This window comes from Acanthopagrus latus, chromosome 14 (genome assembly GCF_904848185.1).
Source record: "Acanthopagrus latus isolate v.2019 chromosome 14, fAcaLat1.1, whole genome shotgun sequence".
NCBI lineage: Eukaryota > Metazoa > Chordata > Actinopteri > Spariformes > Sparidae > Acanthopagrus > Acanthopagrus latus.
In genome coordinates this window covers 2,188,960-2,333,138 of record NC_051052.1, presented here as the reverse complement: position 1 = coordinate 2,333,138, position 144,179 = coordinate 2,188,960, and the positions used below count along the sequence as shown (strand labels likewise).

Here is a 144,179-nt window from a genome sequence, read left to right as displayed (position 1 = left end):
TGCTAACTCCACAAGGAGTCATAAACCAAAAGAATAAACTCAAGGCTTTGGACCAAACAGTCATCTTCACCACGCTCCAACTTGCTGGAGCTCCGGCATATATATTAAAAAGAACAAAAATGTACAACTGAAGACAGGGCCAAGATGATAATAACACAAAACTCAGACCGATCTAAGAAACCTGCACATAAGCATAACAAATTCTTAATAGAATTATAAGAGTTATGGTGCCATTTACAACAAAAACAGCAGAACATATCTACAGTAATGGTATAATATTCAAAACTATTTCGCCGACAATACTGATAAAAAAAAAAGAAGAAAAGAGAGAGAAAAAAAACAGCCCCACAAAACACATTCAGCACCACTTTTTAAGTAACGTAATTGCGGTGGCACTTACACTCAAACCTGTTTCAGTGTGCTTGCAGTAACTAACCCAAGTTTTGGCTTAGGCTGTAGGGATCGATGCACGCGGCCCACAACTGGCTCTTTTCCTAAGCCGAGAGCATCTTTCAGCAGAGTGGAAACTGTAGTTGTGTTGACTGTGCCGTGCTCCTCGGGTAGTCCTATTATCCTGATGTTATTACGGCGAGACCTTGCCTACAGATCTTTGCATCTGCTGTCAAGAGTAACAAGTTGGGCCAAGAGTCTGTCCATTTTACTTTTGAGTGAAACCCCACCATCAGTACATGTCGACAGCAGGCCCTCCATGCCATTCACAGTTACCTTTAGTACATCCACTTCCGCCCGGATAGCCGCCATGCTAGCATTTAGCTCAGTCTTCACACTCTAAAGCTCGGACTATATCTGAGTGAAGTAATTTGTCATTGCCGTCTCTAATTCCATCTTAAAGATGTCTGCCATGTCGACGAGCAGCGAGCAGTTCAGCCTTGAAGTCCGCAGAAGCCATGTTCAGGACGGCAGGAGTTTTCTCTGAAGTAGGCGCCTTAGCAGCTGCGCAGTGGGGTGGACGCACCACTCCCCTGGGGGGATGCAGGCCGTGTTTGTGTCGCCGCCGGGTTGCTCGTATTTTTTGGTCTTTCCTGCTAACAATTAAAAAGTATTTGTACTCTAAACAGGGTGCCCTGTAAAAAAACATGTGGCTGTTGATGAACAACTTTTTTTTCTCTGCAGTCTATTTCCCTACACCTTCTTTTTTTAAGGACAAGAATTCCAGTCCACCAACCCGCGTTGATGAATTTCTACCCTGCTCTTTATTCTCATCTGACGGTTATGTATTTATTAGGGCCACCTGTGCTATCTAATGTAAGCCAATAAAGTCACTTTTATGAAGCTTATACATTTTTATTTTTTTCTGACATTGTCAAGAAGAAAATTCTACTTTGCTTATGACTGAGGTTGTAGTGGGTGGTGGTAGTGCAGTTTTATTGAAAAGTGTTCCTAATATTGTGTCTGCAAGAGTATGTATATGGGGTGGTGCAGTGAGAATTTCCGCTCCTCACTCATGGAGCTGTTCACATTTGCTGTTTCACATTGCCTCAATGGGATTTACAATCTGTACAGTGAAAGAAATCCTCTGTCCTTAGACCCTTGACTCAATGAGGAAAAAACTTGCATTGTTGATGGAAAAAAAGACCCTTTTAACAAGGTAAAATAAAAACGATGGAAGAAACCTCAGGATGGACAGACATACAATAGATGTCGTGTGAACAGAAAAGAGCAACAAATCACAGTTTACAAGTTCCATTACATTACAACAGAGAGTCTGATACAAATTATATGTAAAGTGAGTGGATCCAGGGGACAACTGCGCAGGACGAGGCATCACCAAGGGGTGCCCGAGCTCCACGACCTCCTGTCCACCATGGTGACCTGGAAGAGTGCAGGACACACAAGATCATTAGTAATAGACAGAGAGAGGCATCAAGATTTACAGAAATATAGATATAAGGAGATAATGAAACAGAGAGCAATGATCCAGAGAAGCCCAGGGTGTAACAATCTAGATCGGTCAGTATTTCAAGGCAGCAGGAGCCTGGATATGGTAGATGGTCCCAGGGGCCTGTGGTCCATCAGAAGGGAGCCTGAATGAAAGAGGGGAGGAGGAGAAAGAGGAGGAGGAGAGACAAGAGGAGGAGGGGAGGAAGGAGGAAGCTATAGAGAGTGTAGAGACACAGCTTGCTGCTTGTGGGAATAGAAAACAAAAACAAAAGGTTAGAGAAATGCGGTCAAATGATATTGATCAGAATAAACAGATTGATTCTCGTCGGCAGCACAATGTAAAATCTAATACTATAGGAACTCATCGAGACTGACACCTACCCACGCAAGAAACTTACAACTGATATCAAGGGCTAATTAAAGGCTAAACCGAAGAAGTGAGATTTGAGTTTAGATTTAAAGGCTTTAACAGAGCCACATTGTCTGATGTCAGCTGGGAGGTTATTCCAGAGGAATAGAGCCTTCTAGAGAAAAAGCCCTGCAGCCACCTGACTTCTTCTTAACCCTAGGAACCACCAGGAGCCCTGAATTTTGAAAGCGTAATGCCTGAGTTGGAATATATGTGGCAATGAGATCTGGCATGTAGGATGGGGCAGGCCATGTACAGTTTTGTATGTCATCAGCAGAACCTTATAGTCTGATGCTAGGATTGGTGTAATATGATCAAATTTTCTTGTATGTGTCCGCAGTGGACAGGAAGGACCTAATTTCAGCTATATTGGATAGGTGGTAGAAAGCAATCTTAATTTCTTTGATGTGCTGATCAAAAGAAAGTGCAGAATCAAAAGTGACACCTAGATTCTTGAAGGTTGAACTTTGAGAAATAACACAGTTGTCCAGAGTTACGGTCACCTGATCAACATGGTGTCTCTGTCTAGCAGGGGCAATGACCAGCATCTCAGTTTAATCCAAATTTAGGAGTGGGAAGTTTTCTGACATCCATTTCTACACCGCATATAAGCACGTCTCTAATTTTGTGATTTGAGATTCATGATCAGCTTTTATGGGCACATACAGCTGAGTTTTATCAGCATAGCAATGGAAATAAATTCCATAACTCTGAATAATTTGGCAGAGAGGTGAAATAGTTAAAGAGAAGAGCTAAGGGCCTAGAACAGAGCCCTGGGGAACTCCATACTTCACATCATTAAAAATTGATGAATTACTATTGTAATAAACACATTGTGTTATTTTGGACAGGTACGATTTTAGCCAGGCTAGAGCCAGGCCAGAGATGCCAAATTGACTTTCGAGTCAACACAAACAAAATGTCTAAGCTTTGTATTAGTAAAAGCAGTGCTGTTCCTAATAAAGTACCAACAGAGTGGACATTAACCCTTTAAACCCCAAGGTCCCCTAACCCCTAACCCTAACCCTAGAAAATTGGCTTGGGGCTTAAAAGGTTAAATAATGCTATTTGATTCTGCTTTTTTTGTCATTTCTTTCTCTCCCATATAAAGGATTCCGATCCTGTTACTCGGGGAGGTTGAACAAATTCTCCATGGCATCTACAGCATCACTGTTGAGGGAGGTGATGCCACCACTCCTCCAGCTGATATGGGAATCGTGATCAAGGGTTTTGAAGTTCTGCATGACTTGTGAGACATTGCCACTGCATGTGCACTCTGATGGGTGTAATACATGCACTGAACCTCAGTTATCCTCAAGAACTGAAAGCCTTCTTTGAAGTGCCTCAGAAGATCTTTCTTCAACTGGATGCTCTCACAAAAAGTACAGATGATCAAAATAAGAAAAAAACTGTTTGTATGAGCCAACTATTGATTTGTATACTGAATGTTATGAGGAATAGGCACAATTTTATTTTGGACCAAAACTGAATAAAGTGAGAAGTAGTAACAGTATTTACATTTAAAGGTATAGTTTGGGTTTGGGGCTGTATGAAGTACTTGTACATAGTCAGTGTATACCTGCAATAGACTGGGTTCAGTGCACTGCCAGTTTGGAGCTGCTGGCAGGAGCAGAAAAAAACGCTGTAGTCGCATAAAATTAAAAAAATCTATATCATTGTATCAAGTATATATCAAGTGTTTGCCATATTTTGATTATTTTCAGCAGTTTACTATGCCGTCAGAGGTCCGTTTCCTTTGGCACTATATTCTCTCAACCCGTATCCCTACACATTCTTCTGTATACTCCAGTTCATAAAAGTATCCATCCAGCATTTTGTCGTTACTCTCATCATCACAAATTTTTATTTTTCAGTTGTGGCTTCCATAAACCGCTAAAATTCTGACCCAAACAGCTGATCTGCAGCGGCGCAGCACAGTGGCTGCTCTGTTGCACCTGAGTTGAATATGGGTTGAGAGAATAAATTGCCAAAGGAAAGGGCTGTCTGACGACATGGTAAACTGCTGAAAATATTCCAAATTTAGCAAACACTTACAATGACATAGATTTTTTAAAGAGGGTCTAAGGTGTTTTTCTGCTGACCCCATCAATATTAATTAAAGTGTAGCTTCTATGCTGGTGCTTCAAACTGGGAGCACGCTGTCTACAGTCTATTCCAGACGGTACACTGACTATGCATTAGTACATCATTCAACCCTACTTCAAGAAACCTGAACTATCCCTTTAAAAAAACTGGGACAAGAGATATTCTGTCAGTCAACTGTATGTGTAATAGTTGCAGTTATAATTATATGTGTTACACTGCCAACAATGTCATTATAATGTTGTTCAGACCAAGTGCACCAAAATGCTAATGTTATATTTGTTGGTGAATAAAGGAATTAACAAAAGTATGTTGGATGTACCAAATTCATTTGTGTGGAACCTGTTGACAGACTAGAATTATGCCAAACTAAATAAAAAAATAATTAATTGGATGAATGTATGAATGTAAAGTGCATTTTCATTTGCAGTGCTAAAAAAATTAGGTGTTCCGGCCCAATGGCAACAAAAGAAAACTTCAGAAAAAAAAACAAACAACCAACCCTCACATTAAATAGCCCTTCAGTTCACTTTAACTGGGAGAAACCAACGTGACTGGGTGTTTCATCAGGTACAGTGATTCAGCTGACATATTATCCCTCACACACATACATTTCAATCCTACTAATAATAATAACCTCATCATTTATCTATAATTAAATAATAATTCAATTTCAATACAGCCAATCATGTTGTATTGTTACAATAGCTTCCCCCACTAAAGTCCACACTTTCCCCTATCCCAAACAGGGAATAAAATAGCCATTGACTATTGGGGCTCGTGTAAGATATGTAAAAATACTGCTCGCACATGAATGAATTACGCCATGGTTGCTGGCACTGCACGTAATTACAAACAAATGTAGCCAAGTGTGTGTGCATGTAAGCACATGTGTGCACGTGTATCAGTCCGTTTAAATGTCGCAGGGAATGTCAGGCGAGTTGGGGGAAAAGGATTTTTCACAGTTTTCATACTTCCCTCCTCCTCTGGAGACTCGCCAGTGGGGTGGCAAGACAGAAAATCTGCCACCATGTTCTGCTTTCTCACCCTATACCTCACCTCAAATCTGAAGGGCTGCAGAGCCAAAAACCAACGGGTAATGTGGACATTAGTGTCCTTCATTTTGCCCAGCCATTTCAAGGCTCGGTGGTCTGTCTCCGGAACAAAGTCTTTACCTAGAGGGTAGTACCTAAAAGTGTCTAGTGCCGTGGAGTAGTACTGCCCCCAGACCAACCCAGAGGCATCGGTCTGTACAGTCAACGGCTGGGTAAATTCCAGGCTCTGCAGCACAGGGCCATTGCACAGAGCCTCCTTTAAATTGCTGAAAGCCTTCTCATGCTGCTCCTCCCACCTGACCTTCACCGGACCAGACTTTCTGGTCAGGTGAGTGAGGGGTGCAGCTCTGCTCGCAAATTTTGGCACGAACCGCCTGTTCCACCCAGCAAGCCCAAAAAAGGACTGAATATCCTTCTAGGTCTGGGGCTGTGGGCAGTCCCAGATAGCCTCAATTTTGTCCCTCTGGGGTCTGATTACCCCACAACCTAGGATATGTCCCACCTAGGATAGGTACCGCCGCACCTCCTTCTGGGCCAAAGTGCATTTCTTGGGCTAGGCAGGCAGTCCTGCCTGATGTATGCATCATAGCACCTCAGCAAGATGCCCATTGTGCTCATCCCAGGTGGCACTGAAGATCACTATGTTGTCCAGGCATGCACCTGCAAAAGCACCAGTCCCATCCAGCACATGGTCCATCAACTGCTGGAGGGTGGCTGATGCCCCCTGCAGGCCAAACAGCATAACTTTAAACTGGAACAGTCCCTGGGGCTTCCTGAAGGCTGTGTAGGACCTGGGCTCCTTAGCCATTGGCACCTGCCAGTAGCCCTTACACAGGTCCAATGTGGAAATGAAATGCACCTTTCCAAGGTGCTCGATAAGATCTTCCAGCCTAGGCATGGGATATGCGACTGAGCATTTGCCTGGCAGAAGTCAATGCAGAAATGCATGTTGCCATCCTTCTTTGGAACAAGGACAACAGGGCTGCTCCAGGTGCTCTCTGACCGCTCAATCACACCAAGCCTTTGCATCACCTGCAGCTCCTCCTAGTGGGCAGGCAACAGGGCAGATCACCACCTGGTGTCTTTCAGCAGGACGTTGTCATGTGGTTCTCAGTCATGGAGGTGGCTCCGGGCTGGTCACTGAACAGGCCGTCAGGGATGACAGCCCGCAACTCCTGCTGCTGTTGTGGTGTGAGATGTGTGTGGTCAATCTCTCCTGCTGGATGGTCGGTTGGCAAGAACTGCTCTGGGGTGTCTTCCTCCTCCTTCACTGCTTGTACCAGCAGCTGTTGGCTCAGTGGCCCTTCTCTTTCGTCCCACTCTTTCATCAGGTTAATATGAAATACCTGCTGCTGCTTTCTCTTCTTTGGCATTTCCAGCTCGTAGGTAGGTGGTGGGCCCCCCCCCCATTCCAGCTGATGCTGTAAGGTCCCTGCCACTTGGCCAGTTGTTCTCCTCCATGGGCAGGAGTAGAAGAACTTTCTGGCCTGGCTGGAAGGTTCTGGCCTCTGTTGTGCCTGCTTAAGGTTGTCCTTCACCAGGTTGGTCATCTCTACCATCCCTCATGGTTATGATATAGGTGAGGATGTTGGTGGTGGTGGGCTTTGGTGACTCCAAGGCATCTCTGAGGAGATCAAGAGGGCCCCTCACCTGTCTGCCAAACAGGAGTTCGAATGGTGAGAACCTCCCGGTAGGTGAACATGAGGTAGGGGAGCCAGCGGTCCCAGTCCTTGCTGCCGACAGCCACCATCCTCCTCACCATGACCTTCAGTGTCTGGTTATATCTTTCCACCAGTCCATCAGTCAGGGGGTGGTAAGGAGTGGTCCTAATACCCGCCCAGCCCATACACTTGCTTCATGGTGTTTGACAGAAAAGCTTTTCCCTCATCAGTTGGAATCTCCTGGGGAATTCCTACCCTGGAGAATAACTGTAAAAGTACAGGGGCAATGGTTCTAGCTGTGACCTTTCATAGGGGAAAAGCTTTGGGGTAGCGGGTGGCGTAATCACAAATTACCAGTATGTCCATCCCTATCCTATTGAATGGCACATCAATAACTGTGAGAGGCTGTAGTGGAAAAGGCTTGACTTTATGTTTTCCTTGTGAGTTGACATGTAGAGCAGGTTTTGCAGTGTTTGTGTACATCAGTATACATGCCCAGCCAGAAGAATTATTCTCTTGAGTATTTTTACACTACCCAAATACCCTGCCCAGGGAATGTCATGACCTAAGCTCAGGATCTTCGGTCTTAGGCTACAGGGGACTACTAGCTGCTCAGTGCTGCTCCCTTCAGGCTGGTGGTGTAGCAGGCCCCTGCCCAACAACTTTTCTCATCTGCGCTGCTGACGGGTCTTTACGGCTTTACACTTCTCCTGACAACTGATTTCCTCTTGGCTGTATGGCATCATCTATAACAGCCTCTGGGTCCCTGTCTGCGATCTGGTAGGAACCATACTCACTGGCAGAGTAGACTGCACCAGTTCTGGCAGTATGAGTACATCCTGACCCAAAACAACTGGATGGCTCAACCCTCTGACTATACCAGCTATAAGTTTGAACGCCTGCTCCTGGACCTCATAGCGTGCACGAATGGGTCTGGCTAGGGGCTCACAGTCAATGTGCAATTTCTTGGCCAAGTTCCAGTCCATTAGGTTTTCATCGGCTCCTGAATCTATCAATACATCCATGTCAAAATGTGAATTTAGCTTAACTTGAAAAGCACACGTACAGCAGTCTTAGCGACCCGATTTGAACTCACCACTGGGGTCCTTTTGGCTGGGCAGGAGCTGACGAGGTGGCCGGTTTCTCCGCAATAGAAACACCTTCCCTCCTGGCGTCTCTTCTGGCGTTCCTCTTGGGATAATCGAGCCCTTCCTAGTTGCATGGGTTCTTCGTCGGGACGAATCTGAGGACTTTCTGGGGGCGCTCGGTGCGGAGTCGGCCATCTTGATTCCTGCGAAGCCGCATGTTGATCTCGGTCGCCTCGTTTCCCTTCGCGGTGTCTTCAGAGTTGTGTGCGTCGATTATCCGTGTGAATAGTGAGGGCGATGAGTGCATCCAGACTCGTGGGCAAGTCTAGTGGCACAAGTAGATCCTGAATATCCGCCGACAGACCTTTCAAAAAGACGTCGTAGAGAGCAGCATTGTTCCACCCACTCTCGGCAGCCAGCGTACGAAAGTGAATGGCATAGTCGCAGACCGAGTCTTTTCCTTGTCTCAGGGTGCTGAGTTCTTGGGCCTTTTCTCTGCTGGAACAAACAGGGTCAAATGTTCTAGTTAATGCCGTCTGGAAGCCTGCAATGGTCTCACATACGGTGGAGTTTCGGCTCCATTCGGCCGAAGCCCAAGCTTTGGCCCGCCCTGTCAGGTGGGAGATCATGAATGCCACCTTGGCACGTTCGGTGGGAAAGGCTTGTGGCATAAGCTCGAAATGAATCGAACAGTCAATTAAAAAGGTTCGGCAAAGTCCCGGCTCACCGGCGTACTGAGTTGGAGGCGCCAGCTTACAGGAGGCTCCTCCAGAAGACGCTGGTACTTCCGCGGTGGCTGGAGAGGGCGGAGTCGGAGTAGCAGGGCTTTGTCGACAGAGTTGTCCCAGTAGCTCTTGTATCTGGGAGGAGAGTTGTCCCATGTTGGCAGCCATGGCGGTCTGGAACTCCTCCTGGCGATTTAAACAAGCTTCTTGGGTCCGTAGCACCTCCGAGAGTCGCTCTGCCTCTGCTGAGTCCATTGCTGGCCAAAGTATACTGTCAGTCTTGGACAGGAAAGAGGACTCAGATGCAGTATTGGCAGAAGTAATGTCAAGGTTTATAAAGCTGTTTTTGCAACTCTCCAGAATGAATGATAACAAAATGGCTATGAAAATCTGGGTGACGTACAAGACAAACAACATGAAACACAGAATAACAAAAAACGCTCCCGCAGGAGGAAAACCTACTCTGTTCTAGAAATGACGTAAAGTATCAAAATTATAAAACAAAATCTCTCCGAAGAGGAAGCGCAAGGGCTATGAAAAATATCTACTCTTTCTTATCAAACTTATCAACAAAAAATCGCTCACAAGGAGGAGAAAAGAAAAGCTATGAAATCTCAAAATTCAAAAACACAAAACCTTACCAGAAAAATACAAACTCGAAATCACTCTTCTCAAGAGGACAAAATTCAGATAAATAAAACAAGAACAATACTTATCGGGGCAAGGTACAAGACTGTGGATCAAGGCTTCGGTACACAACATGGAAGACGAAATACTTTGGCGACGCAGACAGGGGAAGACAAAGACTTTATACACATGGGGGAAGGGAACACAGGTGAAAACAATCCGGAATTAGGGATGATGTCAGACCAGGGACACAAGAGGAAGGGCAAGTGACCTGAAAAGAGAGGAGAGTTACTTTCAAAATAAAACATGAATTTCACGAGACAGATCCCAAGACAAGACAACCTCACCGCGATGTGACAACATTACTCTGTTACTGCTAAAAGAAATGTATTATTGTAACAGAAGTTACCCTCAAAACTGAACACTAGTCAGCTGTCACTCTGTATTTTTCTTTCTTTTTTTTCTCATATCCCTCTCCTCTTGTTCTGCCCACATATTCAACCTAAAGTGATGCACACCATTTAAGAAGAGCACATGCTCTTCCAAATGTACAGCCTCTCAACAGGGCGCTGGACGGAGTTGCAGCATTTTCAAAAATAAATTAAGTATGTGTTACTAATGTAAATTTTTACCATTGCCTTAATTGGCTGAGCCAGTGCTAATAGTGATGGGGGGAGATTATAACACTGTTTTGGACATTATAATTGACAAATCACCCTCAGCTGTAAGTAGATACCACAGTAAGGCTGAAATGGCCTTGAAAACTCTGACCTGCTCCTGTGCCCTCTCCCATGCCGCGACCGAGCAGGAACCAACTCGACAGCAGCTGCCAACAAGCCTGATCTAGTGCTAGGGCTAGCAGACCTGCTATCAGGCCCAGGGTTAACACTATCTGCAGTGACCATGTTTTTAGCTGAAAGAAGCCGCTCTAGCTCACGGACACGTCTCTGTAATGGAGACACCCTACCAGTAACTGCAAAGCAGTCAGCACAGGCCACTGTGTTTAACTGGGCAGCAACTGACTACCCAGTAAAAGAGGCTTCATTCAACAAAATACGTACAGGTTATAAAGTTTAGTGTTAGCTACGGCACACAAATGATGTGACTATGAAGACTAAGAAATCAAAGAAGGATAAACAGCTGAGATAGACATTGTGGGGGTGAAGTTGGACACCTTGACTACAGACAACAAACAAACTATAATTACTCATTCTCATTTCATCTATAACGCTAACAATTTCACTGTATATTGTATATATTTCCAGATTGTCTACTTTATTTTTGTATTATTTTATTGTATATTTTATTTCATTTCATTTAATTGTCTATCTTACTGTTTTATTTATATCTTTATTTTTAGCTCTTTTTTCCACTCATGCTGTATTTCTATCCTACTGCACAGAGCATCTGGAACAAAAACAATTTTCCCCTGGGGATTAATAAAGTATTCTGATTCTGATTCTGATTAGACCTTTTACACAGGATGCCTGAGGCTCATTTCTCACAAGCAGGGCTGCTGCGTGATATGCTCAAGAGATTTGGTCTTGCCTATTTCAAACGAGTGGTTCTCAGCAAAAATCAAACAAAATGACCTGTAGAAATGCATATCCACATTATACACTACAGTTTTCATGTCTGTGATTAATTGTACACTGTATAATAATAACACAGGACACTGATGTGTTGCTTCAAGTCGAATCTCTGCTGTGAGCCAGGCAGAACCAATTACAGGCACTGCATTGTGGGAGCTAAGCCTCCAGGGACTTGTAGTCCTACTACTACTACTACTACAGCGCCCCCTTATAGCTAAACTCTTTCTTCATTCAAATAAACTGTTGCACAACTCTGTGTTTTCCTAATGAACTAAAACTGACCACTTAGGATCCAGCTTGGCTGTTGATTGGGGTAGAGATGTATGCAGGTTTCTTCCCATCAGCAGCTGAGCTGGTGAGAACCTGTGCACCAGTGGGATGGACCTGTAGGCCAGCAGTGCTCTGCTGTAATCGCTGTCTTTTTTCCACAAGTCCTTGATGGTTCGTACAGTGCGCTCCACCTCCCTGTTCGCTTGAGGGTAGCGGGGGCTGCTTGTGGTATGTATGAAATTGTTCTCTTTTGCAAACTGTCTGAACACAGCTGATGAAAGCTGCGGCCCGTTGTCTGATATGACAAACTCTGCAGTCCTGTGCCTGGCGAAGACCTCTTTAATTGCTCTGATTGCCAAAGTGCTTTTGAGCTCTGCTAACTCAATGTATCTTGAGAAATGGTCTATGATCAACAGGTAATCTCTCGTGGACCACTCAAATAGATCCATACCCACTTTCTGCCACAGGCGGTCTTGGAGGGGAGTGGGCACCAGTGGTTCTTTGAGCTGTGTTCTGTGTTTTTGACACACCTTTCCACCATTTGTACTATCTGGGCGGAAATGCCAGGCCACCAGATAGAATCTTTTGCTCTTGCTCTGCATTTTGAAATCCCCTGATGTCCTTCATGCAGCCGCTGTAGCACATCTGCTCTTAAGGGGGATGGAATGACAGGTCTCTCTCCTTTCATAAGGAGGCCATGAGTGATGTGTCTGCATCCTGCTAGGATGGGTTGATGTGCGGGTCAGCCTCACAGTTCCCTGGCCACCCTGTGAGACAGTCTTCTGTCACTTTTGTGCACACTCTGTCCTCTTTCTGTGCCTTTTCGATCTCCTCCAACCTTTTCTCTGTAGCTGGCAGAGAAGACAGTACACAGTCCATGAAAACCTCACAAAACCAGATCTCCTGCTGTAGGCGGACCATCCAGGGGAGCTCTGGAGAGGGCATCTGCTGTGATGAGTTGCTTCCCTGGAACATGGTCAATGATGTAGGAGAACTGCAGCAGCTGCAGACGAAACCTCAGGATCTGTGGCGGGAGGTCGTCTAACCCTCTTGTGCTCAGCAGTGGAACCAATGGCTTATGATCTGTCTGTAGTGTGAAATGCAGACCTAACAGGTTAGATGCGAGTCTTCCACGTGCCCATGTAGCTGCCAACACCTCTTTTTCTATGTGCACGTAGCACATTTCTGTGTCTGTTAATCCAATGTATGTCACTGGTTGCTATGAGCTGTCAGTCTGTTGCTGGGTGAGAACATCTCCTAAGCCTTATGGCAATGCATCTGTGACAAACCATTTTGACAACCTCAGCAGTGTTGGAATACTGGAATACTTGGAACATGTCTGGAGAGAATTTTTTTTTTTTTATCTCCGAAAGGCTGTTTCCTGGGGCTCTGCCAATATCCATTCGTTCCTCTGTTTCTGCAGTTCTTTTAGCGTGTGGTTATAGTGGCTAGCTGGGCAAGAATTTGGCAAGGTAATTTGCCATGCCCACGAGTCACCGCACGTCCTCCATACATGTGGGCTATGGCAACTGCTGGATAGCCTTGATTTTATTTGGGTCAGGCTCGATGCCTTTTGCACAGACTTTGCAGCCCACAAACATGACTTCTTCTCTTGCAAATTCACATTTCTTATTCAGAGTGAGACCCTCCTGTCATATCTTCTTAACCTTCCTCTAGCGTTTTTAGGTTTTGAATGCACAGAAGTCCCACATAAATGTGTTTATTGCATCAAGACTTTTTGACTTTGTCAGGAACTTCTATTTAAACAAAATAAAATTTAAATAAATAAATAAATAAATAAATAAATAAATGCTCTGGTGAAAATTATGACCATTGTGTTGTTAGGGCCAGTTCCACCCAATTATAATATAAAATCATAAACCAATAATAAGTGCTAAAACTGCCATCATAAACACACTATCAGCAAACAGCCTATAGCCAGCCCTTCCTCCAACCACTTGAGCTTCAGTTAGGGGCTTCTCTCTTTGCCTATTTTACAAGACATGTCCAGGCACATAAGACTAATCCAGTTTAGAGTTGGTGACTTTCAGAGTACACATTTCCAGTTTACAACATGCAAAAATGAGAAGAAGATTTAATGTAAGCCAAGCTCTGGATCATATCTTTGCTGACAATGAGGCAGGGGACACACAGCAGCATAGAGATACAGATTAGCAGCTTTGTGAGGAGGAAGATGATTTGGAGTATCAACAAGGACACAGACACATCTGATCAGTCTGATGAGGAGGTCACTGGTGCTGAAGCTGCTCCCACTCCTGCTGAAACATTCCAATCCAAAAGTGGCAACATCTGTTGGCGCTCAGTACCTCCGGACATACATGGCAGGGCAGCTGCTGCAAATGTCATCAAAATGACCCCTGGGATCACAAGGTTTGCTGTGGTGAGAGTAAGTGACATCCAAGACATGTTTTGATCTGTTTATGCCATTGTTACTAAAACCTAACCCTAACCCTAGCCAACGCTGCTGTTTCATATTGTCCAAAAGAACGACAGAATGTGATACTGATGTCCACTCTTCACAAAGAGGCAGCTGTGTCATCAGGAAGTGACAAAAAGCCCATAATCATCCTGGACTATAACAAAAACAAAGGAGGAGTGGACAACCTGGACAAGCTGACTGCCACCTACACTTTCCAGCGAATGACCAGGTGATGGCCAATGGTTGTGTTTTACAACATCTTTGATGTGTCTGCATACATTTGTGTTGTGGACCCACATTCACCAAGGGTGAAACTCCACCAAAACAACAAGCGGAGAATGTTTCTTGAAGAGCTAGAAAGTTCCTTTGTCAAGGCACACATTGAGCAAAGGGACCCAGCTGCTGCAGCCTTGGTCAGACTGCTGCAGAGCTCACCAAACTCTTCACAGCAACATGAAGAGCATCAGTGCCAGCATCCTTCTCAGCCAGCCCTGCCTCAACATCAACCACAACAGCCACAGCCACAACCCCAGTGAGACCGCCTGATTCTAAAAGAAGGAGGTGTCAGGTCTACCCTAGCAATAATGACAGAAAGACGAACACATTGTCCTTCACCTGCAAAAATATTTCTGCAAAGAACACACTAAAGTGTCACTTTTTGCCACACATGCATCTAGAAATACACAAATACACATGCATGTTCTTCTTGTTTGTTTGACCTTGCAAATCTAATTTTATTATTATTTTATTATTTATTACTAGTTTTGCTTTTCATTTTGTATTTGTATTTAAGGATGTTTTTGAAACATGCCTTTTATATGAAAGTGAATATATATGGGTCGAAACTGACCCATAACACCGTAGATGTCACTATAGTTAATAATATTAAAAAAAAATGTTTTGAACATTGAAGAGATGTGTTCTAATACCCCTCAGTTATAGTCAGGCAACATAACAACCTTTTATTTATTTATTACAGTACAGTATGTCAAAATAGTTGAGATCCATTTACTTTACTGTCAAATATAAATACCAGGATGACAAAGGATGTGTCGAAATCTGATCACGCTTTGGGCACGGGCACAGGCCGTGACTGAGGCATGTTAGAACATTATGAAATCGTCAGCCGTCATCAAGGGACTGTTAGTCATTGAATGGAGAGATGGTGGGAAAATGTCCTAATAAGGACACAAAACCAAGCCAGTGTCCAAAGCAAGACTGTGTATAACCTGAGGTGCACGGACTAATGTTGGTTCTTCCACTCTATCAAGCCTTGAGGAAACACCTGAGAAGGAGAATATGAGCAGCCTAAACATCGCAGAAAGGACTTCAAGAAATCTTCAGCAGAAACAGACCAAGGAATTAGGAGCACAACGGATTAACCATTTTTGGACATTGGAATACTTTTGTTCACTCTGCTGGTGTGAAGTTTGGACTTTGAGGAAGTTACGAGACCTTGGCCGGGGTTGTGATTTGCCTCAAGGACTTGGACTTTCAGCAGGAAGGGAAAGGCAAGCCATGGAAAGACCTGACCCTCTCCATCTCACCTAAATTTAAGTATTTCTTTGGCTTTTCTGGCTTTTATTTGATAGTACAGCTGAAGAGATAGACAGGAAACAGGGTAAGAGACGGGGAGTGACACGCAGCAAAGGGACCCGGGCCGGGAGTCGAACCCGGGTCTGCTGCAGAGCCTCGGCATATGGGTCGCGCGCGCTACCGACTGAGCTATGCGGCGCCCCAAATTTAAGTATTTCTAACCAGGCCTCAGCTATTTTAGATTAATTGGTTATTTAAAGTATTGTGATTCATCAATAAGTATTTTTGATAATGATTGAAATAAGTATTATGCTGTATGCTTCACCCTTGCTAAAATCTATGCAATAAAACCCACATAATATAGTTAAAGTTAAGGTTGTGGACATTGATTTTATGTCTCTTTGATGAAAGTGAAAGTCAGGCGTTAAGTGTGCACAATATCTTAAAGGTTCTTAAAGGTTACTCTAGCCAACCAAATTGAAACATTCCTAGGGTTAACCAAAGCCCTTAAAATCCAACCTAGCACCCTACCAAGTGCACTTATCATTTAGAGGAGAGCTGCCATAATGGGCGTGGCTGGTGGCCATATCTGACTCAAGGGCTATTCATGTCAGGTGCCAAATCAGAGGAAGCAGGGTAGACGTTCGGATTTAGGCAGTTAGAAGCTTAAGCAATCTCTATTTAAATTGCCAATTTTTAAGCAAGCTCTTGTAGGTTTAGGGATCTAACCTTTAAACTGGTCCAGTGCCTCCTGGACAGGGGTAAAACTCGGGATCTAACAAGTAGTATATCAGTTCTTCACACCATGTCATGTTTCCTGGAGACAAGATTTAAAAAAACTCCACAGTTCATCCAGCGTCTGCTAGTGTGGAGGCAGCCTGTCCCATGGATAAAAACTCCACTAAGTGCTTCTGCCAGTTCTCCATACTAAAACAGTTTGGATTACATTGTTTCTAGTTCATTAAAATGATCCGTTCACCTTATAGAAAAGCCAGGACAATAATGCTTTGTACAGTTTTGGAGTGTCCATATTCGCACCTATTATACAGGTTATTGGGCAGGGTTTTATAGCTATGTTAAGGACACGAGACAAGCTTTCAAGAATATTCAACCAAAACCTCTTAACAGGAGGGCAGTACCATAGTAAGTGTATTAGTGTACCCTCCACATCACATCCATGCCAGCAAGATTTGGATACTGTATTATCAAATTTATTCAGATTGCAAGGTGTAATGTAAGCTCTCTTAATATCTGTATAATTTTGTATCTGACACACTTTGACACTTTTGTACTACTTGTTAGTGCTCTATCCCATTGTGGGAGGTAAACAGATACACCCATATCGCGTTCCCATTGTACTTTCGTTTCTGTCAGGAGCAGCGGAACATAATAATTTATACATTGCTGAGACTGTACCTTTCCTGACAGCAATTCAAATCAGCTTTTTAATAAAGCTTTTGTTTGTTCCCTTATCCTCGCCTCCCGTGTGTACTGCGTTTGGGTCCTCCTTTCCCATGCTCGTTTTCCCCTTTTTTACCCTGACTTGACATAACTAACCACACTAATTTCTGTCTCTTGCTTTTCTCTTCTTTGCACTTTTCTCTCTCCCTTCTCTCCCTTGAACAAATTATTGCTCTGCCCATTTCACTCCCCTCATTTTATGTTTCTTTCTCTCCCTCCATTAGTGTTTCATATTTGTATATTTTACCAGAGATGTTGTGTTGCTAATTGTATTTATTTATTCACAGGCACTTGTCATCAGTCACTGAGGAGACCAGCCAAAAGCTGCTGTCAAGTACTCACTGTACGCTCTTTCTTTCTCCCCCCTTTTCTTTCTCCACATCCACTGTTATTGTTCATATGTTTTCAAGCTAGACTGACCATTATACACTCTTCTAGATGGTATTTTAATTCAGCATCTGATTTTATGCTCATGAGTTCAGAAATGCCTGTCACCAGTGGCGTAAGTATCGGCGGCGCAACTGGTGTAGTTGCACCGGCGTCCAGACGAAAAAAAAACAGCTGTCCAGAATTGCCCTGTTTTTGTGAATGAAATAGCTGGGGGCGGGTCGGTAAGGTAACACTGAGTGGCCTTGATGCCTGTCAGTCATGATGTGTCGCATGTTGTCACCTCTCTGCTGTGTCTGCAGCTGAGAACTGCGGGCCGAGCCATGCATGTCTCTCTCCCCGGGCCGGGAGAGTTATCATACCGTCACATGCCAAATAATAGCCGGGGTGTTTATTTGTTTCAATCACTTAACAGACCAGACGTTTATTTGGGACCAGGCGGCAATATGGGACAGCCTTTTAATTCCTTCTTCTAAAAAATGCGGCATGAAAATGTCACAAACTTCACCAGCCTTGCGGTGAATTCTCTGGCATTCTTCTGCAATTGAAGTTGTTGTGGCGGAGGAAAAGATTTAGTCAACCAGCACACGCGGCAAACTCCTCATCTCTGCTGTCACGGTGGCATACATTTGTTTCTCCATCGCCCTGATCATTTTGCGGGACACCCTCTCGTGGCCTGCCCCATTTGCTGATCATCCATCCCCACGTTTATCTCCAGCTCTTCGCTAGCCTTCTTCCTCCCTCCACCAGGCAGCCTGGCCCTGTTGCTGTCCTCCTCGGACAGACGCTGAAGCTCAGTGTGATTTTTTTGCCAATCTCTCATGTTCTTGACTGCGTCGACAGAGAAACGTCTAGGTGCAGCAAATGAATAAATAAATGAAAGAATGAATGAATGAATGAATGAATGAATAAAAACGGTCATCCATCGGCCCATTATTGATCGGCCCACCGGGAAAAATCCCAGTACTCCCAATGGCCAGTCCACCCCTGCAATAGCAGTACTCTCAAGTGGCTGTGCATTTGCCTAAGCGTGTGTGTGTGTGTGTGTGTGTGTGTGTGTGTGTGTGTGTGTGTGTGTGTGTGCACGCAGTGTGCACGAGCCTGCGCTTTTGTCTAGGGGCACAAAAAAAATATTTGCACCGGGGCCTATCACCATGATGTTACTACTGCCTGTCACTAGTGATTGTATCGGAGACAAATGAGCACTTTGTAATAAGCTACAGCAGTGTTATGGAATGTTTATTCTCTTGTGTTCTATACCAGGGTTCTCAAACTTATTACTTAAAGAAGTTATTAGAATTAGAATTTATCAAGTTAAATAAGTTAATAAATGAAATTAGTTATCAGTTGAATAAGCTGATCTGCTCTAAGCACTAGAAGGCAAGACATTAGTGTGTATACTGTAGGACTTTTGGATGTTGACTGGCTGTTGGGATGAATGTTGTAGACTAGGGCTGGATATTTGAGTTCTCCTACTGCCGTGTACTGTAATCCAAAATACGGTAGTATATTGTTAGATAAATTACTGTAGATGCACTGCAAAATAACCACAGCACCCACCATTATTCTACAGTAATACACTGTAATCCAAAAACGGTAATATACTGTTAAAATAAATAACAGCAGTTACATTGTAAAATAACAGTGAAATACTGGCGTCCCTGCTACCAGTATTTTACTGTTCTTTTACAGTGAAATTCTTTACTGTGTACATCTGCCCCACAGTCTAGTTTAAACTCAACATTCTCCCCATTTAGCTGGATTCTTTCCATCCATGGTTCTCATGTTTCAGTTCCTATGTCTCCTAGAAAATGATAATCATCAGTGTCTGTCGCCCTGAATTTCTGTGACTTTGCACAGACCTTTTGCATCCTCCGTGTGGCATGCTGCAGCAAAATGTCCTTTTTCCCTGCATTTCTGATATTCTGTGTCTCTCGTTGGGCAATCTTTCCATGAATGTTTGTGTTTACGCCCACACCTGCCACACTCTCTCTGCATCAGGTTATTTGCCTTTTGTTGCCATATCTGTTTCCTCTCTTTTTTCTTGGTGTTGATGGTGACCACGTTTGCTTTGATGTCCCTCATTATGTCACTGTGGAGTATAGTCTGCTGTTTCTTTACTATTTCAATTTGTCTGATTTTTTGTATGGCTTTAGCAAGTGTCAGGTCAAAGTCCATTTGTAGCTGTTCAGACAATCTTTTGTCTCTTATCCCAACTACAATTATGTTTCTCATGAGCTCCTCTTTCAGTACTCCAAAGCCACAATTTTCAGCAAGTTTGTGCACTGCTGTGATATAAGCCTCCACAGTATCTCTGTCATGCTGACGTCTGTTGTTGAACTGCGCTCTTTTGGAAATTATGTTGTTTTTTCCAATGTAGTGCTGCTCAAATGATGCTTTGACCGACTAACATTTCTTTTTATTTGCATCAGTCAATGGTAAAACTGCTAGCACATCATCCGCTGCATCACCCATTGAATACAGGAGTGAATTCACCTGGTATTCCTCCTCTTGTTTATCGAGAGCCGTTGTGATGAAAACTTCTCAAAGAAGTTCTGTCCGAGGAGGACAGCAACAGGGCCAGGCTGCCTGGTGGAGGGAGGGAGAAGGCTAGCGAGGTGTTTGAGATAAACATGCGGGGATGGGTGATCAGCAAACGGGCACGCCATGAGAGAGTGTTCCACAAAATGACCAGGGCGATGGCAAAACTAATGTACGCCACCGTGATTGACAGCAGAGATGAGGAGTTTGCCGCGAGTGCTGGTTGGTTAAATCATTTCCTCCGCTGCAACAACTTAACTTGCAGAAGGATGCCAGAGAATTCACCGAGAGGCTGGCGAAGTTTGTGACATTTACATCCCGGATTTTAATGAGGAAGGAATTAAAATTGCCGCCTGGTCCCAAATAAACACCTGGTCTGTTAAGTGATTGAAACAAATAAACGCTCCAGCTATTATGTGGTATGTTACAGTATGATAACTCTCCCTGCCCGGGGGAGAGAGACATGCATTGGTTTGGCCCACAGTGCTCAGCTGCAGACACAGCAGAGAGGTGATGAAACGACTCATCATGACTGACAGGTATCAAGGCCACTCAGTGTTACCTTACCGATCCGCCCCCAGCTATTTCATTCACAAAAACAGGGACCTGTGGCAATTCTAGACAGCTGTTTTTTTTTTCTCTTCCTTCATGGGCCCCTGACAGCGTCAGTGGTTTACTATGAACCAGGTAGAGCCTATGACAAGCACTGCATTGTGGGAGCCTCCTGGGACTAGTAGTCCTACTACTACTACATACACATATAAACATTAAAGGAGAACTTCGGTCGATTTAATCACGCAGCTTCATTGCTCAAGCTACCCTTGGCTTAAAAAATTAAAAAAGTAGTTAAAACAGTGTGTTTGTGCAAAGAGCTACATACCGGTTTGTTGACATCTGTGTCGTCCGGTAGCTGGACCAAACTAGTCAATCCGTTGAGCGTGCACTTACTCCCTCACTGGCGAAGACAGAAACATTGTCACATCGCAGTGAGGGATGTCCTGTCTTGGGTTTTCTGTCTTGTGAAATGCATGTTTTATTTTTAAAAGTAACTCTCCTCTCTTTTCAGGTCACTTGCCTTTCCTCTTGTGTCCCTGGTCTGACATTATCCCTATACCTTGATTGTTTTCACCTGTGTTCCCCTCCCCCATGTGTATAAAGTCTGTCTGCGTTGCCAAAGTATTTCGTCGTCTTGTCGTGTACTTCAGCCCTGCTCACAGTCTCACATTCCTCGAGTTAAGTATTGCCAAGTTTTATTTTCTGTATTTGTTCCTCTTGAGAAGAGTGATTTTGATTTCATAGTTTTCTGGTTAGGATTTGATTTTCAGTTCAACATTTTTTCAGAGCCATTTGTTTTCCTCCTTGTGGAGCGTCTTTTGTTTCACCTTTTGTATATACTTAGTGTACATACATTTTCATAGTGTGTGTGCTGCTGAGTGTTTTTGTTTTATTTAATTTTCATAGCTCAAGAATTTAAAGCAGTGTAGGTTTTCCCCCTCCAGGAGCGTATTTTGTTTCCTCCCCCTTTCATGTCTTGTTTATCTAGTCTGTCCCTCATAGAGTTTCATAGCATATTACTTTATCATTCTGTCTGAAGAGTTGCAATTCAGTAAAATAAAACCTGACATTACTTCTGTCATTCTGCATCTGAGTCCTCTCTTTTTGTCCGAGCCTGACAAATGTATTCCAGCATTTTCGTTTTTCTGTTCATAATGTACATGTCTATGTTACAGCCTGTCATGAGCCATGAGCCTTACAATAGCCTGTTAAGCCTGTTGAGCACATGCTCGACGGATCGACTAGTTTGGTCTAGCTACCGGAGAACACGGATGTCAATAAACCGGTATGTGGCTACTTGCACAAACAAACTTTTTTAACTACTTTTTTATTCATTTTGAGTCATACAAGCTACAGTGCTTTGTTGTAAGGTGTCTGCTGATGTTGCATGACTTTTGGGGTGAGATGTGGAGCATGTTAAGAAGCTTAAAACACAGTGTAAAGTTCTGACCCTATGCTGTTAGCTGTCAATGCTAACGCTCCATTCACGGAGCCCTGTAATGGTTGGACCAAATGTGTTTGCGTCTTCAGTACTGGCAAGTCAATGGTAGCTTGAGCAATGAAGCTGCATGTTTAAATCAACCAAAGTTCTCCTTTAAGAGAATACATTTTCATCAATTTCACATAGCTGTCAGAGGTCCAACAACACTATTCGAAATGTAATACCCCAAACCCACCATGAATTTCAGCTGTCTAAAAGTTGCTCAAGTGAGCTCTCAGAAGGAGAGGATCCTGAAGAAATACAGACTCTGCGACATTTCAGAATGGTTAGTGTGTCCCAATATGTTACTTAGTTTGTTCGTATGTGTTGTTACAGTTACTACCATGTAGTTAATGCTAGCTCCTGCTTACGGTAAAGGTAACTTATAGTTTTTCAGCAACTATAAATACTGTCAAAACATGGTGACACTTACCTGTGGCTCAGGTGCAGTTGCTTAGTCCCTTATGGTTGGGACTGATCCTTTTATGATGGTCAGTGTCGAGGCAAAGCCAGCTTTGTACTGACCCTCGTTACTGAAACAGTCCGATGTGAAGTGGTTATCACACACAAACAAACTTACCCGAACCGTAGCCAGCACGTGTGTTACACCCGCAAACGTAATAACTGCCCACAAACGTAATAAACCACAAACGTAATACAAATCTGCAGCTTTGAATGTAATAATCCCGCAAATGTAATAAATTTCCCACAAACGTAATAAAATTTGCCTACTGCAAACGTAATACTGAATTTCCTGCAAATGTAATAACTATTACTTTTGCAGGAAATTATTACATATGTGGGAAAGTGAAAATCTGTAAATGTAATAACTTCCCACAAATGTAATATGAGACAAAATAATGATCTTTGTGGTTGTTGTTGTTTATTTGTTTACTTATAAACCTGCCAATAGTGACTGAATGTTGACAAGCAACCCGCAGGTCAGGTGGGGCAGGTCAGAAAGTGACAGTGCAGTGTTCTAAGTTATTAATAACACACACACACACACACACACACACACACACACACAGGTCATGCTCATAATTTTAAGGGCTATGGCTACAAGCCTATGCTGGTGGCTTATGAGAGCCAATGTTTGAACCATTTAATGTCTGCATATCAAAGGCCGGGGCTGCACAGTGGCCCAGTGGCTAGCACTGCTGCCTCACAGCTAGAAGATCCGCGGTTTGCGTCCCGGTTAGGACGCCTGGGATCTTTCTGTGTGGAGTTTGCATGTTCTCCCTGTGCAGCGTAGGTTTTCACCGGGTACTCCGGCTTCCTCCCACAGTCCAAAAACATACTGAGGTTAATTGATTATTCTAAATTGTCCGTAGGTGTGAATGAGAGTGTGCCTGGTTGTTTGTCTCTATGTGTAGCCCTGTGATAGACTGGCGACCTGTCCAGGGTGTCCCCTGCCTTCGCCCTAAGTCAGCTGGGATAGGCTCCAGCCCCCCCGCGACCCTGCAGAGGATTAAGCGGCGTACATATAATGTACAGATAATGGATATATAATAAGTTATTACATTTACAGATTTTCACTTTCCCACATATGTAATAATTTCCTGCAAATGTAATAGTTATTACATTTGCAGGAAATTCAGTATTACGTTTGCAGTAGGCAAATTTTGTTACGTTTGTGGGAAATTTATTACATTTGCGGGTGTAACACACGTTGTCATTAAAAATGAAACGCAACCACTGTCTCTTCTGTTCTTCTGTAGCTGGGACAGAATATAGGCACTTATGTTCATTTATACAACCAACAACAGAGCAATTTGCATGTCTAGCTTCGAGTGAAGTGACATTGCGAAACACTGCTATCTTATCACTGGACACACTGAACTTCTCGGGGACACCCTCCTCACGGATATTTCTGGGGAGAGAAGGGAGTGTTTTGGCGCAGAGGATGCCACCTCATTACATAACGTCAGGAGCTAACTCTGAACTGTCACATCGCGGTGAGGTTGTCTTGTCTTTGGGATCTGTCTTGTGGATTCATGTTTTATTTTGAAAGCAACCTCCCTCTCGTTTCCGATCACGTGCCCTTCCTCCTGTGTTCCTGGTCTGACGTCATCCCTAATCCCTGATTGTTTGCACCTGTGTCTCCCTCCCTCATGTGTATAAAGTCTTTGTCTTCCCCTGTCTGCGTCGCCTAAGTATTTTGTCGTCTCGTCGTGTACCCAAGCCTTGTCTCACAGCCTTGAATTCTCGTCCTGATAAGTATTGGCTTGTTTTGTTTTTCTGTATTTGTCCTCTTGAGAGAGTGATTTTGATTTTGTAAATTTTCCGGTTAGGATTTTGTGTTTCAGTTCATCCTGTTTTTTTAGTTGTTTCTTTTCCTCCCTCGGGAGTGCCTTTTGTTGTAATTTTTTGATATTTGATAGAATAGTATATTTTTCATAGCCTTGTGTCATCCTCTGCGGAGTGACTTTTCTTTTGTAAATTTCATATCTCAGATATTAAGAATAGTGCAGGTTTTCCTCCTTTGGGAGCATCTTATGTTTTTGTGTGTTTTGTGTTTGTTCATCTTGTCTGTCCCCACAGAGTTTCATAGCCTTTCATTTATCATCTCATCTGAAGAGTTGCGAATCAGAAAAATAAAACTTGATTCTACTTCTGTCCAATCTGCATCTGAGTCCTCTCTTTTGTCCCAAGTCTGACAGTATACTTAGGCCAGACATGGACGCAGTAGAGGCAGAGCGACTCTCAGAGGTTCTACGAACTCAAGAAGCCTGTCTGAGTCGTCAGGAGGAGTTCCAGACCGCCATGGCAGCCAACATGGGACAGATCTCATCACAGCTGCAAGACCTGCTGGGCCAAGTCTGTCGTCCCAACCCCGCACCTCCGACTCCACCTCCTCCAGCGTTTCCGGAAGCGCCGGTTCACTCCGGAGGAGCCTCCTGCAAACTAGCGCCTTCGACCCAGTACACTGGTGAACCCGGGCTCTGCCGGACCTTCTTGATAGACTGCTCGATTCATTTCATTCAGTTCATGCCACAAGCTTTCTCGACCGAGCGTGCTAAGGTGGCATTTATGATTTCCTTCCTGGCAGGACGAGCCAAAGGCTGGGCTTCGGCTGAATGGAGCAGGAATTCCACGATATGCGAGACCGTTGCCGGTTTTCAGACGGCACTAACTAAAACTTTTGATCCTGTCTGTTCTAGCAGAGAGAAGGCTCAGGAACTCAGCTCCTTAAGACAAGGTAAAGACTCTGTTTGTGATTACGTGATCCACTTCCGCACTCTGGCCGCGGAAAGCGGGTGGAACAATGCTGCTCTATACGATATCTTTCTGAAAGGGCTGTCATCTGATATCCAAGATCTTCTCGTGCCCCTGGACCTACCTATGAGTTTAGATGCACTCATCACCCTCGCCATCCGCACGGATAATTGTCGGAATCAACTCCGAAAACAGCGGGAGGCGAGACGGGGAGAGTACAACGGAGCTACAGCCATGCCAGAAACAAGATGGCTGACAGAGAACGCCATGAGCCGAAATGTCGAGGAGCCCATGCAACTGGGACGAACTAGGCTTACACAAGAGGAACGCCAGAGGAGACGCCAGGAAGGAAGGTGTTTTTACTGCGGTGAAACCAGCCATCTCGTCAGCTCCTGTCCCGTCAAGAAAACTCATGGGGTGAGTTCGAACCAGGTCTCCAAGACCGCTGTCCGCGTTCTCACCAAAGTTAAGCTAGACTCACAATACGATATGGAGGTGATGATACATTCAGGAGCAGACGAAAGTCTGATGGACTGGAATCTGGCTCGAAAATTGCAACTAGACTGTGAAACCCTAGCCAGACCTATCCGAGCTCGTTCCCTAAACGGGACAGACATATTCGTCATCACTCATATAAGCAAACCTGTCCAACTGACCATTGGAAACCACCTTGAACAGATTCAGTTTCATCTCTTCACATCCACATCTCACGCTTTGATTTTGGGGCAGCCATGGCTCTTCCTCCACAATCCTCACATCAACTGGAAGAACGGGCAAATTAAAGGATGGGGGAAAGTCTGTACTAATCACTGCTATCCTGACCAAGTTGCTGAAATAAACCTGTTTTCTGCTGATCCTGTCACAGACCCAGAATATCCGGACCTGACCTTGGTTCCAACCTGTTATCATCACCTTAAAGAAGTGTTTAACAAAACTAAAGCACTGTCTCTTCCTCCTCATCGCCCCTACGACTGCACCATAGATCTGATTCCCGGATCCATCATTCCTAAGGGGCGGCTCTATTCCATCTCCAGACCTGAGTGACGCGCCATGAACGACTACATCACCGCGTCCCTGAAAGCGGGATTAATCCATCCCTCGTCATCTCCGGCCGGAGCTGGTTTCTTCTTCGTGGAGAAGAAAGATGGATCTCTTCAACCATGCATTGACTACAGTCCGCTGAACGACATCACCGTCATGAACCGCTACCCACTGCCTCTGATGACGTCGGTGTTCGACCAGCTCCAACAGGCAAAGGTTTTCACCAAACTTGACCTTAGAAATGCATATCACTTAGTTCGCATCAGAGAAAGGGATGAGTGGAAAACCAGTTTCAACACCCCCAGCGGTCATTATGAGTACTGCGTCATGCCTTTTGGGCTTACTAATGCTCCTGCTGTGTTTCAGGCCATGATTAATGATGTACTAAGAGACTTCCTGGACCAGTTTGTGTATGTGTATTTGGACAACATCCTAATCTACTCTCCTAACCTTGCTGTACATCAAGACCATGTTAATCAGGTGTTGAAAAGACTCCTTGACCGCCACCTGTATGTCAAAGCTGAAAAAAGTGTTTTTCATGCCGACACTGTCTCGTTCCTGGGCTTCATTGTAGCCCCTGGAAGAGTACAGATGGATCCGGCTAAAGTAAGCGCGGTGGCTAATTGGCCCACTCCAGACAGCCGCAAGAAGGTTCAGCAATTCCTTGGATTTGTGAACTTTTACAGGCGGTTTGTCAGGGGCTTCAGCGCAACAGCTGCTCCTCTCCATGCTCTTACCTCCACCCAGGTCTTGTTTCATTGGAATCCCGAGGCAGAAAAGGCTTTCCAGGAACTCAAACGATAATTCGCCCACCACAGCACCCATCCTCACCTTGCCAGACCCGCACCGACAATTCGTAGTGGAGGTAGATGCTTCGAACAACAGGGTAGGAGCAGTTCTATCCCAGCGGTCGGAGAAGGACGGCAAGATGCATCCCTGCACATTCCTGTCGAGGTGGCTGTCCCAAGCAGAGAGGAACTATGACGTTGGTAACCGAGAGCTACTAGCCGTGAAAGTTGCGTTGGAAGAATGGCGACACTGGCTAGAGGGGGCCGAACAACCTTTCATTGTCTGAATTTATTCGTAAGGCCAAGAGACTAAACTCTCGCCAGGCCAGGGGGCCTTTGTTCTTTAACCGGTTCTCTTTTACTTTGTCTTACAGGCCGGGATCCCGAAACATCAAACCTGATGTCCTCTCTCGCCTCTTTGATCCCGAGCCTAAGACCAAGCAGACCGAAAATATCCTTCCACTGAACTGTGTGGTTGGAGCGGTGTCTTGGCCTATAGAAAAGGAGGTTAAGCATGCAAATGGTGGAGCCCCGTCGCCTAAGGGCTGTCCCGACAATTGTCTGTATGTCCCGGCTGAGCTGCGGCCACAGGTGATTCATTGGGCTCACACCTCGCTGCTTTCCTGTCATCCGGGAGTCAAGAGAACCATGTATGTCATCTCCCGGAGGTTCTGGTGGCCCGCTATGGAGACGGAGGTCCGGGAGTACATAGAGGCTTGTTCGGTCTGCGCACAAAACAAGACATCATCTAAGGCTCGTTCAGGACTTCTTCAACCGCTTCCCATTCCCTCCAGACCATGGGCAGACATCTCATTGGACTTTGTTACAGGGCTCCCGGTCTCCCAGGGGAACACCACCGTCCTCACAGTGGTCGACCGATTCTCGAAGATGGCATGATTTGTTGCATTACCCAAGTTACCCTCCGCAAAAGAAACCGCAGAGGTCATGATGAACCAAATCTTCAGAGTCCATGGGTTCCCGAAAGACATTGTCTCGGACCGGGGGCCCCAGTTTGTGTCAAGATTTTGGAAAGAATTCTGCAGACTAATCGGAGCCACAGCCAGCCTAACGTCGGGATACCACCCAGAAGCTAATGGCCAGACCGAACGCCTCAATCAGCAGCTGGAAACTGGCCTCCGTTGCGTGGTACACCAGAATCCCTCTACATGGAGCAAGCACCTGGTCTGGGTAGAGTATGTCCAATCTGCATCTGAGTCCTCTCTTTTGTCCCAAGTCTGACATGAACAGCCTGTAGGAGTGCCGTTTTACCAGTGGGTGGGTTGCAGAGACCATGCAGGACTATCCTCATTCTGAGAATTGGTAGGCTCAGGAAGGACCAGTTTATATATCTAGGGAGCAGAGAAAATGTGTTTTTCATAATATAAGACCTTCAAAACAAAACTTTCTGTTTGTTTTCCCCCAGATAGTCAAGTGAGATATCCGCACTTGCTCCAAACAGTAAAAAAAATATGGGGTATTGAGAGTGACCCTGAATTTCCACTGGATATGTGTCCACTGCGTTAGGGCTCCGATCCGGTTTTGCTCCGCTGTCGCCGTCTGGTAATCTCCACTGGTTGAGTTCTGAGTCCACCACGGCGTAGTATGGTAGATGTCACAGGCAGTAAAATTGTTTTAGAAGAAGCCAGTGGACTAGAGAGAGGCACTGACAGCAAGGAGCGAGTGAGCACACCAGCGAGACGCCGGGTCTCCACGAGGGGACCAGACCTGGTCTGATGGATCTGAGAAGCTGGAGACAGCAAGACAGTGCAAGCACCAGCCACACATGAGAGAAACCCAGGGTGTTACTACTCGACATACTTGCAGCGGCAGAGCATAGCGCTCTGCCTGGCGGGTAAGTATCCCTTTGGGCCATAGTAGCGCTCTGGTGTATGTTGTGTCGGTGACGCTGTAGTCCGCGAGGTGTGTGGAGCCCCGATTGGCTGTGTGTCTGTACCTGTAGCTCCTGAGGAGAGATGGCAGAGTTCCACCACCACCTCTGAGCCGCCCCTGTATCCGGTCTGATTGACACAAATAGACTCACTTAATTATGAATGGACTATTTTAACAAATGCAGCTTCCATTTAAGGACTTGGTTAGGGTTAAGGTTTTAATGTTCTGTGGTCTCTTTTATGAAAAGGATAATTTAATCTAAGGATCTTTTAATAAATTGTGTGGTGCACTGGCATAAATCGTCTTTGTCCTCTCCTTCACCTGGTCACTGTCAGTGTGCTCTCCCCCGATAAAATTCACCAGAACCTGCGTTGTCCTCTTAAAAATAACCGTTTACTCTCAATTACCTCTCTCCACTTCTCATTTACACCCCCCCCCTTTTACACAGACAGCTGGTTTTGGCGAGGCCAAGGAGTTCTCGCAATAATCACATGATCACTTGCGGCTTATAGTTAGTTATAGGTCTGTGTTATTAAAAACATCAACATGAAGTGTTCCCGACTGAGGAATTAGCAGACAAGCTTGTGTTTGTCTCTTTATAGAGATTTGTGTGCTGGTGTCAACACGGAGTGTTTTATTTTGAAATCTAACCAGATGTTATTTCACTGTCTGAGGGCACAAAATAAATTATTTTGCATCTAAGGCTGATCATTTCCTGATCATCTCCTGTTGCTTCTTTGAGCATTCTTCCTGACCTCAGTAAACTCCTATAGATCTTAGCAAAGCAAGTTTATGTTTGGTTGGAGCAGAAATCCATCATCTCTCTATTTTGTTTGAGATCAAGTCATATGGAAACAGAACACATACTGGATCGACACGCAGTTATGAGGCAGTAGCACCGCCTTCCCTATTCTGGGTGGATCTAGCCTTGATTGCCATGGCACCGGAAGTGTAATAAACCAGGGCAACAGACAGACAGAAATCTACAGATCCCTGTTACTAACTGGGATAAAGAGAGAAGCTGACCCCCCATGCTCCCCCTGAAGCAGCATGACCAGATTGGGTGTTTGATTTGTGGCTGGATCAGTAAACACAATACAGCTTCAGCTGTTTCTTTTGAGTCAAAGTAAATCATATCTGAACAAACACATTTTTAGTGTTTTAGAGACATTGGCATATTGTCATCTTAGAAAAGCATTTGTCTTCACACTACTTGTTGCCCACTTTTATCACCAGAACACTTAAAATAACATTGCTGTCCATGGTTTCTGTTGTTAGTTTGTGTGTGTGTGTGTGTGTGTGTGTGTGTGTGTGTGTGTGTGTGTGTGTGTGTGTGTGTGTGTGTGTGTGTGTGTGTGTGTGTGTTAAAGTAGATTGCACAGTACTTTTGGCATGGTTGAACTGACTGGGACCTGAAATGACATCTGGTAGACGTTACCCTGGTACTTCAAAAGACTTCTGAGATGCAGAAATCTGAAAGCCAACAGAATCCTGCATCTCCCTGACCATTAGCCTCTTCCAATGCTTCCTGACTGCACTGATGCTAATGGCAGGCAGACTACTCAGCAACAATAACTTGCCTGATGCATTCTCTGAATACAAGATCTGTTGACTTGGTCAGATTAGTGCTTGAACATATGTTTAAAATGCAATAACAAAATCAATAGAAAGCTTATTGTGTGCCTCAGAGACATTGAAATCTTTTCTATCTGCAACGTTAATTATCCTTTGGGTTAGCTTTTGACAATGCATCAAACACTTTTTTTTCTTCTTCTTTTTCATTAAAGAAAACCTGGTGTGGTTGTGGACCTGACAATTAGCCAAAAATAATTAATCCACCTCAAAACTAATTTAAAATTGATTCAGTATCATCAACTGGTGGGAACACTGGCTAACAATTTGAAGAAACTCATAGTTCTAACAGCCATAGTGATAATGGGAATGAGTACATGAAAACATTGTCCAGATGGTGGCACTCAATGGAAACATAATAAGTCACTGTCAATTGGTTTCACCCTTTAGTTAGTATGAACCTGCATCACTTTTAAGGTAATCTCCCAATGGAAGTTGCAGACAGGATGCCTTATGAGGTCTGGGGTCCGTTGCTGCCTGTCACTCCCCCTCTCTCTCAGCCTGTTTTCTGTCATCTCTTCAGCTAAGCTATCAATAAAAGCCATATAAATGTATAAAACTCTACAGGAGGCCACTGAAACACTGAATTAGTTTACTGCTCCATATTTCCTCCCTCTAGGACTGCAATGGGGTTTGAAACGGCTCAAAATTGACTGTTTTTAACGGAGAGACAACTCAGATTACCAGCACAGATGGAATATCTAAGTTGTTGGTGAGATAGTTTTTTAACAAAAACTTCAGAGAATTTGAACTAATTAGTTGGCCTTTTCTGTAGAGCAAAAGTCACAATTTGTTTTGACTACCAGTGTCTAATTGTTGAATCAATAATGTTGAGTGTTGTGTGTTGTCGCTGAGGGCTGACTAATCTTTCAGGGGGTTGTGCTCAGTTTGGGTAGTACATTGACATCAGACCAAAAATACAAAGTCCATTATCCCTGCAATAAAGAGCTAATGACCCAATGATGGGGATACATTTGCCAGGGCGCCCATCGCCTTCAAAGGGCCAAAGGATAAGGAGTCATTAAGGCAGTGTTATCTGGGTTAGATAGCATTGGCATGTCTGTAAAGATCATTATTTTTGCCCCTGAAGCTGTTTGGCAAAGGAAAGCAGGTCTAACTGCACACCCAGCACTAACTCCAGGGTCAGTTGTAACACAGGGATGAAGATGCTAATGATACGTAGTCTGGCAGCTAATGCTTTTTCTAAATGCTCTTAATGACTGCAGACCCTATTGTGGGAGAACTTGGAATCTCTGTTTTTCTCCTTTTCTTTCATCAGCTCACAGTAGCAGAGAGGGACCTGGCCAAGCTCTTGCTTCTTCATTTTCTTTACCCTTTTTTTACCCTCTCCTAAAGGGTGGAGGGAGTGAGAGTACATCTCACTGAATGCACCAGTGAGCTGTGAGTGACTGATATTGTAGTAAAGACTCTTAAATATACCACAGTTTTACACTGTTGTGCTTCCCAGTTCTGCCTTCCCTTTGGTAAAGCTCATTGCTTACGTGAAGGACTACTCCAAATTCCAGACGGACATGAGGGAGCAAACTGAGGCTGATATTATCTTGCAAGTAACTTAATAAAGTCAATTACTTGTAGGGAAAGGAAATGTCCATTGTGGTTCACTCCACTCCACTTCACATAACATGATAATGTGTAAGTAAAAAAGAAGAAAAAAATCTATAGATTTGCAGTATGTCATTTGGATTTGCATAAACATATTTTATTTAGATCTGCAAGAATCAGAAGAAGGAATAGTCTAGACCAGTGATAACTGAACCTGATTTATGGTCACTTAGTTATCAGTGTGACATGGGAGGCTGTTACTTTCTGGTCAAGTCTATTGCATTGTGAATGAAGAGACTAGAAAGTGCTAGAGTGAGAATGATACAGGCAAATAGGCTCCTTTAAACAGCAACATTTTTGTTTCAGCTATAGAGAGAAAACAATTTTTAGGGACATGGCAGTGGAAGCCTATTTCAGCTGGTCGTTACAGAAAAGATATCCTGGTTACTTTGGATAATGCAATAATGACTGCTGCCATAAAAGATTGTTTGGTGGTTACACAGTGCCATACACTGGCCAGTGGTAGCAAGAAAAAGGAAGGATGTAGACATTTTAATTTGGATTTTGTTATTGTGGCTCTTTAGCATTGCATAACCTCAGGGCAACTCTACCTCCTGGGTTATGGGAGATGTTTATAGACAAATTATGGCTATGAACCTGTGAGACTTAACATATGGAAATTCCGTTACATTATTCGTAAAGAGCTTGTGTAATACATAATAGAGAACAAAGCCACAGATTTTGAGGGGTCAACAATATTTTGAAAAGCTGTTGAAAGTGCATGCTGCAGTGACCAAGATAATGACCCTGATTCCAAGAACAACCTCCAAGAGCTCAGACCTAGGAACAGCTGCACTACAGTGCAAAACCATGAAGCTCCCAGGCCTGACATAGGGAACCCAAGCTTAAATATGGGCTGTCAATCGATTAATATATGTAATCATGATTAATTACATGTTTAGTACACAATAAGTACTAATATTAACACAGTGTAGTTTCCAACTTTACACTTGTAAAGGTTAAACAATGTTTATCGGCCTGCAAGCTGTAGCCATCCATTAAGTTATCGCTGTTTAAAGTTTGTGTCATGTAGAGCTGTCCAGACATGTCCCTTGGAAACTATCCAGTGTGGTCTGGCTTTGGCAGGGGGAAGAGGGGTCTCTTCATCAGCTTTGTGCTTGGACAGCAAGTGGTATTTGAGACTCTACGTACTCCAGTGGTAACTGAGTTAACATCGACAGTAAATGCAAATTACTTTGTTTTTTTGGAGAGAACCATCTGGCAGATCTTTTGAAACTTGCCATTCAAAAGGCCCTTTTCCTTATCTATTTCTGTTGATGGATGTTTGTCTCTGCTCTCCATCCACAATGTTACTGCTGCATTGCTTCTGGATCTCCCAGTACGGGGCAGGCTGAAGGTCATAATGTGCATGCGTTAATCATGTTTAAAGAAAAAAAAAATGGTGTTAGGAGGAATTTGTGCTAACAGTTAACTTTGATGAATTAGAGCCATCTAAGTTAACAGGATAGCAATGAGTTAAGGCAAATTCCTCTTAACACCACAAATGTTTTCAATGAGCACTTAATGCATGCAGGTTCTGTGATTATGACCTTGGGCCCTCCCCATAGTCTGGGAAATCAGGAAGCGATGCAGCAGTAATGTTGTGGATGGCAAGCAGAAATAAACATCCATGAGCATAAATGCATAAAGGAAGCAATTCAGCAGTACCATAGTGGCCAACCTCTACATGGAAAAAGTCTACCTTCACAGGATCTGCTCCTAGCTACTGGTTGAGATATGTGGACGACACCTGGGTCAAAATCAGAACAATGGAAGTGGAGGCCTTCACAAAACATATAAATGCTGTGGACAGTAACAACTTCATATCCCAGTTCACTTCAAACCCTCCAACACACTGAGGCAGAAACTTGTTAAAACAACCCAGGCATAAACAGAGTAATGTAGTTTATGGAGCCACAACTGTTCAGATTTATACACTGGGGAGAAAAAATAACCTCTCCATAAATGAATGGCACAACACAGGAAGGCCAACTATGAAACTCACAGCTCACACATGTCCTAAATAACTCTGTGAGGACACTCCCACACATAGTTTTAAAGCCTGCAACTCCTCTCCAGTTAGTTAGAACTGAAGAAGCCTCTTGGATGATATGTGAAATGTCTTCAAGAACCTGAAACATATCCATGATTGCCTATGATTATAATAAGTTAGAATTACTGTGAACTGGATGACTTTTGAATGGTAAGTTCAGCTTCAAAGCCCTGCCAGATGGTTCTCACAACAATAAGAAAATGATTAGCATTTACTTTCGATGTTAACTCAGTTGTCACTGGAGTAAGTCGAGTTTCAAATAAATTCTCAAGCCACTTGCTGGCTAAGCACACAGCATCAGCTGTGTGCTTAGCCAGCAGAGAGCCCTGTTACACCCGCAAACGTAATAACTGCCCACAAACGTAATATACCACAAACGTAATACAAATCTGCAGCTTTGAATGTAATAATCCCGCAAATGTAATACATTTCTCACAAACGTAACAAAATTTGCCTACTGCAAACGTAATACTGAATTTCCTGCAAATGTAATAACTATTACTTTTGCAGGAAATTATTACATATGTGGGAAAGTGAAAATCTGTAAATGTAATAACTTCCCACAAATGTAATATGAGACAAAATAATGATCTTTGTGGTTGTTGTTGTTTATTTGTTTACTTATAAACCTGCCAATAGTGACTGAATGTTGACAAGCAACCCGCAGGTCAGGTGGGGCAGGTCAGAAAGTGACAGAGCAGTGTTCTAAGTTATTAATAACACACACACACACACACACACACACACACACACACACACACACACAGGTCATGCTCATAATTTTAAGGGCTATGGCTACAAGCCTATGCTGGTGGCTTATGAGAGCCAATGTTTGAACCATTTAATGTCTGCATATCAAAGGCCGGGGCTGCACAGTGGCCCAGTGGCTAGCACTGCTGCCTCACAGCTAGAAGATCCCCGGTTTGCGTCCCGGTTAGGACGCCTGGGATCTTTCTGTGTGGAGTTTGCATGTTCTCCCTGTGCAGCGTAGGTTTTCACCGGGTACTCCGGCTTCCTCCCACAATCCAAAAACATACTGAGGTTAATTGATTATTCTAAATTGTCCGTAGGTGTGAATGAGAGTGTGCCTGGTTGTTTGTCTCTATGTGTAGCCCTGTGATAGACTGGCGACCTGTCCAGGGTGTCCCCTGCCTTCGCCCTAAGTCAGCTGGGATACGCTCCAGCCCCCCCGCGACCCTGCAGAGGATTAAGCGGCGTACATATAATGTACAGATAATGGATGGATGGATGGATATCAAAAGCCAAAAACTTGAATAGATAGTCCATTCTTTGAAGTAGGCCTAATGAAAACATTTGTCAAGATTTAAGACTGGTCCATGTTCTTTTTGATAGTAACATGGACCAAGACTGTCTGAACACTGACAATTAAAGTCTTGCAAATAAATAATGACTGTCACTTAAATTAATCTACCATTGTGAATGCAGGAAAGTGAGAATTGCCATGTAGGCTACCGTAAGTAACAGAAAAATTCCCAATGTTACATTATGTTACATTATTTTATATAAACGGCCTTTCAATTAAGTGTGATGTAATTGTTGATGATTTGTTGCTGCAAATAAATGAATGAATGGGTATGCACCACCACTCTGCCAATCAGAACAAAGAAGACGCACTGACAGGCTACAACTTTGGCAGAACTTTTCACCCCTTTCCTGGTAAGTCAGCATGATGTATTTTGTATCGATGAATTCATTGAAATCTCAAGATATATGATGGTTTCGCAGTAGTTTTAAAGCTCAGTCCGCGATATTGTCAAAAGTGTCCCTCTTGTATTTTTTTCCTCTTATGTAGCATGATACTCCAACATAATTAGCTGCACCACATGCCAGCTTAAATAAAGGTCTATAGTCACTTCGCGGTAAAACAGCAACAACTTTTCACTCCTTTCCCGGTCAGCAAGCATGATGTATTTGGTGTCAATGGATTCGTTGAAATCTCAAGATTCATATAATACCGCTGGTTTTGCGCTACCTTAAAAATTGAGTCCGCTAGATTGTCAAACGTGTCGATGTAGCATTTTTTTCATGCAAAGTTACGTGTTTAATGCGTATTATATTGCAACTTGCCCAACTGCACACTAGATATAAAGTGCTATTTTAATTGCACAATTCTCAATACATTTTACAATAATTAAATACCAACAATGGTAATTTTATAATACAGAGAGAACTAGAACAGAAATATAAAGTGCTTGTTGAATTGCACATTGCTCTACTGCCTAAGAATAAAAGATGATAGAATTGCAGACTTATTACATACTACAATAATTCATTAACAGTTATAATTTGTGAGTACCCAACTATGTGGACATGTAAAAATTAAACATTATAATATACAATAGATGATAACACACAACAAATCAGCAGCAGTGGACAAGTTAAAAATGATCACAATTAGTGGCAACAGGTTTGATTTTCCAAAGTTTAAGATGCTTAGAAAATGAAGCAATAGTGGGTAGATCAGGCACTTGGTGTGGAGTTCCAAGAATTTGTCGCTCGATAGGAAAAAGTTGCTTGACCAAAAGTACTTCTCCTTAAAAGAACAGTGCAATCACCCCTAGAGCCTGCTCACTTTCCTGCATTCACAATGGTAGATTAATTTAAGTTACAGTCATTATTTATTTGCAAGACTTTAATTGTCAGTGTTCAGACAGTCTTGGTCCATGTTACTATCAAAAAGAACATGGACCAGTCTTAAATCTTGACAAATGTTTTCATTAGGCCTACTTCAAAGAATGGACTATCTATTCAAGTTTTTGGCTTTTGATATCCATCCATCCATCCATTATCTGTACATTATATGTACGCCGCTTAATCCTCTGCAGGGTCGCGGGGGGGCTGGATCGTATCCCAGCTGACTTAGGGCGAAGGCAGGGGACACCCTGGACAGGTCGCCAGTCTATCACAGGGCTACACATAGAGACAAACAACCAGGCACACTCTCATTCACACCTACGGACAATTTAGAATAATCAATTAACCTCAGTATGTTTTTGGATTGTGGGAGGAAGCCGGAGTACCCGGTGAAAACCTACGCTGCACAGGGAGAACATGCAAACTCCACACAGAAAGATCCCAGGCGTCCTAACCGGGACGCGAACCGGGGATCTTCTAGCTGTGAGGCAGCAGTGCTAGCCATAGCCCTTAAAATTATGAGCATGACCTGTGTGTGTGTGTGTGTGTGTGTGTGTGTGTGTGTGTGTGTGTGTGTGTGTGTGTGTGTGTGTGTGTGTGTGTTATTAATAACTTAGAACACTGCTCTGTCACTTTCTGACCTGCCCCACCTGACCTGCGGGTTGCTTGTCAACATTCAGTCACTATTGGCAGGTTTATAAGTAAACAAATAAACAACAACAACCACAAAGATCATTATTTTGTCTCATATTACATTTGTGGGAAGTTATTACATTTACAGATTTTCACTTTCCCACATATGTAATAATTTCCTGCAAATGTAATAGTTATTACATTTGCAGGAAATTCAGTATTACGTTTGCAGTAGGCAAATTTTGTTACGTTTGTGGGAAATTTATTACATTTGCGGGATTATTACATTCAAAGCTGCAGATTTGTATTTCGTTTGTGGTTTATTACGTTTGTGGGCAGTTATTACGTTTGCGGGTGTAACAAGCCCTTGTCCACCTTTCAGACCACTGGACAGTAGAGATGCCTTGACAACTCTTCATATGACAAACTTGCCATGTTATGCTTTCACCACATTTTTTGAGCATCCTTTGAGGTTTCTGAAAAATATTCTGGACAGTATTTGTCAGTGTTTTGGATTGTTGCAATACTAACAAAAAATTATAGCTGCTGCACAGCAATGGGTCGGGTCCGGGCTATTTTTGGCAAATTTAGGCAATTCTGAGTGTTAGGGCACTGACTTGGCCACATGTAACACTGAGCAACAGACAGGAGAATAGGAAGACAAGACAGTTGACAACAATGTTCATTTTGGACCACTTGAGGCTTGAATTCATAACTTCAGGAACCAAAGACTGTCATCTATCGCTCCAAGCTAATTGGCAAGTGGCAACACAACAATGGCTTCACAAATTGAGTAAGCCATTCACGGTTATGCAGGCAGATTTGAAACCACTGTAAAAAAAAAATCAGTTATCAAGACAAAAATCTGAATACACATATTGCAGCATGGAGATGTTGGTAATTTGTTTTTAAAAATTATTGATTTGCCCCATAAGTGACTAATAATAGGATTTACAGCTGAGGTAATCTGGCATGAGACTGGTTAGCTTTCACCCATGGCATGTACTGTTGATTTTGCAGGTATTTTTAAAGTTTTTAAAATTTAAACGCTTATTCCCCCCCACCCCCCAGGAGGAATATTGAGATGTCCTTGGAATTAAGTAAATCTGGCATGGGGCTGGACATTTCTGCAAAGTTTGGTGAGTTTTCGCCCATGGGAAGTACGACTGCCTCAGAAGAAGAAAGAAAGAAAGAAAGAAAGAAAGAAAGAAAGAAAGAAAGAAAGAAAGAATTTCTAGGAATACAATAGGCTCCGGGCAAAAAAAACACATTGCATAAATAAAGTATATGTGTCCACTCCCATGTTGATAAGAGTATTAAAAACTTGTCTCTTTAAGGTACATTAAGAAAATATTAAAAACAAACAAAAAAAAGTGAGATTTATTTGCAATAAAGCATGAGTTATGCAAAACTGGCGGACGGCGTAGCAAAATCGGAGCCGCAATGCATCGGACCGTATCCAGTGGAAATTGGGGGTTAGTCTATGTGTTAATCCCCACCAAATCCCCTGCACTGCTATCTGTGCCATCTGCAGGACCATTTCTAGCTTCCAGAGCACGACGCAGCAATTCAGCTGAATTTAATGCAGAGCAGACAGGAAGTCAAGCACCGAAATAACAAATAACATCCGGTTACTTTTCAAAATAAAACACTTCCACTGCAAAAATGGCCTGTCAAATTTAAGGTCAAACACCCTAGATTTAAGCATACTTGCACTTAAAAGCAGCAAATTTGGCTGCCAGTGCAGTAAGCAAATTTAGCTTGTTAAGTTGTCTTAAAACCAGTACAGCTGTGTGACTCTGATTATAGCCCATAAAATCTTGAAATAAGATCAAAAACACTAATTTCAAGCAATTTATTTAAGCCTAGTTAATGCAAAACAAACCTATTATCACTCAAAACTAGTACTTTTTTTACATCAAATTACTAAAAATTAGAATTATGAAATTCTTGTTTTTAGGGAGCTAAATTAGATCACTTGTTCTTAAAATAAGTAAACATGGCAATGCTTGAAAAACAGGGTTTTATTAACATGAAACCAGGTAAGGATACAGTTAGAATGGTTTACATACAAGGCAACTCTGAATCTGTTGCTGCTACAAATATTAACAAGCTTTTTAATTTAAACAAATCCTGTGTGAGCAGATGACTACAAATTTATGAACAGCTTTCAACCAAAATGACCTGTACTGTGACCTTTTGGAAAAGCAAACATTAACCAAACATTGCTGTCACACTGATTCAAAAAAGATGTGATCACACGTATCTTTTAAGAATTTTTACTCTGACATCATGTCATCACACATTCAATACCTGGTTACCAAAAATATTAAAACAACAATAGACTTTCTGTCATCAACATATTTCTCAAAGACTGAGCAGCAATCACATTTGGTGACTGTGAAAATTGTAAGGGGACAAACCTGTGCATTTCTGGCTCTACTTCTTGTTAAATTCTTCCCATTCAGCTATTGCCTTTTTGTACGAATGAGTGAGGTCACGCTCATGAATACTGTCCTTCAGTACCTCTGTCTGGATGATGGACAACAAAGTAGAAATACACTTGGGGTAGGTAAGATGGAAGGTGTAGCACCCCAGCAAGATAAGAGGAGCCTCATGGATCATTTCTTTAGGCAAGGTGGTCAGCGGCACTGTGCCAACAGCCAGGAGGAAGTTAGTAGATTCTACCAGGAGGACTGGACTGGTGATGGGTCGTCTCTGGAGAAACACGTTGGGGTCCTCAGATGGCTGAGTGCAAAAAAGAAGTTCAAAATTAAACCTCAGGCATATCAAGTTTAGTTTCAGTTTAACTGAAAATAACTCAAACTCACCTCAAGAATATGAAACAGCGCCTCACTTGCTGATCCAAGCTTTTTGGGTGGAGCAACTGGGGAAGGAAACATTGAAGGAAGTGCCTTCAACAGAGCAAGGAACTGTCCACCTGGAAAACATGGATACACCAAATGTATTGTCCTTGTTTTTGCTAGACAATTTGACTGTGACATTAAGTGTTGTTTAACTGAAAAGAAAGCACAACAGCGAACAAGCATGAAACCATGCAGACCCACGGTGTGTACTACATATGCATCCCACTAAACCCCAATCACAAGTCATCCATTAGTGCATGAGTGGCCACAATTTGCCACACATAGCCCATAGCGACAATATTGTGCACGTTGTGAGAACACTGATTTTATGCAGAGCCCAAAGTAGTGTCCTCATGGAAAAACTATGCTGTCAGAGAACAGTGTATCTGTGTGTGTGTGTAAATGACATGAGTAAAAAAACCCAAATTACTTTGAGGATCTGTAACTCATAGTATGAATGTAAAATTCTGCATGGCTTTATTAAATGTGCAAAGATACTGTATGAAAAAATCAACTGATTCTAAGGGGGTCTGGCGGGAGGCACTTGTTGAATGTCCATTTTATTCCATTTTTATTCATGTTTTTCTAGCATGAATGAGCCCTCAGATCTTCATTAGATAGCCACATGAAATTATCACTTGAGCTCTGTTGAAAACTGCAACCAAATCACTTTTACATCCATCCTAGCTGTCACAATCTTAAGCCAAAATCTATATCACAGGAGTCTGTCTATTTTAAAATAATTTTGACAGAGGGCATCATGACTGTAACATGAGCCTGGTCTCAAAACATAGCTAAAAATGAGAGCTTTCATCTGCCATAACGTGTTTTAACCAACCATCTATCCCAAATGCTGATATGACCCTTGAATTTTCCCCAAAATGCACTTTTTCAAGTTTTCTCTGATAAATTACCAGAAAACATCTGACACATCCAGGATACCAATGATGTTTTTCAGCCATGAAAATTTAATGTGGCTATCTCTATTGTGAATGAAGTTATGAGGGCTCAAAAATGCTAGAAAATAATGAAGTGAATAAAATAGTGTGAAATTTGGACCTAATTGAATGTACTTTGAGGAGCTGTAACTCACAAAATATCCATAGTATGAATGTTAAGTTTAGCATGGCTTCACTTAATATGCAAAAGATTCATAGAATAGATAAAAGATAGAAAGCATACATAGAAAAAAACCCAGCTGATTCTGAAGGTGTAAGGTGGGAATTTTTTTCCCAGTTAATTGATTTTATATGGAATGACCCTATACTATATTATGCTTACATTTATCAAGACCCCTTGGTGGCTTCAGTGACTTGTTCCACACTCCAAAGAACAGCGCATTTTGGCAAAAGCTTTCCCATCTGGCTTTGACCTGGTCAGTGAAGTTCTTATTGTCTGCCTCTAAAATTCGGCCCAGTTCATCCACGATCTGAGTGTAAAAATAAACAGAACATTTGTTAGAGAGAAAATCGCAAACAATTTTGGAGGATGACTAATTATCAAAGGATTATAAGAATTAAGTAACTCACATGCTTGTGGTCTCTGAAGCAGGGATACGCATCTAGGATCTTTTCAGTCCTATCCTCTTCTTTGAGTGAACTTGAGTCTATAAAGGCTCTTCTTGACTCAAACTCAAGATCCAAGAGATGAGCCACATCATCCTGGTTTGGTCTAATTTTCTTCCACAACTCCTTAAGTGTTTTGTAGTGTCTGGCTTGAATTTTCCTGGAGTCATGGCCTGCCACTGAATCAACAACAAAAGCATTTAAACTTTTACTGTCAGCTTCCCTCTGAGATCATTCACACCAAAGCAGAGACTAGAGATGTGCATAGAGACCGAGATTTGTAAACATATTTACAAAGTAGTAGTACAACACTGTCACAATACTGATATCAAGGAATTCTTTCAAACAATCTTGATATCTGATTGTGTTCATATTGCCCAGTACTACATGAAATTCATAAATCCGGGTGTGCTGCCACTAACTCACAGACACTGAATAAGACCTTCTAAAAAAGCAAAAGCAACAACTTCACATACATTTTCAAATCTGTAAATGAGGAACCTGGAGTTCAAAGGTAAGGAAAAAGAGCTCATCTGGCAAAAAGATGGCAAACAAAAAGGAGGAAATGATTTACCTGGCTATTAAAATGATATAAAGGTTTTAATCGGGTATTGCACATGCGTAAATAACAATGAGCATGTGTGAAAACACACTTAAGGGAGAGTGATTCCTTGAGAGCAGAGATTATATGCATCGACAGCAATGTGGAAGGATTTATACAACAGAATGTAGTCAGAAGTAGTTGAATAATACATAGGTTAGAGGAGAAAGTTTGCTTCTGAACCAAGCACACAATTACAGTTGAATGCAATAAGCATTAGTTCATAACACATTAGCAGAGACAACTTCCCAATTTACCTGCGCTGTCATCACTGTCCTGGTCTGTGGGCGTGTCCTCAGGAGGCTCAGTGAGCTCAGTTGATGCGCTTGAATCAGCATCATACCCGTTGTCCTGGATGGCTGTTTTGAACGCTAGTTTGCGTTTCTTTGGAGGAAGAGTTGGGCTGGGACTGGGAGTTGATAGGATCATCACATGCTGAGTTGACTTGACATTCTGCAGTATTTTGATCAGTTGACGGAAAATTGCTTCCTGTGGCATAGACATAGCAACTTATGTTAATTATGATTGTGATGTACCACTTACAAAGACCTATCTCTTACAAGTTAAGACTTTGATACTAAAATGTAAGGGAATTAGTTTTAATCAACAAATGCACAGTAGAGCTTTGGGAAAGTAAAAAATAACTTTAGCTCGTAAATTCTTTCACTTTATTAACCTTTGGCATATGGGGAAAAATGTTAATTTTGGTGGTGTATATTTACCTTTACTAAACGAACGTTAATTGTGCAAAAGAGTCAGACATCAATTACATACAATAATGCTGTGCTTATGCAAAGTAAATGTCAAGAGATGACAACGACTTTTGACAGTGAAGATAAAAAACCTACCCATGGTTTCTTAGTGCTGTCCTTATCTTGCAGCATCGGATAGTACTCAACCAACCGTTTGGACATGGCAGACACTTCTTCACGAGAGGGATACTTTGCATCACACCTGTCCTGCATGTCATTGGCCCTCAGGATCGAAATCATGCTTGTCATGGTGTTTCTGACCAAGCGGCACCTGAGCTCTTTGGACATGGTGCACTCATGTGCTCGGCCACAACGCTGCATCTCAGAATAGTACTTGCGAACTTGGTCCAACTCTGTATCTGTGTAAATAACATAGTCTGGGCTGCTCATCTTCATAATCTTTCTGGGAGTCTCATGTTTTGGTGTTGACGTCCCGGGTGGGCTCATCTGGTCCGCTGCAGGTTTCACGGCCACTTGAAAAGTTAAGACCTCCTGCACAAAAATATCAATATAATTCCATAATTTAGACAGTTCCTCATGGTGACTGCTAATGATCAAAGCAAAATGACCAGACCAAAAGTCTAGACTGTATGAATTATTATTATTGTTGTTAATGCTATTAAGATTATATACGAAACACTGTTTGGTCTCAACTATCAATGAAACAAGGAAGTTTTGATTATGGATGCAGGGTTGTGACAATATTAGTTTGAACTACCTGTGTGTGATTTTTTTGCTCACGGTGCATGCAGTACTGCTGCTGTGGGCTCTGAATGGAAGATTGTGGTCACTCAGTGACACAGACACCTAGCAAGGATAATTTAATAGGACCCTTTGTGGGACTGTCAAGGGATGTTTAGAAGGATGCATGCACTTTACGCGCCATGAGTCAGTTTCATATTGGTTTGCTCTTTGATTGCTACTTCTGGCTACTTAAGAATTTGTTTTGGCACAGCTGAAACACATTTTAAAAAGACACAACACAGTATTTATTACTTCAGTGTTACAGTACATCACCCAAGCAATGCAGTGATTTTGCTAGCTTACTACAGGTTGCATTGCCTGACACTTGAGGAGAAAATGTTTCTTTAGAAATTGATGCAGTTCAGTTTGAAGTAATGGATACAGACACACAGGGAGACACAGAGAAAACAGTATTTGATAGCATTAAGTAAAATATTGCTGTAAATCTATATTAACTTTTTGTAAGGGTCATTTATTGGGGTGTACAAAAACATTCAGGTGAAACACTCATACCTCCCTCCATATGACTGATAGATGTCACGACAGTATCAATTTCATCATTTTAGAAATTTTGAATTTAAGAAAAAAAAAATGCTACTTGTGTATAATTTTAGCATCCATTGTGAAGTCATGTATTTTAGACAAACTTCATAATAATGTATACTTACTCTTTAATTCACTATGAATTCTTACCTCTGGATGCACTGCTTCCCAAATGCGCTTCCGTTTTAGGAAGTTCTCTGGCCCTGGTAGAAGATCCCTCAGGTCTTCACGTGTTAATGAGGGTAATATGTCATCGGTAATATCTGCAGCTGTAATGTGTGAGAGCAGATGGATTACCAAGAGGATGTCTGTCACACAGTTATTGTTATGTTAACTACCTTAATCCCATACTTTCAGAGCATGAAAATTCGGATCAAAATTCTACATGAGGCTTGCTTGGCAATTATAGCAACTGACCGCAACTGTTTGAAAAGGACCCGCATTCGGGACTTATCATTCCAGATATGTCTAAAGATATGCACAAATGTTAGACGTCTCGGTAATTTAGAAGAGATTTACCTTGCAAGAGTGACACAGTTGTCTCATCAAATGTCTCCATCTCACCAAGAAAAAGCAGTCTGTAACTTAGAGGAAAAAGAATAATTTTAAAAATAATCAAAAAGGAAAAGAAAAAAAAAACAGATACAAAGGGAGCAAAACTATTTGTCAATTGCTACGAAGCACGACAACTAATTAGTAGGGCTGTAGCCAATATCCGAGTATTCATTTACACACCCCATCCTAGTTGGGTTAGCCAATTAGCAAAACGGATTTCACACTGAGTTAGCGAGCTACCGCTAGCGTTAGCTTAGCTATCAGCAAAGAGTCAAAATAGCCTTTGGCTACCTGTTCCATCAACTAGAAAAACCGGAATCACACATTTTGTGCACACGCCTATCAACTTAATTTGTTATTTGGCAATAATCTGAGTGAGCTGACTATTAATTATGTTGAGTTACTGATTTACCATAACTGGCCTTCTTGGTCGCTGCACACGCAAACACCTGCTCCACCTCCGCTCTCGGCTCTGCTAGCTTGCTGGTTTGAGCCAGTATGACCATGTGGATTGTGCTGCGTTCAGGTGATCCTCGCGAAGTAGGAAATTAACACTTCCCCACCTAACAGCCATCAAAATTGCAAGTACAAGTGGTAAACTCGGGCAGGTTTTATGATGTCCGATTTTAGGCGTGCTTATGTATCACGTCAATACATGTGAACAATTTCAAGCCAGTGGTTAACAACATAACTTATATTTTTCTTCACTGTAAAAGACTCTAACAGTGACAGGTCTATCAGTATGGAACCAATAGTAATATAAATATTTTATTGCCTGCATTCATTGTTTACATCTTTCATTGTCATTGATTCTGCTTCTTGGCATATCCCTTAACACAAACAACTGGTATGCCTAAATAAAAGCTTGTCATTTTACATTTTCTAACTTTATGGTTTACGAGGACCACCTGAATGTAGCATATAGCGCATACACAGCTTTCCTTGGGGCAAAAAGGCGCCAAATTCGCCATAGTCAGTCATCGTCTGCATCTACTCAAAGTGTATGATCAGCCTGCAAAATACTGAACCAGTTGGTGAGATTTAATCATGAGTTGGCGTTGTGTTATATGCCTTGTATTTGTGGCTCTTACTTTGAGAATGCTTCTTGGACATGTTAATTCAAGACATGGTAGAAGTCCTAATTTCCATGTCACCTGTGGAGTAGATGGCTGTGCAGCAGATTATAGAGTATACAACTCATTTTTCTATCACCTAAAACGCAAGCACACAGCATTTTTGGCTAGTGGTCGCCCACCAAGGCGTTCAGCCTTCCCATATGCGGATTCAACTAGGCTTGGCGAAGAAAACTATGATATTCCCATTTTTCACGGCTGTGTCACCTCGGATGGCACGCGGGCGGCACCATCACAGCAGGAGGGACTGGATGGATGGGATACCGTACCAGAGCATGGTCATACAGGCACCCAAAACCCAGTGGAGGAGACAGGACAGGACAGCAATCTGGGGCCCATGCCCATTGAGAATCCAGAAAACTTGGTGAGATTCATGTACATTATACAGTTGTACTAACAAATTACACCAAAATATAGCCTAAAATTGTTTTGCCATATTTTTTTTCTTTTGCTATGAAATTCCTTGAGATGATAACTCATTAATTTCCTATGTAATGCATAATATTAACTTTGTTATATTTTATTGCCCTCAACTATCAAATTAAATTGCATTTTTCCATGTTTTTGTTAGGGAGAGGCATCCTTTGGTGTGTTTGGCCACAGTCTGACCCAGCATGCTGCAGCATTTTCTCTGAATGTCCGTGAGAGATGTTACTTATCTCAGGTATTGCACACACAATTCTGCCTTTTTTTTTAAATACTGACATACTTGTACTGTGCATTTGCACTTATTTACTTTGATACATCCTGTAGTTCCAGTTAAATGGAAAATTGTCCAGATAGAGATTTTTTGTACTGATCTAAGTTTTTATGACAAATTAATTATAACAAATTAAGATGTGATGTATGAATAAAAAATGCATTATCCATTTTCTAATCCAAGTATATCTTGTTTTATTCTAGGGGAATGTCAACAGTGTTGTTGCTGATGTGCAACAGTATCAAGCCTCCCTTCTGGACAACTTGAGGGGCCAAATCAAAAACACCTTTGACACCCATGTTGGAAATAAGGAGAAGCTCCAAACAGCAGTCCTGGCAGTGTTTGATGATTTTAAAGACCCCTTCACAAAAGTCTCATCTACGCATCTACAGGACAGTAGCATTCGGCATTTTTTTCACCCTGTTGAGCCTGAGGAGGTGGTCATATCACAGACTGCATGTAGAGTTAAAGGAGGAAATTCAAGAGCTCTTACCATTAAGACTAACTCATTTTATTATGTTCCGTTATTCAAGAGCCTTGAGGAGTTGTTTTCTGATCCCCGGATATTCACAATGATAAGCTGCATACCTAAGCGGTGTAAAGAGGGGTTTTTATATGATATTGCTGATGGTGAATTTCTTAGGCACCACCCACTTTTTTCTGTCAGACATGCTGCGTTGCAGTTGATTTTATATACAGACGAGATTGAAATATGCAATCCACTTGGATCACATGCAACAATGAATAAACTGTTAATGGTTTATTACACGTTAGGAAACATAGATCCTAAGCATAGATCAAAACTGTCTGCAATTCGATTACTAGCCATTGCAAGATCAAGGGACCTGTCTCAGTGTGGTGTGGATGTGATTTTAGATAGAATCAAAAAAGATTTGGATGTGTTGTACCACGGTGTTAAAATCCAAACAGCTGTTGGTGAGAGGACCATGTATGGGGCTGTGGTTTCCATTTGTGGGGATACATTAGCTCAGCATGAATTTGCAGGTTTTAAAGAGGGTGTAGGTTTTGCTCTTTGTAAATGTAGGCATTGTGAGTGCACAGCAGATGACATGCAGACTAACTTTGATGAGAATTTTTTCAACAAAAGAACAGTGGAAAGACATTTGAGACAGTGTTTTGATATTGAGAAGGCCAAAACCGAATTTGTAAAGAACAATTTAAAAACAACTTATGGGATCAACAGGAGAAGTACATTGGTTGATTTTCCTGGCTTTAATCTTATTGAGCAGACCCCACAAGATATTATGCATATTATTCTTGAAGGGGTCGCCCCTATGGAGATCAAATGTGTGCTAAAACAACTCACTATTAGCGGGCTGGTAGAACTGGAAGCATTTAATTCAGCTATGTACTGTTTCCCTTACTCTCCTCTTGATCTTCGAGACAGACCATGTCCCATTAGTGTTTCTACACTGACCTCAAATGACAACAGACTGAAACAATCTTCAGGACAAATGCTTATCCTTTTGAAAATACTGCCATTTTTGCTCTATAACATCAAAGAGAGTTTATTTGTGCAGTTTATCATTGGATTGGTAGAGATAACACAGATCCTGTTTGCACCAGTCATCTCTCTTCAAACAGTTACAAACCTTAAAGAACTGATCGAGCAGCATTTGAAGTCATTTAAGCAGCTTTTCCCAGAAAACAATATTATACCAAAACAGCATTATTTGCTTCATCTTCCTTCACAGATTATGGCTTTGGGTCCTATGGTTAGACACATGTGTATGAGGTTTGAATCTAAACATAGGTTTTTTTAAACGCTGGGCTTCAAAATTGAATTTTAAGAACATTTGTAAGACATTAGTTCAGCACAATCAGAGGTTTGAATGCTCTCACAATGTGAATGGAAGGCAACACCCAATTTTTTCAAATGAGAAGGATCTGGGCCCAACATCTGAAGTGGTGAACACAGAATATGTGCTATTAAAACTGAGAGACTACATTGGTATTGATACTAATGATGTGCAAACTGTTGTGTCACTCAAATGGCTTATCCTGAATGGAAACAAGTATACAAGTCATAAGTCATCGATAATCAGTGGTGTTAATGACCAGCATCTACCAGTATTTGGGCTAATCAAAGATATCTGGCTGGTGAACAGTAATTTGTACTGCTTTGAATCTCAACTCTATGACACTTTGGGATTCAGCAAAGATTTGCTTGCGTATGAAGTAGACATCCCTAATCTTGCACAAGCCACAGAGGTAGTTGATGCTGAGAAGCTAGTTGATTTTACAGCTTATTATGCAGTTACCTTTAAGGACCACCAGTATGTTCCAATCAAGTACAACCTCCACGATGTTCTGGAAATGAGCTCTTAAGCTTGTGATAAGGTCTCTTGGTGTTACCAGTACGTCTGGACAATCTATCAATATGTTAGTATTGTGAAATGAGATTAATGTGGTGATATGACATAAATATCAATATTGAGGCATACAGTCAAAGATGTTGTGATATGTGACTTTGTCTATATCACTCAGCCATACTTGGTGTGTAAGAACTGTTCATGTTTGCATGTGTACTGTTTCATGGATTGTTTGTAACAGTTTGGTGTGATATTTGAAAAGCATCACAACCACAGAAATTAAGAAATATAGTTCTTTGTTCAATACTGTTCTTGCCATTTTTTAAAATTGTATGCAAAAACCAAAAAGGCATTTGTACATAGACATCCCTCTTGCTTAATGAAATGTGTGTGACAGTCATTAAAAGCGATGTAAACAATTTAAGCCTCACTGTTTGAATGCAACTTTACCAGCTGGGAAAATGTTAACCACAGAGCTGATGCTTGAAATTAGATGTCTGGACATACTAGTGCTTAAAATAAGGTTTCTATAGACCTGAAGTGGATGTTTCCAGACTTGTCTCCTATATCTAGTTAAAAATAACTCAGAAAAAGACAAAGATGCTTAACAAGACCAGGCAAGTGATATTTACTTGAATTAAGTCAAATGATCTTTCCTAGTCAGCACTAGATAATCCATTTATACTTAAAACAAGATTTTTTTTTTTTAGATTTTTTAATCTAAATATAAGATTACTACACTTGGTTAGATCGGCAGTTTTTGCAGTGTCGTGTTGACACCTGCAAAAAAGAGACAAACACAAGCTCTTCTGCTCATCCTTCACTCGGGAACACTTCATGTTGTTGTTTTTACTGGTTGATCACAGTGGTCGCGAGTGATCATCATGTGATTATTTCGGGAACTCTTTATGAGGCCAGCTGACTACCATACACTGCAGTGGCAGACTCAAACGCAAGCGGTGGGGATTGGTGGATGGTGGAGCAAAACCAGATCTGAGCCGCAATGCAGCGGACCATATCCAGTGGAAATTGGGGTTCAGGGACTGTTGTGTCCCTAGGAGTGCAAAACATCCAGGGCTTTAGCCTGCAGACAGTGTTGCCTCAGTTACCTTGAAAAAGTAATCTGATTACTGATTTCTCCTTTAAACTCATTTGAAGCTTGATAGTACTTTGTCACCAGCACAGAGTGTACAACAACCTTAATATTCTCATCTTTAGCTGACAAACTCAAAATAATGACTGTATTTCCAGCTTGAAAACGCGCATCTCTCTCCTCCCTCCATTGTTGTTTGTGTTTGTGTCACTGCGTGGTGTTACACATGAGTTGTCCTTGTGCTGAAAACGTGACTTGTCGCAGACGTGACGTCACTCCCCGAGACGCAAGAAGAAAGCAAAAATATATTTTTTACTAAGGAGAATGACAAAAATAATAGTAAGGCACAGTGACTTGAATAATTAACTTTAATCTGATTACTGGTTTGGAACGTGTTAGATTACTCATTACTGGAAAAAAGTGGTCAGATACCGGCATCACTGCCCAGATAGTCTTTTTTTAACGGGGTTCAGGGGATTTTTTGAAAATTGGGCTGTTAAAGATGCACTTTCAACGTAGTTTGTGGAGGAAAGGAAGTCCAATCGTTGAGGTCCTCATTGACATATTTTAATCACAAATAAATTCAAAATTTCCCTCACTAGGCCTACTGAGTAAAGTTTACTTAAGGACATTATAGCCTGTAACAAAACCTGTGTGCATAGGCTATTCGAGCAGGTAGAACATTCTCAATTATAATTTCTTTGCTTCATTGTACTACACCAACACCAAGTACGGCGAGGATGTTCCGGACCAGATGGCGAGGGCGTACTCCGTCAAAGGCAGTACAGAGGATTTCCAGTGTCTTCTGTAACATCCTCGACCTGGCAGGGATCAATGCCTACATCTCATCCAAGGAGCAGCAGCAGCAGGAGAGCCCGGAGGAAAGTCCTGCAGCAGCTGGCAGAGGAGCTGAGGGCAGAAAGGGGCCGCAGCAGGCAGCACAAGGTGGGCAGGAGCGGAAGCAACCACCGCAACAGCAGCAGACACGGAGGCAGTGCCGGTCCGAAAGAGCTGCAAACGGAACCAAACGTCGGACACTTGAAATGGCACAAGCCCGTGTGTGGTAACTGTGCGAGGAGAGCGGAGGTAATCTGTAGACTGTGACCGGGGATCCCAACAGCTCTTTGATTTAAATCAGCTCGTTTCACCTTTTTCGATTGTTATTATTTTTATTATACATATACACATACATATTAAAATAAATTGTTTCATAATTAAATAAGTTACTTTTAATTGTTATTTTCTTGTTCTGAGATTTAAAATCGTGCGTAAATATGTGCAATAATTACGTTTAACTATGTGCAATGATATGAATGTTGATAAATGTATAAGTAAACTTGTTAAAATGTACATTTTGATGTTGTTTCGTTTTTTAAACAATATCATGACACAATGAATGCATTCATCACTCAACTGGGTATTTACATGAGATATTATAGAGTTTAAAATCTATCAAAATAACTTTTACACTTACCTCATCACGTAACAATATGATTACAAAAACAACAACAACAATAATGATAAAATAGACTTTATTAACTTTTATTAATTTACTTATTATTCAGTTACTATTTATGATTAACAATAGGCCTGCATTCAAGTGACTGCGACTTTTTAATTATGTCAGAAAGCGCAGAGTTACTATCTCTTGCGCAAGATAGTGAGTCGCGCACAACTTATATATAAAAAAAACAAAAAAACAAAAAAAACAACAAAACATCCATGTCATGCCAGGGCCCCTTACTCTATTTTAAGTGTGCCACACTGGCTTCCTGCCATTTTGTCATTTACATGGATCCTCTCCGCCATTACGTATTTTTTGGTTGTTGTTTTGTCTCTCTTTTTCTTTTTTTTTTCTCTTTTCTTTTTTCTTTTTTTTTTTTCCTCTCACCATATTGGTTGGTTGTCTGACACAATCAATCATCAAGTGTATGCCAATGAACCCGCCTCTTCACCTCTGGGGCAGACATTTTGAGGTTCTTATCTAGCGCGATTGAGCTTCAACAACAAAGGATGATAATTTTCAATAGTTTGCATCTTTAAAGGTCACATTGCTTCATTGTTCAATTAAGAATTCTCAATGACCCATCCTCAAGGGTAGGTATACCTACTTTTCACTTCCAAAGTTAAGGGAAATTTTAGTGAATTAGTGACTGTTATTGATATGCCTAGGCTTTCTTATCATTGGAATTTCTATATGCTATAACACATCTGTATACATAGAATATTAATAGCCTAGCACACTGTATGTTTTTAAATAGGGCCTACATGGTATAATGCCAAGGCTAGGTAGGTGCTAAATTAAGGTGCATGCTGCTCAGCTCCTCCTGCATAGCGACTGTCTACATCAACCACAGACAGGCAAAGTTATTAATATAGGTGGTTTGAGAGAGGGAGTCCTGAAGATTGCAGCCAGTAATCATTGACATGGCGACTCAGATTAACTCACAACTCATGAACCCATAAGTATTTGCCTGTAATAATTTTTTAAGTCATGGTTATTTTGCTATAGCATGAATTCAGTGTAGACATGTGTAGTGTAGACCTATACTGCTAATAACACAGCATTCATTTACTAATTTGCTGTCTTCCCTTTTAACAGTACTCTTCATTTTTTACATCATGTTGTGTATAATTTCTGTAACTTGTATTCATACCTTTCTTTACAGATTGTTTTCTTTCTCAACATTTGGGAGGGTAAGTGTTATGGTTATTTGTTAATGTACTGATTGCTTAGTCAAATACAAATAGACACCTAACCTTTAATTTTTTTCCCTCGCTTGAATAGTCCAGGAAATTGTCAATAAGTGCAACAGAAATTCTGTCATGCGTCAGGAGGCTTCAGGTCAATACAGATGTTGCACTCTGCACAGAAAGTGCATATCCAAAGGAAAGTTCCTGGGGCATTGTGTGCAAGGACTTTGGAATCCCCAATCTCCTAAGTAATAGAACAAGAATAAAAAATGCCTACTTGCCACATCAGCAGGTAATGTCATGTCATGTCATTATCCGTAACCGCTTATCCCTTTCCATGGGGTCGCGGGATGTTGTTGCTGGAGCCAATCCCAGCCTTGTCTCAGGGCGAGGGCAGGGTACTCCCTGGACAAGTCGCCAGTTCATCACAGGGCCCTCACTGATGAGCAATGTGGGGTTCAGTGTCTTGCTCAAGGACACTTCGACATCCAGCTCAGCCTTGCCCGGAGCCGGGATTTGAACCAGCTACCTTCCAATCACTAGTCGACCTGCTCTACCAGCTGAGCTACAGCCGCCCTCAGCAGGTAATCATGAAAGATATTGTTTTTCCACAATTCAAAATTTTCTTTAGACAAGATACCATGGATTATACTTCCGGGGTATTTCATCTATAAATTGTATAAATGTATTCTGATTATAATATTATGAGGGCATGACTAAATGCACATTCTAAGATCTTAGGATTCATATGAATTTTAGCTTTTGTTGCTTCTGGGTTTTGGGTATATGTGTAGAGCCATACATCAGAACCTGGGACGGAGTTGGACTTGCTAGGCTCTGTGTCCCCAGCGGGTGAGCTTCCAGATCTAACGACTGCGGTGCCACAACCTGGGACAGAGTTGGACTCAACGGGCTCTGTGGATGACAGCCTTGAGGTAAAATCATAATAGATTCAAAAAGCTTTGTAATGTAAGGAAAGAAACTCGTAACATTTAAGTGAATTTCAGTAGGCCAGGTTGAATTGTTAAAATCTGAAATGATTTCATAACTGTTCTAAAGGAGTACTCTGAAGTCCTTTATGACATTATCAATTCATGAGGGATGCCCTATGACAGAAAAAAAGTCAATCCATACTTTTTTTCATACATTATATAATGACATTTGCAATATGCCCCTAAACATGGGATTTGTCAGATGGATATCATTGATGCAGTAATCAGTTTTGTTGGTTATATATTTGTGTTTTAAACAACCTTTCTTTTTGTAAATCGATTTGAAGTGAGTGGCATGAATGCATATTTTATATGTAGAGGGTTATGCCTTCCAGGTCTAATCTACTAATCTAATTTTAACTTGTCTTGACAGAAGACGTGCAGTGCCCCAACTGGTTCATCTACAGAAGATGACGAAATATAATTCACCCACAAACTGCCTGAGCATCCTTGCTTTTTCTTTATTCCACACAAGGAATGGGCAAAACTTCGGAAGACACAACAGAACCACCAGTTCAAAAGTCTGAATTGGACAAATGAATGATGAATCATCCCTCAAAGCTGCTGTTATTTTCCACGGGGATGATGTGCGACACAGCAGACGACAATTGAAAAGAAGGCCAATAAGAGGCGAAGAAAGACCACTGACTGCCAACACTCTGACCTCTAAACTCCCAAGAAGTATCTATTTGCAGAGTTTAAATAAGATTGACGAGACTGTTGTAAAATCTGGCTGCAGAGATGAGGTGCCAGCTACTGGAGTAATGAAGACTTTGTCATGGAGTGAAAGGAAAAAACAAAGGCGGCACGAGAATGAGATGATGAGTCTGCAATTTATGTCAGAAGACAAGAAAGGCACTGATGACCAGTTGATCCAGAAGCTCATCCTGCAGCCTAAAGGTGTCATGCTGTGGTCAAAGAAAACAATTCAGCTATTCCACAAAAGGTCAAAGGAGGACATTGTCCACCTAGGCGTCACTGGTAGTGTTGTCAAAAAAGCCAAAGGGGAGAGCACACCTTTTTATATCTACAAACTTGTTGTTAGAAATCCAGTGAAAGGATGCTCCCCTGTCCCTGTTGCCACATAAGTTACTTGTGACCACACCACTGCATCTGTATCCTACTTTCTTTGCTCCTTCATGACAGACTGTGTCTAGTAGGAAGTGCTACTGTGCTGTTCTCAAGTCCAGGCAGTAGTGAAAATGTTGAGAAACATTTTCAGAACCTCCAGACGCTTCTGACAGCAGCTTCACAGCCTGTCATTGATGAGTCATGCATTGCTGAGGAAGATTTTGTGGCAGGTAATCTTTTCAAGAATATCTAAATTACATATTTACTTATTCTTTGTAGACTGTTTTATTTTTGGTTTGTGTATTTGTGTGTTTTTCAGTATGCTTACAGGAATTTCCTTTTGTTATTTGTGCATAAATACGTGTGTTATGGACTTTTGTAATGACGCAAGCTAATTCCTCTGTGAGAGATATCAGCATATATTCATTTATTGTCATGATAGTCCATGAAATTAAGAAAGGCGCAATTGCGTGGACCACAGAAATATAATCTTGTAAATAGCATCTGATTTAGTGCCACAAAGCATAACAAAGTGTACATAAATGACATGAATGTGATTGTGTCACTTGCAGAATGATTTGGGCCCGACACCATTTGACAACCACTTTAAGAGGGTAATCCAGCAGGCAGTATTGGACAAAGATGGAGAACAAAACGTGTACTTCTGCCCAAACGTCATACCGAAGTTTCAGGAGTACTTTCTGCCTCAGGCTGTCCTGTGGTCAGGCCTACTACTGGGTAAGTAAACCCTTTTTCATGTTTATATTTATTATTAGCTTGTTTTCTTATTGTTAAAGGTTTGTGTTTCTGTGGCAGGTAACCTTGGACATCATGGGTGAGGTCCCTTTTATGCAAAGGTGGCAAAGACGTTCAAAAGAGTGGCCCAGAAATCAAATATTATCTTCTGTTAACAGTAACTAAACCTACTTCTCTCTGTTAATTATAATCTAGACCCACAGGGTCGAGGACGAAAAATGGAAAGAGAGGAAACACAGGAGGAGAGGTGTATGTGTTTCACCAATCCCAAAGCCTTTTGATTTTAAGAAACATCAATAAAAGAAGGTAAAGTTTATCTCAAGGATCGTCATTTCTTTAGAGTGACAATGCTATTTGTTTCACTGAAATTATAAAATGTTGATGTCATGTACAATTGTGATTATCAGGTTTTGACGACTCTCAACCATCTCTGTCCACATCCATCATCCCAGAGGTACAGAAAGACGACATAGGCAGTTTAACCACAACATTTCAACATCACACTCCATTTTCAGTTATTGTTACACATGTTGCATTTATTTTGAACCCTACTTCAATTGTAGTAGTTTAAGACAAAATTGTGTTTTGAATACTTGACTTATGAAAGTTGGAATGCTTTTTGTCTCCAACATTTGTGTCTATCAGGACACAACATCCGACCCATCACACAGGCCTCTGTCTCTGAGGAGCATGAAGGCATCACCAATAATTCAAGCAGAGAGTGAGCTCCATATCAGCAAGCATGGACAGTTAAAAACTGGAGATGCAATAGTGACCAGTGCTGGTGATCTAAGTGGTCAAAGTGGTCATTCACGCAGTTGGCCCAAGTGTCCCAAACAAACCATCACAGGCAGTGCTGTCTAAGCTAAAAAGAATTTGAAAGTTGTAGTACTGAACATCCTACAGAAAGTGACGGAACATGGTTTGCTGTCTGTTGCCATTCCAGCTATTAGCTCTGGCATATTCAACTTCCCCTTGCCAATGTGTGCGGACATTATAGTGTCCACTCTGCAAGAGTTTCATGTCAACTATACGCTGGATAATCTGCACCTCACTGTTCACCTTGTGAACAATGATGATCCATCAGTCAAAAAAGTGGAGAGAGCCTGTACAGAAATACTTGTACCACCCACTTCAAAGGCCAGCCACACGACCTTACAGGCAAAACGTCAATAAGAAGAGGAGCAGGTAGGAATCATCCTCATAATTGATAAAATGACTTTTAAATTGCATTTATATAATGACTTGCAGATGTCATTAGTCAGTGAACAATTGGTCTTTATATTATGTATTGGTCATTATTGATAGATAGATAGATAGATAGATAGATAGATAGATAGATAGATAGATAGATAGATAGATAGATAGTATATTGGATATACATAAGACTAATGGTATAATTTGATGAATTCACAAGTCATTCATTTCTGTTTGCAGTTGACATCACTGTGGAAAAGAAAGGACACAGAAGTTGCAGTTGCTGTGCTCCCCTCCCATATTAGAGGAACTAATCTTGTGATTTGCCACAGTGAGCTATGATCACTGAAACCTCACCAGTGGCTAACAGGCGAGGTATTTTGTTGTTGAAATTATCATCCACAGTCAAACAAATCACACATGTAACATTGTAATCCAAAATGTAACAAAAAGATCCTGAACTTATAACAAAATGATCAACTAATTATTCAGAGGCTTAAATTTCAGTTAAGCGTGTTATTGCTTAATATATTTTATTTGTGTTTTATCTTTCTTGTGCTTTTTAGGGCCCGAGCAGGGAACCTTCAAGGACCCTATTGTTTTTCAAAGGATTCTTTATTTTATTTATTTATTTATTTTTTTTGCACAAAATGCTTGCATTTTTCACTGCCTGGACATACCCCAAAACTCACCAAACTTGGAATATAAGTCACACCTGGTGAAATATTTTGTAATCTATTGTCGTCCTGAATTTCCACCACTAGGTGGCGCTGAGTGCGTTTTGGCCAACAACTCCCATATACTTTCTTGCACATTCAAAAACCTTATATCCACCCATTCAGTGAATTGTGCTGAGTCTTCTGGTAAAGGGCATCCGATTTCCGCCTACCATTTTTTTTCGTTGCTTCACAAAATGTCGAAAACCTACTTTTTCCTCCCAGGCGATTTCACCGATTTGGTTCAAAACAGGAAGTGTTGCATATCTCGACAATGGTGTATCCAAATGACATTAAACTTGGGACATTACTTTAACATGAGCCCCTGAGGGTCTCTGCAAAATTTTAGGCGATGACCACAAGGTGGCTCCCTTTAAATTTAGAAATGTTATATATCCACATCGGTTGGGCGGATTGACACAAAACTTGGTATAGTCATTGCTACTGCCCTCTTGAGGATATCTGATGACGCTCTGATGCCAGTTTAAAATTATATTTGGCCCTGTGCTCACACCATATTACTTATGGAAATGAAATTCATAGGGGTGGTAAAGACTAGCCCCTGCAACTTACACACCAAAAATGACCAGCAGGTGGCACTATTTTCCATGTAAAAGCGTTTTTGGCCCATAACTCACACAAAGTATATGGGAGTGATTAGCCAAAAGGCACTTTCCTTAATAACAGCACCACCTAGAGGTGGAAATTCAGGACGACAATAGATTATAAAATTTTTCGCCAGGTGTGACTTGTATTCCAAGTTTGGTGAGTTTTGGGGTATGTTCAGCCAGTGAAAAATGCAATCATTTTGTCCGAAGAAAAATAAATAAATAAATAAAACAATAGGGTCCTTGCAGGTTCCCTGCTCGGGCACTAATAAACAAATAATTCATTCAAGTACCTGTTGCTATTTTTTTTTTTTTTATAAAAAATGTAATCTTAAATTATAAATCTTTCCTCTAAGAAGTTCTAGTTCGAATTGAAATGTAAACAAAGGTACGTGATGTGTTAAGTTAAAGAATAGTGCAACCATAGTTAAGCTGAGAAAGTGCCATTGTTCCTGGGACTGCATGGTACATTTTTGTCTGACATAAGACATGACCACTGTCCCTCCGCCTTCTGGCGAGGGGGTAAATGTTGACACTGTAACCCCGGCCTTCTCTCCCCGGAGGAGAGTGCTACCCGCGGGCACACGGTGCAGCGGCCAGGGTGAGACCAGCCGCGCTGGGAGTTTACAGTCTCCGAAAGAGCGGTGCGTCAGACATCGGCTACCCACCTCCGCAGCTCCAACGCTGTTTCCGCGGCACATCACCCTCGAGCGAGGTCACAGGCGAGGGACAGCGGGTGGTCGGGGGCCACTGCTTGCCTGAATCGATTCAGAGGATTTTATGAATCGATATTGAACTGGGAAAAAATATATTGCAATGCGTTGATGAATCGATATTTTTACCCACCCCTAGTGATAAGAAAACCTAAGAAACCTTATTTATTTAATTTTTTGTATTGCTATTACAGATCAACTTCAACAATTACCAAGCTGTACTCTCCTTTGTTAATATTGGCAGAGTCCACTGGAAGTTGCTGGTTAGTGATTGTTAATACATTTTTTGATTCAGAAATGCCATTATTTTAAGTGTGCCTGTTTAATGTGTTTTTAAATAACATCACATTCTTTTTCAGTACATATTTCCTGCCATAGCCTCAGTGTTTTTGGTGGATCCAGCAGCAAGCTCATCAGAGGAAGCAGACTCTGAAGATGCTGCAAAAAGAGTCAGGTGAGTCATCAACTTAGATATAAATTATCTCTGAAAATGTTTATTGTAGTGTCTATACTGTGGTCTTTGAGGGACATCTACAGTAGATTTTCAAAGAGGAGTCAAGGTCTTACTACTGTATTTAATGTTTTATGTTTGAGATTAAAGTACAAGTGTGTCAGGCAGAAGTGTCCTAACAAAAAGTATTTAACCTGTTCTTTATTGTATTATTTGTTATCTCTCATTGTCATGCCCTCAGTATCCAGATACTGAATTTGAAATTAAGTAGCTCAATCGGCAAGTTTACCAACTTTATATTCCAGCTATGTTTTACTGATCAGCTGTTTTATTTACAACAATATTTGATAATTTTTATAATACATGTGTATAAGACAAACTATTTCTCCATGTGTTTTAACCTTTACTTCAAAATGAGGAGGATCTGCTATGGCAAGGAGGATTGGGGGACTGTCAAATGGAGAGGATCAACCATGCACCATCCAGTTCAACGTGATGGCAGTAGCTGTGGGGTCATTGTCACCATGGTAACATAACTGCTCTATTTCTGTGAGTTCTTCCATGGCTATGTCCAATGTCAAAGTATTGCACAATATATACCCACAATTTTAAAAAAAGGATGTGGTCAAAGCATACAGACCATATAATTATAAAACAAACATATGAAATGAATTTCAAATAAAGTTACAGGCAACAGTTTTCACTATACTAAAGATCATTAGTTACTAGTTTCTGAATTATCAATTTACAGTTAGATTTTATTTGATATATTTTAGATTTTTGTAAAAGTAATTGAAGGGGTAGTTGCTTCAAGTTGTGTTAATAACCTCCTGACAGGTATTGGTTAAAGAATTAATATTTATGCTTTTTAATTTAAATATCAAGTAAATGTTATAATTTCACAGGCTTACAGTGCAAAGACAGTACATCACACATGACATATTTTATTTTGTGTGTTTGTGCAGATAGCAAGGGCAGTGATGGAAGCCTTTCCTGCGTTACCAGGTATGTCTTTTGGGACATCCAAAAATGAGATGGCTTGTGAAAGGAGGACATTTGCACTTTCAATACTCAGCAGTTCTGGTTTGTTTTTCCCCTGTTCTTTATATTTTCACTATTCTTTAAGTAAAGGTTGTTAGTTGTGATGGAAATGATGAGTGTGCATTAAAGTTAAACAATCAAATACATCATAATTGCCTACACCATGTGAAATTGCCCCATTCAAATCTCCCATGCATATCTGAGATGAACCCATAACCATTTCAACACAACACAAACCATATCAATAAACATCAAGGAGATAAAACTGGTTTTCGGCTAAAGAAAAACGTATTCCTCATTTCCTGCTGCAATAGCGGAATGATCTGAATATAGCAGGGAAGAGGAAAAGGATGCAGATATTAACGAGGCAAACTCAAACAGTTTAAAGGTATTTAATGGGAAAAACAGGCAAAAAGGCAGAGTGACAGGCCAGCAAACAAAAGTAGGGGCCTAGGTAGAATTGGTGGTCCAAAGAGGAAGAAATAGCAAAACCAGGAAATCTTAGCAGAGGGGCTTAAATAAAGGTTGGGGAGCCAAGGCAAACACACAAATCAGTCAGGCATAGGAGTCGATCTGGAGAGCAGGTACCTACAGGGGAACTCTGAATTGAGCACAGGAGAAGTGGTTGTGGGAATCAGGAGGAGAGACTGGGGCCATCTAGAATAGAATAGAATAGAATAGAATAGAATAGAATAGAATAGAATAGAATAGAAGTTTATTGTTATTTTTTCAAAAACAAGGAAACATACATAACAGTTCCTATTTTGACAAATAAATGTCAAATGTAAACAAATATCAAATATATTGAAGAGATAAAAATCCACAACCGTTAGCATATTGGCTCTGCTGTACGATACATGAGCAGCCACTAATGCATGAGCAAAAGTACACAATAAGAACACAATACAAATCACAAATAACTTATGCCAATTCAATGTAATTATCAAATTAATAACCACCAAATCCCACATGATAACTCATTTAACTTTTGTTGATGCCATGTCTGATCCATTCAGTCACAAGCTGTAATTTCTAGTATTTCTGGTATTTGACTGTATTGTTGCTGCCAGAATACTGAAAAATGTATACATATAGAGTATGTGTTCATAAAATATTATTTTTTGGCAGTGTTTGACATGGAGAACAACTGTGCAATGTGCTCCTTTTCAAAGCCCCCAAGATCTGGGCTTCCCACTACTGGTTGGGTCAGTGTTTTATCATAATATTATAATCTAAGTAAATGGTATGGTATGACATCGATTGTATTAACTGTAGCATCACTGGGTCTACCATTAACACTACATGCATATAATATGTGTGGACATTATATATATGAAATACTAACCATGAGCCAATTTATTACATCTGTGCAATGTAATACAGTCCAATACAATACCTCTGCCATGTTTTGAAGTCTTAGGAAGCTTATAATTTTTCAGTTTTTCACTGTCCAACAGGAAAGATTTACACTCAATGTTTATTATCGAGCTCACAGTGGTTGGTGATGCTGTACAGGACTGAATTATATTGAAGGTGTTCCTAATATTCTGTCCCTCTCATTTATTCTTTTGTTTTTTTTAAGTATTTTTTTGGCCTTTTCTGGCTTTATTGATAGTACAGCTGAAGAGTGTGACAGGAAACAGGGTAAGAGAGGAGGAGTGACACGCAGCAGGGGGACCTGAGGTCCGCTGCAGAGCCTTGACACATGGGTCGCACGTGCTACTGGACATAATACGCCATATATAAATCTAATGAGAAAATTAACATAAATAATTATTGCCTCACCCATAATGAGAAATTATCCTCTGTTGTACATCTACTCCATTATTTCTCATGAAAAGATGATTTTGTAATCACTTGTTTCAATTTACAGATACAGTGTGATAGCTCTGATAGATGGTTCCATGTGCAGTGCCTGGGGTGACTAAGGACCAACACAGAGATGCCAGGACAAGCACCTGGAATTACCTTGACTTTAGATATTCAGTAGATTTGACTATATTTTTGTCTGTTGTGTTATGAGAACAACTTCAGTCCGACATAGTCTTAGAATGATGATGTTTTTCATGTTCGAAGAAACATTGTCTGATTTTGATTATATATTTAACTAGATCGATGTATCTAATTTAAGGTGTTCAAATTGTTTTATTTAAAATGACAAACTTTAAGTATACTTTTATATTTTTTTAATTTATTGGGTTTAAAAATGTGAAAACATGTAAATAGTATTTTGGATGCGAAATAGATCATTCTAATTTAAGAGATGCTTGTATGTGTGTGTTTTTTGTAACATCCAAGCAACCTTAAGTAAGTTGAATATCAAAAGCCAGAAACAACATGTGTTTGAATTCTTTGGTACTCCAGAGGCACCAGCTTGCTCTCAACTAGTCTTGCTAGTGGCACTGTCTTGCCCTTGTCCTGCTTGCCAGCTACACCAGCTTGTTGCTTTCTTGCCACAAATCTAGCCAAATATGAAGGTGATAAAGTACTACTTCAGCAGTATATTAATCTTGGACTACTGATGGAAAAAAGCTTTTTATTCCAAGTCAAAGTTGGGAAAAATATCCTCATTCCTATCCTCTGTTAAGGATATTGATACAGGATTACTCAAAAAGTACTGAGTGGTATATGAATCATAGAGTACTTATGGAAAATAAGCTTTTCCATATCAAAGTTGGGTGAAATATCCTTAATCTTGTCAACTGGTCAGGATTTTGACACAGGATTACTCGAAAAGTACACAGTAAAAGAACTTCATATTATGCTTGCAAGTAGTCCATGAAGTGCTAAGTTCGGCAGTATGTAGACTACTTATGGAAAATAAGCTTTTAATTCCACGTCAAATTTGAGCGAAATATCCATAATTTTGTGATCTGGTCAGGACTTTGACAGAGGATTACTCAAAAGGTGCTCTGTAAAAGTACTTCATATTATGTATGCAGGTAGTCTAGGAAGTACTAAGTTCAGCAGTATATGAATCATAGACTACTTATGGAAAATATGTATTTTATTCCACATACAAATTTGGGTGAAACATCCTTAATGTTGTGATCTGGTCAGAATTTTGACACAGGATTACTCAAAAAGTACAGAGTAAAAGTACTTCATATTATGCATGCAGGTAGTCTAGGAAGTACCAAGTTCAGCAGTATATGAATAATAGACTGCTTATGGAAAATATGTATTTTATTCCACATCAAAGTTGGGTGAAATATCCTTAAGTTTTTTCTTTTGTCCTTTGAAATCCAGATGCATACCTTTGTGATACCTTCAGTCTGTTAAAGGGAATAATTACTATAAATGTATTGTAATTTTCATGGGTCTGACTGTATGACTTCAGTCTGCCCCAAAGTCACTGCCAGCAGCTCTTCAGAGCGGTTTCATTACGATTACCATAAATGTTAGTAGATTCACACGCTGGAAAACAACGTGCGGCTGATTTGACCAAGCAAACGCAAACCACGGCTGGCTTGACTGCAGTCGCAGACTGCACGTTGTCTTAAAATATGAAACACAACCACTGTCTCTTCTGTTGTTCTGCAGCTGGGACAGAATATAGGCATTTATGTTGATTTTTACAACCAACAATAGAGAAATTTGCATGTCTAGCACTGAGCCACTGGACACACCGGACTTCACCTCGGGAATGAACGCTCCCCTCTCGGATATCTCTGATCACCGTGCGGACGAGGTCGGCCTATGTAAATGACCCTTTAGTTACGTAACGAAAGGAGCAGAATCACCAAATTACCGAGTGCAGTAGAGTCCCGCAGCTCGGTGAATACCATTACTACAGAACTCTACTGCACTCGGTAATCGACACACAGGGCTTCCCCACAACAAGAAGGCTTCTCAGGTGGTAAGATTTGTTTATCTTTTCCGACAAAACCGGCAATGATATAAAATGTTTGTTGCCTTGAAATATGTGCTGGGACCCTGTTTCTAATGTTGCTGAAGTTTGGTGCTGTTCTGAGCATTATTTGTGGCTTTTTGATGGCAATTTATACTTGGATCCATTTACAGCAGTGTATTGTTGTTGTGCAGTCGTTTCTGAGGATGCTAAAACTACGTGAGCTAGTGGTCCGCAAACTTTATCTCTCTAATCTCTGACTTGGTGTCAAGGTGTGTTGGACTATGGATTAAACTGACACCGGAATTTCCCTTTAACAGCCTGTAGGAGCACCGTTTGGGCTGGGTGGGTGGGCTGCAGAGACCATGCAGGAATCGCTTGTTTTCATCATTCTGGGAGTTGGCAGACCAGCTTATATGTAGAGACCAGAGAAAACGTGTTTTTCATAATATGGGGCCTTTAACTATGGATAATCATGTGATTAATTTGATGACCTTTTATAAACTCAAACAGGTGTCATAAGATCAATGTGAGTGATCAATTCCCACACTGTTCACAATGACATTTGTGATTGCTGTGTTTCACATTTTGGTTTGCATGTTCTCACCTTTTTTTTTTAGTTTAATCAGAAGTGGATAAAGAACATTTGAACCTGAGAAGGTTTAAGTGGCTGGAGAGTTGATATTTCCGATAATGAAAAGAGGATCACAGGAACGTTGGAGAGAGGATCACTGCACTGGTGTTAGAGGAGTGAGAACTGGCCACATAATTGGTTACTTAAAGCGCCCCTGTGTGGAAAGGAAAGTGAAAGGTCTGGGTTCTTTTTTCTTTCACCAAGATTGAATGTAACTGCCTGGAATGGTTGGAAATGAGCACTGCTCAAACACAATTGTTATTGGTGCATGAATACCAGAGTTCTGAGGTCTGAGTTTCCACTGTGATGACTGAGAGAGTCAAATGGGTACATCTCTGACTCAGAAGTATGCTGAAGACCAGCCGTGTGAATTAATTGAGTACAGTAGAATGGGAACTTTGGTGTAAAATTATTCTGGGGCAAGCTGAGCCTTCAGTTGGGAGAACTGAGGACATCTGTTTGTACATAATATCCTATGTATTATGATTGCAGGCATAGGCCAGAGGAATACATTCAAACCTATGCTCTGCATTTAAGAAAGCTGGGCCATAGACGGTTGCTGTGCTGAGTTGAGCTGTACATCCATGACCAATTCATCCTGGGCCTGAAAGTCGGTGAGTTGAACTATAATAATGAATGTGTGCCATAAGTAAGAATTCTCCTTATGGTTGCCAAACTTTCTTTTAATTTGACTAGGTTGTAATCTCCATCTGCTCTACTAAATGACTTTTAACAGCTGAAAATGCATCAAAGATTTTCTCTCTCCTCTATTTGCCTCAGAATGAAGGAAATTCAGTTAGCTTTATTGGCCTTGATATGATGTTCAGTAAAGTGAGCAGTGGTCTAGACAAACTTCACAGGACACTTTAAGAAGCACCCTACCCATTAGAGCAATAACTTTAATCCAAATGTTTCACCTAGACTTCCAGAGGGTTTTTTGTAAGCTCCCTTTCATCAGCACAAAACTGAAGTATGATGATGTAAACTTTCTTTATATAAAAACAGCTAGTGAAATAATAGCGAAAACTAGAGAAAAAAAACACACCACACTCACTGGTAACACAATAAAACTGTATTACATTTGTGCTTAAAATTATTACAATTACAGTATTTACAAGTGTTGTCCTAAAAATAAACATCTCATGCTGGATGACACGTAAAAAGAAATCATTGTACAATAGCAAGCAAAAGTGATTTTTTTTTTATTTATGTACAACCACAATTTACAAAGGATTTTCCAGCGTAGAAATGTTGCTGAGAATTGTTGCACACATTCAGATGCTGATATTTCATACTGAAAATCAAAGGTTTGTTTTTTTCTCAGCAGAAAGGGTGTAATTTCTCTGCAGCAGAGAGCTGTTGATGACTGACTTGCTGCTGAGTTCAGTTAACTGAACCCAAAGCTGTGCTGAAAATTCCACAGCCATCTTCAACATAAGCCCAACAGTGATTGAGAAGTCATTGGATAGATTCAAGTATCAGCATATCAAGCTATGTTTTTTGAACAACAGGTGATGCACTGAAATCTCATCAAATAGTGTACAAAAAGCAACCAACCCCCACCATCCTCACCAATCCCTACAACCTTGACAATAACCTGCCTCCTTTAGGACTTCCCACATCTCATTTTGACCAGTGTGAAAGTGAGGCTTTAACCTTTTAAGCCCCAAGCCAATTTTCTAGGGTTAGGGGTTAAGGTTAGGGTGATTCACAGAGTTTGATGTTTAGTTGTTTATTTGAGTAGTGTTTGGGCTGTGTTTGGGTCATATAAACATGTTTTTTTTTACACATTGTAGCCCAGATTCTGCTGTTTAATTTGATATAAAATATGACTATATTCTTTCATAATTAGTGCAGTAGTGGCTCTGTGGTTATTCTGCATGTCTTAAGGGTTAGGGTTAGGGGTTAGGGTTAAAAAGACTGTCTCCAGGAAAAAGCCTTCCCTCACAAGAACAATCCTGGCGTCACAGTCCAAATCCAGTCTGCCCAGCTCAAAGTAGTAGGAAATGAAACTGACTCTTGTCACCCCACCTGAGGACAGTCTCACACACCCAGGGTTTTGTCTATAGGCATAAAGTCTAATCCATGATGTTCAAAGCTGCTTTAAACAATTTTTTTTGACATTTGGGGATGATAGTACAGCTGAAAACAGACAAACTTTATCATCACCTTAACAAAATGTGTTACCTAATGTATTAGTAAATAACACTCAATACAGAGCAACATTGGCATCTCATTGGGGTCATGTTTGTGTCACCTGATGACTTAAGTCCAATGTTCCCCAAACAGTTGCTAAGTTTGACTCCTTTTTTTAGACTGAGTGAGCAAGAAGCTAAAAGGCTCATTGCTGAAAATCAGGAGATGAGGCTTCATCGCCACTTGAAAGGCCTTTCACAATAAAAGCAGTCATCTTATCAATTTTGTATACAAACACAAACACTAATCAGTGCTGTTTTAATGTGTTCAAAACCTGCTTACTTTGATTATGGATATTCAATACAGCCAATCGCGCTTTCGTACATTCTGAATTGGTTTTACTAGACTATTTCCGATCCAATACCGACATCACATTAGTCTTCAAGGGTGAAGAGCACAGTGACTCAATGGTCTACTAATGACAGAGTGGACTCAATTATTTTTATATGGTGTTTGAACTTTCATCCATCCAGAGAAAAGCACTCATTATTTCACAGACTCTTTTTCACTGCATGTTAGATAATGTAGCTGTGTGATTTTGAAGCATGTTGAAATTGTTAAGATCAATTTTGTGATCTTTACATCATGAAATTACTGTACAGATAAGACCAAGCCTCGTGAGACTGAAAGCCTGAGGTTGTCATCTGAAGGGGGTCCACACACACACACACACACACACACACACACACACACACACACACACACACACACACACACACAGATATCATACAGTAAAAAGGTCATTATCTCAAAATGACATTGATTGACAATCCCTTATTGTGTTTTATATTCAAGTAGAAGTTGTTGTCAGTGCAGTCAGGTGGGAACACTGTCTATCACTGACGGTAAGATAAGACAAGATTCTAATATGTGGGTTATTTTTTTTTCTTTCATAATCAATGATCAGCTGATGGTTAGAAATTGCAGACATTTGATGGCCAGGAGGAAAAGAGGCAGCATCTGAAAGTCACAAACAAAGAAATTGACAAACTATTTTTTCCATACTCGCAGTTTGTTGTAGGCTTCCAGGGCCTATCCCTGCCACACTGGCATCTCTATGGCTATTCTTTACAGCAGTGTGTCCCCTCCACAAGAGGCTTGCTTAGTTATGTACATGTTGGGGGTGGAGCAGAACAGGAGGCAATAGTGTTTTTGTTGCGTGTTTAAAAGCTCTCCTTTTGTCTCTCTGTTTCTTCTACTCCTCCTCCCTCTCCTCCCTGTTGGTCCACGAGGGTCAGCGGACCTGGGGAGCGTAGCCCTCCTTCATTAGCCCCTCCTCATAGTCTGACTGGCACAGGATCATGTTGTTCTTCAGGAAAAACTTGTCTCCCACACAAAACCTGCACCAAACAAATAGAGAGAGGATGGGAGGTTAACATAAGCATATAGTACTTTAGCCACCATAACCTGTGTTCCAACAACAACAACCTCCACAGAGGAGGAATTTACTTCCAGGAAAGTGTCGACTCCCCTACAAGAAAGGATGGGTCGTGAGAGGATTGGAAGCGGGGACAGGGGTTCCTTTCTATCACCCTGGCATCCTGAGTTGCTTCAGCCATCGGGGGGGGGGCGCACGTTAGGGGGCACACGTTAGGGCAGTAAATCTTATTGTTTTGTCCTGAGGGCCACTTATTTCCCTCAATGTGCAGGTTGGACAAGGTCGGTAGCAGTGGTGCCAGTATTTACCAGGGGCAGGCGGAGCTGGTGTGGTGAGCTTTGCCTTTTTTGCCTTCCCTGGGTGTTAGGACCGCTGACTTCAGTGCTGAGAGCTGAATGCAGTTGATGGAACTCAGGAGGCACTTGAGGAGCTTGGGCTGCTCACAACATTTATTCAGGGCTTCAGGGCAGATTGAGAGCCTGAGTTGTTACATCCATTAGGGACCAATTAGCAGGATTCAAATACACCGTAGGTATTGGCACAACACCTAAAAGTGCAAGAATGGTGAGTTTCTGGAAGAAAGCAAATGTTCAAGGATAAATTGGATGAAAATGAGAAGACCATTCTGTCAGTCACCAATTTAGTGAATCAAAGCTGATCATAGGGATGCCTTTCAACCAACCGTCCCCGTACTGTGGGAAATGAATAAAATCCCCTTGATGACTCCTTGGAATCCTATCTGGAAGTACTTTTATGCCATTAATGCAACATACATATAATCAATTTATTTTAGCTAATTCTTTTTTTTTTCATGAACATTTTCAAATCATAGCTGCCAAACAGAAATGTATGTGTTTTCTACACAATTTCAACTTACATGCCTGCCAACCATTTTTCATCCAAATATTATGCTGCAATCATCTCAAAAAGATTTTGTCAAAAAGATTATAAATAAATCCAAGATATTTCATTATAAAAATGCCACAAAGTGACATTTGTGTGTAATTATAGAATGAAACTCCACGATAAGTTGTTAAACCACATTTCCAGACACAATACTTAGGTACTTAGGACATAATATTACTGTTGTCAATGGCAGCAATAGCCAGAGGATGAATGAACAGAGGAATGGCACACTCACATCTGGGGTGAGACAATAATGGATTTAAAGGAAAAGTCTGAGTCTCTTTTCGAGATAGCCTTGACTGGAGACTTGTGTTGTGTAAATAACACAAATAATTACCTGCAAGAGGAACAGTTGATTTTGCTTTCAAAACAGTGGTGATTAATTATAAAACTGGATTGGAGTTCAGTGCATGTGCTTTCTTTCCTAAACTTTAAAGCATAATCCCATTGACAAGCAACTATGATTTTTTTTTTTTTTTTTAGAAGATCGAAAGTTCCTTTCCTACATATCAGTTACGGTTATTGGATGCTTGTCGACTAACTAGTCGACTAATATACATTGATCTAGACTGTTTGCATTTAATGGTCTCACCCACTCTAAAATAAATGTCCTGTCCATCGCATAATCAGTGTCTGTCTTTCCTGACATCAATCCCAATCCCACTTTAACTTTATCTGCATTTATTTTACACCCTCTTTCTTCTCGTTGCACCCTCTCCCTCTCCTCCTTCTCATCCTCCTCACACTTCTCCCACTGCTCTTATCCATGCTCTCAACAGATTACACACAGACAAATTGTTTCTGCTCGGTCAAATGTCAACAGAATATGTGACATCTGTGCACCAATTATGATGAGGATATTGGACTGAGCCCATTACAGGGATGTCTAATATGGGTGTGTTGCCCTAGTATTTGCACAAAATTGCTGAGTACATCTTCTATACGGCTCTGAGATAATCAAAATGTAATTCTTGCTGCTATTGCACTTTCAATAAAAGCAGTTTATAGAAATTAAATACAAATAACAGTAATTGCTGTTATAGTAAGTAATGATACAATTTGATAACACTTTGATATTTTACAAGTACAGAAATTTCATGGCAATAGCTGATAATAGTAACATTTGACATTTCTTTCAGATTTCTGCAATAATAATAATATAATAATTATTATCTCAAAATGTCTCATAATATTATTATTTATTATTATTATTATTATTATTATTATTATTATTATTAATAATAATAATAATAATAATAATAATAATAATAATAATAATAATAATAATAATGTTGGGACCCACAGATGAAGTTGTCATGTCTCCTGTTTGTTTTGTCCTTGTATCTGGTTTTGGTTTGATTCATGTCCTTTTTTCTATGTCTTGTGTTCTGTGTTTTGGTTTTTCCTTGTCTCGTGTCTCATGTTCTGATTTTTCCATGCCCTCATGTGTCCTTTAAGTTCTCCTGTGTTCTCCCCTCTGGCTCCCTCTGTCTGTTGTCTTGTTCCCTCCTGGTTTGTTCCTCTGTGCTCCTCCCCCTCGTTATCGCACCTGGTTTCCTTCCTCCTCTCTCCTCACCTGTTCCTTGTCATGTCATTAGTGTCTGAGTATTTAGTCTCTGGTTTCCCCTCACTCCTTGTCTGGTCATTGTATTCTGTTTGCTGTTTTCTGTTAGCTGTTCCTTGCTCCTGTTCCTTGCTCCTGTTCCTTGCTCCTGTTCCTTGCTCCTGTTCCTTGCTCCTGTTCCTTGCACCTGTTCCTTGCTCCTGTCCATGATCCTGTCCATGATCCTGTCCCAGTTTGGTATGTTTTGGTTTCAAGATTTTCATGTTTAAGTTGAACTTTGATTTTTTCTTTGTACTTTGTCTTGCTGTTAAGTTGCTACTTTGCCTGGTTGTTTCAGTTGTTACTTTGCCTTTTTGCCCTGATTTTGTCTGCAATTGGTTTTTTTTGTAACGGCCTTATTAAAGCTCGCCTTTTGTTCTCCCTATCTTTGCCTCCCGAGTTTACTGCGTTTGGGTCCACCCTCCCCTTTCCATAGTTTCCCCTTTTATCCCGACCTGACAGAATGACTGGACCCTATAAAAAGGACCCAGCAGTAAAGGGCATGGAGATAATTCAATGGTACCAGGATTTCGTGACAAATCCTGCTAGCAGGGCTCGTCAAATAGCGGCAAGCAAACTTTTCTTTGAAGCATATGACTCAGCCCTTGCCTCAGCCCATGCCTCAGCTCCAGCCTCAGCCCATGCCACATCCGAATTATCTCCTTTCTGGGGAACCCAGCTTGCCTACAAAGTGCCCCCACCGAGAAAGCGACGAGCCCGTCCATGTCCTGGCTCCCTGAAGTCAGGCTCAGAGGCCTCAGTCGAGCTCCCAGCCCAGGCCGCAGCCACAGCCGAGCTCCCAGCCCAGGCCGCAGCCACAGCCACAGCCGAGCTCCCAGCCCAGGCCGCAGCCACAGTCGAGCTTCCAGCCCAGGCCTCAGCCACAGCCAAGCCCCCAGCCCAGGCCGCAGCCGCAGCCACAGTCGAGCTCCCAGCCCAGGCCTCAGCCACAGCCAAGCTCCCAGCCCAGGCCTCAGCTGCAGCCACAGCCGAGCTTCCAGCCCAGGCCTCAGCCACAGCCGAGCTCTCAGCCCAGGCCTCAGCCTCAGCCACAGCCGAGCTCTCAGCCCAGGCCTCAGCCTCAGCCCAGACCTCAGCCTCAGCCACAGCCGAGCTCCCAGCCCAGGCCTCAGTCTCAACCCCGTCGACATCTGCCAGTGGCCCCCAGTCGGCGTTCCGGTCGACATCTGCCAGTGGCCCCCAGTCGGCGTTCCGGTCGACACCTGCCAGTGGCCCCCAGTCGGCGGTCCGGTCGACACCTGCCAGTGGTCTTCAGTCGGCGGTCCAGATGACGCCTGTTCCTGCACCTCGGACAGTGGTCTGGCCAAGGCCTGTTTCTTCTCCTCAGTCTGAGGTTCGGCCGAGGCCCACGCCAAGTCTAGTCCATGCACCTCGGTCGGAGGACCGGCCGAGGCCCACGCCAGGTCCAGCGCCTGTTCCTGCTCCTCGGTCGGAGGACCGGCCGAGGCCCACGCCAGGTCCAGCGCCTGTTCCTGCTCCTCGGTCGGAGGACCGGCCGAGGCCCACGCCAGGTCCAGCGCCTGTTCCTGCTCCTCGGTCGGAGGACCGGCCGAGGCCCACGCCAGGTCCAGCGCCTGTTCCTGCACCTCGGTCAGAGGCCCGGCCGAGTCCCACGCCAGGTCCTGCGCCTGCTCCTGCACCTCGGTCGGAGGCCCGGCCGAGTCCCATGCCAAGTCTTGTGTCTGCACCTCGGTCGGAGGCCCGGCCGAGTCCTACGCCAAGTCCAGTGCCTGCACCTCGATCGGGGGCCCGGCCGAGTCCCACGCCAAGCCCAGTGCCTGCTCCTCGGTCGGAGGCCCGGCCGAGTCTCACGCCAAGTCCACTGCCTGCTCCTCGGTCAGGGGTCCGGCCGAGGTCATTTGTTGCCAGAGACCCTTCATCGGCTCTCAGACCACCAGCTCCCGGCAAAACTCCGTCGGTGGTCCGGCCAAGAACCTTGAGGGTTTCCCAGCCAGTGGTCTGGTCGCCAGTGGGTCTCCGTCCACGCCTTCGCCACCGGTCTTCAGTGGGTCTCAGCCCACGCCTTCGTCGCCAGCCGTCATCGCCGGCCTCCGGCGAGTCTGAGGCCACGCCTACGCCTTGGTCACCGGTCTCCAGCAGGTTCCAGCCATGTCCATGATCCTGTCCCGGTTTGGTATGTTTTGGTTTCAAGATTTTCATGTTTAAGTTGAACTTTGATTTTTTCTTTGTACTTTGTCTTGCTGTTAAGTTGCTACTTTGCCTGGTTGTTTCAGTTGTTACTTTGCCTTTTTGCCCTGATTTTGTCTGCAATTGGTTTTTTTTGTAACGGCCTTATTAAAGCTCGCCTTTTGTTCTCCCTATCTTTGCCTCCCGAGTTTACTGCGTTTGGGTCCACCCTCCCCTTTCCATAGTTTTCCCTTTTATCCCGACCTGACAGAAGTCAGTCATTGTGGATTTCAAAATGGACTCTGAACTGAACTCAGTGTCCCAGAATTCCCCATTATTCACACCTAGGTGCAGAATTCAGGTTTGAGCTACTATTGGTCAGGGTGACAGACCCCCTGCTGATCAGGTAGTCAAAACCCCAGCGCCTTCATTGTTCGCTCTCTCTCACATGACGCCCTCTGCTTCTTCAACTTCGGATCTTCAAGGGCTCCTCTCCACCTCCCCCCACGGGGCTGCCTGCCCTCAAGATCTCGTCTTCTGGGCCCAACAAGCTGTGGAGAGCTGCAAGCTGCATTGGCAGCAGGCCCGAAGAACTTCTCCTCACTGCAGCGACACAAGGTCCTGCCAACCCGAGGATCTGAGGAACACCAAGCAGATTAGCACTGAGCTGCTATCCTTGCAAAGGAAAGGAGCGACCAGTTTCCTCCCCTGCCGACTTTCATCAAACCTTGCAAGAACAACATTGTTCAACTTTGGAGCCCCAACCTTCTCCTGCAACCACCAGCACCTTCTCATCAAAGACTGGTAACATTGAACTGGGCTTAGATAGCATAGCATTGCACGGCTAAGCACAGGACTTTAAACTCTAGTTGATGTAATATGTTCAGTTTATGTGTTTCTCCACTGTTTGGTGTGATTGTGACCTCAAGTCAAGTTATTGGTAGTTTGCTTTCCTATTTATCATAATTAATGATTATCCCAAATAATCATTAATTATTATTGATAGCCAAATTTAACCTAAATTTCCCTTTCATTGTTGCATAAACACTCCTTAACCTGGCCTTGTATAATGTGAGGCCCAACAGTATATCATACATGGTTTTGCTTAACTTCTGCTTATGATTCAGACTCTCTCTCTTTCTCTGTCACATTTTGACATTTTGTTTACTTTTTTAAGCACTGTTGCCTCAAACTATAAAAGGGATGACATTGATCTTTGTGTGTTTCAGATTTTCTAGACAGTTCCTCTAAATCCATTATTGTCTCACCCCAGATGTGAGTGTACCATTTGTCTTCTCATTCATCCGGCTACTGCTGCCATTGACAAAAAATATAAATAAATAAAATTTTTAGTTTGCATAATCCAGTTAATCCAGAGTCATGTATTTTGGAAGCGCTTGAAAATCCAATCATCACGAAAGACATAAATAAATAAACCCCAACCTATGTTAACAACAGGTTTTTTTTCCCACATCTGCCAAAGGACAATAACATTAGAGTAGATTGGCCAACTGTGGACAAACTGTGAGTCCAGCTTCATGATTGGCACAACATTCAAAACAGATGTTATGGCTGATTGCTGCATTATATTCTCAACACAATATCTAATCATGTAGTCAGTTATAATTGTCTGTTGCATGTAAAATTCCCACTGCTGTTGGAACAGTAGTTATTTGACCTTCGAAACAAGCCATAACATATGTGGATGCCCCTGGGCATTGCATGCGCTCTTCTTAAACATGTAGCACTACATTCCTGGTGTGAATACATTACTATAAGGCATCAATAGGCAATTAATGTGCAAAACCTTTAAAATGGAAAATTAGTCACTTGATTCTTGATTATGAATTTGTAATTGTGGTACTCATTAAACTGGTGAAATCATGGGTATTGCAGCAACAAACCTAAGGGGTTTTAATTTTCTTTTAATGTTCCTCTTCACTACACTAATCTGCCTACCTGGACATCAGAGTGATTTCTCTTAGCGACCATAGCATAGCATAGCACCATAGCAAGTTAACCTAGCAATAGTGGGTCAAAGTAAGAGGAACCAGAAAACCCCACATGTTGCCTGCCATCTCTTTGAGCTAACCAGAGACACCGCCACTAGAGCAGACCATAACCTTCCCCTACACCAGCCCACGTTATATCAGTTGAAGTAGAAACCAGTTGGAAGTTTCCTTGAAGTTTCCTTAAAGTTTTCCTTGAAATGTACTAAAGAAAGTACTTGTTGTATATAGCAGAATTTAATTTATCAAATCATATTGGGCACATTTTTAATACATATCGAGGTTGTTATTATCATAGTTTCAGAACCCATTCAACCTGATCTGACAGACTAACTTTAACATTTAGTCATGTATGGTTGTTCCACCATATACATATTGCTCTGTTGTTGATTAATCTCCATTGATATCCCCATTTAACTACCACCTGCTTAAGGAATCTATTATATGAGCAGCAATTCAAAGCTCTAGAGCCAGGTAGGCTAGCTTAAAAGCTCCAGCAGTTTCATAGTACATAAACAACATGGTGAGGACGTTTCATGATCTTTCTCTATTGAAGCCATATCGTACACTAAATATGTTTCTCACCACATTTAAGGCAAGAAATAGGCAGTGTAGTGACATAATCTCAGTTTATATTTTATCAGCACTGCCTACTCCAGACAGTTTGATTGGAGTTTGGCACAACCCCAGGAGACAGGGGCTCTCACGCTCAAAATGAAAAACACTGATCTGTAGTTAATACAACAGCCTACAGTTGCCAAATGACAAGTTCTGGCAGACGTCTGCTGACATAAAAGTGGGGAAACCTGGGTGCAGACAACATGGAGAGAAATTTAACATTGTTAATTTGCATATACTACTAAAGTGTAACCTAAATATTTGAATACAATTTTCCTTGTAACTTATTTACCCTGTAGAATTGTTACTTTTTGATTGTCTTCTAATCTTAAAGAAAAATGTATTTCAATCTAGACGCATCAGAAATCACAAATTATTTAATATATTATGTTCTGTGGCACTGATGCGACACCATCGCACACCACTAAATAAATCATCTGCTATACATGATGTGTATGAAGTTTTTTCTAATTTCTTTCTTCACCATAAAGGCATTAAAATGTAATGTGTTCAAAGATGCATGAATCTAGAAGTAGGAGAAGAACAATATGAAGAAATGAAAATGGAAATAGTAGTACCACCAAGAGATTTAATCTACTTTCACAGCTGAACCTTCGGTTAAACTGGTCTTCTTAAGTCCATGTAAACATGTTAGTACGACTGATATCGTACAAAATCAAATTTCTCATTGTTGGACTAACACACCCGTATAATGCAGTTGGAAGCTAATTTTGTCTTTCATGTAAACGCCTTGGTTGGACCTCAACTGGCCTTGGTGTTCTGCGCATGCACCACAGTCCCCATGCCAGGCATTGACCCAGAAGTCGTCCGTGGCGTAAGTCCATAGCAGGAAGCCAAGAAAAACAAAGGAAGAAGACAGCGATGAATGTATCAACATGGCACATGCTAGATTTTTTTTTTTTTACAGCACTACTAAGTCTTATCACTGTTTGCTTTGCAGCCCATTTGCCTTAACTTAGTTGGTATGTGACTTAATAGTTAAACTGGATGAAGGTCCAGTAGAAACTTGCTGAAACACTGCATATTGCCACCTATCATGGTGGAGTTGCATATATTGTACTTCTCTCAATATAATAATTTATACATGCCCTGTGCCTGTATACTGGGACAATGACAGTGGTCCAATTAAATGCCCTTATCAAACTACGATCATAGTGTGGCTTAAGTGTGCATTGACCTGTTAGAATGGCCATTACCCATTAAGTAAGAACAAAAATATACACTATAATGCTAATGATGTCTACAAGTCAAAATATCTTGATAAAATATTGATGTATCATTTCATAGCATGTTTTTAGGTAGTGAAATTTTCTGCTTCAATCCATTTTTATTGGCAATATGCCTACCAAGAACAAAAACAACCACTTCAACATTTATATACATTTTTTATAAATTTAAATTTGTCACAGCAGGGACCCAATAAGGATTGGCTCGGCCTGCCACAGAGGAACTGGAAATTTGAGGGAGCTGCATCTGTACAGTACAGTAATGCAATATTGTGAACACTTGGATAGGCCTACTGCCTTTTTTCTTTGCCTTTAGAAGGTCACATAAAGGAAGCAATTCAAGCATCAACAGAAAAAAGCAGGCAGGCAAGAATGGGAAGATAATTCTCACTATTGCTTCCTGGTAATGCATTCAGGGCCATCATGAATCACTCAAAGAATTTAAAGTCAGTGTAAAGCAAATTCAGCCATTTTCTTCTAAACACATTAAACAGGTCATAAATATTTTTCTTTAAAACATGTAAAAAAGCCATTCAACTATTTAGAATTTAATTGTGAAGCTAGGCTCACAAACTGTGTGTCACAGCGCGGTGAGGTTGTCTTGTCTTGGGGTCTGTCTTGTGAACTTCCTGTTTTATTTTGAAATTAATTCTCCTCTCGTTTCAGGTCACTTGCCCTTCCTCTTGTGTCCCTGGTCTGACGTCATCCCTGATTCCTGATTGTTTCCACCTGTGCTCCCCTCCCTCATGTGTATAAAGTCTTTGTCTTCCCCTGTCTCCGTGCCAAAGTATTTCGTCTTCATGTCGTATGCCTAAGCCCTTTGAATCCACAGTCTTGATCGTCCTTATGATAAGTATTATTCTTGGTTTATTTATCTGTATTTTTTGCCCTCTCTTGAAGAGTGATTTTTTGTTGTAATTTTCTGGTTAAGGTTTTGTTTGTAATTTGAGATTTTCTAGCCCTTTTGGTTTTCCTCCTCGAGAGTGAATTTTTGTTGGTTAATTTTCATAAGATAGAATAGATAAGTTTAATAGCCCTTGTGCTTCCTCTTCGGAGTGTATTTTTGTTGTAATTTTCATACTTTGATTTTGATCCTAGTTCAGTGTAGTTATCCTCCTGCGGGAGCGCTTTTCGTTTTCTGTGTTCTATGTTGTTTGTCTTGTGTCTGTCTCAGAATTTTCATAGCTTTTTGTTATCATTCATTCCTGAGAGTCAAAGAATCAGATTAATAAAACTTGATTGTACTTCTGCCATACTGCATCTGAGTCCTCTTCTTTCGTCCAAGTCTGACAGTATACTTTGGCCAGCTATGGACTCAGCAGAGGCAGAGCGACTTTCAGAAATGCTGAGGACCCAGGAAGCTCGCTTAAGTCGCCAAGAAGAGTTCCAGACCGCCATGGCGGCCAACATGGGACAAATCTCCGCCCAGTTCCAGGAGCTACTGGGACAACTCGGCCGCCAAAACCAAGCCACCCCGAACGCGTCCCCTCCAGCCCACCCGGAAGTACCACCACCATCCGGAGGGTCCTCCTGCAAACTGGCGCCTCCTACTCAGTACGCCGGTGAGCCGGGGCTTTGTCGAACCTTTCTGATAGACTGTTCTATTCACTTCGAGTTTATGCCTCAAGCTTTTCTAACAGACCGCGCCAAGGTGGCGTTCATGATTTCACACCTGACAGGACGAGCTAAAGCTTGGGCATCGGCGGAATGGAGCCGCAATTCCGCCGTGTGTGACACCATTGCCGGATTCCAGGCGGCACTAACCCGGATTTTCGACCCCGTGTGTACCAACCGAGAGAAGGCTCAGGAACTCAGCTCGCTGAAACAAGGGACAGACTCAGTATGTGACTATGCCATTCAGTTTCGCACGCTAGCAGCCGAAAGTGGGTGGAACAATGCAGCACTATACGACATATTTCTGAAAGGCTTGTCGGTGGAAATCCAAGAGTTACTGGTGCCGTTGGATTTACCCACCAGTCTGGACGCACTCATCGCCCTCGCTATTCGTACAGACAACCGACGAAGTCAGCTCAGACGACACCGCGAAGGGAGACGACACAGCCGAGAGGAGCACGCGACACCACGAGAATCAAGATGGCCGACTCTGCTACGATCAACCCCAGAAAAACCCCCTTCTCGCCCTGACGAGGAACCTATGCAGCTTGGAAGAGCCCGACTGTCCCAGGAGGAGCGACTGAAGAGACGCCAAGAGGGAAGGTGCTTCTACTGCGGAGAGACCGGTCACCTCGTCAGCGCGTGTCCAGCCAAGCGGACCCCGGGGGTGAGTTCAAATCAAGTCGCTAAAACTGCGGTGCGAGTTCTCACACAAGTTAAGCTAAATTCGCAGTCCGAACTGGATGTATTGATTGACTCAGGGGCCGATGAAAGCTTGATGGATTGGAATCTAGCTAAGAAACTGAACATTGACTGTGAGCCCCTAGCCAGCCCCATCCGTGCGCGCTCTCTTAACGGAGCAGACATTTTTACTATTTCCCATATAAGCAGTCCGGTCAAATTATCTATTGGGAATCATCACGAAGACATTCGGTTCCATCTATTCACTTCTACCTCCCACTCTCTGATTCTGGGGCAACCTTGGCTTTTTCATCACAATCCCCATATCGACTGGAAGAGTGGTCAAATCAGAGAATGGGGGAAAGACTGCGCCGAACACTGTCATAATGAACCGGTCACTGAGATTAATCTGTTCACTACTAACCCTGTCTCTGACGCAGAATATCCGGACCTGACCTCAGTCCCGAATTGCTACCATCATCTCCAAGAGGTTTTTAATAAAACCAAAGCCCTTTCTCTCCCTCCTCATCGACCCTATGATTGTGCCATTGATCTGATTCCTGGCTCTACGATCCCTAAGGGGCGTCTGTACTCAATCTCCGGACCAGAGAAAGCAGCGATGAACGACTACATCTCCTGAAGGCCGGACTAATTCGCCCATCATCATCGCCCGCGGGAGCCGTTTTTTTCTTCGTGGGTAAGAAAGATGGTTCGCTTCGCCCATGCATAGACTATAGCCCACTGAATGAAATAACCATTAAAAACCGTTACCCACTCCCACTGATGACTTCTGTTTTTGATCAACTACAACAAGCCAAGGTGTTCACGAAATTGGATCTTCGCAACGCCTATCATCTGGTCAGAATCCGAGAGGGAGACGAGTGGAAGACCAGCTTCAACACACCCAGTGGACACTATGAGTATTGCGTGATGCCTTTTGGACTGACCAATGCCCCTGCTGTATTTCAGGCCATGATAAATGATGTTCTCCGAGACTTCCTGGACCAGTTTGTCTATGTGTACTTGGACGATATTTTGATTTATTCTCCAGACCTTGCCACGCACCAAGATCATGTCGCCCAAGTTCTCAGTAGACTTCTTGAACATAAATTGTATGTAAAAGCTGAGAAAAGTGTATTTCATGCCGAGACTGTCTCATTCCTGGGCTTCATTGTAGCCCCTGGAAGAGTTCAGATGGATCCGGCTAAAGTTAGCGCTGTAGCCGAATGGCCCACTCCAGACAGCCGCAAAAAGGTTCAGCAATTCCTCGGATTTGCTAACTTTTATAGGCGGTTTGTCAGAGGTTTCAGCGCAATAGCCGCTCCTCTCCATGCTCTTACCTCCACCCAGGTGCCGTTCAAATGGAGTCCGGAGGCAGACAAGGCGTTTCATGAACTCAAGCACCGCTTCACCACAGCGCCCATCCTCACCCTACCAGATCCCCTAAGACAATTCGTGGTGGAGGTCGATGCCTCGAATGATGGAGTTGGAGCGGTCCTGTCCCAAAGATCGGAAAAAGACGGCAAGATGCACCCTTGCGCGTTCCTGTCCAGACGCCTATCATCAGCGGAATGGAACTACGACGTCGGCAACCGGGAACTGTTGGCGGTAAAGTTAGCGTTGGAGGAATGGCGACATTGGTTAGAGGGTGCCGAACAACCTTTCATTGCCTGGACCGACCATAAAAATTTAGAGTTTATCCGTAAAGCCAAAAGATTAAACTCTCGCCAGGCCAGGTGGGCGCTGTTCTTTAATCGTTTCTCCTTTACTTTGTCTTACAGGCCGGGGTCCAGAAACGTAAAACCAGACGTGCTGTCCAGACTCTTTGATCCCGAGCCTAAGACCAAGGAAACCGAACCCATCCTGCCACTGAATTGTGTGGTAGGAGTGGTGACTTGGCCTATAGAAAACGAGGTAAAGCAGGCTAATGGTGGGGCCCCGTCACCTCGTGGCTGTCCCGACGACCGTTTGTATGTACCCGCTGAGCTACGGCCACAGGTGATTCATTGGGCTCACACCTCGCTGCTTTCATGCCATCCGGGGGTCAAACGCACCATGTATGTCATCTCCCGGAGGTTCTGGTGGCCAGCGATGGAATCGGAGGTCCGGGAGTACTTAGAGGCTTGTTCGGTCTGCGCTCGGAATAAGACATCTTCCAGAGCACGCACTGGCTTACTACAACCACTTCCCATCCCATCCAGGCCATGGTCGGATATCTCTTTGGACTTTGTCACAGGGCTCCCGGTCTCACAGGGAAATACTACGGTCCTCACGGTGGTGGACCGTTTCTCAAAGATGGTGCACTTCATCGCACTACCGAAACTACCGTCAGCCAAAGAGACAGCCGAAGTCATGATGACACAAGTTTTTCGTATCCACGGATTTCCAAAAGACATTGTTTCAGACCGGGGGCCCCAGTTCGTATCCAAGTTCTGGAGCGAATTCTGCAGCCTGATTGGAGCCACAGCCAGCTTGACCTCAGGATATCACCCTGAAGCGAACGGCCAGACCGAACGCCTTAACCAACAGTTGGAAACCGGCCTCCGATGTGTGGTACACCAGAACCCCTCGACATGGAGCAAACACCTGGTCTGGGTTGAGTATGCACACAATTCATTGCCCACCTCAGCTACAGGTCTTTCCCCTTTTCATTGTGCTTTTGGTTATCAGCCACCCTTGTTCCCAGACAATGAAAAGGAAGCGTCGGTACCCTCAGCCTACGCCATGGTCCAACGCTGTCGTCGCATCTGGGCAGCCGCCAGACAGGTTCTGATCCGCCAGGGAGATCGGGTGAAAAGATTTGCGGACCGAAAGAGACGCCCGGCTCCTAACTACCGTCCAGGACAAAGGATATGGTTATCAGCGAAAGATCTGAACCTTAAGGTAGCCTCGAAGAAACTAGCTCCGCGATTTGTTGGTCCTTTCCCAGTCACCAGAAATATTGGTCCAGCAGCGGTTCGTCTGCGTCTGCCTCGGTCCCTTCGAGTTCATCCCACATTCCATGTCAGTCAACTCAAACCAGTGAGAGAAAGCAGGATGGTGCCTACCACCACGCCCCCACCACCACCCGAGGTCATCGAAGGAGGTCCGGTGTATAAGGTCAGACGGCTATTGGCAGTCCGGAACAGGGGCCGAGGCAGGCAATACCTGGTGGACTGGGAAGGATATGGACCTGAGGAACGTCAATGGGTGCCATCCCGACACATCGTAGACCCACAGTTAATAACTGACTTCCACCGAGACCATCCTGGTCAGCCTGGGCCGTCAGGAGTCGGCCCTAGAGGGGGGGGTACTGTCACAGCGCGGTGAGGTTGTCTTGTCTTGGGGTCTGTCTTGTGAACTTCCTGTTTTATTTTGAAATTAATTCTCCTCTCGTTTCAGGTCACTTGCCCTTCCTCTTGTGTCCCTGGTCTGACGTCATCCCTGATTCCTGATTGTTTCCACCTGTGCTCCCCTCCCACATGTGTATAAAGTCTTTGTCTTCCCCTGTCTCCGTGCCAAAGTATTTCGTCTTCATGTCGTATGCCTAAGCCCTTTGAATCCACAGTCTTGATCGTCCTTATGATAAGTATTATTCTTGGTTTATTTATCTGTATTTTTTGCCCCCTCTTGAAGAGTGATTTTTTGTTGTAATTTTCTGGTTAAGGTTTTGTTTGTAATTTGAGATTTTCTAGCCCTTTTGGTTTTCCTCCTCGAGAGTGAATTTTTGTTGGTTAATTTTCATAAGATAGAATAGATAAGTTTAATAGCCCTTGTGCTTCCTCTTCGGAGTGTATTTTTGTTGTAATTTTCATACTTTGATTTTGATCCTAGTTCAGTGTAGTTATCCTCCTGCGGGAGCGCTTTTCGTTTTCTGTGTTCTATGTTGTTTGTCTTGTGTCTGTCTCAGAATTTTCATAGCTTTTTGTTATCATTCATTCCTGAGAGTCAAAGAATCAGATTAATAAAACTTGATTGTACTTCTGCCATACTGCATCTGAGTCCTCTTCTTTCGTCCAAGTCTGACACTGTGTCTCAAAATTTCTGTGTTCAGAATTTAAAGGTCCCATATTATACTGTTTTTAATCAATTTCACACAGCTCTCAGAGGTCCAAAAACTCTGTATTTGATATGCATTACACCACACCCATGCATGGTCCTGAATTTCAGCTGTCTAAAAGTCACTCTGCTGAGCTCTATTCAGAGCAGTCTGTTTCTGTGCCTGCACCTTTAAATGCTAATGAGCTCCATCTGTCAACGCCTACTTGGAGAGCCCTGCCTGCTACATCACTCTCAGAGATTTTTTCATTTAATCATACCAGTTTGACCCAGAATCGTACCCAGAAGGAGAGGCTCCTGAAGAAGTACATACTCTGTGGCTGAAGCAGGACGTTTCAGAATGGTTAGTGTGCCTGGATAATGTTAGTTCGTCCGTATGTGTTGTTACAGTTACTACCATGTAGCTAATGGCTAACAGCTAGCAAAAGCTGAGTTTGTCTCCAACACTGTCTACAAACCAGAGGTGGGAGTAAGTCACATACGTGCAAGTCAAAAGCAAGTCGCAAGTCTTAACCTTAAAGTCTCAAGCAAGTCCCATGTTACTGTGATCAAAATCAAGCAAGTCAAGTCAAGCCATTGCTATTACTCAAGCAAGTCAAGTCAAGTCATGGCTAAGGTCAAACAACTCACAGGAAGTTTGTGTGAATGATTTTGTCATATCTGTAGACAGTAAAAAAAAGAGGGTGGTAAAGTCAATAATATGATGTAATTGCATAGTTGATCTATTTTATATATTTTTTTCAAACCCATGAACACAAGAATAAGATTAGATTAATATCAGCCCTGGAACTGCACCATACTGCACATCCTGACAGCTGAGAATATTACTCTCAGGCATCTGAGATCATAAAAGGACGCTGAAAATCACAGGACATGTCTGTTCAGTCCTGAAATGTGTGTTTCTCTTCTATGAAACACATTCTACATCTCGGAGGCGCCGTCTTTACACATACGGCCCCTTCTCCTTTCAAACGGGGCAGAGCTCCGTGAGAAACAGCAGGAGAGACACAGACACAACATCTGAGGGAGAAGCAGGTCCGCCGCAGACGTGCATGATGTGTGCTGGCACCAAATGTGTGCTGGTAAGGTGTCATGTTGGGTTATGAGCGTGCATAATGCGCACCTACATTGAAACTAATGGCTTTGTGCGCACTGAAGACGCTATATCTGAAACACACACACGCTTTAACCAAGACGGTGGCCAAAATCACCCAGGCTTGCATGCGCCGCGTGATACAGTGGCTGAGGGCTCAGTATGCGCTAAATAAGAAAGAAAGAAAAGCCAAGACTTTCAAGTCATCTGTGTCAAGTCTAAGTCAAGTCTCAAGTTATGAATACCAAGTCAAAGTCAAGTCGAGTCTTTCATCAGTGTTAGTCAAGTAAGTTTCAAGTCCTCAAATTTGCGACTTGAGTCCGACTCAAGTCAAGTCATGTGACTCGAGTCCCCCCACCTCTGGTACAAACTCTTGGACACTGTTTGCATCGTCTCTGTCTCCACTCTGCACGTTTCCAGATGTTTAACTTTGACAACCAAGCTCCATCGGAATATTATTAAGATCAAACTCGCTTCAAACGCTATTGCATAGCAGACCGAAGTGGAGCTAACTAGTCAGCTGATTTCCAGCTGACTTCCCATACTTGCAGGCAACTGTAAATACTATCTAACCGCGGCTCAGGTGCAGTTGCCGGGTCCGGTATGGTTGGGACTGATTCTTGTGCGAGGGTCAGTGTCGAGGCAAAGCCAGCTTTGTACAGACCCTTGTTACTGAAGCTGTCCGATGTGAAGTGGTTAGCACACACAAACAAGCTAACACGAACCGCAGCCGGCACGTTGTCAAAAATAACGTTAAAAAATGAAACACAACCACTGTCTCTTCTGTTGTTCTGTAGCTGGAACAGAATATAGGCACTTATGTTGATTTTTACAACCAACAACAGAGCTACTTGTGTGTCTAACTTTGAGTGACAACATTGCGATACACTGCTGTCTCACCGGTGGACACACCGAACTTCACCCCGGGAATGAACGCCCCCCTCTCGGATATTTCCTATCACTGCGCAGAGGAGGCCTGACTATGTAAATGACTCCTTTCATTACGTAACGAAAGGAGCTGAATCTGAACAGCCTGTAGGAGTGCCATTTTACCAGTGGGTAGGCTGCAGAGACCATGCAGGAATCGCTTGTTTTCCTCATTCTGGGTATTCGCAGGCTCAGGAAGGACTAGCATATATATGTAGAGACCAGAGAAAACATGTTTTTCATAATATGGGACCTTTAATGGGAGGGTCAGAAATCAGGGCCGCATCATGTAACATGGCCATCATTAGCACAAACCCCACCCTGCTGCGGAAGCAGTATAAGTACATTCAGCACACATTAGCATCAGTGGTTTTCTGCTCGCTTGCAAGTCGGATAGTATCTCTTACGATAGTTTGCAGCTAGCTAACCAGTCAGCCAGTCAGCTAACCAGTCATGTCTCCTCCAAGTTGCTCGTGCATCTTTCCTGGACACCACAACGGCACTGTTAGCTTATTTAAGTTTCGTACGAACTGCACCGTAAGGAAACGGTGGATCAGTTTTGTCAAGAGGAGCCACTGTGGAGCTTTCAAAATCATCACCAATACCCGTCTCTGCAGTGTCCACGTTACCCCTGATACAGCAACTATCACCAGGTAAAGTCTGGATTTCTGAAGAGTCTGTTGACGCTGGTCAGTGGGGCCAAACCGACCCTCTACATCCCCAGCTTGCATCCTCCAGTCCCGCAGACAGCGGGAGCCACCATCATCACAACTGTCATTATGTGCCCACCACCGACCCGCTCCGTCTCGCCGATAGTGGGTGCCACCATCACGGCCACCGGCATTACGTGCCCGCAACTGAACCTCTCCGTCCCGCTGACAGCGGGTGCTTCCATCACGGCCACCGGCATTATGTGCCGGCCACTGGGAGAGTGACGGGAGCAGCTAGGTCAGATGGAGTCAGTATGTGAGTTATCATTTTCTGTGCACATGCAGCATACATGATTCAGTTATTTCAAAATTAAAGCTACTCCAAAGCTGGCATTATCCCTCACAACTGATAAAAAATGGGCAGAGGGAGTCATTGGGGAGCTTGTGGTAATAAAGTATCTGTCAGACAAGTAACTGTATGAAAGAAGTATGGAAAGTAAGTACACGGAGACGGCTCTGCTCCCGCGTGCAGGTGTGGTTCCAGCACCTCTAACTGACATGCCCCCAGCATTTCACAGCAGAAAGAAGTGCTTGTTTTTCAATGATTTTGAGACCTAATTTTATATACTTGGCAATTTTTTTAATCTTTCAAATTTGGCTCAGTGGTCAATGACACATGTTTCTGTGGTGTGACAAACTCATAACACAAATGTATTTCTGCTTTACATGGACTTTACATGGAAAGGGCCAAAAAGAGTACCACACGTTGTGTGAGCAGTGTCAGTGTGCAGGAGAAAGTCACGTTATACCAAGGAGTAAAACGTATTAGTGTCTGTACTGCATATCGGCGAGAACTGGCCACTTTGAGCCATGGTTGTATTCACATCAGTCAACTCTGTCTGTGCTTTCTTCTTCTCTTGCTGCACTGTCTTCACTTTCCTCCCTCCATCTTCCTTCCTTTACTTACAGGTGACTGTGACTAATGAGTCTTCAGAGACCTCTTGTTGTAGGAGGTAGAAAAAGAATGGCTTCCACAGGCACACACAAAGATGTACTGCGATGCCAGCAATTTGCCTGGGAGGCCTTTGTTAACTAGAGTATTCACTTTCCACTTGTGAAGAAACAGAGAGATTGTCAAAGAGAGAAACCGGTCTCAACTGCACTAAATCTAATTACTGTTAAGATGCATACAGGTTCTGAAACACTTGGCCAGATGACCCTGATGCTTAATTGTAACAGCGTGTTGTAAATTTTCTCTGGCAGATTGCTGCTGGCCATTTAGAAAGCAGCAGCAGCAGCAGCACAAGGACACACTGGAGATGATAATTTCTTTTGGGAATGTAATGTACCGAATATAATGTCAAAGGGGGAGATTGGCATTTTTTAAAATTCATTTCGTATTCATCGTTGGTGTTAAATGTCCACTGTGGCTGTGTTTTAAGAAATACTGTTCTTCATTTGTTTGCTCCATGTGATGCTCAGCAATTACAGATAGCAGGTTGTGTGCTGAATTACTGAAAATTAAATAATTAGACAGACAATGTAGTCACAAATAAAGGAAGCCATCATATTGGCTGTGTTGCACTATCAAATGTTATATTAACCTGCTCTTCCTCACAGGGTTCCCACTGCTTAGGGCAAGTCAAATTCAAGACTTTTTAAGACTTTTTTAATGCCATTTGATATTAAATTTAAGACCAACTTCATAATAAACACAAATGGAAAAATAACACCTCATCATAGGGTTCGGGACAATTTTGTCCAAATGTTTATTTGAACATGACCTTCTGATCAAATGGAAACGTTTTTTTGAAAAACATTAATACTTCAAGACATGGAGACGAGGGTTGAACAGAACTGCGAAATACTTGGCGTCTGTTGGCAGCTGGACTCCGAGGCTTGGTGTTTCGTGCTGTGCATATGTGACTCCACTGCCTTCACTCCCATCGTGCCGAGTTTGAAACATTTTTTGCACAAAATGCACCGTGCCTCGTATACGTTGCCTGGCACCGCTTTTAGCCATTTAGAAAAATGTTGGTCGGACAGCCAGTTTTCATTGAATTTACACTTCCCCATTGCTAAACGAGTTGCTAGGTTGCTACCTGGCTGCTACCATGGTTGCTACCTTGCTACAGGTGCTCCCGGGTTGCTCCATGAAGATGCGCTGCTCTGAAGGTCCGGGCTGCAACCACATGACTGATGGTTCCGCTACAGTGATTGCGCGATGTTACCGCGAGATTCATTCGTAAATGATTTGAAAAAAAATAAATGTATGTTACCTTTTTGGATTTGAGACTAATTACAACCATAAAATAAAATACATCACAAGTTCACGTTTTTAAGACTTTTGAAAGATGTATTTAAGACATTTTAATGCCAATTAAGGCCTTATTTTTAGATTCGTGAATTTAATGCCTTTTAAGACTTTTTAAGGATCCGTGAGAACCCTGTCCTCAGGTCAGATTTACACCTTGGGCTGCTACAGCGAGGACACAGCCACTGTTCATGGGGGCACACCCTACAAGATAATCTACCAGGGCACCCCAGATGCTTTTATTTAACTAACGTAGTGAAGTAATTGACTCACATACGTAACATGAGGTAATTAGGTAACATAGACACATTTGTATCAGAAGTTACAGGAATAATGTAGTTAGTTTAGCCCCAACCATGATGGTCTCCTACACCTAACCAAGTTTTTTTTCTAAACTTGACCCAACTGCGATCATATGATGAAGGGGTGTTGCTATTACAGTCATGCTGTTTTGGGAACTGTTATTATGTGTTATTTTGGGAGACGCTGACGATCAACCTATTCAGCTGCTTAGGTTAGGCTGATCTGGCTAGTAGATGCACTGTTTGAGAAGTGAGTGAAAAAAGAGACACCATATTTTTTTAAAAATTCCCATCTAAGCCAACAGCAGTATATAGGTTCCATGAAGCAAGGCTTCCATAAAATGTTACATTGTGTTTTGCAGTAGCTAGTGCGTTTGCACATGCATGGTGACACGTGACGCGTGACTTGCCGATAAATCGGTCAGGCTCCAATGCCATACCATCAGACTACAGAGCTGCTTCTCTCCTAAGGTTGAGATACCTCCATTCATCCTCAGCAACCAGCATACACATTTATAATGTTTAATTTCAGGAATCCAACCTTGTGACAGGCATTAAGAATAACTATACAGGAATAACCAATCTTCTCACTGTAGGTCTCATTGATAGAGTTGAAAGATCCTTGTAGTATATTTAACTTTGATGTTTGTGAAGAGATGTTACACTGGTCAACTGCTACTTACTGCGACAGACTAAGGAGCGCAAATATTTCCATTTTTTGTTGTTGTAAGTTATCAAGCTGTGGACCATTTTTGCTCAATGCCTGGTATACTCTGTATTGTCTGCCTTACTGTGCAAACAGGAATATGCTGCCTTGTCTCATTCAGTCAGTCAGTCTTGGGTAAAGTCCTTCTGACTTCTTCAAGATTGTTTCTATGACTAATTTTATTTTATTTTAGTAGTACAAACTTATAACATCCAGTGATTGTAGTCAGATTGTGCAAATATATCATGGTTCATATGACTCTTTTCTTTGTCTGTCACACTTTGTATGGATGTTGCGATCACCTTTAAAGATGCTCGTCTTCTGCCCTTAAGAAGATGTTGTGCAGATATTGGCTGGAAAGCAGGGTTTATGTCAAGACCTCCGGCAATGTGCCCCATGTCTGGCCACTTTAGGAACAAAACTGCATTTTAACTCTAATCGACAGGCGAAGTTGAACCTAGATAAACGTTAGCTTATATCCATCTTAATTAATAAATAAGAAACAGTTTTGATGTCCTCAACTTATATATCTGACTTAAATGATAAAGAACACAAAATGAAACTGGGAAATCTAATCATTGTAATTTTAATGCTGAGATTAATTGTTGGGCAAAAAGTTCACTACAGACTCTGAGTATAATTTTGTTTTTATTGTATTGAACTTAAAGGGATATTCCGGTGTAAATGTAATCCTCTGTTAGTTTAGCTGGATTTCTATTGACAAGCTAACACAACTCACTGCTGTCCTGCAATAGCTTCCTGTTGCAGGGAAGTCCCGACACGATGATTACCGAGTGCAGCAGTGTTCTGCAGCACATGGATGAAAATGTATGATTATTACTCCATGGAAATGCAATCAAAGTTCATATGTGTTTTGTCTACCAGTTTATGACAGTTATTATCGAGAGCTGAGAGGGAAAAGAACGGAATTAAGCATTTCTAATGGCACACGGTAATCGTTGGGTCGGGACTTCCCCAGAACAGGAAGCTGTGGCAGGACAGTAGTGAGCTGTACTCACTTCACAGCAATCTGGCTAAGCTAGCTGTGTTTTGATGCCTTGAACTATGTGCTGAGACCCTATTTGTACTGTTGCTGAAGTTTGGTGCTGTTCTGAGCATTATTTGTGGCTTTTTGACGATGGTTTCTTGCTGGAGGCGTATACTGCAATGTATTGTTATCATGCAGTCCTTTCTGAGGTTGCTACAACTACATATGCTAGCGGTCGCAAAACTTGATCTCTTAAAGGGGGGATCGCACACGGTGTGTTATACCATTTGTTAAACTTACACTGGAATGTCCCTTTAACTGCAGCAACCAACTAATTTCTCCGTTTCAGTTTTTTTTTTCTGAATGGCAGTCACTCAAATTGTTTAAACAAAGTCAATTTGTCAGGGTTATCAGTGCATCATTAAACTTCCAACACCACCAATTTCATGAGCATGTGTGATAAAATTTTGGCATGCTGCTCTCTGGTCACTGGGCGTTAACGTCCAACTCCAAATGCTATCTCCCATTTCAAGTTCATGTTTAGGCCAGTTGCCAACATAAAATGTTAGCTGTTTACATTTCTGCAAACCATAGATACATTAAAATTTTTATGTGCAATTATGTGCTATAGGCTACATGCCATACTGACATATCTACAAACCTTGTCATATCATGTTAGCCCTGACTTACCTGACTTTAGTGATGGTAAGGGTATAGGATGGTGGTTGAGTTAGAGATGACACAGCTGCCTCGCCAGTGACTGCTGTTTGCATCTATATTTTAGCATTTGTAAAAGTGACATCACTGTATATTTTCAAGGATACCCCTGGACATTTTTCTGCTTTGTCTGTGGTGACAAAAAAACTGACATTTTTGACAGGCAGTGGGGCCATCTCAAGCTTTGTTTGTGGCAATAAAACCAGGTATTTCAAACCAAAACAGGATGGTTTTTGTGTCTTAACCTAACCAGAACATAAGCACGGCATTGACAAGAAAAATATGTCACATGGAACCTAAAGAAACAGAAAAAAAACATGAAGCTTTAATGTTTAATGTGTAGTTTGAGACATATTTTACCAACATTTATTTTGCTGACTGGGTTGCCACATTTCTCACCAAAATACCTAAATTAACGATTTGGCAAGGCTCTTTCAATTGCAAACCCCTTTTGTGTCCCTTGAAATATCCAGCACTAGGGGAATTGGCTGGTACTTAACTAAAGTGAAATGCATGTTACTGGTCAACACATCATGACAAGTTGAAATGTAGACTTTAAAGGATGTGGCCTCTGATGGTACACAGTAATGACCAGTTAGACCTGAAGATCTACAGTGTATAGGGTATTATACTTTTTTGTCATCTCCATGAGTGGATACAAACATTTATTTGTTAAACAGTTTTCATTTTTACTTTTAAGTGTACACTATTGGACCAAAAATGTGCAGGATCTTGTATTAAATTGTGTCTTCTCATAGGCTGGCTGCACAGGCTCTGAGTTCTCAACACGAATCGCATAAAAAGTGACAACTGTTTCCCTTATTGGCTATTAGGCCCCTGTCTGACATGGATAACTCATGACATACAAGGCACCAGTGGCTGAGCTAAGTTGTGCTGAACCCAGGCTGTGTGAGTCCCTCCTTCCAGTGCTGAAGTATGGAGCATCCTCCGTCATCAGCACTGACCTTCCACTGCATTGTCACCCATCCTGCTCCCCTCTACTCTAACCTTCTACTAGCCTCCCTAGACTGTGGCCTCCAGCTCATCTGGGGGAAATTGGAAATTGGGCCAGCACTGGCTAGATGATGAGGCTGGACGACAGCCCCATCGATTAGCTGTCCCCCTGGGCTGATCTGTGGCTAACTGCTTGTTGGATGAAGCCTCATATCTCCGTTCTTATTCCCAAGACACCCCCCCCCACACACACACACACCCCCTACCCTCCTCCACAGAACCAGCCCTACATCCCTTTGGCACTATAACCATAGTGGGGCTTCCTTTCCTCAGCTCAGGTTGGAAAAAATCTGGCTGGTGAGAGGGTCACAGTGGTAGATTTTTGTCCAGTTTAACAGAGTAAGGCCACATTGGGTGCAGACATGAGCAATCAGAGCCAATTTAGGATTGTATATATGCCGATGGACCAGAGACAGAAAATATTCACTCCCCTCAGCTTGATGCCATATCAAGTCATGCACAGAGTGAGAAAACAGGAGAAACACCCTTTACTCTCTGGCAGGTACACAAGTAAGATAACTGATAAGGGGTTCCCACTTATATTATACCTGAGGTGGCCAGTAAGTGCTGCCAATTTATGGTGATGACAAAGAACAGGAAAGAAATTGCACGTCATGAACACAGTGACAAGTCCACTCTTAGTTAACTGGCTGGTCTTTCTGTCTCTGCACTGCACTAACTGGCCTATAAGTTAAACAAGATTTTTTATAGCTCAGCATGGCAATGACCATTGCAGTCCCACAGTGAGTCCCTGATGAAATCAAAATAATCACTTGCTTCGAGTTCCCTGTCTTTGCTCTGTGGGATACACAAGAGCTGATGTACCCACAAAGCAACTGATGGCACAGATTGATGCATGAGCAAGTACATGTGTTTTTGATGGGGATGGCTGTGTGTGTTTATACTTGATTGTAGCAAGTCAACCTTCAAACGGCAACATGGGCTATGGCTGACCTGCAGGGACGATAGATAATTACACTATGTAACCTCTGCTGACCTTGTGATTGCCTGGTCTGTTTATCAGATTTCACATTTGACGATGTTCCACAGAGAAATCTCCGAGCCATTTGCGAGAGGAATTAGATTGCTTTATTGAAGGGCCTGTGGGGGAGGGGGTCAATGAAGGCTTTCATGTTTGTTGGAGGCTAGGAAACAAGAGGGGACAGAACTGGTGTAGATAAACAGAACAGCAGATTGGTATGACAGACAAAGAACAGGAGCCCTTTTTCAAGCCAGCTGAACCAAGACCCTGAAAAACTATTTATGGAATCTTAAGTGAGATCTCCTAATAGATCACAGGCAACAGGTAAGAAAATGTGTTAACGGTCAATCTATCAATCTGGATATAAATGCTGAGAAATTCACTTGGACAAGAGTCTAAATCCCAAATCATCTAAAAAGACAGACATTGATAAATTCTGTTACAAATGATTTATGACTTCAGAGATTACATTTTACTGTAATTTTGTTAGCAGGTGAATGGATTAGCAAAACATTATTTGTTCGTCAAAATTAGATTTTCTTTTGTTTACATCATCATTAGATTATGTTGTTATTCATTTTGTTATTTCACTTTTTAGGCAATGACATTCTGCTAGAATGTGAAATCATGGCTAAAAGAGTGATCCTTTAAACATATATTCTTGCGAAGGTCCAGTATCGCTCCCTGAGCAGCTTAACCAATGAAAAGAAGCAAAAAGGAAAACAAAAAGTCAGAGCTAGAGAACAACTTTAATTCTAACTGGTGCCACACCGTAAATCTTTGCCAGGCTCCAGTGAAACTGTGATGGGCATCTGAGTGGTGCATGTTCAGGCCACAGCGGACCGTGTGATATCGATTTTATTCAACAGTTCATCAACTGCCCTAATATAAAAAGAAAGATTTTCTCGCACTTAAATGGGTTTAATGTCGGAGAGCAGAGTTGGCCTGCCTGGGCCCGGTTGATGAAGATTAGCTGACTTCTTCCATTAGGAGAGGCTGTCTGGTGCAGCCAGCTGAAGTAGCAAGACAACCGAGTGCTAATTGTGTATAACCAGGTCTTGTGCCTTTAGCGTGCACAATGTGCCTGGTTTGTGTGTGTGTCTGTATTAGGGGTTGCCGGTAGGTGCTTGTGTTCATGTGTCTGCAACGACCGAATTTGGGAAGAGAGATGAGAGGGAAGCAGGAACCCTGCCAAAACATAATCTTCCTTATGTTCCCCTACAGTTTTTTGCTTGTAAGTGTTTCTTGTAACCTTAAAAGAACCTTTGATAACATTCTGGATTGTTCATTAGCTCCAAGAATATACCTAGAAAGTCTCAACATTGTTCCTTCATAGTAACTTGACTACTGTCTGGGCATGTTCTCCAGAATCTTTGGAGAATGTTCCTACAATGTTCACATAACCTGAATGCACAGAAAATGTTTGCCCGGGACTCCCCAAAAGACAAATATCACTGTTTCCTAAGCAACATGACCATAGCAACATACCATTGTTCAAGGCAATGGAGCTTTGCTGTAAAGTCACATTTTGGTTAGGTTTAGGCAAGTCAGGTACTTAGTTGAGAAAAACATTGTGGTTTGGACTGAAATAACAGTTTTACTTATTGTAACTTTACTTCTGTTTCCACACTCAAACAGTGGTCTCCTACATGAACTCCCTGTGTTTGTTTGACCTGACCATTCATCCTTTGTGACTCTTCCTTTTACTACACCTGACTTCCTCCTTTGCTGCCGTAACAGTTACTTTGGCAACTAGAGGTCATCGCCGAACAAGAAATAAAAACATTGGTTGTAATGAGCTGCGTTGACTGTATTGTTGTTTTTAATGATGAATACGGTGTTTTTAGAACAGCATAGGCGCTGTTGTTGCCTTCAGAAATGGTGACTTGAAGTGTCATATGTATGTCTACTAGTTAATTTGACGGAGACTCAGGCCATAAATGCACTGTCACTGCAGTGACAAATCCGCAGCAGCACAATTTCAAATGATAAATCAAACACTAGTGTCAGCTTTCACAGGCAGGATTTCCACGAGGGATCTGATTGGTTGTCCAGTTGTTGCATTAACAACCTGAAGCACTTTCAGAATCAACTCTCACAGTCACTCTCTGTTGGGGAGGGTGACTATGAGGGTGCTTGACATTTTACAAACCTTAAAATTTAAGAGAATACAAAAATAAAAAGAAGAAAACAAGCTCATGTTATTGTGTCATTGTGAATCTTGTGTATAGTAAGTAGCATCATAAAGGTTAAGTTGAAATGACACTGGAGTTTATTAGAGAAGGGTTTTTTCTATCAAGTTCAATACCTCTAAAGTATTCCCTCTCTGGTGCTGTGGAAACGAGAAATGTTCTGAAATGTCTGACCACATCCTATTGACAGGATACAGGTGAAGACCCAGTAATGAGGACTGATTTGAAGAATATGTTTGGCCATGTAACTGCACTTGTAGCTCTGGACCGCCACTGCACAAGCGTGTGCAGGATTTTGATAACTGTTCTTTGTCCTGCAGGTGTCCCTACAGATCTAGATGTGTGTACTTAGTCACTGGCTAGAGTGATACGTTTTCAATGTGGGATCTTTCTTTAACTATCAGCATCACTTGGGGATTTAGCACATTCCAAGCTTGCTTCTCTGATCAGTCATAGCTGTAGGTATGGGAGAGGAGAAGTGGCTCAGTCACTCACCTCTGATTGCAGAGCTGGCATGCGAAGCAGTCCAGGTGGTAGACATTCTCCTTGGCCCTCATGACCATCTCGAAGGCTGGAATTAGTTTGCTGCAAGCTGCACAGTTCCCTGTCACACCAAACAACCTGAATCACCCACACACACAACACAACACAACACACACACACACAGAGAAAGATGTATAATTTAAGTAATTTCCCAAAACTTTACCAGAGTTCACAAAAATCAAGCAGGGATGTGCCATGTATTGCTTTAGTGCAAAGACTTTAAACAGGGAAACTGCCATCCGATTCTCACCAGATGGAAATTCTTAATTTAAAAAAGTGATGACTTTCAAAGTGATAATTCAAACAATAGCTGTATGCAATGAAAGGCCACATTTACTGGCTGAATGTTATCAATAACACCCATAACCAAACTGCGACAGAAAAAAAGGAATAATAAGTGAAAATAGTTTAAAAATAAGTGAACAGAATAACAGTTTCTTCCACTCAGGATATAAACCCAGGCCAGAGTTGCAAAGATGGTCCTGGAAGAACACTAATTGTTATGTGTGAGGAACAACACCAACACAGCATTGTTAAATACACCCAAATGGACATACTAACAACATGGACAATATTTACTTATTTTTTATATATTAATTCATTTGCATATTTCAATCTTTATAGTACTTATTTATTTACTTTTCTTTTTAGGTGTTGGATCTTCTCCTTGGAGTTCAGGTGCAGTTGTTGTCCCACCGACTAATGATTACATGATATGTCTCTAAACATTGCTTAAAGGAACTCACACCTGTCACACATGCTCGCATCAAGGAATTTGTAAGTTCTTGTCAATTTTTACTCTAATAATTTGAGTGTGGAATTTTAGAAGGACACGAGTTCAGAACATCTGAACTCTAAAATGATTTTGACCCTGCCTACCACTTTCCTACCCCTGAAGCCTGCAATAAAAAATGAGAGTGACAGCTGTCAAAGAGATTGTGTTAAACACACAACATAACCTAGTGAGACAGATATGATCTCTGAATTGGTTGCAAAATAGATTGGACAGACTTGAGCTACAGAGGCACAGTAAAAAAATGGCAGGGCCACAGCTTGTGCCATATAAATAAATGGGACATGGGTAACACTACTGCCCAGGGAGGACCCTATTATTTCTTCAGCTGCTCCAGGGACATTAATGTGAGTATTCATTAGGGATACAGAGCTGCTACTACACAGTGACCTCGACCAGACTACCAAGGGAAAAATATCTGATAACAAAATCATATAGCAAAATAACCCATTAGGTAGACATCTTGAGGCACTTTTAGTCGTCGTTGTTAAAATGATAAAACGGCATGCCACTCTTAGACTCTGTAAGAGATTGCAATCTGATAAATGATCTCAGGGCTTGGGATATGCAGGGTTGTTTATTAACCTTCGGAAAGTATGTTTCCCAGAGGCAAAGAAAGCAGATAGATTGTGCCCTCATGTATACCTACAGAATTAAGAACCACTGTCAACACACCTTGAGACAATGAGGGATATCTCTTGTAACATGGTAAGCAGGTACAAACAAAGAGGGCCAATTCAATGGATTAGTGCTTAACTTAATTAAAAGAATTATGCCTTTCCATTTGAGCAGTCTAAATTTAGATACATTTGCGGTATCTCTTGTCATTTCTTTTTTCTCCACAAATGTGCATTGCCGGAAGGCCTTCACATTGAATAGATGAAAATAGATGAAATGATCATTTAGCTTCTTGCAAAGCCAAGTAATTCATCTAAAATAACATTTAAAGAGAACAAAGAATATGTCTACTAGTTTGACAGAGAGTCAAGCCATATATGCACTGTCACTGCCGTGACAAATCTGCAGCAGCAAATTTTCAAATGATAAATCAAACACTAGTGTCAGCTTTCACAGGCAGGGTTTCCATGAGGGATCTGATTGGTTGTCCAGTTGTTGCATTAACAACTTGAAGCACTTTTAGAATCAACTCTCATGAGGGTGCTTGACATTTTACAAACATTGAAATTTAAGAGAAAAATACAACAAGAAAAAAAAAGAAAACAAGCTCATGTTGTTATGTTATTGTGAATCTTGTGTATAGTAAATAGCATCATAAAAGTTAAGTTGGAGTGACACTGGAGTTTATTAGAGAAGGTTTTTTCTATCAAGTGCAATGCCTCTAAAGTATTCCCTCTCTGGTACTGTGAAAACGAGAAATGTTCTCAAATGTCTGACCACATCCTATTCACAGGATATTGTGTTATTGTCAATCTTGTGTATAGTAAGTAGCATTGGAAAGTATGTTTCCCAGAGGCAAAGAGAGCAGATAGATTGTGCCCACAAGAATACCTACAGAATTAAGAACTACTGTCAACACACCTTGAGACAGTGAAGGATATCTCTTGTAACATGGTAGGTGGGTAAAAACAACAAAGGCAAATTCGATGGATTTGCTTTTTGCAAAGCCAAGTAATTAATCTAAAATAACATTTAAAATGAAAAAAGAAATTATATATTTTGTGTGAGATAATGAGATTGGGCATGCTTGTGCATAACAGCAGAACTTTTTATGGTATCTAATGCCTGTCACCGTTCAGGGGCACATGTCCTTATAGTGGCAAAGATTTATGGTCTTATAGTAACCTGAATCTTCTTCAGATACTGTAGCATGCACTCAAGTCTATGGATATAAGTGATGGAAGGTATTTGTGTCAAATAGCAACCTTTTAAGCTTTTTGCTGGTCAGCTTGACTCAAAGCGGTGTTCTGTTGCCATATCTCTCCATGTTCTTCTCTCATCTCTTGCGAATAATTTGACCTATGCTGTTGACTAGGACTGTCACTTCACTTCAAAAAAAAAAAAAAGCTTTGTATCTGTGAACATCAAATCTAAATATATCTGTCTGTCTGTTATTAATTTTTAGATTTTGTCAAATTACAAATTAATTATAGATAATCCATTACCCAGACAGCCCAGCAATACAGGCCTTTATTGGACACTAACATTCTACCACTCAAGCTGAGTCACTGGACTCATGCAAATACATGCATTGATCTCTCTTTCTAAGGAAATGGAACCCATGTTTTTCTTTGTTTTTTTTTCTTTTTTTTTTGTTTTGTTTTTTTAAACAACTCAATAAAATAATATTGAATTAAAAAATCCAAGGACCCCCAGGATTCCCAACCAGTCTATCTAAACTCCTGGCTGCATTCACTTGTTTGCTGCATTATTCATCCCATATAATCTTGTGCTGCTATAACCACTGCTTTAAATGATTGAACACCTCCTCCCAACCTGTGGTAACGATTGGGAACAATGGATACATTGCTTTTCCTCAAATAAAACAATCTTTTTAATCTCTCTGACAAGCTGAGCAAAAGAAGTGGAGTGGCTGATGATAGTCTTCAGAGATTTACCCAGACTGCATCTGTGGCAGCATAGCATCTTGTCAGCCAGGTTCATACAGCTCTTGGGTGGCAAACACTTTTCAAACAGGCAATGCACAGGAACCCTGGCTAACCCTGCGGGTAGGGAAGATGGATGGGGCCTACCTGTCACTCGTCTTTCACTGCTCCGCCAGTTTGATGCCATAGACGCTAATGGCTCTCAAGGGAGAAGGCAAATTAAGCGTGGTTTGGTTGTAATGAATTCAACAGCACAGGCTCCAACACAATCAGAGGATGATGGCTTAGAGACCTTACATGAAAGACAGAGGGCCTGGGACGCAATGCTTTCAGCACTGTTTTATAATTGGTAATAGGCATAAACATTTCTTAAGCATCTCTCTCAGGCTGACAAAGTTCTACTGAGCAAAACAGAAACCAGAATAACATATGTAGAATAGCGGGTTTGACATACACTTCATATCCATGGCTGACAAGATAGCATGTATATTTAAAGAGGTTGAGGATAAAACATGAAATTAAAATTCCAGCTTTGCTCAAATCTGAATTTGAAAAAGAATCGAGACAACCAGTACCCAATACCTTGTTTCAGTCAAAAGGCATTCACTGTGCATTACAGCCTGGTATGGCTCAGTGGTACCTATTTAATGAGAGAAAAACAGACACCAATTAAATTATTCCGCAAGGCTTTAGCCCAATGGACCCCAAAACCCAATCTGAGTGAGCAGGCCCCCACCCCCTTTAGAGAATACAGGAGCGGTGTCATACCAGTGCTTTTTTTGAGCTCTCTCAAGCTAAATCCAAGATAAAATGACCTCCCTATTACTGGGGTATAGGAAGAAGATCCTGGGAAATATAAATGGACCCACAGATAATGCACAAATGCAAATGTGTTTGATGGGGAAGAGAGAGTTACCTGAATAGCTTTCTAATTCTATGTTGTACCAATATTTTAGACAATGTATTACGATAACTTTTAAAGAGTTAATGACCACTGAAACACATTGTATTAAAAGTTGCTACTGCATCACCACAAACATTTCAATCACAGCTTCCTCAGTTAAGGAAAGCGGAAACCTTTTCTTTTATATCTGAAAACATCTTGGACAATTTTCTGGTTATTCAAACTAGAAACATTGTATATGGAAGGTGCTGTTGTAAACCTTTGTTGGCTGCTGCCAATTATTGAAAGACTGAAGCATTTAAACACTTTCAGTCATTGTAGGTCTGCAAAACATTCCAACTAGAAGTTACACACAACACTGTCAACTTTAAGAGAACACTAGTTACAAATATGATAAATCTGCTTTTGTGGTTTTACTATTAATGCTGAGTGGCATAGGCTATGCTATGATGATTTTCAACAAAGCAAGAAGGAGGTCAAAACTCAAACCAGAAGCAGTAAGGACTGTCTTTCTTTGTTGGCATGATACAATAGCACACTGTCAGCACTGCAGACACATGTGTACTAAAATTCAAACAGTTTTTATGGAAAGTATACTGCATCAAGAAATAATGCTCATTAAAAATGTTCAGTGTGTATTGTGGGATACTTTGTGGAGACAAGGACAGAAAGCTGGGTAGAGATGTTGCTGTTGAATGTGTAAAATATGATTTTCATAGCTGTCACCACCACAAACTACATTCTGTTCACCTCACCTCTAAAGTAGAGGCAGAAATCTTAAGGGACAGATATCTCAAACTGAAACCAAAGCTATGCATAGACAGGGAGGGGGGAGTAAAATACTGTATATATCAAAGTGAAAAATTATTGTCCTCGAGAATAATTTATACCATTGTTTATATCATGGCTCTTCCATCAGTGTGAGTGTATTTGTATGAATGAATACTGAATTTTGTTGTAAAGTGCTTGAGTAGTAGCTAAGACAACAAAAGGACTTCATGAATACAGTCCATTTACATCCTATACACTTTTCACACTGAAAAACACCCATTAACATCTGGCTTTTGTCTTTAATGAGAATGAGTACAATCGGCATTCACTCCCTGATCAGATGATTCTACAGCAGTCAAAGGTGTTTATCGGCTCCAACTCCGCTTGGCTCTGATGAAAATACAATACCCAGCTGGACATGCACATTTTAGCTGCTTGTCAGGCATGATGCTTTGACGTGCACTTTAGTTAAGAATGTTACCCCTTTTCCATCCATCTCTGTTCAGGCAGCTCGAGCATCATTCACTCGATGCTGAGTTTGAAAGACAGACTGACATAAAAGACATTTATAAAGTAATCACCATTACATTGTCAGTGGCTTCTTTATCTGTACCAGATCCTTGCCAGCTGATCAGTACTGTGCATGTGCAACTCACAACAGAGATGCAAAAGAGTGTGTTTATGATTATGAATGTGAAAGAAAAGAGGAAAATAACGGAGGCAAATATGTCTACTTTTTCAGCGGGTTTACCTACATAAAAGAACAAACCCAAACATATAGGTGCTAAAAGCAGCTGTAGTTAAGTATCTGTTATCTTGTCTGCCATAAGTAGCATGTAATTATCAGTTATTTTATAGGTTGAAAAATAGGCAATGCTTAATATTAATTAAAGGGGGTTAGGGTTAAGGTAATAAAGTACTTATAAATCCACATTAGATGCCTATTAACATGAATACAACTATTCAAGTGTTTAAGAGTTAAACCTTTACTTAGCTTTTTTGTTGCTTTGTGAACATTTTACATGTTCTGCATTGATTGGTAGTTCACCAAGTTTTTTGCAGCAGCTGGTACTAAAGTGAGAACAGTGCCTTATAGGACACATAAGCCTGTTAACAAATGCTTAGGACAAAGACCTTAATAATCCATAAAATCCATGTGTGCATATGGATGTGCCCATGGATATGTATCACTGAAGAGAACAAATATTTTTCTCTTTTAAATTTACCTGACTGGGAATTCCAACACCATCATGGGATAACAAATGAAGATTTTGAGGGGGTTAATCCATTTTGGAGAGTGGAAGGGCAGTGATAGCACCAGTGCCTCCAGTTTGAAATTCCAGTGCCAGCTTTGCTCTTCTCTTCTCTTCTCTCCCCCGACCCCCATCTCTTCCATCCCTCCTACCACTTCAATTGAGCCAGCCCCGGCATGCATTCATCAGCTGCCGGATTAGAATTTGTTTCCTCACAAACCATTGATCATCGGCCTATTACTAGGCAAATGACAGTTAATTACCCACTACATTAACCACCAGGACCCGGGGACCAACTCCCTGTGCCATCAGTCAACATGATGAATGTGGCAAGTTCAGTAATGCACAGCCATTCCCTCGTCTGCCTGCCACATTGAGAACAACCTCTGGATCTCACTTCCAGGAACCCAGAGAAAATCTATGGCAATCTGCATAATTACAGGCTCAGGGTTAATAACAGACAAATGATTTGTTGCATCTCAACATAGGCTTTTTAATGGGACTGTTCTTTGTCCATTTGATGATCCACCCTGAATGGAGCGATTCTAATGTTCCACTTGGAATTTAACCGCATTAAGGAGTTGCTTAAGTTTGGCTGTGTATCTAAGAGTCTGTCAAAAAAGGAACTTAATTAATTGTCAATGGTTTGCCCATCAATGCTTCATCTTGAACAAAAAAATCACGTGCAAAAAACTGAAAGATGAGCCTGCAGAAATCTGAGGTGCTGATGTTAACTGTCTGACAATAAAGGGTTGCAAATGTAATTATACTTGTGCTTTTCTCAATTGTATCACTCCTGCTTATGTGATCATCAGTGATTAAACAAGCCAGTGGTAAAAATATAACAATTACCATGGGCATGACCTGGGAATTTTCACTGGGATAAGATTTTCCTCCTTGACTGCCCTGACTTGCCTGGCTGCCGGCTCTATCAGTTCTCATCTGCACCTGGGCTGTGACATCCTAATGATGAATTATGGCCTGCTTTCTGAAAGGCTGCCAACCATACAGAGGAACATTCCTGTGAACTGTCATCTTGAAGAGCAGCCTCAAAGTGCTATCTAATTAGCTCCTATAGAAACTTCTAAAAAAGGTTGAGAAACACTCACCATTCAACATCACACATCTCTCAATCTGTGAGGAGAAGAGATAAATTACTGGTGGTAGACTTATCCTACATTACCAACATATCTTGAAATTGAATCTAACCCTATCTTAACTCATTACAAGATTATCTCTTATCTCTAACCTTTGACTCTTTAATCAAAATCTACTCACATCTCACATCGCATAATTCCTGGTCAAAATTTAATCTGTCCCTGGAAACAAGTCTTCAAAAAATGCTCACTCCAAACAAAAATAACCAGGAAAAATCTGTCAGCACACTTTTTTGGCAGTGCTGTGTTTGATTACATATTGAAGAGGATGTAATGAAAATGCCGAGCCCTGCAGGAGCCAGATGTTGAGTTCGATATGCAGTTCCCTACCACAACCCACCTGCAGGACCAAGCTGGGTGCCAGCCCTACAATAATGCACAGTTCCACAAGTCATTGCTCTTTCCAGCTAATTTAGCTAATCAACGTTTTCTTTAGAAAAAAATCACAAGTACATGGATATTGAAACAAGAAAGAATCATGCTGCTCAAGAGAGACAGAAGCATGGTTTTGGAAAATATGTCCAGTGCAGTATTTGCCTATTATACTTCAAAAGTTGACATTATTCTATATACAGTAGTAAACGATTACCATACAATGCCTCTCAATACAAATATATCCAAAAATACTGTAGTTTTTAGTGTACTAACCCATAAATATGTTGTAGACTGATATCTGTATATGACAATCGAAAATGGCTTCCAAAGATAACCCTTTTTGGATTTTGATGATAATCAGTTCAGTACAGAACCAGTGATTTCCATTTTGCTAGGTCAGCGAAAGTGCATTTTAGGAACTAGATAACAGGGCACTTATGGTTACGACAACCAAAAACTGTCTCTGCCTTCAGCCCAGTCACCAAGATAAAATGTAGCAGTTTATGTTTCTGCACACCACAGACATGTTCAGCTTTGTTTGTTTCATAGGCTATCTGTAGTTTTTGCAGAAATGTACATTGCCAACACTTATTCTAGCTATTGGGCAGATTTTGTTTTAAGGCTTGAAAAACTGAGAACTTTCAATTAAAATAGAAAAAATTAATTTTACATACAGAAATGTATGCATAGTCTGTATAGTTTATGCCATTAGTTGACCATGTTCATCACCTTCAGTGGGTTTTAGCTACTCATTGATGGTTAAGCTGATTTATCTGAGACTACAAAGAGCTTTGGCTCTTTGGCTATGTTTAAACAATATTGTCATTGAGGCCCTCTCATTTTTTTGGTCAAAATTATATTTCTTCTGTGCTTTTAACCTTTTTAAGATTACATGTGAAAAGCCAGATTTGATTACAGGAACTTCAGACTAACACAACTTGGGAATGGCTGGTGAGGTAATGGCTTAATGTGTGAAGTGAACTGTGGTATTGGGAGGCTAATGGCAGCCAAGATTTCCTAAACACAACATAACAGTTATAGAGTACTTTCAGAGCTTTTAACATGTAGGTGCCATCTTATTAAACTGAAAACTGAGGAACAGGCTGCAGAGGAGGACACTCTTCTTTGAATCCATTCCTTAGCATTTGAACTTTTAAGAAACTAGAAAAAAACAGAACACATGAATTTACAAATACGAGGGATGTAGTGCTGGACGGTATGACCAAAAATGTATGTCACGGTTTCACGGTATATAACAGCATTTTTCTTTATCACGCATAATCAGGTGTTCACAGCATTTTCTACTGGTTGAGAGAGGAAGTACTAGCCCTTTTTAGATAGAAAAAGCGGCACATTTGCTGCAAGGTAGAGGCTGCACTCTGCCACCCTGTTTAAAAGGGAGGTGTAATATTAATATTCCTTCTTTCCCAAAAAGCCACCACTGGAGTAGGCATAAACATGTGATGTGACGTGAAGCATAAATTTGGGCACGGACAGTGACCTACAACATAAGTTGTCTTCAAAATAAGAGCTTTACATTGCACCCCATTGGAGTGGGGGGCTTTTAATCTGAAAGTAGCCAGCGTTAGTAGCTTGCCGCTACAACAACAAGCTGACAGCTACAGAGACCGAGGAGATGCTAGCATCTCCCGGATCTCAGCGGCTTTCCAGTTGCTCATCTTGACATCCGCGGATGAAGTCATGAACTGCAATGACTATCCTAGCCATTTTCACCGTAACATAACAGCAGAGCACTACTGTTTACCCTCACCACGCCTCACAGTCACACCATGCCTGTTCAGAAGTGCAACATTGTGAAAAGGGTCCGGTCTGAAACAGTGTCGCATGCCGCAGCGTAGTGTTCCGAACGTTGTGTGATCAAATACACCGGTATGGTGGTATGTTAAAAATTCATACCATAAGGAAAATATACACCGGTATTCGGTGTGAACCAGTATACTGCTCATTACTAGAGGGATGTATTCACTTGCATTTAAGGGATATTCCGGGGAAAGTTAAGCCATGTTCTAACACACCTTGACACTAAGTAGGACCCCCCTGTATTGTTGTTGTGCGGACGTTTCTGAGGATGCTAAAACTACGCAAGCTAGCGGTCTGCAAACTTTATCTCTCGAGGGGGGGTCCGACTCATTGTCAAGGTGTGTTCGAACATGGATTAAACTTACACCGGAATATCCCTTTAATTCACTGTAGTCGTCACTCAAAAAAAAGTATAAATAAATAGAATAAAATAAAACATAACCAGTAACTGACATAAAAGAAAGACAGATGTGTTTGACACATGATTCATCAGGCAGCAATATATTTTCATATTTATTGGTTTCTTATTATCTCATCTCTAACATATGAGAAGAAAAATTTGAACAATCTGTCATCAAAAAAGCTACACATTTTCTCCCAACAGTCACTCTTTGATGAACACTATGACTTACTCTGCCCTTTGAGACAGTTTGTGGAAATTGTGCTGAGCCCAGAAGATTCTTCTTTTTAAATAAACAAGATTTATTTCAGTTGCACCTTAATTATATTCAACGTGCATATCTTAATCATTTAAAAATATAGATGTGTACATCCAAAACTGCTGTTTACTTCCAGATGAATTATACATCATAATGTTAGTAATTTATAAATAGTTGTTGGTAATTATTATCAATAGGCTATTGAGTATAAACTAAACACTTGCCATCTGTTATTATTAATGTATTTATGTTAAATTTATTGGAATATGGAATATTGTGCGCGTGCACACACACACACACACACACACACACACACACACACACACACACACACACACACACACACACACACACAGTAAAACAGTAAGAAAGTCCCCAGAATTCCTTTAAAAAAGTATTATCACATTGCAGTTTTGACAGTTACTGAGCTAGTTGAGTTTGAGTTGTGTTTTACATATTGTGAAAAAACAAATCTTTATGTTTGTCTCCTTTTGTAAATTAAGCATATTCATACATCAAGTAATTCATTTCTTTGTATATAAAAAACACATTGTGTAATGTTAATGTTACTTTGTCTAGGGGCTGGATTCGTGATAAAACTTGTCCTGGTGTTCAACTGTTTACAGTGTTACCAGTTGATATCATGTTCATGTAATTTGGAATTCTACACTACAACAAAATCTACACACCTTGTTTTCCTGGCTCGGCATGAGTTGAAGTTTGTGCCATTGCTTCCCTTTTTACCTGCAAAAATCCTAAAAAGCAGTATGCAAACACTTGATGTCCCATTGAATACAGGTCATTTTTCAGTATGCAAACTAACGTGCTTTTCTTCCAGCTAGTCTGACCCCCAATTCTCTCCGCATCTAAAGATATGTCACATTGAGTGAGCCGCTGGAGGACACAATCAACTGACAGCTGCATTCCAAACTGCATACTTTTTTACATCAAATTTTGCACTAGGACTGAGATAGAGATATGAGCAAGAAGGTGAAAGGTCAAGGCTCAATGTTATTATGAAGAAGCATGTCCCAACTGTATGCATATTGCACAGAACATTAAACACACTGTCAGCTGCAGTACATATTAAAGGTAAAGATTTCCATACTGTACTAAAATTCACTCTATGTGGGATTTTGACTAGGTGAAAAAATTCAGACTGAAGAGCTCTGTGTTAAAGTATCAATAAAAAAATGAATTTTGAGTGGAAATTAAAATGTTGACTGAAATACATTCACTCACTGAAACAGTGATGTCTTTCAGTATAATTCACAGAACAACGATAAAAGCAGATTAATTCATTCAATTCATATTACCAGGAAAAACAAGCATCCCTCCCTTATGGTTAAGTACATCTGGGTATCACACTTATTCTAAAAACATAGTGATGAATCAAACATGTGAGAAAATGAAGCCAAGAAAGCTGTAAACAAAGGAGACCTTGATAATGAATGGTCTGAGTACAGACAACCAAATTAATGAAAGCCTACAGAGGCCTCAGGTCCGGCCAAATCCAAAAATGGACAACCAAGAGAGGCTTTCTATACCACTGATGCAGAGCAACTGTTTGTGATAGATGCACCTGTATTGTTGCCACATCATGAGCAAGAAAGCAAGACTAAACTATGGTTAAGACTACTTGTCCAGCCAGAACACAAAGACAAATGCACTTTGTGGTAAAACACAACTTCACTGAAATTATTTTATAAATGCTGATACCAGTGTCAATATTTCTTCACTTACTGGTCTTATTTTCTGATATTCAGTATATTTTAAGATGCATCAAATAATGTTGTTAGTACCACAATACAACCCTAGTTCAACAATGTCCTTTCAGCTCACTGCTAACTATTTGGAGATTAGCTGTGACCTCTACCGAGTTTCAAAACAACATGCTTGGCCACACATCCTCAAGATTTGTAACTGAGTAAGTTGTTGTTAGGTGCTTATTTTACCTTGAGTCTGCTTGCACTGAGCTCTGATTTCAACATGCAGCACATTTATATTTATAAACACCATGATGACAAATCAAGTGATTTTAATAAAATATGTTTAACTAGAAATATATTAACTACCCTTTGCTTTGGGTCTGAACTTAATCAACAATCCTCTGTGTGTTCACTTTGATGAAGTGATTTTAAAAGCTGACTTAAAAATAAATACAATTTAATTATTTTATGTCAGTTATTAATTAGAAACACCTCTGTTTGTGTGTGTAAGGCCCAGTTCTCCCACCCATTGTTCAAGCCTTCTTTATGTATTTGAGGTGGCTCAGAAATAACTAGACTGATACATAGGCGTTGTTCGGGCAGAACTGTTGCAGATTGCTTTGATTGCCTTTTTAGCATTTCTCAGATTAAAACATATGTAAACTGGTAGACGGTGCAGTCAGCGCAGCAGCAGCAGCCTCTCTGCACTCACTGCTGTGTTCTCAAGCCTCTCACCACCATGTATCAGATAAACATCACATTTACAAGAAGCATGAATGAACTAAGCAACACATTGATTCTTTTATACCCCCAAAACCAATTATAGATGGCATGCCTTCTCTATAGTAAGTTGTCCTGACCCATTTCTTTTAGTTTTGTGGTCCTGGCTTGGAAAACCATGATGAGATTATGCCTTAGAAAGTGTTTAAGCTAACAGGTTTTATTCAATCTGAAAATGTCTGCTTGGCATCTTTTGTCACAATAGATTGCTCTTGCTCCAGCAGAGAAAAAGTGATGAAGGGGTAACCTAATGAAGTTGTTAATTCCTTTGCTGAGTGATTTGTTTGTCGATGTGCCCTGGCCAAGGGCAAAGTAGTGTGTAGCACTAGCATTCCTCACTTTGTTTTGGCTTCCTCATGAATTAATGAGGCTGTTAAAATTGCTGCATTTACATCTCATTTTACAGAAGCGTATCACAGCGACTACAACTGGCTCAGCATGGTTACGCAAACCAGGCTCTCTTCTTCCTCACTGTGTTGATTAAGGTTCGACCTGTCACAAAGCATCACTCTCTACCTGTTTATCATGAAAGAGAGCACAACATCACAAATATGTTATGTGTGAAAAGCTTTGGCAAAATTGAAACAAGAGCCTGAAGTTCTTTTCAGAGCTAATGCCATTGTTCCTTCTATGATTTGATCAATGCAACCAAGTCAGCACTCAGTAACTAATAACAAGCAGCGATAACGGGAGATCTGGCTCACATATGTCCTGGGAGGCAGCAGCTAGATCAGGGCAGGGGAATGGTGAGGTGGGGTGTGGGGAGAACAACAGTGTCTGGCAGTTCCGCTAGGCCGCCCACTAATTGAGAAGTCGCTCAGGGGTTCAATGCAGGCTTCACAGCTCTGCCTATACTATCCAAATAATGGCTGTAAGTGGGGCTGACACCAACCAATCAGCAGTTTGAAGTCCTGTTTTCCACAGTGTTGCATCTACCCCCTCTCCACCCCTCGCTGTTATAACAACTGCAGTCAGCTTCAGTCTTCCTTGTCTCCATGTTCTCCTCTCCCGAACCTAGCTTCATCTCCGTAAAGGCCTCATTAACTAAGGCTGGCATAGAAGGTCTGGCTGAAGCCCACCACCAGACATTTCTGTCTGAAAAGTAATATTAAAAAACTGATTGATTGATTGATCGATTGTTTGATTGTTTGATTGTTTGATTGATTGATTGATTGATTGATTGATTGATAACACCTGTGCCACAAGAATGACAATGTTGTTTAGGGACAAAATTAATATGCATTTTTTTTGTCCTAAAAGTTTTCCTTTTTCAGCAATAACATCAACTTGGACCATGTCAAGTTATACTGATGTATTGATGGACGCACTGTTCCCACCTAGTCTAATCACCTGGCTGCTCAAGGGGGGCAAGGAGAATTCTGAACCTTTTTGTGTAGTGATGGTGTCAACCACTGCATCATTGTGCTACCACATATCATTATCTTATCTTATTGTATTATGTCATCAGATGATGCAGGTAGTGCACAGATCTCAGATGTCAAGTGCTGTTAAATTAAAACAGGATGATGACAATTAATGAACAGCTTTCCTATATTCTGAGGTTTCAGCATTGACACTTCTCACTTTTAGTGGCGGAAGACTCAGGTGGACACAATCACATTTGTGATCACACAATCACACAAACAGATCTTAAGCGTTATCCACAGTATTACTAACATGTCTGGTGTAGGCATTTTTGGCCCTGCCAGAACTGTTTGATTATGATAAAACACTATAACATTTTATGGGTCCTCTTAACTAAGCATATGGTATTATGGTATGGTTTTGGTCCCCCAAACCACAACAAAGCTTAGTGGTAAATGCTCAGGACACTCACTTACTCTTGACCAAGTCCCTGGTGATCAAAGGTGGTGTACGGTGCACAATATTCAACAGATAGCTAGTGTGGTATATTTACACGGTTATGAATTCATACCCAGAATTTTAAATTTACCTGGAAACCATCCTTGATATAAAATTGAACCCAAGGAAATCAGACCTGTTAAGGGCTGGGCTTTTTAATAAGTTTATGATATAACCCTGTTTAAACCAATCTCAAAGAAAAAACACAGCAGCAGAAATAGAAGGTTTCTGTCTTTCACATTATCACAATGTAGGCTTTTTATGTTACCTTACTGTGTGGTGTAACAACGCGTAGTAGCACTGGGAAGTGCTGGCAGAGGAGTAGAAAAGCCGGCTGATTATGACACAGCTGCAATAATTATCAATTATCAAAGGAAATTACATGACAATAAGCAAGAGTACTTATATACAGTAAACACTGTGGAAATTGCAGATGTATCTATCAAAACACCTTTGCACAAAAAAATTAAAGCTGCAAGCAGCGATGAATAGGCCCTTGCAGTCTACGCGCATCAGGGCATGCTGCCGTCTGGGTGTGCCATGTAGACGTATTCAGGTCAACACCTTGTACATGTTTGAGCAATTTGCAGTAGATGGCAAATTGTGTATATGGAAGTTATATTGACGATGGTTTTATGACGAAGCGTCAAAATGGACTGCACCACCATGGCCACCAGGTGTGACATAGCTGAAAGCTTTTGATGTCCTAGGAGGAGTTGGAAAAAGTATGTTTTTCATTTTTGGCAATTTTGCCAATCGAATTTACCATGAAAGTTGGTGTGGCCTACAATACACAATTCAGCTGAATTTAGGGAACAATAAGGTTTAAAAATGGGGACCATATTATGTGGGAGTTAATTGGCACCGCCTGCTGGTCATTTTTGGTGTGTGAGTTACAGGGGCCAGTCTATACCACACCTATGAATTTTATTGACATAATAGTTATGGTGTGGGCACACTGGCAAATATTTAATTAGACTGCCACCAGAGCGCCACAAAGAGGTGGAGTGGTAGCAGTTTTGTCCTCAGGAGAGCATTGGCAAAAATTGTACCAAGTTTTGTCTTAATCCGACCAACCGATGTTGAGATATAAAATACTTCAGTTTAAACAGCACCACCTAGTGGTCATTGGCCAAAATTTTGAGCAAAATGTACAGGAAGTTATTATCTAATAACTTGAGGGGGTCAAGACCAGCCCGGGCCCCAAAAAACTTTCATAGTTCAAGTATCCTAGAGTGTCAACAAATTAATGTTTTTCAACATTCTGAACTGTTCTGGGTCACTATGGTTTGTGTTCTTATTTGGGAAAATTTGGGAATATGTCAGGTTTTTGTAGTTTTTAGTATAATAATCACTGAAAATCCCATTTCTTTTATCATTTTTTATGGTTTACTGAATCACATAACCTTTTAGCTTGGGCTATACAGATTTATCTTATTAAATTAATACATGGATTTGTTTCCTCGTATTTCATTGGATGGTAACCCATTGTTCAGTTCATACAGGTTTGACTAACTGTGTTACTATGTGTGCACATATGCCGATACAGATACAAAAATACAAGGGTTAAAAGTCACACAAGAGGGGAGTATAACAGGTGCTCTATCTCTGTATTTGTCTTCCACCTCCCTGTATTTCTCCCTCCTCTGCTCCATCTTCTTACTTCATCCTTTCGTTATCAAAGGCAGACACTCGTCTTGTTTAATCTTGTCCAGCAGCCTACATTAATCATGCATGGCCACGTTTGATCCTGCCCACCACAGCACATCTGCTTTTGTCACCTGGAGCAATTTAGCATCTATAGTTTAAAACAGAGAGATGTGGAGGTTACCAAGGGAGACTCCCTCTTGGGCATCAGATGGGTTCCACCTCGCCCCCCACCACACTGTTCAGGTGAGGGAGGTATTTTTTGGACTGACTAGGAGAGTGTGATTGTATTCAGGCTAAAAACTGTGGATGATTCCCAAACACACAGCCCTCAAACAAAACAAAGCTAATGTGGGCCAAAGCCTGTGGGTCTGATGAGGAGGGGGTGCTGCATATCACTGTGTTTCAAAAACAGCAGGGCTGTTATCATGCTCTCACATGCCTGCAGAACAGAGGTGGCAGCCAAATATGTGGTGGCACTGCAGCCAACAGTGTCTTCCAATACGAGGCATGGGGCCTGTGCTGCAGAGGCAGTGATCACAAAGGGCCCTTTAGATACAAACCACATTAAACATGAAAACAAATCAGAACACATGGACTGCTGCTACAGAGTACAACAGTGATGCAACAGAAAAAAATATGAACAACCAGCTTTCTGACTGATGCCATATACCATATTTCATTCCGTTATTCCTTAATCATTCAAATACAACTGTTATTGTTGTTGCAACTACAATGCTGTTGTGATTATATCCTCACAAACATGAGACTTGGTATAAACTTGAAATATGTATATTTTTAACACTTATAAATAAAATAAAACTGAATACAGTGGATAAGCAAATGTGCAAGGTTTGATAATTGCAGGATATACCTTGAAGCTGACATACCACTGTACCCAAGTCATGAAACATTTTGAGTCGGTCTTAATTACAGGGGTGTACCTTGTAACCAAATGCTCTTTGTATACATTTTATACACCACATATTTAATTCCTCGTATCCTTGCACACTTTTAATCCCATTACATTATGTAAGTAAGCCTGCTGGTTCAGATAACCCTATTATATTCAATGTCCCTAATATACCTATCAGCTAACTGATGTTTTTACTAGGGATGTAACAATATACCAAATTTCACGGTACAGTGATTATATAAAAAAAAAATCAATAGCATTGTGGAACTGTGATAACCAATCATATCATAACATTATTTTGCTCGTAAAGCTCATTGATCTAACAAAGGAAATCAGAACAGATGCATTCCACTATCCCTCCCTGTCATGTTATTGTACAGTTGAACAGCAGAGGGTGACAGCATTCTGTTATTATGGGTTCTCATAAGACCCACCCTAATCCACCTCTGATAAGTTGACTTCACTGGTTGCATTCTCTATGCTTGATTCAAATTGTTAGCTCCCACAGTAGCTCTGGCAATCTCTGTTTTCAGCAACGTTTGGATTGTTGCAGCACTCCGGCCTCTTGCACCTCTCCCTGTCTTCACTGCAGTGTGTCACTAGGCTGGCTGTCTGCAGAGTGGGCTGTAGCTTGGCTGCCCTGCCCCTGCTCTGCCAACCCACTTGTCTGCTTCGCCTAGCGAGACAAGAGACACTGCAGATGCAACAGCCAAAGTGACAGTGTGTTTACCGGCAGGGAAACAATGGCTCTCAGTCAGCTGTGTCAGCATCACTGCTGGCTGTTTGTTTTTTACAAACCACTGTGAGAAAAACATGTCAACCCATTAATACCAGACAATCACTGAACATACAGTTCACTGACAGAGATGTTTGTGGCCCTGGACAACAAGAGGCAGGGAAATTAGTGGGACCCATGGCCAAGAGCGTGTTCTCTGCTGTCCAACCATGTCACCCCTGGGTGTCCTGGTAGTCCAACTGTACAACCAGAGGGAGGTAGGGATTGCTACAGTCTGCTGGCTGCTGTACTGTTTTGGAGTTGTACAAAGTCCTGTCATTCATTGCCAAAGATAATTCATGTCTACATTTTCCACATGCTTATGTCGCCTACTTTTATGATACCATTAAAAAAAAAAGCAGAAGTACCTCCTGCCTCAAGACAGCCACCAATTCCCTATACCTAGAAGGTCTGCTGTGCCCAGTCTTAATGATGAATCTCATTTGGTTCTCTTCCCCATCCTGATGAAGTGCTTTGGGAAACTGGTTCTCCAGCATATCAAAGGCAACATCCTTGTGAGCGTGGACCCTAACCAGTATTCTTTCAGAACCAACAGATGTACAGAGGTTGCCTTACCCACTGCTTTTCACTAAGTCTTCACGCACCAGGATAATAAGCACAGCTACATCAGAATGTAGTTTGCTGACCTCAGCTCAGCATTCAATACAATTTCGCCCACGAAGTTGATTGGAAAATGTAACAGTCTGGGCTTGAGTACAATACTATGCAACTTGATATTGGACTTCCTCACAAGCCCCCCATGGCTGTGTACTCAGTCCCCTTACATTCTAAATCCATGACTGCACTCCTAGACATCAAGGAATCCCTATTTTGAAGTATGTGAACAAGGCTACCACCATCAGCAGCATTATAAACAACAAGAGTTCATATTAGGAAGAAATCAACAATGCAAAGTGGTGTACAGAGAACAATCTACTGGTTAACCTTTTAAGACCCAAGCCAATTTTCTGGGGTTAGGGTTAGGGGTTAGGGTTAAAAATCCCAAGGTCCTCAAATTGGCAAAACCTAAGTGCTGATTGTTGATTTTAGTAAAAAGGAGCTAAAGATACACACCCCTGGCTACATCATTGGAGCTGAGGTGGGGCAGGTGAACAAATTAGGGTCCTTGGAATTACCATAATTGAAAACCTATCTTGGTCATTACACATTACCACCCTGGTTAAAAAAACACAGAAAAGGCTTAACTTCCTCCATAAATGTAGAAAGGCTAAATTCCAGTCTTGAATACTGAGCCAGCGCTACTTTTTAACAAATAAAAATTATAGAGTATAATGTGATAATAAATTAAATAGTTATTTACTAACATTTTTTAACATAGCCTTAACAGCCAACAACAACATCAAAAATACAGTTGTAACACGAATAACACGTATGAGCATGCCGCAGACAGCAGCATGACTGGAGTAACATTAAGATCACCTGCCTAATATTGTGTTGGTCCCATTTTTGCTGCCAAAACACCTCTGACCCATCACAGTATGAACTCCACTAGATCCCTGAAGTATCTGGCAATAAAATGTTAGCAGCAGATCCTTCAAGTCCTGTAAGTTGCCTGGTAAGGCCTCCATCGATTGGACTATCAAAGATACTTGATTGGATTGAGATCTGGACAATTTGAAGGCCAAATCAACACCTCAAACTTGTTGTTGTGCTCCTGAAACCATTCCTGAACCATTTTTGCTTTGTGGCATGGGGCATTATCCTGCTGAAAGAGGCCACAGCCATCAAGGAATACCGTTTCCATGAAAGGGTGTACATGGCCTAAGCAACAGTGCTTACGTTGGTGGTACGTATCAAAGTAACATCCACATGGATGTCAGGAGGTTTCCCAGTAGAACATTGTCCAAAGCATCACACTGCCTCTGCTGGCTTGCCTTCTTCACATAGTGCATCTGGGTGCCATGTGTTCCCCAGGAAAACAACACACACACACACCCGGCATGTCAGACAGATTTCAGGTTACTAACTACTATTAACCCATGTTTGTATAAATTGGGTGGGCTCCTGCTTGCATAATATACCCGAGGTAGTGAGGTAAAGGGGAGAAGAACTATGAGCAAGGCTGTCAAAAACTGTGCATGTTTCCGTCTGTATGTGATATACTTTTGCTAGATGTTTTACCAGACTGCTTGTGTTCCCACCCTTACATGGAAAATATGTGTTGCAGTTCTGCAAAGAGCATTTTCTGCATGATTCTCATGAAGTATAACCAGTGAAGTATAACATTTGGCTCTCTCAACAACTGACACTTGGAGCAGGGTGTCTGTCTCTCTGTCTGTGCCAGCGTGTGTGTCAGAGTGACAGGGCCCTCCCTGCGCCCTGCACAGGATAAGCTCCAACTTCTTTGTTTTTTGTCCAAGATTGGGAAAAGTGAAAATCTAACATAGATGAACACCTCTAGTTTTCCCAACGGTACCAAGAACTGATAACTGAACTGATTTGACCCAGGAGTCCACATGTTATTGGATACATCATGTCAGTGGATGGATTTGATTGACACAGGTGGTGCAGCAATTATCCAAACGATCATGAAGCTGCTAAAGTACTTTATGATGGCAATAAAAGTGTTCATCTGGCATTTCTAAAATAAATATGAGAGAACTGGATGAAGAGCAGAAGTCTGGATCCAGGTACTTGCCAAATGTTTCAGAATATGTTATACAGTGATTCAATAAGCGGATAAAGTTTCCCACTCAAGACATTTTAAGGGAGACTGGGGACTTCTTCCCTGAAAAAGATCAAATTACAATTAAGGTTCTTTGCACTTAATTCAAAAATAGTGGAAATGTTACACTCAAAGTGTTATATTAACTGAAATCAGTTAAAACAGTGTGTTTACAAATATATGTTGTTTATCTTGCCAGGTAAGACACACTTAAGAAACAGTTACAATAACACAGTTGACAAACAGAGACAATATTTTTTGGCTGCCACAATAGGGCTCGCAAAACAACTGACTGACTGACCAACTAAATAGCTGAGTGATCGGAACAGTCCTTAATAATGTCCTCAGAAGGTGGAAGTGTGGCACTAGGTAAATTCTCTTGCCAGGAAGAGCCTGGCTTTTTACAGCAGAAGCAGAAGAGGCTAATTCAATTGGATAAATTCATAAATACAAGCAATTATTGACATTCATGATTTTGCATTGGCATACATAGCTTATAATGTATTTTTGGGAATAACGACAAAGTTTCAGAGGGATAGGGAGTGTCCCCATAACCATAACTCACTGTCACTCCTGCCTGCATGGGCAAGGTGGACAGAACATGTATAACGGATTGGAGGAATATTCTTGCTATATTGTGATAGTACAATATCAAAGGCGTGTGTTGACATCCTTGTAAATAGTTACATATGCGTGCACACGCACATGCACGCACACACACGCACGCACACACACACACACACACACACACACACACACACACATATATGTATTGCTATGGCAACAACATCATTTTTGGTTCCTTTCTTTTAAACTACTGAACCACGTATTACCTACGTGGTAATACATTTATCAGCACTGAGAAGAAAGTGGATTAAAATCAGTGGACTTTAACAGGATTGCTGAGTTGGAATAGCTGCTATTCTAATCCATCTTGGTTTTAAGGCTGCTCCTGGCTAATAGACAAATGGCAATGGCCAAACAATGGGAAATAACATATTGTCGTGCTCACATTTTTTTGAGGGACCAACACAGCATCTCAGATCAAGCTGTTGCACTTGACTGTGTTCAATATCAGGGTGTGGGAAGTAAAGTCTGGGTACACACAAAACACAATCACATAAAATCCTTAACCATTTTAACTTAAACCTTAACATTTTGTTTCTTCTCTATCAAAGTACTTCTACTAGCAAAACACTAGCTAATTAAAAACTGGCAATATTCAAGAACCAAACCTCTCCTTAATCCTTAAATCATTGTGGATCATTGCCTAAGAGGAAAATGGAGGAGGGTGAGCCATTAATATATGCATGGAAATGACCTGCGGCACTCCCCATAAAGAGGGGGCAGCAAAGGTCAGCTAGCCTCCAAACTGCACTCAGGTTTAATTAAAAAGACAAAGAAGAGCATAATTTTGAAGTGGACAGGTGCGATAACTGTTCGGTGTGAGGGGAAGCTGGGCTCAGGTTCTATCAGCAGGCCTATGTTCCTCTTCCCATAAGGCAAAGTGCCATCTTCCCATCCCTTTGATGTCAATATAGACCATTTATTAGGGCCATAAAGGTTAATCCAAAAGGAGAGAGGATATCGAATAGTTGGGACGAGGAGAGAAGTCCACCTGAGCTACCATTTTGGAAAGAAGTTAAATTTAGCCTGAGTCACTCAGTAGGTAATGGAGTTACCAGCATCAGCTTCAGACTCTCTGTAAAGGCTCATTCCTTTTTTTTATTTTACAGCAACAGTGTGGTGAGACAAAACTGAGTTTAAACCAAACACTTAATGTTATATAAGAAGTTTATATTCATAACTCTTCAATATTGTGGAGAATGAATTGAGGGGTCTCTCATAGCCTGAGGAAAGAAGCTTCTGTGTGTCTTGTGGTATGGCAGTGGATACTTGTCTGTCTCTTGGATGACTATGGCAATCAGTGAGGTGAGATGTCTGCACAGTTAAAGGCTTAAGTGTCCTTTTGACTGTGCAGACATCTCACCTCACTGATATCACTTCTATTGCGTTAAAAGAAAACCTTGAAAGAAATGTAATGCTGACACTTTGGGGCCTGTGACCGGAGTGGGGCCCTGTGTGTTTCAGACAGTTAAAAGGCTTGATTTGCTTGAATGAATTTAACGCAATATGAGTCAATATTCATTACAAAGATGTCTGCCTGGCCAAAGAGGGTTCATGACTGGGCAGGTCACATGATTTCCACTATTACAAAGTATCAGGAGATGATGGATGTGTCCAATTGCAGAAAGTAACTGACTCAATGAATTTTTCATTACCCTGGTTGATATGTATTGGACACTGAATTAGATAAGCCCACTGATGAAACACAGCACTGAGAGCCAGCTCTCAAGGCCATACAGAAGGCAACACACTCATAAGATCTCAGTACATATAAAAATATGATTGTGTTTAGTTGGATTGTATGCTATATTTTCCATGTGTATAATTAAGCATGACCTATACCAGTGGCTCCCAAACATTTTGTGCCCAAGGCACACCAAAGGACAAGTAAGTCTCAAAGCACATCTATTGTGCAAAATAGCCCTTATAACACGTTATCACTCATATCATGTAAAATATATGTAAATGTGCATAATTATTTACTAATGCCAAATAAAAGACAACTATATTACTCATGAAATATTTATTAACAAAATATTTTAAAAAGTTAATTTGAAACTTTATCAAATTAGGCTTCATCAAAGCAGCAACACACCCATTTAAACCAGTCACAAACATTTAAACATGTCACAAAATTAAAAATGAGCCAGCAGAAGTTCAGTTCAGCAAGTTCAACTGTCAATGCAAAGAAGCTGCACTGTCCATGGTCCTGACCTACAAATTATAATTGTAACATTTTGAATCAGCATTGACACATGTGCTATTGTAAATATTTTGCCTATTTACAAATTAGTGAGATACATGTGCCTGTCAGGGCACGCAGATTTTTTAAAATCCTTTGTGGCACTGAGGAGAGGGCCTCCTGTTCAACAGAGAGCTGTGACCTCCTCTTGTTCTTCATGTAAACCAGAGCAGAGAACGCCAACTCACACAGGTAGGTCGTGGGGAAAAGGAGAAGTTGCTCAATCACGTGGTGGGAGATGCTTGGGTACTCCAGTATCCAGTGGGGGCTCACTAAATTGGAGTTACAGTGTGCGTTCCATGAGGAGCTCTGCGCACTCCTCTCTCTTTTTCATAGTGAGCTTTTCTGTTGAGGATTCCTGGTTGAATGGGTCTCGGAACCTCCCTTTTAAAGTCTGAAGGTGTTCAGCACATACAGCGTGCTCCCTTCCTGCCTGTGGCCAGCTGATGCCAGCGGGAACATATCCATGGAGCCCTGTTCCAAAGCCTCGCGCCACAGGATAAGTTTGCCAATAAAACCCAGAATCTCGTCTGTGGATGACAAAATGTTTTCATTCCTGCATGTCTGCAAGGTAAGCCAGCCTGGTGCACCACCTCTCATCCGCGAGCTTGTCCTTATTAGGGACAGTGCGTTCACGTAAAAATTCCAAAAGCTCTTCCCGAAGCTCATAAAGATGGGATAGGACTTTCCCCCATGACAGCTAACATACCTCTGTGTGGAGGATCAGGCTTTGGTGATCGGCTCCCATTTCGGCATACAGCTGGGAGAAGAGGCGAGATTTCAGGGGCCTTGATTTGACATAATTCACCATCTGCAGAGCCTGATCCAGCACCTCAGTCAACTCCGGGGGCATGGTTTTTGCAACTAATGCATCTCGGTGCAAAATGCAGTGGTTTGTCATAATATGTGGGTTTTGTGCTTTCACCTTAGCAGTCTCTGCACTGGTGATTGGTGGTTTGCTCCGCACAAGAAAGTGCTCCATTTTCCCTCTCGCATGTTCCTCTGTTCCTCTGCATTGTCCTACAGCCTTTGTCACAACTGCGCAAACAGTGAAATATGGGGGTCTCTTTGAAGATTCTTTTAAAAGAATTGTTTTCAGGTATAGTTTTTGCCTCTGAGTGCATACAAAGTACTGATATAGTAATTCAAAAATAATTATTTTTGTGTAGTTGTATATTGCAATAATAATGTATGGTTGTCACAAAATCCCATCGCATACCCAGACTTGCCGCACGGCACACCAGTGTGCCACACCGTTTGGGAACCAATGACCTATACTATAAGTACAGAGTACCCTTGTGTGCTTGGTAAACACTGAAACCCGGGACAGGTTGGAATCAATATGATACCTGATAAAAATTAAAAAACTATATGTGTATACTTTTTCATATAATTGTTATCAGGTATTATAATGATTCCAACCTGTCCCGTCATCTTGTATTTCTGAACTTGTCAGGCATGTGTGTGTTGGTGATGTATGTGTATAATATACACACATTAGGGATGTCCAATGGGCATTTTTTCACTGATCAGGATCAGCAATTTTGAACGTGGACCCAAGCCAGATTTTTTAAATGTATTTATTTATTCTTATTTTTACGTCAGAGCACAATTTGTGGCAGAACCCAGACGCGCACGTAACGTTACTCTGGCAAACCCGTGGATAAAATGTCTGCAATGTTGAAATATTTTAAATTAGGAAGTGAATACAGCGCTGTATTTAATACTACACATTTGATATGGCACATAAAAAAACAAAGAATACATGAAGTTCACTCAAGCAATACAGGCAAATGGACTGAAGCAACACTAGCGGATACTTTCAAAAAGAAAGAGAAATATCCCAGAGACAGTGGCATGGCCCAAAATATTACAGAGAAGGTAACTGAATTAATCATTCTCGATAACCAGCTCATCTCTATGGTAGAGAATGGGGGTTTTCTTTGTCACCTGGAGCTTCTGAATCCCTGGTATGCCCTATGATCTCGGCATTACATTACACTGACTCTACATTCAAATTACAATGTGCCAGTATGCGCACAAGTTTCATGGGTCTCATACAGAAGAGCATGTAAATCAGGCAACTGAGGAGATGCTAAGCGCGTGTGAAATCGACAAGCAATGGGTCCACGTCATTTTACGTGACAACGAATAAGAAAAAAGCAATGGATGATATGGAGGTAGCAAGCGTGGGCTGCGTCTCGGACACACTTCAGCTGACTGTACTCGAGGGTCTGCTGTCACAGTGCAGCATCACAGACTCACCTGGTAATGCAAGGAAGGTGATAGAACAATGTTGCAATAGCATATATGCAGAGTAAGAAAGAGCCATATGAAAGCAAATACTTTGTTTCAACAAAATAAAAAAAATATTAAGGAACAGCTTGGATGCAGGTACTTTTTTTCTTAATGTAGCTGTATTATGCAGGAAAATATTACTTAAGGCTAAGTTTCGGATCAGGACTCGGTATTGGCATTCACTAAATTGTATGTGTCATAATCATCATGTCATACCACAGTCACACCTTTGGGACAATTCCCAAATTCACTTTTTTGTTTGTTTTTTTTTTACAGAAAATTGGGCCATCTGCAGCCGTGCTTGTGGTAACCAAAACAGGTAGCAAAAATACCTAAGCAAAAATACTTAACCCTAACCCTAACCCTAATTGTTTTTGTGCCTATGTAAGGCTGTTTTTTTCCATCATTCACTATAATTCTCTGTTTAAAAGTAAAAGTATATTTTCAGTTCTACCCATGGGAACCACAGGATAAAGTGAAATACATACATACAGTTCCAGAGCCAATTTCTGATGAATCATATATCCGATAACAATGCACATCAAATCACATTTACAATATAATGAATAAAATAAATACTTTATGAAGTAAACTGCTACATTTTCACTGTCCATGCTCACCCACTGAACGCTACAAGAATGAATATAACAGAAAACATCAAGATATATACTGTAGTCGTGCTGCCCTCTGGCATTTTAAACACATTTTGAATTTGAGTTTTGAACCTGTGAGCTTGCCGTAGATGCTCAGGCTTGAAGTAACACAGTAGCAGTCTGAGTTAAAAATGCGAGGTCAGCAGTTACTGGTTTGCTTACAGAACATAATAAATACTGTATATGACTGCAAATATACGCACACGTCGATTTATGGGACGCACGTGAATTAAAATGGAATATAATATATGCCCTCTGTTAGGGCATTATTAGGAATTCCCATTACATGCTAGCATCAAGCTAATAGGTTAAGTGTAAAATCAATGCATAATGTAATATCTCCTCATAGGTAGCATCCATATCAAATATTGTTGGTTTCATACCAAGGCTCCAGACATCAAAAACACATACTGTTTTAGTAAAGTAAACAGTGTGTTGTTAAAGAATTTTAGTAGTAACTAGTGGCTGAGTTTTGTCAGGAAGACGTCTCAATCTGTTTGATACTGTAAAAATCATAGGTCCCAAAGTTCAGCAGTGATTGATTTCATGTTAATTGGTACTCTGTAATACCATCATAATTCAATCAGTACCCTTGTAAGCAGCAAATTCGGTAGCCAACCCTTTGCCTAAAAGGCTGGCCACACAGACGGCTGCGTTGCTGAGCTCCTGTATTTCACTCACAAGTGTGTGTCCACACAGGTGGTGATGCTGCTACAGCACAGCTGTTTATATGGAGTTTGCCCTTGATAGTTATCAAGAAATATGATGACGTGATTTCCCTTACCCCTGTTTAAAGAGCATGAAAGCGGGAGGAGCAAAGAGAGGGTGAGAAAGAAAAAGAGAGTGCAAAGGGAAAAACAGCCCTTAACCTGCTCCAAGAACATTAAAAATGTAGTAAAACACTGGTAAAATGGCGATGGCCATTTTCAGGTCTGTTTTTGCTAAGAAATACAAGCATATCACAGTAGCTGAGAATCCGTAACTGTAGATGATGTGCTGCTGCAACCTTGCTTCACACACGAGTGAGAAGCGCGACTCACACAGCCAGTGTGGCTGCTGTAACCTGGTATCACGGACATCAAATTAAAAGCAAGACATTATGCCACGCACGCGTGCTAGTCACGCATCCAGTGTCGCCAGCCTATAAGCCTAAACAACATTTATTCTAGCAACTGTGTTGCAAAATGTCCTCCTTCAGAAAGCTTTCAATGTGAATTACCTGCAGGTATTGATACAAATTGATACAAGCTTAATAACATACAAAAAAAATTGCCAAAGTAGGACCCTCTCTCAGCATGTAGCTGTCTATAGTCATCTAGAGGGCTAGAAGAGCCCTGTACTATGAAACTGGTTCAACAGAGCCAGACTTTCTTTGCATGAGCTGGCTTGACAAATCTTAAAACCCCAGTCAGAGATAACGGAAACCACTATTGGCTATTAACTTTCTTTGTAAAAAAATGCACACTGTAGAGCTCTAAAACAGTAAAATTCTTACACAATATATTTAAATACCATACTCAACATCTGCACTGAGTTCTGAGACCGTCACCTAATAAAGGATATGCTGTATTCAATACGTTTTTGCCAAGTTTGATTATTTCCATTGATTCAGTATTGCCTGTGATGAATAGTGACAGACTGCAATATTTTTTTCTCCTGCATCCAGTTAGCTGTATTAAGCATTACTACGCATTAGCACACTGGGCAACAGCTGATCTGCGAGCGGCGGAATACAGTGCCAGGCCCAGTTGCTGGGCGAGAAGTTTACTTTCAATAAAAACAAAACTTAACTCTCCGTATCCCTCTGCATTAGCGCAACTGCGTAGGGAAACAGAGGTTCTATGGTTGAGAAAATGTAGTGCAAAAAGAAGGGCCAGTCTGACGGCGATGTGAAGCGGTGTGAATTTTCCCTTTACAATGTATACTTGAACTGTTAAAGATTTTTTAAGGTGAGCCTTATTTAGGTGTTTTATTTCGCTATTTCTCTGGACCCCGTTCACTGCAGTACAAAGCTGAGCATCTGGGCTGGAGCGGCTCTCTACTTCTCCAAACTGACGCTGTGCTGATCGGTGATTATGGTATGGAACAGATCGAATACAGGTATGTACATTATACGACCCCACTTCAAAAAACCTGAACTATCCCTTTAAACCCATGACACGTATGACATCAACTTTACACTATACGCTGTACTAACAACTATAATTTAAGCAGATCTCATTGGGTGTAAGTTTTAAAACGTTTGTAAAATATTCTGCTGCTAAGCCTAATCTAGTTACTCTCCCCCAAGATCTGGATCCACACCAAAATCTGTCATATCTGCTTGGATATACTATGAAAGATATGTTAAAGTTGTTGTTACTGCTCTGAATCCCCATTATCTCAGCTGCATATTGGCATTAGTTGCAAGTTTCTATCCCTGTGTCTTGCTGTATAGCAGCTAGATAAAGACTACCTTCAATGAAAACATAGGGTTAGGGTTATGGTTACCCACTAGATCTTGATTTAGGTGTGATCTTGATTTGGATCTGTGTTATAATACCATACTTTCAAACATTAATCACAGCCACAGTATTTTCACTGAAACTTCACTGTTGTGCGGCACAGCTAAAATAGCAATAAAAAGCCCATGAATTCCACTAGAATTGAACTAAAGATGCCTCCATAATTTGACGATTAGCATTTCTCCCATTTTCATTTATTTTCTCCTGGTGGCTGTGCAAATAGTGGTATTCAACACTGACATCAAAAGTTTATAAACAAAGCAGGATTGCTGAGAAAGAGACAGAGGGAAAGGGTGCTGAAAGTTATTGCGCCGACCTATTCATATTCTAATACCTTCAACTCAGTGGTAAGGTATATTTAAAAGCGCCAGGTGGTGACATCTTAATTTTTCACGGGCAAAAAATGTGGCTGTGTGGCTCTCCCCTTTCTCCCCATGCATTATTCTTGTTTTAAGCAGTGCATCTCCTCAGGGGGAAGGGGGGTATTGTTTTACAACACACCCAGCTGCGGCCTACTTGCCTTGCCTGGGGTTCTTTTCAAGGAGTTGTCTTGGGTGACCCCTCTCTCTGGCAGTTATTAATAATAACACATGCCAGGGAATAGTTCACCTTGTAGCGCTGAGGCCTCCTCACTGCAGCATGTATGTCTCACCTCAAAAAGAGGAGTCTCCAGGGGAGAGGGGCGAAGATGGTTTAAGGAGACGTGCGTGTGTGCGTGCGTGCGTGTGTGCGTGTGTGTGTGTGTGTGTGTGTGTGTGTGTGTGTGTGTGTGTGTGTGTGTGTGTGTGTGTGTGTGTGCGCGTGTAGGCACAAGTTGGGGGTAAAGGGGTGTGGAGGGGGCTATAGTGATAGCCAGAGGGAGAAACACAGAAAAGACATCAAACAAAGTTTCCTCTTCATATGTAATTAGAATCAGGTAATCATCTGTGTCCCCTCCAAAGTGATGGAGAGCCTGATTAGCAGCATCAAAGAAGGGCAAGAGGGCTGAGATTTAAGAGGGAGATGGAGAAGTGTGTGTGTGTTTGAGAAAGATAAAGAAATAAGATGGTAAAGTGGCAAGGCTGACAGACTGAGTGCTGCATTCTCCACCTATAAGTCCCATTAAAAGCTTGAGCAGGAGAGGCTCTTTGTGCATGCTGAGTGCTCTATTGTAATAACAAGCAGCAGAGAAAGGATTCAATCCTGGATCTGAATGAACCAATGCATTCCAAGCAAATTCTCCTCACAAGTGCTCAAGGGACTCCAAAAAAAATTGAATGCTACTTCTTTTTTAAGCCTCCAACAATCGTTTTGTCCTATGAGGAATCTTTGAGTTTGAGAAGACGACCTCAGAAAAGCAGTTTGAAACTCAACTGTTAGATAAATTTATGCCATTTAACATCAACATCTGTATTAATGATGCTAACTTAAATACATGAGATAAGCACTTAGATTCATCAACAGAATGGATGAGCCAATGCCTGTTGGTCCATCAGTAAGTGACTGCATTGACTTTAAACTGCACTGTCCTGTTCCACTGCTGTCACGGCAAAGAAAAACAAAAACGTTGCAAGGCAGAAGTACAGAGTACGTAGTGATGATGGCATGCACTGGGACAGCAGGCTCTGTAACGTTTTAGTGTAGATACTGCATCCTCCAAAAACCAAAACCCTCCCAATTCTTTTACAGAAAACATGTTACAGTGCAGGTGCTGTCATTGGAGAGAATGACTGAAATTCTATCTTTGATATTTACACAGTTGCTGAAGTTGAAAAGTGCAGTGAAGGCAACATATCAGGCTGAACGGGTCCCTCAACCCCTTACAGCAGCATAATCAGTTCCCCTTCATTTACAGAGCAGTATTCATGAAACTAGTGCCATTTCATTGTAGCTTCCTCATAATTTCTTTATTAATGTAATACAGAGGAATAAAGTACTGTTTATCATTTGTATGGTGCCCAGCTTTCAAGTAACTCCAGTATCAATCCATCTATGGCAATTATTAGACAATCAACTGCTGCAATGGCAGTCCATTCACTCTAATGTTATTATGGCACTATAAAACAATGAGCATCAGTCCTACTGAGATTAGGACCCACAGCCTGGATGTATTTTTTTTTACTATCAGTTCCACAGTAAAGGCTTTATTTTAATGACATTCTAACGCTTTCTCATCCAGAAACACAACAGTTTCTTTGATCATTCAAAAAACAATAGGTTAAAATTTAATTTCCTCTGTTTTGCTTCTGAGAAATCCCTTGCTATGGCATGTTCTCAGTCCCAACTCATTAAATGGTCAGTGGCCTGAAGGTTCAAACTATGATTTTCCACCTACAGGTAGAGTCAGTTTTGCATGTTAGGGGCTACATGGTCAAGTAATCATCTGTAAAATGCAACATCTGGTTAGATTTTCAAAATAAATCTTGCTGACACGCAGTTTACATATCAACACATTATGCCTTTTGGAGTGTAATTGAGTGTAACAGGAAAAACTCTCACAAAACACTAGTTAACTCATTGTCAAAAATCAAAAAGGAACACCACTGCATGCTTTGAAAATCTTCAGGAGTAATGTGATGTACTGAGTAAAAGATACAACACTATTGTGGATTTACTCCTGAAACAGACTCTCCACTAGAGCAGGCTAAGAAAAGTAAGCTCTGGTGTTATTGACCAGAATCCTGACTGAGGACGTCCTTGTGCCCTTCGGTGTTAGTTGGGAGAACAGCTGAACACCTGCACTAGTCATTAGAGAAAGAGGAGCTGGCCTGAATCTTTCAGCCTGCAGAGAATCAGAAAGGAGAGAACTGATGACAAACTACACCCAGCTCACTGCAAATCTCCTAGGAGCACAGTTTTTCCAAGTGAGCTGGATGTTATGCAGTGGCCGAATCACAGGCTATGAGCTCTTTGTTTAACTCCATCCATTGATGCGTTAAATAGGACTAACTAGCTGGGAGTCAAGTCTGTTCAATGTGTCTGTGTGTTATTTGGATAGAACTATAGCTGCACCATTTAATTACCACTCCAGTATTTCAGTCTGACACTGACTACTCTTATACTGTTTTCTCTACCACTATTGTGATTGTTATGAACATTTTCCATGACCAATCATCACTGGGTGTCATCATACATCATTGTAAGTAAAGCTAATTTTGCCCATACAGTGGCTACATTCAGAGAGAGCCAGGATTGACCTATGAATCGGTAGAGTGAGTCTTAAAAGGGTGAAGAATTTATAGCTTGGATCATGGCCTTAAACACTTCATTGGATTGTAGGTCTCCAAGCTAAGAAGGCTATATTTTGCTTATTTTTGAGTAATCACACCCTGAACAGTTTTTTTTTTAAATTAAATGATATGACACATAGTCATAAGAAAGAATGTAACTCTATGAGATTTCTGAAAGAAACAGATGAGCTTCAGACAGCCAGAGCCTTTTCTCTTTACTCCATATTGGTCCCAGGAGATAATGTTTGACTTGATGTCGCAGTCACGTCTGATACACACAAACTGACAATGTGTCATAAGTATGATGTGAGTTGAAAAAAGATACATTTATGATTTACATTTACATACATGGTTGTACAAGGTTACTGTGAGGTACAAAAATTCTGAAAGACGAAAAAAATGTGTCATTACGCTGATCCGTGCTCTATATGTTGGTTATCTCTCAAAGATAGCCAGCTTTAGCAAACGTTAATAAATCTAGCCATGTTGACGGCTCTGTGAGTTTGCTTGCATTTACAATCTTAGTTAAACCGTTGTAGAGGAAAATTGAAGTTTGGATTAATAAAAAATAATGAATAGATAAATAAATAAATATTCTCATGGTGCTGTCTTTAAATGGATGCCTGGAATTTACAGTTTTTCATTAACTGTTGCTCAACAGCATTTTCATGCCTGCACCAGGCCTTGGAGCCAGTCCTCGTGTTGTGTGTGTGTGGTAGCAGGTAAGCAGGTCGCTCTGCTGCAGTCTTCATTTTGTCAGTTTTTTTTTTTTTTTTTTTTAACATGTGTCAGTCTGTCTGCTACCCTCCCTCCTCTGGGCTTTCAAACATTATCGTTCTGTACTGTGAAAATCACACAGCAGCATAAACAGTGGCGTCACGCTATTACCACTATCATCAATAGAGGCGTTGGTTTCAAAGGGATCATTTGTTGATAAAATGTTCTTGCTGCATTTCTCCATATTCTGAGAGAGCAAAGCACAAATCAAGCTGTAGGAGATAATACCTATAATTGTGTTTGCAGTCACAGGTTTATGAAGGGATGGCTTGGTTACACATACACACAAATTCCTCTCTGTACAACATGTTTGGACACACAGAGCCTGCTGAATCTTTAAGTTTTACTCCTCATATTTCTTTACTCAGTTTTTTGCGTATAGTGAAATAGGTTTATTATTTCTCTCCTGGTAGTATCATATCGCTCATGGTTGTAGACCCCTGAAGAATTCTATTAACCCTGTTTGTGTCAGGTCTAATAACATGCCACCCTGCTAAGAAGAAAAGGATTGACTTGGAGGAAGGGGTGGAGGTGTATAATGAGGGCACAAATAATTTACTTTTAAAGCCAACGGAAAATGGACTAAATGTAAAGTCATCCTTATTTTTCCTCTCCTGTCTCTAACCTGGGCTGACAGGCTGAGATAAACATAAGTAGAAATAATATATTTGAGGTTGCTTTTTGTGTAAGGTAGTGTGTATTCCAGTTGTGTGTGTGTGTAAAATTGCATTGCTTTGTGATGTTGCAGCCATTGATTGCCTCAGTGAAGGAGCCTGGCTTTCTTTGTTGTTCTGCAGATCAGATGTGGAGTGCTGCGGTTTGCTATATTTGCCATTCATTAGCTAGCATTGAGGAGATGTCAGGGCACATTCGTGGGCAGGCCACTCGCATGATAGTGAGCGTCAAATCAATTCAGTCACCTTGAACTTCGAAGATGAAAGAATAACATTTTGGAATTGGTCTACCCCTTGCCCTGCATGCCTGTACAGAAATATATGCCTGGCCTCACTGCTACTGTATGCATTAGTGTTGTACAAACAATGTCCACACCAACTGATACATTGATAGCATTTCCAGTTTTTGTTCTAAAGCTCTTTCAGGGGTCCTTGCACTTGTTTTAGTGTGTGGACACCTGTTTCTTGTGCACCTTAATGTGGAGCCCTTTTAATTTTGTAGTACATTGTATACTGACGATAAACCCTCTAATCTAATCTAATCTAATCTATTGTCAACAAATCTCATGAAAAATATCCTTTCAACAATGCATTAGTCAATCTCAAAAATATAAAGTATACTTTTCTACTCTAGATTTTATTAAATGTTATTAAACAGGGCAATGTTTCTGCAAGATAGAAGATGAGTTCACACTTTACATGTCACTATGCTGCAAACTTAAATTATTTACTTTAATGTTTTTTTGCAGTGTTCAGTGTCAGTAAACACCTATTACACTATTCAAACCCTGGCGCCCCATGTCAGCTGTGGTGTGCATTAGGACTCTATGCAAAACATTATCCTATCCTGCTACAGGAAGTCTTGAAGCGAGTTACTCTGCAGTCAACTATTTGACATGCTTTACTCATTTTAGCAAAGGCTTATTTGGCTACCAAGCTATGCACTGTTCCACTGCCTTTATGGAGTAGAATATCCATCCATCCATTATCTGTACACCGCTTAATCCTCTGCAGGGTCGCGGGGGGGCTGGAGCCTATCCCAGCTGACTTAGGGCGAAGGCAGGGGACACCCTGGACAGGTCGCCAGTCTATCACAGGGCTACACATAGAGACAAACAACCAGGCACACTCTCATTCACACCTACGGACAATTTAGAATAATCAATTAACCTCAGCATGTTTTTGGACCGTGGGAGGAAGCCGGAGTACCCGGTGAAAACCCACGCTGCACAGGGAGAACATGCAAACTCCACACAGAAAGATCCCAGGCGTCCCAACCGGGACGCGAACCGGCGATCTTCTAGCTGTGAGGCGGCAGTGCTAACCACTGGGCCACTGTGCAGCCCAGAGTAGAATATATTAAATAAAAAAAAATAATAATTTAATAATATATTAAGTAAAAATAACCATCAGTTTGCACTCGAATGAGATGATATTATTAAAGGACATGATCGGTCATCTTTACTTTTGACCTTACCCACTGACTATTGAACAACATGATGTTTTTAAAAGGCTCTGCTTAGGGGCCTCCTGACTGCTTGGGCCAAAGGGTTGGTGTCTGGTAGATCCATTCACTAATCCACTCGTGTGTCATAAAGAGACTAACTGTAGCAGTGGCACATCATCACCACAACTTTCCAACTAATTTGGTTTGGGCTATATACTTAATTCCAAAGCATTTTAAATGTTACCTCTCACATAATCACATTGGGGGCATCAGGTAGGTACACATACATTGATCAGCTAAAACATTAAAACCACTGATGGGTAATGAGAATAAAACTGATTATCTCATTGTAATCAATTGTTCTCCTGAAAACCTTCCCGAGTCCTCATGAGGATGATATTCTGAGATGTACCATACACTGAAACATTGTTACACATTGTGTGCACTCATTCATGAAAAGGGCACTCCACTTTGGCCTGGCCTCCTCCAGTGTGCCCTCCCACATCAAAAAAACTACTTAGGAATGGAATGACTAAAACAATAAAGAGGCCAAGGCATCGACCTGTCCTCCAAACTCTCTAGAACTCAGTCCGATCAAGCATCCATAGGAAGCACTGAATTAACCCCAAAGCCAGAGAGGCCACACCCAGTAACTTCCAAGTCTCAAAACACCTGCTGCCAATATCCCAGTGCCAGACACCACAGCCCACCCCAGAAGTCTATTGTCCATGCCTTGATGGGTCAGAGTTGTTTTATAGTCACAAAAGGGACTACGTGTGTGTTCAAGTTTGTAGCTGATCAGTGGATTTTACTTAAAAATAATATTAATGTCTCATATGATGTTCTACCAACACCTGATTTTTAACTCACCTTTTGATTGTGTATTATCTGGTACAATAGCTTCTCTCCAAAGCCTCCCCAAAGTATACCATCTAAAAGTGGCTATCTCATAACTGATGCTGAAGCAAAATGATGTGTACCAGGGCCTGCAGGAGGCACACAGGGCACACATATCCACTGTCTGACTTACAGTACATTTAGTCTTTATGTGGAAGGTTCACTCCCCTAATTATAGTGTTCTATATATATTTATGTCAATAATGTCCTAAAAGTAGCTGTTACTTATATAAAAATGCACTTTGCCACATGTTCTGACATTTTAACAAAGCATTAACAGGAACATAAATTCAATTAAAGCTGCAAGCAGCTATGAACGGGCCCTCGCAGTCCATGCACGTCGGGGCATGCTGCCGTCGGGGTGTGCCACGTAGATGTCTTCAGGGCAAGACCCTGTATATATTTGAGTAATTTGGAGTAGATGGCAAATTGTAAGTGGAAGTTATACTGAGTTGATGGTTTTATAGCACACGCAATCAGGTTTGATATGGGTAAAAGCTTTTGATAAGTCATGTCCACAGATGCTACTTGCAAATCAGTCAAATGGCCTAGGAGGACTTAGAAAAAAGTTCATATTTTTTTTCACAGAGCTTTAGTGGCTCATTGGGAAGTAGTCATCTGGGTCTCATGTCATTGGGACAGACCAATGTGGAGATATCCAACACTGTTTTGAGCAAAATGTACAGGAAGTTGTTATTCAATAACTTGAGTATTGTTTGGAATATCAAAATAATTTTAATAACTTTTTGTTAGGTCGCAGGTCGAGACCTGCTCGGGCCCTAATTATGGTCAGCTAACATAAAATGCTGACAGCCAAAATGATTTTTTTTAAGACAATGTCTGGATGTCCTGTAATTTAAATTCTACATATATTTTATTGCTGATTGCGTACTACAAACACTATAAGTTGAAAAAAAATGTTCATATAATGTAGGATATATGTAGGCAGGAAAAATAAAATAAAATTAAAGCTGCAAACAGCAATGAACAGGCCCTTCCAGTCCATGCGCGTCGGGGCTTGTTCACGCAACACTTTCCTTCGAGGAAGCCGCTCCTTTCTAATTTGATGGCCTGCTCCTGCTGGTACTAAATAATGTACGCTTAAGTCTGAAGAACTCCCTGCAATCTACATGAAGAACAAATAATGAGAGGACTGCACTGTGCTACAGACTCTTAAAGAGAGATGTGAATCCATTCCAGGGACGAGTCTTTACCACCCCTGTAAATTTCATTGTCATAAGTGTTATGGTGTGGGCACAGTGCCAAATATTAAATTAAACTGGCACCAGAGCACCACCTGGTGTCCTGTTGGTAACCGTTTCTTCAGATATCCTCAGAAGGGGAATTGGCCACAATACCAAATTTTGTATTGATCTGACAATGTGAAAATATAAATTATTGTTATTTAATAACTTGAGTATTCTTTGGAATATCAAAATTCTTTTAATAACTTTTTGTCAGGAGAGTCCACAGATGCTGTGTGCAAAGTTTGGTGCAAATCGGTGAAATCTCCTGGGGGGAGTTCAAAAAAGTACATTTGCGACATTTCGTGAATTTGCGGGGAAAAAAATGGAGGCGGAAATGGGCGTGGCCGTGAGGGGTAGTTTGGGTCATCATACTGTAATATTTATACTTATGTCATAGGCTACTTTGGGTATTTCATCTTTTTTCTCTGGTTATAATCAGCCGTTATGAACTCCCCTGCATGGGCTTGGAGTGAGGAGTTATCTAAGTGACGATCTTAATCCTCTAGCTAATTATCAAGCTGAATATCCAACGTGCTATCCAACGTATATTTCCTTTCTGTAACGCTGGATTTATTTAAGCCAATGGTTTTACATGAAATCGGATTTCAAAATTTTTTGTGAATATACAATAACAAACTAGATGTTTCTGATACTCTTCAACTCACCGTTACAGTCAGTCATGGGAGACATTTTTGTCATTTTGTCACTAATTCACACCTGTTCGGGAGCGGCACGCAGACCCACCATCTGTCACGGTGTGTGTGCATGTGTGTGTGTGTACGAATGGAGGAGCCTTCGAGGGCATGAAGCATAGTGCTGGGCGGTATACCGATTTAAACCAAATACCGGTGTATATTTTCGTTATGATATGAATTTCTAATATACTGCCATACCGGTGTATTTGATCACACAACGTTTGGAACGTTGTGCAGCACCGCGCGACACTGTTTCAGACCGGACCCTTTTCAATTGTGCTTCTAAACAGGCATGGTGCAACTGTGAGGTGTGGTGAGGGTAAACAGTAGTGCTCTGGTGTTACGTTACGGTGAAGATGGCTGGGATAGACATTGCAGTGACTTCATCTGCGGATGTCAAGATGAGCAACTGAAAAGCAGTTGAGATCCAGGAGATGTTAGTGTCTCTTCAAGCACTGTAGCTGTCAGCTTGTTGCTGTAGTGGCAAGCTACTAATTGTGGCTGCTTTCAAAATTAAAAGCCCCCCCACTAGGAACCCAGTTCTAAACTCCAATGGGGTGCAATGTAAAGCTCTTAGCTTGAAGACAAATTCGACCTGATTCCTGTTAGCTGCCTGTTGCTTGAGTCAGCTAACGTGTGGCGCTCTGCTGCACGCTTCCTTTGATAGCGGGGGTTTAACATCAGCTTGTGTTTGACAGAGGAGTTAAGAATACGGGCCACAGGTCTATAATTAAGTAAATCTATCAAGTGTCACCACATTTCTTCCAATGCATATATTGTACAACACTGTTCACGTCCAACTTTGTGCTTCAAGTCAGATCACATGTTTATGCCTACCCCAGTGGCGGCTTTTTGGGAAAGAAGGAATATTAAACCTCCCTTTTAGATAGACAGGGCAGCAGAGTGCAGCCTTTGCCTTGCAGCAAATGTGCCACCTTTTTTATCTAAAAGGGGCTAGTAATTCCTCTCTCAACCAGTAGAAAATGCTGTGTACACCTATTATGCATGAAAAGAAAAATACCATCATATACCATGAACCATGGCGGGCTGCCACCGTCTTGTCAGTGTATGGGAAACTCTGTTTTTTGAATGTGCGACAAGCCAAAACACACTTTCCTTGATTACAACGCCACCTAGTGGTGGTAATTCAGGACAGCAATAAATTATTAAATTTTTCAGCAGGTGTGACGTACATTCCAAATTTGGTGGGTTTTGGGGTATGTTCAGGCAGTGAAAAATGCAGTCATTTAAAACAAGCAAGAAGTCATTCGAAAAACAATAATCCCGTGTCAGAGTAATAATCTTGTGTCAGCAGCAGCACCCTTAGAGAATGCCATAAGTCTGTCATGCCTTTGTGTTTTACATATCATCACTATTGGAACTGCAGTGGTTGCTGTAAATATATAGGACATGTAATATATTTATACCAGTGTGAAGATAATTGTAATCATCTCCAACCTTTCTCTACCTGAATTAATTTAAAACAGAAATCAGTTTATGTCTTGCCTGTGTCAGTACAAATTAATTCCTTATGTAAACTTAATTTAAGCTAGCAGCTGTTTGTCTCTCAGTAGGCCCTGATACCAGCAGTACAACCCTATCACCTCTTAAAAGACAGTAGAAATCAGATAAGATTCATATTGGAATTAATCTCACCCATTATTGACATAGAGAATTACATTTGTTTTAATTAAAGAGGTTCTGATGTTAACAGCTTACAGCATTAGGAAACATTACGGACTAGTTTAGTTCAATGTTATTGGAAGCAACTGATTAATTGTTTGATCAACTGACCTGTTATGTATAAGACCTCTTTTTAAAATCATAACATGATCTGTTATAATCTTATAATTTAATTTATAACAGTGAGACTACCATTCGGTGTATAGGCTACTCCTTTAATGCAAACCTGACAATACTATAGCTGCTAACTGTAAACTAGCTGTAATGCCTGATATTTTAACTTATATTTCATAAGAAAGAGATACCCTACAGTCCAACTGATGAACAGGTAAGTGAATTCTATTCCAGCAAACATATAATTCAGTGCAAGTAAAATGAAGCTTTACAAATCATACTCAGTTCTCAGAAATGGTGTGAAGAAGGTTCCTTTAAATCACAAAGTGCTGAAGCAGCAGAGTTCCTTCTGTTGGGGACACTTAGTTGGGGTTACTTCATGTGTACATGGGGTCACATTTGACTTCTAACAAAAATGTATTGATATTTAAATACAAACGCCAAATAAAAAAGAAACGCAAAAGCAGCAAAATACTGTATGTGAAATACCTTGTAAGCCAGTCAATCTGATCACAGTAATCTGTGGTGAACCTGCTCTGATGATTAATGGGATAATATTGTGATAATAATTCTTTTGTCAAGGATAATCGTGACATTAACTTTTCTCATCAGTCCAATATCCAACATGCCTAATATCCATAGAGCCTGAGAAACAAGTTAACTTAACTGTATTAATTGTAATGACTCCTTGCATTTTGGAACAATGCAAGGAGTCAATCGAACATCCAGTTTGGTTCTATCACACTCTCCTGAAATAGGGACGAGCCTGCTAAGATTTTCATTAATGCTTTTGTTAACTGAAATTGGTGACTATGTCATCTATTGGTTGTTTATTTGGTTATTAATTATTCTTTCAAGAAAAATTCACGTTGCTGATGTGCTCCATAGATCTGTACAATGTCGTTGTTGTACTTCATCAATATTGCCTGTCTCACAGATTGAGACTGATTAATTGAATACAATTTCTGTAATTAGCTGTCATATTTCAAAATAGGCCTTTTCAAGAAATATTCTGAAGTTCTACGTGTATAAAAAAAATTAAAATCATGACTGCAACTGTACACACCCCATGTCACTTCAGTTTCAAACAGCACTACTGAACCTTAAAATAAGGTTCCATTACAATGTATTCAAAGGTAATCACAAGATTTTCAAGGCTAACAAATGGAACCAGTTCAAAAACACAATCATGGAAATGGGTCAAATGAGACTCTCAAGACTGTTGTATTGATGTTTTCTGAATGAACCAAAAACAATAATGAAAAATCAACTAACAGTATTCACAAATAAAACTAATCAAAACATTTTAAATAAATACAATAACATAATTTATTTGTCAAGTTTGTTTAATTGGTCTTGGCAAATGTTAAAGCCTTAAAACAAAGTCAAAGGCCAAACGCAAATACCTCACATTAGAATCATAGTAAACGTAATGGAGCTAAAAGGAGAGCGCAGCCGTAATTCCCAATGTGTGTCAAGTGAATTTCAGTGAATTGACTCCATAAACACTGTGAACAGACTGTGTGATGTGGATAGAACACACTGTTTGTTGAAGGACACACAGATGCGGTTAAGATGTTGGCTGTCTTTCTTACCTTAGGTAGTCTCTCCGGCACAGAATAAGGTTTGCTTTGGTGTAGAGTGTGGAGCCCACCTCACCCAACCTGCAGTCACAGCAGGCACACTTGAGGCAGTCCTCGTGCCAGTACTTATCGAGGGCCTTTAGCAGGTAACGGTCCTTGATCTTCCGGTTGCAGCCGGCACAGCCTTTTGGCTTGGTGTCCGGCTGAACGGAGAGCATTTGTATACCTGAGGGAAGCATGGAAAGAGGCTTCAAACACTCATCGACCACCAACATTCTCAGAATGAAAAAAACAACAAAAACACAGTAAGTCATGATAAAGCTAAATGATCAAGCAAGTAATGTTATCCATTTAAAGTATAATTTCTAGACATTTTAATTTTCCAAACTTTTCTTTAGTTGTTTAATTGTCAAAAACAGAGATTTTAGTAGGCAACTAACATTTTCAAATAAAATTATCTTTTTTTCACTCAAATTGTATTTCTGTACACAGATTAAAATCCTAAACTGTGGTTCTAAAACCATGTTTCATAAAGGGCCAAGATTATGCACAGCTCCAGATTTTGAGCGTGTTGGTTGCTCATAGTGGAGAAAGGAGCAATGTCAGGTTTGTTGCAGACCAACAAGGAGCTGCAAAAAATATAACAGAGTTGCAAGTGAGACAGTTATGGGAAGATCCGAGACAATAAACAAAATAGTTACTACAAAGAATGTGTACTTTTTGTTGATTCTGTAGACAGCAGAGTAAACTTTGTTTGCGTACCATACCAACAGACTACAGAGCAGCTTTGTTCCTCAGGCTGTGAGACTCCTCAATTCATTCTCAGCACTTCACATAAAACAATAATTTTCATTTTATGAATTATCCAACCTGTTATAGACAGAATCCGACCCCGTGTGATGCATAAAGAATAACTATAAAGCTGTACAGAAATAGCCCATTTGCTTATGCCAGTGATATAAAGGCATCAGTATTAAATTAAGACTCTGATTCCATTATGTAAATATTATCACTATGTGTGGAGAACAGTTTTGAGAGGACTCGTGCATTGATCTAGCTTATCAGAAATATGACACACACTGACATGGTAGGGTTATTAAAGACAAAAACTGACATTCAAAGTATTGCTATTGAAAATAATACCAACAAATAAAAATGTAAAACATAATACATTTATACATAATGATTTAAAGCATAATTCAAATATGTTTAACACAGATGATTTAACAGCTGTGAATTAATGGGTATTAACGGTCCCAGTAGGCAGCAATTTACCGGTTGTGACAATTAAGTTTAAAGTCAGATGAAGTGAATGTAGGCTGGTCTACAGTTTGGGCTCCAACCAGTAAGATCACTACAAACAGTAATAGCAGCACTGTTTAAGTATTGTGACATCAACAAGCAGCCCACACAGACACAAAGACACAGTTTCACATTTGTTTCTGGGCACTTTTTTTTATGTTGACCTCCTCTATGTTTAAAGGGGCGTGGCTACAGATGAGGAGCTTTGCAGCAGCAGTATTGTTTGGCCTGAGCTGACTGTGGAGAGCCTTTGTTGGCCCGCTGGGTGAGAGGAGAGGGGGGACAATGTGGCCTAGCACCAGGCTGGAATTAGTATTCTACTACCATTCCCTGAGGACAGTCACCACCCCACTACCCTTTGTCCCCTATTCTCTCTCTCTCTTTCTCTCTCTCTCTCTCTCTCTCTCTCTCTCACACACACACACACACACATACACACACACACACACACACACACACACACACACACACACACACACACACACACACACAAACAATATCAAAATAGTCCTAAGTACAGCTTTAGCTTCACTGTTTTGAGAAAGGTCAGCAGTAACTTCATTTTTACCATTTAAATTACACATAGCAGTAGGCATTAGTGTAATATAGTAGTAATAATAGTAATAGTTTGCATTAATACGTTCAATCATTGATATATATGCATTAATAATTTTCATCCTGTACCATTTCCAATTAGGAAAATGCATAGTTTAGGTTAGATTTATATTTTTGTGTTTCCTGTCTGGAAGCTATATACCATTAATTTCACTACAAACGAACTTGAACACATATTATATTATATATAATGTACACATTATTATATGTGTGTGTGGATGCACTTGTAAATACATTTCTTGTTGGACAGGCTGCATAGACCACACAACACTATTACCTGATGTTCACTGGGACGGTTCTAACTTTCTGCAAGCTGTAATTTTGTGTCGTAAATAAACCAGTGGCTCCCTTGACAGTTACGTAGCATAACCTTTGTAACGTTATTGAAGTTGTAGCACTACAATGGGCTTAATTTAATTTAACTCTGTCACTACACATTGACATTTTTCCTCGCCTGCCAAACAGTCAATCCAAACTATTATTTTGGTAGAAAATATTTGCAAAGACAGCAGCCTATCAAACTGGCTGCAGTGCGGCGAGAGCTTAGCCCAGCTCATCTGTTCCAGTGCGTTGTGGCTGTTGATTTGTTAATTGGCTGGATTTGGAGCGCCGGGCGCACGGCTGCTCGGCCGGCTGCTCTCCACTGCGCCTGTTCAGCGGCACTGATCCGTGCTCCTCGTTAACACAACAAAGTCCCTGCTACTCATTACCAATCCAAAAGACGGAAGAGTTTCGACTCCTCTTATATCAACTCGGGGGAGAAGGAGAGAAGCAATGCAGGAATTTGCCCACGTCGCTCTTCCGATTGCCCGGAGGAGTGCTGAACAAAAGCTTCATTTTCCATAACGGAAGGGAAATCACAGCTGCTCGGAGCCCTAATGATAGCCTATCTGTTTAGCTTGCGAGCTGGCTCGTATACCCCCTCATTCCCACTCGCTGAGCTTCCCATGCTGCACGTCTCCGGGCACATGTATCATCATCCCAGCCCAGAGCGGGTGGAGGATGATGTAGCGATGGAGCGGGGAAAAGCCTAATTTTCGAGTCCCTCCTGATCGGTAACACGACGCTGACATTTCACCCTATCAGTTTAATTAATGTTGCCATGGCAGCGGAGTGCTGGTAAAGGCCACTAACGGGTTTAACACAGAGACTCAATTTGCCATGCACAAGCACATAACAGACACTGGAGCCGTTGCACAGCGTGTCGGCTACATACCGGCTGTGTAATCACTAACACAACACCAGAGCACATCACTTAAATTTCTTCATGAACCGTTTTCAGCGACTGGAGAGACAATGGATCCGGTCAGAGCAGCTTAAGTCAAATGTAGACACGTCGTTTTCGATGCAGAGATGCTGTAACTTGCCGTTGCAGAGCACACTAAACACACATGAAACATGCCGTTCGTATATGCCGAAGCGCAAAGTAAGCATCTTACCGAAACTTTTCTCCCTTTTCTGCATTTGTTGAACCGCTGAAGCAGCCGAAGCACCACCGTGCAACCCGGAGCCGCCTGGTCCGGAGAGCAGCTGTCTGCAAGCAGGTTGGGATCAGGCTTTGTTAGAGGGGGAACAATCCAGCACGGCGACCAGAGAGGATTGGGAAAAAAAAGGGGGGAACACCGGCAAACAAAACACAGACGGAGGAGCTAGGGCGAGCTGTTCGCTGCCGTCGGGCGTCACACGGCAACCGGAGCTGTATGAGCAGGGAGATGCAGGCAGTGAATGACAGGACGACAAAGAGCTGCTTCCCCTCCGCGGCGCTGCGACCATCTAATCCTACCAGCCACCTTCCACAGCGGTTCCTGCTGCACGCTGCTTCACTAATCAGCGCTTTGACGTGCGCCAGGGCATCGTGCAGACTGTAGGCTACCAAGAGGGGGACGTTTCCATCACTCCGCTGCCCAAATCACCATCAGAAAATGACACCTGATTATCATTAACTTTCCCGTATAGACTATATAATAATATCGAAGTTGTACACTCTGAAATACGATTTAATTATGGCCTTGTTTGAATGATTAAGAACATTTAAAAACGACACAACTGTTGTTTCAAAATGAAAAATTCCAAAAGAGATAGCTTGTTTCCACCTCACTCACCTTTCACAACAAGTTAAGCAGAAGCCTGAACTCCAGCGGCGGATTCTAGCTACAGATCCTCTCTGAACAGAAAAAGTTCACCAAACTGACATCACCCGTCGCACTGCACTGAACTTCAGGGTGGAAGAAACGTGCTCCACATGGACCCGAGCGGCCACTTTGTATGATACCCAGCTACAGGTGTCCATCCGCACGCTGTGGAACATGCAGGGAGTGTGCGGGGCTCAGGCCGGTGTCCGCGTGTATCAGCGACTGAGTGGTGGGAGAACGGGGGAAGTCAAGCTTTATTATCTCCAAATCCCCAATCCCTCACCGGTGAGACATTACACCGCCACGATAAGGTCATTTACTTATTACCAGCCGCTCCACTATAACGGAGAGCAAGCATCACGTGCGCGTCCCCGGAACGCCCACCTTTTCCAACGTCCTTCAATCTTGCAGCCGCAGATGCGCGCAGACGCATGGTGCCCATTAGCCTACATAATGGGGAAAGAGACACACATAGGTTTGTTCAGAAATGCACAGAGAACAATTTGACCGTCGTGTAATTGGAGGCAGATATAATGCGGCTGAAGAGAAAAAAACGCATTCCCTCTGACACTTGACTGTCAGATAGTAGCCCACACTAGAGATTACACAGATGCAAAGTTTACCGGTACAGTCACGTCTGTTTGAATTGGAGCATAGATGTATGGAGAGAGAGCTAGTTGATGTTAGTCAGTACACCAGCAGCTATAAAAAAAAAAAAAACCCACAAGTGAACCCACATCATGATGTGATTTAAATAACTTAAGCAGTCAGACCACTGGTGTAATGTATTGGATTAGTAGGCTGTCAGATTTATTAGGAGTCCTAATAAATTAACCTTTAAACGATTGGTCTGTGCATAAATAACCACATTGTTAATAAACCATGTCCTCATTCATATATATTTTCTGGTTACCATGGTGTTTTCCCATTCAGATCAGTGACAAACTCATTTGAGAAAACAAAAATAGAAACAGGAAGCACATCTAAAATAGACAATTACACCAGCCTCCATCGAGGAGACTGAGTCCTCTTTGTCAGGCAGACTGGGATGATTCCCGCTTCTCCACATTCTTTATTTACATTATTTCTGTAATTATTTCCGCATCAATTAGCGGTCCTGTTTGGACTGGATGAGGCCCATTTGTTAGGGGGGCACGGCGACCCCACACTTCCACCTCTGCCTCCCTATTGCATACACACCACACAGTGCTCCAACACACAGCCTGACAAGTGTTCGTTATTGCCTTAAATATTCCGCGCGGGGTGGTTGTGGGAGACACAAGTCAATAGTTGGCATGCGGCTCCAGCCTAAAATGCAGCGATAATGAGATGGGTCATAAAATGCTCTATGCGCCATTATGAGTGATGAGATGCATTAAAGCTGACAGGGTATTACCTGCCAGTAATTAGGTTTTGTCATGGATTGAATTATTTCAAGGCGGCCTATCTTGGTAATCATGCAATTTGCTGCCGAGTGTGTGTAGTGTGTTAGGCTGCCACCTCTCTCCCCATGCCCTTCCACCCTCCCTTCACTCACTCTTTCTGCCTGATATTCATCCTCCGAATGAATGGAAAATGGAGAGCGACGGCAGTACAGGTTATGCGTGGAGAAGAGCCGTCACAAGGCACGGATGAAGGCTCTTCATCTAAGGGAAACCCCCTCCATCACCTCCCTCTACCCTTCATAAATGCACAAACGGATTGAGAGGAAGCCTGTCATGTTTGAACCTGACCCCAACCCTTTGCACCTGTCTCATGAAGGAAAAAGCCTGACCTGTAACACAACCCAGCACATAATACTCAACATCGTTTAACCACCAGACTGTCTGCATAAGTGAGGATGAAGCATGTATCGGAGAAGCCAGATCTATTTCGATTTTCCTCAGCAGCTACTTCCTGCGCTGCTTGTGTTATGGTATTTTTGCGTAACTCGCTTGACGCTTTAAGCGCAGCCATCACTCTGTGGGAAGCGTTAAATTCACAACACAGAAACACACGTACCTTGATGAATAGCCAGGGATTCCTAAAACAAGTGCCCAGGGTTACTGCAGCGGTGTATTTCTTCGTTTCTCTTGACTTTGAATCAAAGTGTCCACGAGGGAACTTTTTTTAGTGCTTGTTCAACTCCAGATTGTCGAAAGAAAACTTGGCAAAAGGAGTTGGAGAACAGTTCCCTGCTCAAATTCTCGTGATGTGAGATCACCTTAAACTCGCCCCCCCCCCCCCTCGGCTCTGCGCATCCCGGACCAGGTTCAGAGGGCGTCTCCCCCTCACTTGCTGCTTCCTCACCTTCTCCCAACCCTGTCTGTCTGTGTGTCTCTGTCTCTGGTTCTCTGGCAGGGAAAAGCGGCAGAGAGTTGAGCTTCCTCTCCTATTTAAGCCCCTCCACCAGGTCCCCAGTCAGCCGCACACTCCAGCTCATCCAAGAAGCTGACAAGCACCGTTAGGGAAGGCAGCGCATGTTGCTCTAATGGACCTCATTAAGCTCTACTTACAGATGTTCTCTTAACATAATTGATCTGCAGCGAGTTGAGAGGACGGCAACCTATTCCCCAGCCCCCAATTATGGCCCGGTAATTAGATCCCCAACCTCCAGTTCTCCACATTCACCCTTCTAACATTCCGAAATATCAAAGTATCTCTTTCTCTCAAAGCGACCGCCCCCACCTCCCTCCACCACCTCACCTCCATGTCTCCTCCCCCTCCCCCTCCCCCTCCCACCCACAAGACACTATTGACAGTCAGATCTGCTAACCTTTGTAGTGTAGCCAGACTTAGCAGTGCACTCACTCCAACTGACAGAGCTCACTCACTCCTCTATTCCTCTTTCCTCTCTCCTTGCCTTTTTCTGTCCATTGGGAAGCAGAGAAAGAGAGACATTGAGTGGCACAGATGGAGAAAGAAAGAGGGAGGGAAAAAAGTTAGCACTCTCCATAAAGGGTTGTAATGATAATATCTGTCAAGGG

The 144,179-nt window shown here is 41.6% G+C and overlaps 3 protein-coding genes and 2 long non-coding RNA genes across 12 annotated transcripts; 3 read left to right on the top strand and 2 right to left on the bottom strand.

Annotated features, from left to right (window-relative positions):
* Nucleotides 1-39,372: 39,372 nt before the first annotated feature.
* Nucleotides 39,373-45,556, bottom strand: LOC119032904. Its single transcript, XM_037122531.1, has 9 exons — nt 45,406-45,556; nt 44,958-45,022; nt 44,589-44,707; nt 43,248-43,643; nt 42,657-42,888; nt 41,763-41,977; nt 41,515-41,662; nt 40,198-40,307; nt 39,373-40,114 (listed from the first exon to the last, which is right to left on the bottom strand). The coding sequence occupies exons 2-9, from the start codon at nt 44,995-44,997 to the stop codon at nt 39,806-39,808; spliced, it is 1,569 nt and encodes a 522-aa protein (XP_036978426.1). The 5' UTR covers nt 44,998-45,022; nt 45,406-45,556; the 3' UTR covers nt 39,373-39,805.
* A 412-nt stretch (nt 45,557-45,968) lies between these two features.
* On the top strand, nt 45,969-49,578 carry LOC119032903. Its single transcript, XM_037122530.1, has 3 exons — nt 45,969-46,490; nt 46,698-46,790; nt 47,030-49,578. Exons 1-3 carry the CDS (start codon nt 46,041-46,043, stop codon nt 48,608-48,610), a joined length of 2,124 nt encoding a protein of 707 aa, XP_036978425.1. The 5' UTR covers nt 45,969-46,040; the 3' UTR covers nt 48,611-49,578.
* Nucleotides 49,579-51,848: 2,270 nt separating this feature from the next.
* Nucleotides 51,849-53,346, top strand: LOC119032916. The gene is made up of 3 exons (XR_005079087.1): nt 51,849-52,349; nt 52,922-52,949; nt 53,041-53,346. It is a non-coding gene; the product is annotated as an uncharacterized LOC119032916 (long non-coding RNA).
* A 125-nt stretch (nt 53,347-53,471) lies between these two features.
* Nucleotides 53,472-62,753, top strand: LOC119032912. 2 transcript variants are annotated; one of them, XR_005079083.1, is made up of 14 exons: nt 53,472-53,530; nt 53,741-53,881; nt 54,312-55,239; nt 55,582-55,747; nt 55,826-56,071; nt 56,173-56,219; nt 56,411-56,953; nt 57,203-57,337; nt 59,194-59,262; nt 59,359-59,453; nt 59,872-59,977; nt 60,416-60,533; nt 61,620-61,696; nt 62,365-62,753. It is a non-coding gene; the product is annotated as an uncharacterized LOC119032912 (long non-coding RNA). The 2 variants fall into 2 exon arrangements; XR_005079082.1 differs by having other exon boundaries at nt 59,872-59,999.
* Nucleotides 60,551-141,975, bottom strand: lmo3 (LIM domain only 3). Of its 7 annotated transcripts, none has more exons than XM_037122550.1 (5): nt 140,521-141,173; nt 137,177-137,390; nt 95,794-95,919; nt 76,539-76,613; nt 68,041-68,511 (listed from the first exon to the last, which is right to left on the bottom strand). In XM_037122550.1, the coding sequence occupies exons 1-4, from the start codon at nt 140,543-140,545 to the stop codon at nt 76,559-76,561; spliced, it is 420 nt and encodes a 139-aa protein (XP_036978445.1). In that variant the 5' UTR covers nt 140,546-141,173; the 3' UTR covers nt 68,041-68,511; nt 76,539-76,558. The 7 variants fall into 7 exon arrangements, 6 of the variants coding, with proteins under 6 accessions (XP_036978441.1, XP_036978445.1, XP_036978442.1 ...); XR_005079081.1 differs by lacking the exon at nt 76,539-76,613 and adding an exon at nt 68,858-69,096 and having other exon boundaries at nt 68,433-68,511; nt 140,521-141,172; XM_037122546.1 differs by lacking the exons at nt 68,041-68,511; nt 76,539-76,613 and adding an exon at nt 60,551-61,148 and having other exon boundaries at nt 140,521-141,175.
* Nucleotides 141,976-144,179: the final 2,204 nt, after the last annotated feature.

Excerpts from the sequence above, each read along its gene's own strand:
- lmo3 (XM_037122546.1), bottom strand. The coding sequence starts at position 140,545 with ATGCAGAAAAGGGAGAAAAGTTTCG. Across the intron at positions 137,391-140,520 it reads GAAAAGGGAGAAAAGTTTCG|GTATACAAATGCTCTCCGTT; the intron begins GTAAGATGCTTA and ends TGCTTCCCTCAG. Across the intron at positions 61,149-95,793 it reads TGCCAGCTCTGCAATCAGAG|ATGGCCCCAGTCTCTCCTCC; the intron begins GTGAGTGACTGA and ends ATTCTATTCTAG.
- LOC119032904 (XM_037122531.1), bottom strand. The coding sequence starts at position 44,997 with ATGGAGACATTTGATGAGACAACTGTGTCACTCTTGCAAG. Across the intron at positions 43,644-44,588 it reads GGGAAGCAGTGCATCCAGAG|GAGGTCTTAACTTTTCAAGT; the intron begins GTAAGAATTCAT and ends ATTTTTGTGCAG. Across the intron at positions 41,978-42,656 it reads GGACAGTGATGACAGCGCAG|TGGCAGGCCATGACTCCAGG; the intron begins GTAAATTGGGAA and ends TTGTTGATTCAG.
- LOC119032903 (XM_037122530.1), top strand. The coding sequence starts at position 46,041 with ATGAGTTGGCGTTGTGTTATATGCCTTGTATTTGTGGCTCTTACTTTG. Across the intron at positions 46,491-46,697 it reads TTGAGAATCCAGAAAACTTG|GGAGAGGCATCCTTTGGTGT; the intron begins GTGAGATTCATG and ends TGTTTTTGTTAG. Across the intron at positions 46,791-47,029 it reads AGAGATGTTACTTATCTCAG|GGGAATGTCAACAGTGTTGT; the intron begins GTATTGCACACA and ends GTTTTATTCTAG.